The following is a 144179-nucleotide window of genomic DNA, read 5'->3' as shown; positions in this document are numbered from 1 at the left end:
CTCTAAATGGACCTCATCCCCAGGTTAACATAGGGCCGCAGAGCTCATGCTATGGTCTTCAGGGTAGGGGGTGGTTATAAATGTTCTTGTGATGTCCCCTGGCTCCTCCCCACTTCCTCTTCTGGAAGACACATGGAATGAGGGACGTACCTTAGGTAGGCAGCCAGATGAGTGTTTCTTGCTTACGGCATCACTGATATGTCTGTGAGTCTGTCTTGAGAGATGCTGGCTCGAGCATTTAAGAACCACTAGCTAACTCTGCCTCATGCAAAACTACTGGTAATGGTGACCATCACGCTTCGGCGTGGGGACAACATGCATTTAGAATCTAACACTGTTAGCAGAGATTGACATGCGGTTATTCCCAGAATATTTTCTGCACTGAAATTCTCCTTCCTGGAGGAGGTGGGTAGCTAGCCCAGAAGGAGCTAGCTCAAAAACCTAGACTCAAGTTGGTGTAAAACATTAATACTGTCATGTTCAGGACTGAGGGAGAGAAGCGGCCAGAACCCAGCAAGCTCCTTGGTGTTCTTCGTGAGCCCAGTGGCTGTCACGTGGGATCCAATGCTTTCCTGGATGCCAAATGACACAGGGTGTCAGAGAACGAAGCATTTGCAGACAGAAAGTTGAGTCTCTCTGCTGTTAGACTGAGTTAAAGACCCACTAACCTGGCGACTGCAGTGGGTTCTGATATGCTATTGAGCTGCAGGGTGCCGATAACGATAATGTTCTCTGCATTTCAAAAGCCAGAAGGAAGCATTCCAAAAGTTTAATGTAAAGAAATGATCGCTGTTTGGGGAGATAGATGTGTTTTCCCTGATTTAAGCATCACGGAGTGTACACACATATCAAACACCACATGGTACCACGCGAATCTATACAGTTTTGTGATTTTATATTCGACTTAAAGCAAATATAACTGTACAAAGACCCTTAAGGCAACTTAAAAATTTTATGATTGGGGGTGAAAATTAAAGGGGGAGATATTTGAAAACAGAGGTGAAGCTTTTTTAGGACATACAGGGTATGTGATAGTTTGTATATGCTCAGCCCAGGGAGTGGCACTATTAGGATGTGTGGCCCTGTTGGAGTAGGTGTGGCCTTGTTGGAGTGGGTGTGGCCTTGTTGGGGTAGGTGTAGCTCTGTTGGAGTAGGTGTGGTTTGTTGGAGTAGGTGTGGCCCTTTTGGAGTAGGTGTGTCACTGTGGGTGTGGGCTTTAAGACCCTCATCCTAGCTGCCTGGATGTCAGTATCTGCTTGCAGCCTTCAGATGAAGATGTAGAACTCTCAGCTCCTCCTGCACCATGCCTGCCTGGATGCTGCCATGTTCCCACCCTGATCATAATGGACTGAACCTCTGACCTGTAAGCCAGCCTCAATTTAATGTTGTCCTTTATAAGACTTGCCTTGGTCATGGTGTCTGTGCACAGCAGTAAAAACCTAACTAAGCCAGGGTACTTTTGGTGACATGGCCCTCCTTGCAAAACACACACACACACACACACACACACACACACACACACACACACACACAATGAGACCAAACCAAACAACAACAAAACAGAAAAAAAAAGAACAGACCCATCTTGTATCCTGTATCCGTTATGAGGACTGTAACTTAGGAATGCCCTGCTTGGTTCTCTCTGGTGTCATCATTCTGGCCTGGTTGGTCAGATGGGCCCTGCTACTCTGAAGGAACGGGATGTTTCACCACAGCAAATCCAGCCTGATTCAGGATGAGGCTGAAGTTAGTAAAAGACGGTGGTGAACCTAACTGGGTTTACCTGTCCTCACTCCCAGTTTGCAGCAGGAGGGGCAGGTGCAGAGAACCACCTTAGGGAGTTTATTTGATGTGTGTTGAACGCATGAGAGCCCACCAAGAGGAACAGGCTTGAACAGAGACAGAACTGCTGGGTGCCGTCACTGCTACTTCCTACTCTAAGTTCTCAAAGATCCCTCTCTGCAGGTAACCTCCCTGGGGACCAAGCTTGAATGCCATCCCAGTGTGTCTGGCAAACTTTAGATGAGTCAAGGTAGATGGCTTCTTGACATATCGGTGGGTAGCTCATTCTGTCCTCCTAGGTGTCAGGAAGGCAAATCCCAGGGAGAGTGAGCGTCGTTACCCAAGCTCCACCAAGCATCTTTGTTTACAGCAGGCTGGGAGCCTGACCGGGAGCTATGAGGATGCCTGGACACGATCACCACTGTTCTTTTCCCAGACAGGTACTCCTGGCTCTGAGAAGCACGTGTTCTAGGGGCTCTCCCCAGAGTCCCAGGATTTAAGCATCAGTGTTGAATCCCAGGAGAAACTCCGAGAAACTCCCCGGAGACTTCTGCAGGAGGGGCCTTGGTGTTCTTTGCTTTTTTTAATGTGGAGTAACTTTGTTGCAGAGAGATGGTGATGGGATTGTGTTGATGTGATGAGGGTGGATACTGAAATAGTTAGCATGGTGACCTCCTTCCGTATAAAAGAGATATTTAGGGAACAGCCACCTGGCCCACAGACTGTTTAAACCGTCACTATAGTTCCAAGGTGATGCGGACAATGGTTACCAGAATGCTTGGTTTGCCTGTAGATGGTGTTACAGCAGAAAGTCCCCTACAAAGACACAAGGCAGATGCCTGGTACCCTCGGTCTTCAATTATTTCTGTTTTTAACCTTTTGCCAGTAATCCTCACTGGCAAGAAGGATTCAGAGTTCCCACAAGGCTGAGGTGAGAGAGAATTTTCATGTTTTGCTTCAAGAACCAGTTGGTTATAGTAGTGAACAAGAGTTTTTCATTAATTAATTTATTAGCTCGTCCTGTGTAAGTCTGTCTTAAAGCACAAGTGTTTGTGATCAGCTTTCTGAGAGGGGATTGAGCTGATGGTGAAATTCAAGTCTATTTAATATTGGGGAACTTTACTGAAACTTCCCCAATTTGTAGTAGACAAAGAAACCAGTGGAACGTAGCAGAGAGTCCATCCTAAGCCAGACCAGTCTGGGCCAGTCACTGCTATAGGAGCCCTGCCCACTGAAATCATCTAGGGAGCAGATTTGGAGCAGCAGGGTGAAGATTAGAAAGGTATGGTTTTCTCAGACAGTCAGGTGCACTGGTAGCCATGAAAGATCCACAGTTAGAGGAATGTTTTCAAAATGATACTTTGAAATTTTCTCCAAGAGCAAACACAACATTTACTGGAGTTGAAGATTGAGGGAAATTCATGGGTGGAAACTGTATCATTTTCTTGGGCTTCCTTGTGCATGTGCTTGCATTCAGCTTGAGCTTGTGTTTAGGTAAGAGAGGGCAGGGAGGGAAGGTGACTCCATCACTAAGCACCCAGTAATTGGTTCTCAGCAGCAGGGGTCCCTAAGAATAAGGAAACATCACCCTGCTTTCTTTTATTACTCTGTGGCTTCTTTATTTTTCTATTTATGATTAATATCTTAATTCTATTGGATATCTTTTATTTACATTTCAAATGTTATCATCTTTCCCAGATTTCCCTCCATATCTCCTATCCCATCACCCCTCCCCCTGCTTCTATGAGGGTGTTCACCCACCCACCCACCTCCTCCTGCCTCCCCACCCTGACATTCCCCAATATCTTAATTTTAAATTGATTTAAGATTTCGAGAAGACAAGATACTTCTCCCCATCTCTCTCAGCAAGGGCAAGTTAAAAACTCCGCATGTTATGTCTTTAACTTATTTAGTTTGCATATATGTATATGTGTGCATAGTCATGTAGGCACACATGTGCTTATGCATGCAGAATCCAGGGGAAAGGCTGGCTTTCTTCAGGTACAATCCTTTTTTTGAGACAGGGTCTCTCTAGTACCCTGAACTCACAAAGTAAACTAGGCTGGCTAACAAGCTACAGGGCCTGCGGGTGTTTGCCTCTTCTGAGCTGGGCACATAAGCGTGCTCCTCCAGGCTTGACTCTCTATTGTTTTATAGGAAGAATAGATTAATGAGGCTCAAACTCATATCCTGATGCTTGCCAGGGTAATACTTAGTGACTAAGGTCTATCCCCAACTCTGCACATTGTTCTTTGACAGAAGAAGGCTCTGACAGGTGAGGGGAAGGAAGCAGGCAATGGGATGCTGGGCATGGATTCTTGGGATTTTCTCTTTGCTTTGTTTGCTCAGGACTGAACATCACAAACTCCATTGTCTCAGACACACAGGCTATAGAAGAGCTTGGTGTCTCCAGCCAAATGATCAAAAAAGCAGAAATTTAAACAAAGCATTTTAAAAAATAATTTCTCTAACTCTGGCTAGGGAAGAAATTAGCAGCACCCATGTTGAAAGCCAAGGTCAAACAAGGAGGGTAGACCTGTACCCTTGCCAGCCTGTGAGGGGCAGACTATGGGGTCTGGATTTCCATCTTGCAAAGGTTATTGAGACTTCTCAGGGATCAGTTCTGTAGTCTGGACATCTACCCAGATCTGATATGAGGGGTTGACTTTGTCCACCCTGAGGTAGTATCAGGATTGGGTAGAGTTGGGACAGTTACCACTACTTAACCCTATTCAACCATAGCCAAGCTCTATTCTCAGAGGGTCAGTGGAGATCAAATGGGAAAAAGACGAGACATCCTTCATGCCTCAGTTCACACAACACCCCTGGAGGCACAGAGATGTGCCTGACCCTGTTCCTAGCCAGCCCCGATAAAGATCTGCTGTTAACAGATGATGCCTCTCAGGGACCAGTGAGCTGATTCCCTCTTAACCCACCAGAGTGGTTTTAAAGCAGACCTTATACGACAAGGACTTGAAATGAGACGCAGAATCTTACAACACTAGAAATGTCTAGATTTCGATAGAAAAAGGATCGCTTCTGACACCAAGGATCAGGAAGCTCAAATTGGATGAGAAAAGACAAATTCAGACACTGCCATGACATGACTCTTAGACTCACCCGAAAGAGGGTTTGAGGCCCGTCATTTTGAGACAACTATGGACATGATCAAATGATGAACAAAGTCACAAGGAAAAGCTTGTAGGTCTTGGGGGGATATTAGAGGCTAGACAAAGAACTGAATAGACAAATGGAATTGAAAACTACAGTAACTAAAATGACTCAATGAATATGACAGAACAGAGGCAGCAATCTTGGTAGAAGTCACCAGGTTTGATCAGCAGAGAGAGAGGAGGAAGAGGATTTCTCAGCACATCAGGCTCATCTAGGGATGTAGATGTAGCAGATGATCTTTCCTCGCTGACACACCATCAGGAGGAGAGGACGTGGGTGGGGCAGAAAGTGTACAAAGGAATAGCATATATACATTTCCCTGATTTTTTTACAAACGTTAATCTACAGATTTAAGAAGCCAAGTGAATCTCAAACAAGATAAACCCAAAGTGACGGACACAAAGACACAGCATAAAATGCCTGAAAACAAAAACTGTCTGAAAATAGCCACAAGGGGTTATGAGGGAAAAGTCACTGACGTGAGAGTGAACTTAAGAGAGCCACAGGGACTGGAAGGAAGTAGGCTAAGTTAGGTTCTCTATTCTCTTCCAGTGTGACTGCTTATCTTGACATGCCTAGGATATTAGTAAACATGTCTGGGTGGGGCCATGGATATATCTCTGGAGATTAACTAAGGTGCTGAAGATGTGCCCTGAATGTGGGCCCTTGAGGCCAGGATTGACTAAAGAGGAAAAGAGAGAAAGCACTGTCTCTCTCCCTATGCTTCTCGGAGATGGATCAAAAACCCCGATTCCCTGTGCCAAATTAAACACTTCCCATTAAGTTGTTCTGCCCAGTATTTTGGTATAACAACGAGAAAGCCAATTAATACAACTAGCAAGAGTATCCCTACCTTAAGGGCATATACAAGCATTCTAAGGTGAAGGAAAACAAAGAGGATTCGTCATCAAGAGGCTTATCATCAAAGAAACAGTTGCCTCAACAGAAAGTAAATAATTAAATAAAAAAGCTTGAAACATCACACAAGTATAAAAGATGTGGGTAGAGCTGATACATGGATAAATACAAAGTCCTTTCTGTTTCCTTCAGTTTTCTATGTTCAGTGGTTAAAGAACATATTAGCATGAGCTGGTTTGGTTCTCAGTGCATGTGATGACACCCTAAATTGGTGGAAGGAAAGCAGATTTAAAGGGTCCTAAGTTTTCACACTTCCCTTGAGTTGGTAAAAATATCATCAGCAACAGGTAAGTTAGTACAGAGGCTGCCATGTTCAGAGAAACCACTAGGCAGCATAAAAGCAACAATACAGGTGAAAACACTTCAGGAGAGTAAAAATTAAATTATAAAAAGGATGTTCAGGTAGCCCACAGAAATTCAGATGGAGCAGAACAGGAAATCACAACAAAATAAATCAAAATTAAAAAAAAAATCACAGCAAAGTAAAAAAAAATACATGGCATCTCTAGCTCTTTACATGCTAGTAATTATATTAAATGTAAATAATTTAAACATGCCAATTTAAAGGCAGAGATTAGGAGAATTTGTAAATTAAAAAAATCTGTCTCTATTCTGAAAATACAACTGTTCATATGAAATGCACTTAAATATTATTGTGATGTAGGTTGAGAGTAAAATCACTGAAAACTGCACATCATAAGAATATAAACAAGCTGGGTAGTGGTGGTACATGCCTCTAATCCTAGCATTTGGGAGGCAGAGGCAGGTAAGTCTCTAAGTTCGAGGCCAGCCTGGTCTACAGAGTGAGTTTCAGGGTAGCCAGGGCTACACAGAGAAACCATGTCTAAAAAACAGAAAGGAAAACAACACACACAAATGAAGAAAGAGCATGAACAGGGTAGAGCAGAGCAGCCACAGCCACAGCAGGACAAGACGCTAGTAAGATCAGAGGCTCTGTCAACCAAGGAAACGCAATCACAAAAGGATGATACAATCCAACAACAGGAGCAGAAGATACAAACCCTGAAGGTAAGTGGAGGAAGAAAAATGTGTAAGTGTAAACGAAAGCATCAACGTATTGCTTTTATCCATCGTGGAGCCGTTGGCGCCACAGTGACTCAGCAGTTCTTCCAGCTAACAGGATGTAGTCAGTGGTGATAAGATGCACCTTCAGGGTGATGGGATAAATTACAAATATCAGCTGATGTAAAGGAATTGAAACATAGAATGGAGCATAGTTTTGGATCATAAACTGAAAAAACCAGAATGTGTATTTTTCCTCTTCCTTCTGCCTGCCTTCTCTGTTCCACTTCATGGTCTGCCCTTCACCATCTCCCTCAGTTCTCTCTCTCTCTCTCTCTCTCTCTCTCTCTCTTTCCCTCCCTCCCTCCCTCCCTCCCTCCCCCCCACCTTGTCTGACCGTCCCTGGAAACTTTCTGTATAAAACCAGAGAATAAGGACCAGAGATTGGTCTGATTCTGTATTACTAAAGATGGGTTTTCATCATGGATGGTGTTTAAACAGTTCCCCAAACCCAAATAAACACACAATTAAATGGAGCAGAAAAACAGCTTTCCTTATGAGACCTGAAATCCAACAACAAACTTCCAATGCATAAGGCAGAAGTCAGGACGGCTGCATCCGCTGGGCAGCCTCTCTCCCTGTGGACCAGCCATTGCATAAGCTGTATTCACGAGATCCTTGGTACTGCTGAACCATGGGAACCCTCTTCTGCCAAATGTGGGGATTTTATCAAAACCACACATTCCCCCACAATACGATTCTTGTGGACAATCCAGGGGCCTCTGATTTTCTGGATACATACATAGTGGGAAGAAAAAATGACTTCCCTCATCATGAGCTGTAGGTGGGGCCATTGGCCAAGCACAGCCGGGGGCCTCTGTCTCTGCTGGGCAGCAGCTGTTCAACTCCTTGTCCCCAAGGACAGCAGAAGGCAGAAGAGAAGGGGGATGGAGCAGAATCCAGGGAGCCCAAGGCAGAGATTCCTTCATAAGGCTCTGTGCTCTGCAGGGCTAGGCACAGAGGCAGATGGCACTGGCTTTACCTTTGGCCATGCACCCATGGATAGAAGCATAGGGATGGGCAGGAGGGAACAGGTCCAGACATACTTTCTGGCCACTGCCTGTGATCTCTGAACTTTAAAATCACAAAACCTGTCTTGAGAGCATCACATAGGTGACTCCACACGCTATTCTGGGGTTGGTTATGCCACAGGTTGGGATTGATAAGACCGAGGAGGCAGCCAGTTCAACCCCTTCCATTTCCTTCCGGTGGCGAGGATCCCCCACTTGGACTCTCTTTCTTGCCCCCTCCCTTCCTTGCCCTCTCACTATGATCTGAGGCTTTAGGCAAAGCCAGCAGGTTTGTTTCTAGCTCTGTCTCTATACAGACGAGTACGTTAGAGCTGGGCCCAGGTTCACTTCCAAACAGTGTGGAGAAGAGATATCTCTGCCTCAGGATTCAAGCTCTTGTGGGGAACACATCCTGACATCCAGAAATAAACGCAGGGATGGAGATGGAAGAGGGGAGAAGCACACAAGGTGACATTTGTGATCACCATGCACACTGTTGCTTTCCTCTGAGTTTACTGAAGAGAACTGGGAAATTATTTTGCAGACTATGAAAACCTTCTCTGACTTAGGCAGACTTGTGGTCAGGGTGAGGATTTACAGGGAGACACTAGTTGCTTGGTTTCTTTCCATCATAGGTTCTCTGGAATGGTGTCATGGTACTTTCATACTCTGGATAGGTGCAGGGTGGAGCCACAATCCCACATTCTGCCAGCTCACGGCCTGTGCCCATGGCTGAGACACACTAAAGTTCCACCAAATTTTCTGAGGGGAAAGCAGAGGTGTGCATTACTTCAAACCACTTGCTGTGAAGTCATCTTACTGTAGGATAGTGAGGCAAAGAAAGGAGCTGTGTGTCTATGTGTGCATGCATGTATGCATGGGCATGTGTGTACAAGTGTGCATGCATGTGAGTAGGTGTACATTCACATGTGTGTGTACACGTGTGGTTATGTATGTGTGTATGCATATGTTTATGTGTGTACATACATGTGTGTATGTGTGTGTGTGCATGTGCGTGCATGTGTTCAGTGTCTGCAGAATTTTTTTCTGGAGCCAAGTAACCACATCAGGCTGTGTATCAATCAATGCCTATGAACGTCCCTCCCAAGATACAATGAACGTGGTAGATATAGTGGACAGACGTAGTAGATCAGTGCAGTGTCAGGTGTAGTAGGCGTGGCACACTGATGTGGCATGTTGACACAGCAGACACAGCTGGCTGCTGAGGTAGATACATGTAGTGGATGCCGTGGATTGAGAGTAGACAGAGATGGTAGACAGAAGATTGAGAAGCATGTAGTAGACATAGTAGATAAATAGCCCTCTCGATGTTTAAGATTGTCGGAAAATTTCCTCTCCTATGATATGCCCATTTTCCAACTAACTACTCTGTTTTCTTCTTCAAAGATACAAACTACAGGGCTTGAAGAGATGGCTCGGTGGTTCTTGCAGAACAGTGAAGTTCATTTCCCAGCACCTACATCAGGCAGCTCACAACCACACATATGTACCTCTAGCTCCAAGAGAGTTTTCACCTCTGGCCTCTTCTCACACACCTGCATGTACTTACACACACACACACGAGAATGAGAGAGACAGAGAGACAGACAGAGAGAGAGAGAGAGAGAGAGAGAGAGAGAGAGAGAGAGAGAGAGAGAGAATTCAAAATAACACATATCAATCTCTTTTTAAAAATGCACGAAGTGTGTGTGCATGGAATTGTCTCTTTCATCTTTTATATCTTTCATTTTTTATTCAATCTTTTTTGTGTTCTTTATATTTTACCTTGTTTTATAATTTCTGTATGCCATGTCCATGTGTGTATATGTGTGTATGTATGTGTGTATACATAATATATTATGAATGTATATGTGTATACATGTAGATGTATGTATGTTTACCTGTGCTAAGCCATCTCCACTGTCCTCCATTATATTTTATTAGCATATATGAATTCCACAAAGCAATGGGTTCATTAAGGTATTTCCATGTCACATACTTTGACCCTGTTTACCCTCTTCCATTCAGTCCCCATTCTCTCCTTTCACTGCCATGTTCTTTTGGGTCCTGATCCCGCAGACTCTGAGAAGCATGCCATGGCATGGAAGCACAGTCAAGGAAGAAACAGTCTTGGGATCTTTGACCAAAGAAAATAGTAGAGGAAGAGGCTGAGAACGCTCAGTGGTTAAGAGCACTTAACCAGTTCATTCAGAGGACCTGGATTCGCCACTTAGCGCCCATGTGGTGCCTCACCACTATCTGAAACTCCAGTTCCAGGGGATCTGACGCCCTCTCTGGTCTCTGTGCCCACCAGGTACACATATGGTGCACAGACATGCATGAAAGCAAAATACTCTTACACAAAATGAAAGAAGAAAATAGAAGAGAAGTGAAAACAGTAACTCTGAACACATGGCCGCATGGTGGATGGAAACAGGAGGGTAGTAACATTGAAACATTCTCTAAGGAGGAAGCAAGACCCAAGTGCTTCTCCTCACACAATGGCGGGGCCTTGGCTGGCCTCAGTGGGAGAGGAAGTGCTTGGCCTAGCTGAAACTTGAAGTGTCAGGGTTGGGGGTACCCAGGGGCCCCACCCTCTCAGAGGGGAAGGGAAAGGGGGTGGGGGGAAGATTGCTAGAGGGGGAAGTGAGCAGAGTATAAAATGAATAAGTATAATGTAAAATCAAACAAAACAAACAGACAAAAAGCCTCAGAAGCCTCAAGTGAGGGAACCATAAGAAAATTATTCAAGGAAATGAAGTCCATGGATTAGGAGCAATGGCTACACTGGCACCAAGATGTAATCACCACCAGGTAGAGAAGGAGGAAGTGGAAAACTAAAGGCTGCTAATGTAAATACAGGATAGGGCAGAGAGAGCAGGTTCTGTCCGGACAGCAGGGATCAGAGTTCAGGGAGATAGGAAGGATGAAAGAAGGGCCGAGTAACCTATCAAATTTACCAGATTTAAAGGCAACAAACAAACAAAAAACTGAGGCAAAGAACAAAAAACATATATCTAAGACTTGGAGGCTTAATGGAAAAATATAAAAATGAGGACCAAATATAATCTTATAAAATTAATCATAAAAAACTTTCAAGGCACATTCTTAGGCTAAAGCTACTTAAAACAAAGCAACAACAACAGCGAGTTGTGTAGAGACTTTTGGCTTGTTTTTTTTTTTTTTTTTTTTTTTTTTTTACTGTGGTGTTTTCTTCTCTTGAGATAAGTTTATCATGTAGTCCAGGTTGATCTTGAACTTACTATGTCACCGAGGAGCATCATACATTTCATCTCTCAGGTGTCGGGATTATTGGCAGGAGCCACCATGCCTGGTGTTTTGGGGTATGTTAACCTTGCTTTTGAGGAATAAAACATGTAGTTTAAATGCTACCCTGTGTATCATTGAGAACACACAAACACACGTGTGAGCATGATTTCTCCAAAGGCACACAAACGCTGCCAAGACTCCTCATCCTGAGATAGAAGGGATTGGGAGGGTTTTCGCCATGGGTAATCCCTGAGAGGGTAATTTTTGCTTTAACTAGATCTTTTTATTGCTTTCCCAAAACAGAGACAGAACTGCACTGGTGATCTGGTGATGTGCCAGCCACAGGGCTATCTGGATCTTTACTTAAGGGCTTCTGAAGGTCTCCCGGAGGTTTAATCATATCTCAGTGGTAGGATTAAAACATACTACCACCTCTCCGGTTCACACTGAGTTTGTTCAGACCAGCAAATGGTTTTTATTGATTTACTTGTGTTTGAAATTTCCTAGTTTAAAAAGAAAGTTTAAAAGTCAACTAAAAGAAAGGTAAGAAATGAAATCTCGATTTTAAGATGCAATGGACCAGGGCTTTGGGCATTTCTGGATGGTAGATGGTCTCTGCTCTGCTCCCAGCCCCCCCCCCCCGCCACATTTACCCTTGGGTCCTGTGCACCATGGCTCCTGTAGGTGCCTCACACATGTACTGCTCCCCCTGCTGACCCCCAGGGGATCACGGTCCCAGCATGCACTGCTTCAGGTGGGTGGGAATAACACGTGATGATTACAGCCACTCTGGTGTGTCGCCTTCCCAGGCAGGAATAATCCCAGGCACACCCACAGTTCCATCCCACATGGATTCTTCTCTCTCCCATGTTAGCTCTTTATTATTCTCCAACCACTTCAGCTACGACAATATTTCACCAACTTGAGCTCATGCTCTTTAAGGAGCCAGAGCACAATGCCCCACTCTCTAGATCCCAAGCTGGTTTCTCTCCCTCTGCAAGCGGCCAGCATAGTTGGAGCCAGCGTTACTCTCACCCAGTGTATTATAACCGGCCTCCTTGCTTCACCTGTTGGGCCTCTCACGGCCTGTTCTCTATGTGGCAGCCTGAGGTATTGTTGGCTTTGACATACATAAAAGATCACTTCTCCTAGCTCAAAGCTAGTGCTGACTTTCCAGTGTGCCAGGTGACGTAAAGATCCCTGTGGGGTACTCGGTTTCTCCCCACCCTCATCTCCCTGTTCCTCCCCATCTTGGGTTCTGGATTTTCTACTCAAGCCAAGCCCAGGCTGTCCCTAGGCCCTTCACTGACCAGGAGAGCTCTTCTGTGACTTCCCCACAAGGCTCTCTGCAACAGTATCCAGGTGCTGCTCAAAGTGCCACCTCTCTGGGGCTGACAAACCACCTGGCTTGTACCCTTCCCCAACACCCAGGTTCTTTTGACAACACCCTGATAGATCCATTCTTGAGACTCCCTTCCTGAGCAGGAATATGGGTGGAGTTGGTCTTCCCCGGCTTAGATCTGAACCCAGTTACTTAAGCTATGAGGCATTAGCCCAAGTCCTCGGCTGGCCTTTCTGGAATTCAAATCAGAATTTCAAAAGCTGCCCACGAAAGGGGCAGGCAGGTGGTGAGGATGAGAACTAAGTATTCGATGTTGTTATATGAATTCATTTTATCACTATTCCCTTGAGGCACCACCTTAGGCTGCCAACTCTTTTGTGTTGGCTAAGGCTTGCATAGAGAGTATCCCAGGGTAAATGGCTTGAAGAGGACACGTGTCCCATAGAATTGAAAGCTAGAGGTGTGAGCTCAAGGCCAGCAGGGTTGGCTTTTCTGGGTCAGCATCCTGTAGACCACATCCTTCCCCTAAAGGGAGTGTCTGTGGCCCAAGATCTTATGATTAAGACACTGGTGGTATTGGGTTGAGGACCACCTACAGGACCTCACTTAAGCGTAGTTACTTTTATGAAGAGGACCTCCTAATACAATTATATTCTAAAGCTAGTGGAGGGGGTGTGATTGCACCACAGGAATTTGTGGATCACATTTAAGCCTGTTTCTGGCCTTATTAGACGCGAAATGTTCTGTGCATTTCGCGTGTTCTGAGCACAGGACAACCTTGGAACTCTTTGGCTCATTGTCCCGTATCTGTGAGGTCAAAAGTGTCAGAGCTGATAACGGGAGGTGTGTGGGAATGACCTTCAGAAGCATCAGCTGAGGGATGCCCAGGTCTCAAACTTAGTCCCCTCACATTTCAGTGGCTCTTTTACAGTCGAGGAGTATGTAGGAATTCATAAGCTGTGCTGGTTTGGCTCAGGGTGTGGCACCATCAGGAAGTGTGGCCTTGTTGTAGTGACTGTGGCTTTGTTGGAGCAAGTGTATCACTGTTTAGATCAGCTTTGAGACCCTCGTCCCGGCTGCCTGGAAGCCTGGCTGCCTTCAGAACAAGAGGGGAACTCTCAGCTTCTCCAGCCCCATGTCTGCCTAGACGCTGCCATGTTAATCACAATGGACTGAACCTCTGAACCTGTCAGCCAGCCCCAATTAAATGCTGTCCTTCATAAGAGTTGCCTTGGTCATGGCGTCTGTGCACTAAGACAGAAGTCATGTGAGGTACTTATGCTGTGCTCCTGGGTGACCTGGTGCTTGGACAACGGAGAAGAGCAGGCAGGGACAGGACTCCAAGTCACTGTGAAGCTCCAGTCATGAGTAAAGCTCCTGCAAACTTTCATAACCCCATCCTACCATACGCAGAAGCCTGGCCCCTGCTGGTCTTGCTGCTGGATTCCCTCACAGAAAGTAGATGCTTAGTGGGGCACTGACCTTACATAAGGGGGCAATTGGCCGATGGCTGGGCTTTCTCCTGTGAGTCTTCAGAAAGAGACTATCTAATTATTTTTTTCAATAAACCTCATTCCTTTTTTTTATCCAGGTGGATGACATTTCAGGACCCCCACAGCTGCCTGATAGTTTTCAGTTCTGTGTGTGTATCATGCATTTTATAACCTATAGAAGTTTATAAATTAGACATAACACAATAAGCAAACTCAATAATAAAACAGAGCAGTTTTACTAATATACTGTAATAAATGTTATTTAAAACATGGATTATTTTTAGAACTTCCTGTGTAATATTTCCTGGCTTCTGTTAAAACTGCAGAGAACAGGGTGAAGAGACTGTAGAATAGCACTTGCCCCCACCCCAGATGCATGTGAATTTCAAGTCCAACTTTATCTTAAATATTCAGAATTAGAGGGAGTCACTATTTATACTAAATAGTCTGTGTGTATCTTTGATCAGGGGACTCTTCTAATGTACATTTTCTGTTTTCTAACTGTGATCTGTATACAGACACTTCGATCGCACATGCATGCATACACATACATACACATACATACACACATACACACACATACACACACATACACATACACACATACATATACACATACATACACACATATAAACGTACATACACACATACACATACACACATACATATACACATACATACACATACATACACACATACACACACATACACACACATACACATACACACATACATATACACATACATACACACATATACAAGTACATACACACATACACATACACACATACATACATACGCACATGTACACACATACACACATATACACATAAACACACAAGTAAACATATACATACACACATATACACATATATATACACACATACATACACACATATACACATTACATACATACATACATGTACACACATACACACATACACATATACACACATATAAACATATACATGCACACATATACACATATACACATATACACACATATACACACATATGTATACACACATACATACACATATACACATATACATACATAAATACATACATACATACATACACACACACACACACACACATACTTTCAGTCCTATTTGTGAACACCAAAAACTTTAACTGTCTGTGGAAAGCTGTGTTACTTAGCTCAAACCTTAGAAGCAATGATGATTCTAATTTCACCTAGAACACTGGGAAAAACCTGGAAACTGCACCCACATTTCTGGGCAGCTTCCCCTTAGATGGTCAGGTACCAAAAAGTAACCGTGTTCATTCCTCTGTGTGCTGTGCTCACCTTCTGGTTCTGCACTGTTGGGTGAATTTGAGCAGTCTTGTAAAGGAGGATTATTATGCCTTCGATGTGGAAGCTGCTAAGTTGTCTCTGTAGACAAGCCCGGGGCCCTCATTGAAAGATACCATGCGATTCCTTTGTGGCCTCCTCAGAACTCAGAGCTGGGTTAACAAACAGGGAGTCAAAACTACACAAGAGAACGCAGTCCTGAGGCATTTCCCGGAGGCGGAGTGGAAGAGCCAGGAAGATCCTGAGCAGATGAACACGGGAAGATGGATGGAGGAAGATGCTCATAAGGGCTGAGACCCTTGAGAGAAATAGAGGCTGAGGAGGAGGAGCTGGGCAGAGCATGCTCTGTGCTTTTCTACTGGCTTCAAGTTAGGCTTTATCTCTGACGTATTAACATTTTAGATGTGTGGCTCCTGACCCATTAGCATGTGCTTCAGAGGATTATGGCAGAACTCGACTAGTTATTTGACTCTGAAGGTGCTGAGACCACAGCCTCCCATGACTGGAAGGGAGAGCAATGGCTCTCCTATCACATGTCTGTCTCCGACCTCCTGACCCTGACAAGCACATCACAAGTACCAGCTTAGGCACCTTGCGAATATGCTTTTCAGTGCTCTCTCTCTCTCTCTCTCTCTCTCTCTCTCTCTGTGTGTGTGTGTGTGTGTGTGTGTGTGTGAAAAGAGCCGTGTCTATTTTATTACTGAGCCTCCCGGAATGTATTCTTCTCAAAGTACATATGGCACTAGATATTTGTGCTTTTGATGTTTCGGACCAAATTTTGCTATGATCTCAGTATGGGGTTGACAGACAACTAAAATTGGTTTTTGTGCATAAGAAAATAATGTTATTAAGTATCATTAAAATGAATTCCTACAAGTTCTTCTTGACCCGTGACAAGATGCCTAATTAGCTGGAATCAAACGCTAATGGGCTTATGACACAGGCTCCAGTTCTGAAAAAACAATGAACTGATAGGTGTGTGTGCTGTCCGAATTGGGTACGAGGCACACTGATCACACTGCCTTGCACAGAGCTTTGTACTTTGGGAAGCTATGGTGAGCTTCTGCCATATTGCCAGGGTAAAGGAGGCTAAAGTGCTTCGAATGTCAGATCTGGGCAGGGTGGAGGGTCCGCCAAATGGCAGCTTGCAGAGCAAGCTGTGTCAGAAGCAATGGCTGCTTTTCATATAACTGTGCTTTAGTCTGTAGCTGAGTTTTCCAGTCCGTAGCCGAGGAGGATAAGATCCAATTCTTGAGTCATCTGTCTTTCCTCACAGAACAGTGGCTGTATTCATTACCGTTTTCCCATTGCTGTAACCACAGAACCTCCGGGAGGAAAATGTTTGTTTTGGCTCACAGTTTGAGGTCCCACCCACCAAGGCAGGGAGTCACAGTGGCAGGGGTGTGAGGCAGTTGGTCACACTGTGTGTGTATTTTGGAGGAATGCTAGTGTTCACATTTCTTCTCCCTTTCGGTCAGCTCAGGGTCCTACAGATTGTTCTGTTTCTATTTAGGATGCATCTTTACACCTCAGGTAAGCCTTTTGGGAAACACCCTCAGCGATGTGCCTAGAGACAACTATCTCCATTGTAATCTAGATCCTATCGTAGAGACCGTCGAGATTAACCTCATGGGCCAGGGGTATGGGTATTCCACTCAATCGTAACCTGACTCGCAAGAATGAAGACCTGAATTTGGAATCCTAGAAACCAAGTAAAAATTCAGGTGTGATGCCCAGGGACAGTGAGATGGGAGTCAGCTGCGGATGGACCCTGGCCTCTGGATGGCCAGCTAGCTTTGTTTCTTTGACTGAACTCTAATGGCTGTGCCTATGGCGAATTTAACAGTAAATTATATTTGATAAACTGAGGACATACACTCAAGTTTCTACAGCTGGATAGAAAGAAGAAACAGTACCCAGAGCCCAAGACCCTGTTTCACTGAACCAGGAAGCTGCCTTTCCTGTGTCTTTATGTAGCATTGGCCAAAGTAAAACTTTTGGCTTTTGCTGGATACCAAGGTCAGATGCAGTAACTGAACATTGACCCCCGCCTGGGATCAGAAACTCAGCAGGGAGGAGTGAGTGGGTCCACTGACTCCGCGGGGAACTAGAACTCAGCCCAAGTACTTGATGTCAGGCCAACAGAGGGAAGTGGAAAGCCAAGGGCTGAGCACAGAAAGAGGATAAAGAATAGGGGGCTATGCTCCCCCCGTGTGGAACCAGAACAAGCCGTGAAGCTTGCTGGTGTCTTCAGTGAAAGCGGTGCACTGTTTACAGAGCGACCTTCTGGGTTTTCAGGCTCTTGCTATTAAGTGTTGTTGAGCTCTTTCTGTAATCTGCGAATTGTTAGCGGCCTGGTAGTAGCATGATTATAATTATTCTAATTAGCAATGCAAAATGATCACAGTGTGGAGACCTGCAAATAAACTCTGGCGGTCGGTCTCCCAACGATGTCCCTCCTGGTGGCAACGGCCACTCATCTTCCTCCCAGTCCACACGCTCATGTGTCTTCAGCTTCCTGTTGAACCCGCTGTGACATCTGCCTGATTTTCTTCGCTATTTAATCAACAAGTCAAATAAAATCTTCGACACATCCATCTTTCAGTTCATGAAAATCGTGGTTTTCTTTTTACAGTTTTTAGAAAATAGTATTTTAACAACCCTTGAGGTGTGTTTGACGCTACACATAAGGAGGAAGGTCCCAGGCAATAGTGACTTCAGAGGTGAGGTTGGCCAACACCCAGGAAGCAATGCCTGGCATCCTGCTCCCAAGGATGATCCATTCAGCTAACCTGGGGGTGGGGAATGATCGCAGTGAAGGTTTACTGTTCATCGTGGGAGGTGAGTGTGTGCTGTGCATGTATGCTGTCCTCTTTCTCACTGGCTTGGAACACACTGATCAGGCTAAGTTGGCTGACCAGCAACCCCAGGACCCACTTGTATTTTGACAGCTAGCTGCCATGCCCCAGCGACATTTTTATGTGAGTTCTGGGTACTGAACTCAGGTTCTTTTGCTGCTACAACAAGGACTTTACGGCTGAGCCATCTGTCCAACCCATCCCTTATTCATCATCGCTATTCAGGTCAAATGTACAGATCATTAATCTAAGATTATGTTAAGAGGCCTTTATAGGTTTTTTTTTTTTTTTGAGGAATTAGCTCTATTTTCTGTCTCACTTTTATATAAACACTTGTTTGCGCATTAGGGATTTGATTTGTATCCCACCTGCTTCCAGGAACCACACCTGATGTGGACTACACATAGTAGGAGAGAATGAAGCTTGGGTGGCGAGCAGACCTTACCTTGCAAAGAGCAATGTCACCTGTAGACGCTCGGAGCAGATGGTGGAGAACCATATGATAAAAATAACAGAAGGCTGGATGGAAAACACGCTACAACAATTAGGCTACCAAGGAGCTGATGAGCAGGAGGAGGCCAGAGCTGTGAGGGGAAGGTCACCCAAGGTCACTGACGCTAGGATATTAACAGTATCTCTTATTTTAGATTTATGTGACTACTGTCTTCAAAGAGCTGTGTGTGTGCTCACTTCATCGTGATTTAGTCTTTCTGCTGGGGATGGCTAGGAAGTGCCAGCCATGGTGGCAGAAATTGTTAGTTCTTTTGTACAAATGTAGACCTTGGGGCAGGAATGGGGACATTGGGGTCATTGGGAGACTCAGATTTCCTGCTTACTGGAGGTCCCTATCCTCTGTGTCTCTTGCCATCTGACCCATGTTGAGGTGAAGATGGCTTTGCCAGCGAAGGGGTGGGGGTGGGTGGGGGGAAGCTACTTTTTCTGTATTATTTCTACCTGTCAGGAGACAACGACCGCTAACTCCAAGGTGAACTGTAAGAGACGAGTGACCACAGATATTTATGTTATTACCTAAAATAAAACTTCTTGATTTTACAAAAGGAAAACGCTATAGAATTAAATTCTATGTGAGTCTAGACTATGAAAAATCATGTGCTTTTGTGGATTGGTTTGGTCAGTAGAGTGCTTGTTGATGAACAGCAATGTGGAAGTGTAAGCTGAATAAACCCTTTCCTTCCCAACTTGCTTCTTGGTCATGGCGTTTTGTGCAGGAATAGAACCCTGACTAGGACAGATCCCTGGGACTCAGACACAAGCTGTGAGCAGAGGTGCACAGCTGTGGCTAGTACTTGGAAGAAAGAGGCAGACAAGAGTCCTAGAGCTCACTGTAGCCAGCCTAGTGGAATCAGTGAGTGATTGTCTCAAACTACCAGGTGGAAAGTGATTGAGAAAGACACCTGATGTAAACCCATAGTCTCTACTGGCATGCACACACATGCACATATGTGCATGCACATGTGTGTACACATACATGCATGCTCCCATTCATGCTCTCTCTGTCTCTCTCTCTCTCTCATACTTTTTGACAAGTGCTCTACATATTTTGTGTATAGCTAAGATAAAATATCAGTTCCTTTGCTATCTACAGATTGCTGCTAAGAGAAGTTTCCAGACTTCAAGCTGAGCTTAGACAAAAAGCAGAAGGATAACTTCTGGGAATGAGGAGAAAGCATCAACAGGATGCAGAAGCCCCCCGCCCCAAGGTCCACGTGTCCACAAGGAAGGAGGAGTTGAGCATAAGTTCATTAAGACATGCAGACGACGAGCTTCAAAGTCTTGGAAATGTACGAGTTGAGAACCAGTCACTGTGCAGCCTCACAGGGCTCAAACGCAGAGTAATATTCTAGACTGAGTTACAATGGGCTCCCATGCTGGGCGGGGCAGAGTCAGGGGCTCCCATGCTGGGCAGGGCACAGTCAGGATGCAGTGGGGCTGGTGGTTATAAAACAAGGCAAATGTGTTCTTGGAACACAACATTCATGGAAGCTATGTGTGTGGGCGATGGGTTTACAGCACAGAGATCAAGCTGTTCGGCTAGTGTCTAGCTCATGGATTGGAAGAACAAAATAAAGGCAGAAAATGATGGTGGAGTGTCTGCTGTGCGCTGGGCTAGAAACATGAAGTGGCCCTTGGAGGGACAATAAGATTTTTGTGACCCAAGCTTCAGCCCCGAATCTTGGCAGTGAGCTCTTCCTTGTGATTGTGCCACCTGTCTGTGTAACAGTCAGCTGGAAGGTTGGGGAGTCAGTATTGGCTCTGGGAGTGTTGAGGAACAGGCGTTTCTGCCTGTGAGGAGATGTTATTGGCACTTAGGCCACGTTTCTTCTGTGGTTATATGTGTCTAAGACACATTCCACATGCAGGCCACACCATTCCTAAATTTTATTGCTTTAAAAATTTTAATCTAATTAGTTATCGTATGTGCGTGTGTGGTTATGTATGTGTATGTGTGTGTGCTCATGTGTGTGCATGTGTGTGTATGTGCCTGTGTGTGTGAATATGTGTATATGTGTGTGCATGTGAGTGTATACATGCTGTGGCACACGTGTGAAGGTCGAAGGACAACTTTCAGGAGTCTGTTTTCTCTTTCCAGCATGCAGTATCTGGGAATTGAACTCAGGGCGTTGGGTCTATCAGCAAGCGTTCTTACCCACTGAGCCATCTTACTGGCTTTTCTAAATTTAATGATGACAATTTTGAATACCTACTGTCTGTTAGACACTGTCTCATGTACGAATTTGTAGAGCTGATCTGGGAAGTGTCTACACAGCCTGGAAAGGAAAAACTTGACTTTTCAGCATAGAGTCTCAGTTGTCAGCTTCTATAGTCCTCACATCCACCAGACCTGGGTTTGGACAGGCAGCTGGCCTCAGGCCCTCACATATATGCAGTGTAGGTTGGCTTTATCTGTCCGTTTCACATTCTGACAGAAACTGGATGGATTTCTACACTGGCTACAGGTGGCTGATGGCCTGGAGGGGCGTGAAGGAACAAGACAGGGTCTAACTCCACTCCGGGGCTTCTTTCACTGCGGAGCATCATAGCAACTTTATCCTGATGTTTGCTCCAGATCTATGTGTCACTCATGCTTCTGAGCTAGGCAGCAGGGTCTTTCCATTTTAGTTCCCAAAAGGGGTGGACTCTAGAAGCCTGCTTACCCTTTCCCAGTGACATTGTGGCTGACTGGAGGCCCCTTAGCTTTGGTAGTATCAGGTTAAGGGAGGGACTGCCTGGATCATGGAAGGCGGCTTTCTGGGGACAGTAGGAGCTGACAAGCAGAGAGTTAGCACAGGTGGATGCAAATGGAAACAGTGTTTCCTCCCATGCAAATGGAAACAGTGTTTTCTCCAGACCCGCCCCCCTCCCCCGATTCTCCAGACCCTTCAGAGGTCGAATAAGGAAAAGGAAGACCTCAGCTCTCCTAGAGGTGTGTCCTGGGCAGGAACTTGTTGCTCGGGCTTTCCTTGGCCTCCTGACAGCAGGTGGGTCTGTGGCTTTGCAGCGCTGATGGGAGTGCAGATGTGAAGGCAAGACTGCCAGCAATAGCCACCATTAAACAAAGATCTGAGAAGTGGCTCAGACCCGTTAAACATCTGTTTATCTCTTTGGCTGAGGACCAGGTACCTCACTGGCTGGAACCCAAAGCCATCCAACCCATCCCTAGGGCTGTCTCTTGGGCTCCCCCAAATCCAGACTGGAAGGCAGAAAATACATTCCTCTGATTTTCTTTCAGGGTTCTGCTGAAATAATTTGAGAAACTCCAGACAGAACAGTAGAAATGTATTTGAAACAGTTTAGGAATTTGCTTTTGTGTGAATAAAGGCAGCTCCGGAGAAGACATCTGAAGTAGTTTAAAATCATTTGAGAGAATCCAAACACAAGGCAATGTAGCAAATCAATTTCTTTTATAATCAGGCATCCCTATTTTGTGAAGAAGTGTGCAAAGTCTGCCATGATTTTTCCAGTAGTGTCCTCTTACAGCAAAGGATAATTTGATCACCACGCTGTCCCTCAGTCTCTTCCTGAGCTCTTATCATCTGGGTGGGCACTGTCTCTGGTCCTGAACTTGGCCTGAGGCTCCCATAAGCCTCAGGGCTTGAGCTGGGGGAATTCCAATCTGCAGCACAGACTCATCATTCATCCAAATCTTGAGAGATGCATCATCATCTCTGACTCTCCAGGTTGGTTTAATTTTCATTTCCTGTCTTGATGTTGAGACCCCCACTGACTCTTCCATGCTTGCTGCATGGTGAGAAATTGGTAGGGACAGTCTTAAACAAGCAAGAATGCTCACAGCCTAAGACAGTGTGGTGGTGGTGGTGGTGGTGGTGAAGCCTAAGATTGAGACAGGAAGGTAGCAGAGGACACCATGGACCTCATCACCACAGGGTGTATGCTGTGTTCCTCTCCCTGATCTATGAATGCTCTGCCTTGATGTATCTATAGACTAATGTATAAGTCCATCTTGAGTCTGGACTGGTGCTCTCTGTGGCTTGGAATTATGATATGACGTACGGGCAGATGTGGACCCTGGACACTTCCTACCTGTCCACTTGGTGGAGTGTTCAGAGGAGGGCAGACAGGAGCAGAGGCCAATGGTACCCTTTGAGGAAGTCAAGAGTCTGGGACTTTCTTGCCTAGGCTCTGAGATGTCCCCAGAATAACAACCAAACCCATGTTTGTGGGTACCCTTCTTATGTGACTCATGACTTCTGTTCAGATCTGGAGGAAGCTATCCCGGGGCCAGCGCAGCTTTGTAGATGGATAGGTACACTGCTAGCCAGCTGGTGACAGAGAGGTGGGACTATATTGTGAAGGCTGGTGACAGAGGCTGGGTGTTTTGCTCTATTTCTCATTCATAAAGCACAGCTACCAGATTCTTCTCTTGTTTTGCTAATTTTTTTAAAGGCAAAACATTTTGGGATCCTATTAAGAAACATCAAAATGATTTTTGGGCATTAAGCAGCTGTTAAAATGTTTTGATGGCTTTAAAATAACAAATAAGCTAGAAACATATGGATTCCATTTTTCTTAAATTTAGTGCATAGATGGTTACAAGGCAAGTTAACCACGAAAATACAGTCTAGTTCTCTTATTTCAGGAGGAAGCTAATCACTAAATAAGCAAATGTAGGAACATCATCAAAATTAAGTTGTCTGGGGCATGAACGGTGCTAAGCCCCTAGTGTAAAACAAGAGTTGTGGAGAGTTCCTTGAGAGCTAAGTTGGTAGTTCATCTTCTGCAAGAATCATTGAGAGAGTGTGTGTCTTCTAGGGTAGAACAGCCCAGCCCAGACGGGAAGTCTAACCATGCATCCATGGTGCTGAAGAAGGCAAACACTACAGAAAACCTGGGACATATGAGAAAAGCCAGGGGATTGGCCGCCTGAGGTGGACCTGGGGTGGGGCACATCTTGCAGCTTCCTTGAAAGTTAGGTGATGGGGTAGACTGGCTATCAGTTAGAAGGTTTTGCCTCCTCAGGACTCACAGCCTATAGTGTGGATATGGTATTGATTAAAGGGCTTGGTAACACTCGCTTACCAAGTGGGCTGCCGAACCTCAGGTTCCAGGATCCTAGGTAAACTTCTGATCAGTTTTGTTTCCTCTATTGGTTCCCCCCAATAGAAGAACATCCCCAAGGAGATGTTTCTCAAGTTGGCTCTGCACCTTATGTTCTTGTGTTCAGTGCGTTTATTTTATATGAGGTTGTCTCTCATAGTTTAACCATCTCTATGAGCCCTTGGCAAAGTCTAGCTGGTTCTACCAGGCTCAGGGTAGACCTTGGAACAGAGAAATGATTCCCGGCACCACATTCTGAGATCATCCACAGCATCCTTGTCTCAGGGGCTGGAAATTGTGGCACACAGGCAAGAGATGGTTCTCATCTGCCCACTTGGCAGTGCTTCCAGAGGAAGGGGAGATACAGCTGTAAACACAGCAATCATTTTCTTATGACAGAGACATGTTGTATTAGCTAATGACCATGATAACCATTTACTTCCTCCTGTTTTGTGGCAAGCAAGCCTTTCACCCAAGTCATTTCAGGGAACTGTCATGGAGAATCTTAAACACACTTGGGTAAATCAAGGCTAGATTATGTTAATGACTTTTCTAAAAGTCTGTCCCTGGGGATGACTAGATAAAGCCAGCCAGACAGGTGTAGCTACTGGACCACATTCAGACCAGATATTTTCAATCACCCTGCTCAGCGGATCAACCACCCACAAGGAGTGAATGTCAAAAGCAGTGTACTTATTAGCTTGGAGCTAATAAGTCACACACACACACACACACACACACACACACACACACACAGTGATGTTAAAAATAAACAAAAGAAAGAGTTCCCTCTGAAGGGAATACAGGTAGGAGGCAGACAAGCCACCAACTCTCCCCTTCTCACTGTCTGGCCCCTCTCTTCACACTCCAGCGTCAGCCTCCACCCTGTATTGCTTGCAGGGAGCCGCTCAGCCTGTTGTTCACTATCATTCTTCAATTACTGAATCATCCAGAGTTGCTGTAGTTGGCGACTCATCTCTTAGAAGGTAATTAGTAAGTTCGATCGTGTATTGAGCTTTAAAATAATGCACGATGTATATAATATGGTGGATGACATCAGCTAACATGTGCCAGGCTCAGATTTGGCTGTGAAATCTGTGGGGCTCAGTGCAAAATAAAAACACAGGGGCACTTGTTCACTTGTTGAAGCATTGTTAAGAACCTCAAGAAGTAGGTATCTGAGCACAAGCCAGGCATGTCCTGGGCAAGTGTGCTGGCCACATACTGGTACTGACTTGGGCTAGTACATGGGTCACATAAAGGGGCTCAAGACAACCACCCAGACGCTTCGAGATACAACACCCTATCGTTTCCATTCTTATACACGAGAAAGTCACGATTTCACCATGATGGCCTGAGTCTGAATCCCCGAACTAACACAGCTCAGGTGTCACTGAGGAACCATCCCCAGTGACCTGGATTTTAGTGTACTGGAAAACTAGTCCTTCCTCTTGCAAGTAACATTATCAAACTTACAATTATATGAATCTTTGGAAACAATGTTTCTTTATATAGACCAGGAACTCATTAAGTAGCCCAGGTTGGCTTCAATCTTCTGATTCTCTTGCCCTGGTCTCTTTGCACTGGGATTACAGGTATATATCACTGTTCAGTAATATTAACTCTGGTATTAGAGTGTAAGAAACACCATTCATCCTAGGAGATTGGGAAAATAAAGCACAAAGGGGCACACTATAATAACCCTGTGGCATTAGTGTGTAGACATCCTGATTTTACCTAAACATCTATTATAAGCAAGGTGTACATTATAGGTAGGTAGATAGGCTTATGTATAGATGCCAGGTGTCCATTGACTGATAGGTAAGTTGGAGGACTGAGCAGTTGTTGGATACGGTGACTTAATAGCTATGAAGAAACACATACACTTAAGTATACGTAGTTAGACATATGCACTTCTAGTACACAGCACGAAAGCAACCCTCCAGGTCTACAGCTTTTATCATGGCCATGACCAAATCCTAACAGAGCAACTGTGGGGAGAGATGTTTACTTGGGCTCATAATTTGACGTCAAGGGAGACATGTGGCTGGAGTGGATGGTCTTCCATGGTGAGCTCGAAGCTTGTTCACATTGTATGCAGAATGCAGAGAGAATCAGATCTGAAGCAGAGCTGGGCCAAGCGTTCAAGGGTTACTAATGGTGGCCTCCTTCTACCAACTAGGGTCTCCTTTCCAGGGATTGTACAGCCTCCCCAAACAGTGTTAAAATGCAGGAGCCCATGGGAGACTTTCCACAGTCTAACCATCACAGCTTGATGTAACTTCACCCACCAGTTTCTGCATGTTGGGGCAGAAGCATCAGGATAGGCTGGGGGCGGCCATCTTAGCTCCTACAGAACACAAGTGCAGGACTTGTCTTTTCCATGTGTGCACACCACTGGCTCACTGTCTGATTGCTATGGGCAGGTCTGTCAGCGAAACTTCACATTTTCACCCTCCTTAGTGCTGTTTCAAAGTGCTTGACCCTGAGTTCATGTCCAATGGTTTTATTAAAGCGTTGGCACTGTCTGGTCCGTGGGCTAAGCCCACAGGTTTTAAGCTTTGGAAATGAACTGCAGATAAATACACCAGAGCTTGGTTTGAGGAGTGACTTGATTACAACGACACAATCCTGAGGCAGGGGCCTTCACCCACTGGCCCTTGTTTTCCTCAGCTCTCTCTTCTGATTAAGTCTACTCCAAGTCACACTGACCTTCTTCCCCGTGACTCCTCAAAACTGCAGTCTCTACTCCAAAATATGCCCACCAGAGATTCATGAGGAGCCACGTGCTTGAGAAAATGCCTGTCAGTGTTGACTAATCATTTGCTGTGAGAGGCAGCAGGGCCTCAGGTACCCTCAGATACCCACAGCGCTTTGGTGGAGAGACAGAGTTCCATATAAAATCCTAAGGAGCAATTTGCTTCTCAAGAACAGGGGAAAGAGCCATTTTTTTCCTGCTCACCAACACAGTGTGAATGAATGAGGGGTATTAAATACTGGTCAGGCTGCAGGCCACTAAGCTAGAAACTTACAGGCTGAGCTTGCTCTTCCTTTCAGAAGATTCCTTGCGGTTTGGCCCACTTTTGTTCTGCTTAGCAGCTGGCATCCTGTGAGACCAGAGTCTCCCCGCTCTGCCCGGGAGCCCCACACTTCCTGGGACTGTGAGATTCAGACCCTTGTCTCTGTGAACTGAATAGAATGTTGGGGTTCTATTGCAAACCAAAGCGGGTGTATGTTGTCTGCCTCTTTCCTGAGGCATGCTAGGGGTTCGTATACTTAATTTGTTGGATCTGTTGAAAAGATAAAACATGGCCTGGAGGAGAAAACAAAGAAAGCAAAATCCACTGACCATGAGTGTCTTCAAGGAAAGCTACAGGGACTTGAATCTGAAAATACACCCTGGAGGAGCCATGGCTGAAGGGTTTCCTCGGGGGTTGAGGGTCTTTTGTGGAAACCTGTTCAATGTGCTGTCAGCGGGCATTGTAAAAACAGGGTTTGGCACTGAGAACCAGAGGCCCCAGGGAAGATACACATGTCAAAATAACTAGCCTTTGAGGATAATTGAATTATTCCTGGGTGCGGAGTTATAATGTCATATCCCTGTGTGATTATTGCTTCGTTTATGGCATTTTTTAAAAAGAATTACCTTCTCCAGAGAGGAGCCAGGCTAATAAGCATTGCTTATAAATACACTCATTTCCAACCCCTTCCCCTTAAACTGTGATTTGAAATTCCAAGCAAATAGCTGCCAGGGCTTGCAGTGATTTATTGAGCAGGGTTTTGAGTCAGGCGAGAAGGTAGATGAATTGAAGGCAGTGAAGGATTTGTAGACACTGCTGTGGCTAGTCACTTCTCCCCTGACCCTAAACCAGTGTGGCATTATGGGAAGAAGCCAGGGAGGACTCAAGTGACAGACATCCTCAGCAGCAGGCCTGGCAGTAGACACCAGGAGGCCTGGATGCTTATCCTGTGTTTGTATTTGCTCATCTGAGATCCTGTCATGACACCTTAGGGTTCTAATAAACCGTCTGTCACTGCATTGCCGAGGGAGGGAAGGGGGCATGAGAGAGGAGCAGGATGGGAAGGAAGACAGAAATGGCTGCAGGGTGGGTGAGCTCTACATTCTGGCGATGAAGAAGCAGTCTTCTGTGGTGTTCCCCAAGCACCCAGTTCTCACTCCATCTACCTCAGTGTATGTTGCTAGATTGTGAGCCTCCTGAAGCAGGGGCTGTGCACTGATCATTTCTTAGGCCTGCACATGCCCCTTTATTTTGATTTGGAACAATCGGGAAAGACAAAAGAACACCATATAAGTCAGTAAAATGCCCGTTTGGGTTACATGAAGCCAAGAAAATGAGTGGAGAGCTGGAAGTACGCAGGGACCCTTGTTAAGGTACTGGTTAAGCCCGCAGCTTGCTTCTCATCCGTTGGTCATGACAGGTTTGAGGCAGCTCTGTGGAGTGTCAGGGTGCCAGGCACTGCTGGATCTGAGGAACTGGAGAGGAAGTGTGATGTCTTTGGAACAGAGTGGGGCTGTGTTGTCCAACTTCAGCACCCAGGCACCCAGGGCCTCCCTGGGAATCATCTGTGTGGTTCCACACTCTTCTTCATGTCTTCCTGGTACTGAAACAACAGCTGAGTGGGCACCTTGCCAAGGTGTCGGCTGTGACAAATGTGGTCTGTTGTGGACTCGGCCACGTGTAAGCGGAAGCTGGGCTGCATTCTGCTTGGGTTCACCTGAGGTCAGTGCCAGATGCAAGGGGAGGCCTATTGCCCTGGATAACATTTTCCTTCCCCATGAGAAAGCCTGGGGTGGCCTGATGTGTTAGAGTTATAAATAGATACGATGGAGCTTGAAGCACATGTCCAGATATTGTGAAAACCTCAACGTCTGCTTCACAATGAAGTGTGTATGATTGTGTGAATGTGCTTGTGTGTGTCTGCATGAGTTCTTGTCCATGATGCGTTTATTTTTCTGTTTATATCTCCTCTGTGTATAATGTTTTTTTTTTAACTTGTCTATCTCTCTGTATGTCTGCACTGGGGTTTGTGGTTGCATTAGAAGAGAACTGGGTTGGGGTAAAGGGGTGTTTAAAAGTGTCAGAACTCTCCTGAACTTGGATCTGAAGATGTCGGGTGTTCTTTGAAAAGTCTGAAGTAGAGGCAGAACAACCCTTTGGTCTGCTGGTACCTCACTTATTTCAAAAACTGGAAGTGAGCAGGCCTGGGCATGGAGGATGGAGGTGAAGCGGCCTTGCCAATTTCCTTTGGGGGATCAGTAGGTGTGTCCCGAGCCCCTTCTCTCAGGCGAGAGCTGAAGTAGAAAGTAGGCGCTGTTATCTACTTTTGATGCTGTTTCTGTCCTCAGAAGCTCGAGGTTGGAGGGAAGGCTGGGTAGGAAATGGAGTCTCTGGAAGAGGCGTAATTTCTGCCTGAGGAACATGAGGGAGATGTGGCGATCTGGAGCCAGCCCAGGGCTGGACAGCCGGGAGTGGGAAGTGTGTTTCTGATGCAGAGAAAGGCGGTAGAGGATGGCATCCTTGGCAGGAGGCTCTGTGTCTTTGAGCTGCACCAACTCCATGAGGACCAAAGAGGAAACTGTCATGGTCCCAGAAGCTGGGAAGTTCAAGAAGAAAGAAACCACCTTCTCCCTGTGTCTTCGCATGGCCTTGGTGTGTGCACGGGAAAACTCTTCTCTTACACGGTTATGAATCCCACCATGAGGAACTGCCCTTGTGACCTGTCTGACTCTAGTCACTTCCCAAAGCCCTGCAATATTGGAGGTGAAGGTTTCAGAGTCTGAACTCTGAGAGGCAGGATAGGCCCAGGCTGTGGGGGTCTGCAAATCACGGGCAGCTGAACCTGGCCTGTCCCTGGAGAAGAAAGCAGGACTATGACAAAAAGGGAGAAGTTTGTGTGGGCGCTCCTGGGCCTCATGAATGAACTTCTCACGAAGTACAAAGCTTCTCTGGAGGGCACTGAGCACCATGACTTGGAAGCATCTGGAAGGGTGGAGATCTTTCTGTCTAGTGCACGCCGGTGTAAGAATTCAGGGAGACACCCCCAGGCTTGCTCCTCTTAGATGCTGTCTGGGTTCACGGTATGGGGTGGTCATATCTGTGTGTACAGAGAGGCGTTCCTCTCCAGTTTTCAATGGTGTGGTCAGAAAGGTGCTCTAGGTGGACAGATGAGCCTCCCAGTGCTTGGGACACACAGGCACACTGTGACTGAAAACCTCTGTGACACACAGGCACACTGTGACTGAAAACCTCTGTGACACACGGGCACACTGTGACTGAAAACCTCTGTGACACACAGGCACACTGTGACTGAAAACCTCTGTGACACACAGGCACACTGTGACTGAAAACCTCTGTGACACACAGGCACACTGTGACTGAAAACCTCTGTGACACACAGGCACACTGTGACTGAAAACCTCTGTGACACACAGGCACACTGTGACTGAAAACCTTTGGTATCAGGGAGTGGATTTCCTGTCCCATGTTGACACTTGGTGGATCTCTTCCTCTGGTTTCTTCCAGGAAGCAGTAACCCTAAACAACTCAACTCTAAGAGACAACCTCCAGCTTCTTGTAGGTGAGGTGTAGGTGTGGAAGGGCTCACCTCAGATACACACCCAGAAATCCAAAGAAGAAATTTCACTGAAGATTGAAAAGAGCAAAAGCAATCTTGCTCTCCGAGGGCCCCAGACTTTGAAAACTGCCTCTCTGCACCAAGGAACCTTGGAACGACTGTGTTATGGTCACAAGGTCCGTGTATGTGCATATATGCTCAGAGGTAAAGGTTCCCTGCACCTATCTTACTTAAGGATGTTCCTGCAGCAGCAGCAGCAGCAGCAGCAGCAGCAAGATCTTCCGATGCTGTGACCACAGGCCGCAGGCAGATGGAGGCTGCCCGTGGCCGAGCTCCAACCTCAGTTCCTTACCACCTGCCTCTCCCGGGCTGCTCATGTTCTTCCTCAGCACCAGCTCTGCTGCTGTGTTGGCTTGTTTGCACCTCTAACCTGGAGTAGCACTGTAGCCCTCTGAAGAGGTTTTATTGCCTACTGCTGCTCCAAGTTGCCCTCCACCCAGAGAACCTCATGACTTTCTACACATCCAAAGTAAACCCCCAACTCCACCAGAGCGCAGACTTCCACACTGTGCTGTTAGAACAGCTTCCTGGTCTCACTCTCAGGGCTTAGGTTTGGATGGGGAGCCAGGCACTGGGCTGAACATGGGAGCCCAGGTCTTCAGAATTCCTGATGAAAGCAACTTTGGGTGGGAGCAGACCATCACGCCCAGGAACCATGGCAGCTGAAGCGGCTCGGTCTGTGTGGTAGCTTCCACATCCGTGCGCCCTGCTGAGGCTGATCCAGCTGACGGAGCCCTGCCAGTGCCCCTTTCTGCTATTCATAAGTTTCCACAAACTCACAAGAGAACAACACTAGCCAGGGACCAAATGTTGAAGCCATGACACTAGGCCACCTGCTCACTGGCCAGTGGACTTGCTGGAAGTCGGTGTGCCTCATGTCTACAGTCAGAACGCAATGGCGAAAGTCATGGTTTAGAAGTAGCCATCTGTACCGGCACCTCAGGCATTGGCTGTAATCTCTTATCCTCTCCTATTTTTTTCTTCATATCGATCTGGGTTTTTCTGTTCTTAGAGTGTCTCCTCCTTCCTTTTCACCTCCTTTCTGTTGGCCCCCTGTTGTATGCCATGCTTCCTTTGCCTGGGCACCTCGATGTGTGAGGATCTGTTCCCCTAGCTCACCTCCTCTCATCCCAAGTCAGCTTGTTTGCTCCTGGAAAACTTTGTGCCTGGGTGAAGAAGGTTCCTTTAGGGTTGGAAGCTGTTTCCCATAAAAGGGGCTTCAACATATTATGATGCCCCAGGAGCCCTAAATTCAGTCCGAGAAGAGGAAAGGGTCCTAGCCATCTTGCCTTGGTACCTCCTGAAACCTTTGAAGACACCTTTAAAGTCAGAAGAATCTGAAAGTGATCACCAAGATTTGTGTGGCCTGGTGGACACACACACATTCTCTGGGTTACTCAGACACTAAACCAGACAGCTCTGAAGGCATTTTGCAGATGTTACATCACCGAGGATCTGAATAAGCTGACTTTAAGAAAAGATCATGGTCCGGAGTAGGGTGAAGCTACTCAACTTAGTGCTTAAAATAGCCTGGTGTCCTCCTCGAGAGAGACAAGCGAAGCTTGAGTGGAGTTCAGAGTTTGTAAGGGCTGTGGGAAGATGATGGCACTGAAAACAGCTAAGAAGCAGAACTTGTTCCTAGACGATATTCAGATGAGTGAGGACCTCAGTTGTGCCTCCTAAGATGAGTTCAAGAACAATATTTGTTTTCAGAACCCAAGATGAATGCAGCCTAGCAGGGCCCTGGGTAGAAATCTTATAAAAACCCTGCTAGATTTGTATTTCTGGTCTTCAGAGGCCAAGAGAGACTAGGTGGGTGGTGCCGGAGGGTGCTTGGCCTGTTACAAGGCAATAGCGGCCCGTGGCAAGCCCTCGCCTGTCAGGCCAGCTTCTGTTCACCTTTAATGGTCTCCATGTTCTGCTACCACCAGGATTATCAATTGTACCAAGAACTATGTGTTTGCTAAGAAAAGAAGACAGTGCCTATAACACGACCATTTTCAGCTAGAACAATAGCGCACTGATCCAGTGACTGCTTATGCCATTTTCCCCCTCCACCCCTCTTAAGCCCTCCAGTCTTCCTCTCTTTCCTCATTTCCACCCTTCCCACTCCCATCCTCCATACTTGCCTTCCTTTTTTAATTTTGCATTTCGGAATTTCCACATTTTTACATTGGACATAGCTGACTTGTCCTAGTTAACTTTAGCTGTAGACTTAACAAAGATTAGAGTCAACTGAGAAGGGATTCTCAACTGAGATGTTACCTAGATCAGATCCACCCGAGGACATTATCTTGGTTATTAACCAATGCGGGATGGTTCACTCCACAGGGGGTGATGCCATTCCCTGACTAGGTAGCCCTGAACTTCACCAGAAAGCCAGCTAAGTGTGAGCCTGTGTACCAGCAAGCAGCACCCTCCCATGGTTGCTACTGTACTTATTTGGCTGTGAGTGAGTTCTTGGGTCAGAGGTAATGCCAAGCGATCTATTACACAGGAATCCCCCTCAGTGCCTGTTCGTGTCCTTGCCCCGAATTCCGTCCAGTGGAGTGTGACCTGGAAGGGTGAGCCACACACCTGCTCTTCCCCTAAATTGCTTTGGTCATGGTGTTTGTCATATTGACACAATGACAAAGGCCTAGGGAGAGAGAAGTGGGGAAGAGCCTGCCTTGTGGGAACTGTCCTTGTTCTAGAGGGCTGCTCAAATATTGAAAGAGTAAAGATGGGAGGGAAGCTACTTTCAGTGCAAGTTCCGAGAAAGTGGGTTAGTTTCTAAAAGTGAGGCCATGCATAAATTCACGCCATTTCCATTTCTGTGGGTAGAAGTTTCCAGGGTGGATCTGAAAAGAGCCCCTTGGATAAAGGAGCAAGCGTGGGGTGCTCCTCCTACCTCACCAACCCAAGCACACACAAGATGAGTCTCACTAGAAATCACTATTCTGACCTCAGTGTTGCGTCGACCTGGTGAACAGCACGCTCTGACCCATGTAAATTCTCCGAGTTTTCTTCCCAGCCTAGGATTAAGCTGAACTCTAACCCAGGATGTCAAATTCAGTTGTTACGAAAGAAGCTCTCTAGAGCCCGAGTCTTTCATGTGTCATGCAAGATGTCTGCTGTGTTGTGACCACACAACTATCCTGAAGCCTTATAGTTTCCCCCTGAAAGTCCCATTAGTGTCTCTGTGAGTAACATATCTTCACAAAGTAACCTGACACCAGAAAAAATATTTTAACATGATAAGATTACTGTAACATTTTGCATCCTCCTGGTGACAGAGGGCATGACAAAGAACGTGGGTGTGAGTCTTCCTTCTCCATCCCTATTTTATAGCTGGAAAATGTGATACACAAAGAGATTAGACTACTCACCCAACACAGCCCTGGATCTGTCAACGCTCTTTCTGTGGGATGTATAACACTGTAGCCTCCAGTTTAGGATGTGTAGCATTGTAGCCTCCAGTTTGGGATGTGTAACATTGTAGCCTCCAGTTTGGGATGTATAACACTGTAGCCTCCAGTTTTGGATGTGTAACATTGTAGCCTCCAGTTTGGGATGTGTAACATTGTAGCCTCCAGTTTGGGATGTGTAACCCTGTAGCCTCTAGTTTCTCAGGCCTCTTGAAGAGTATGATTACAGTCAATAACACAGTCTTAGATTTTGAAAAACTGTGTGCCTCCATCTGTCTATATACAGATGCTTGGGCATATATGTATATGAATGCACACACACACACACACACACACACACACACACACACACTCACATACACACACAGATGTTGAAGCCAAAGGTCAGCCTCAGATGTCTCTCACTGGTATCTGAAATCCATCAATTAGATTAGACTGGCTGGCCAGGGAGACCTTGAAATCTCCTCATATTATCTCCTCAGTGCTGGGATGTCAAGTGTTCATTTTCACACTTGGCTTTTATGTACACACTGAGGTCATTCAATCCTCACGCTTTGTGTGGCAAACATTTTACCAACTATGTTAGCTAAAGCAAACACAAAGGACACTACCAACACAGCGCCACCAGAAACCAATAGCACGGAGTTTTCCAGCTTCTGCATACCTCAGAGAAGAAAATATCACCTACTGTTCCACTTGACAGACCAGGTTATTCCCATTCCTCATTGGAACAAGTATTTTCACTGGTGTACGCTACACCAAGTAACAAGACTCATGCTCCTTTCCAAGCATGTCCCTGCCCCAGTCTTCCGTCTACAGTACCTAGGTATTTTTGACTTCACGGAAGTCTTTGCTGACCTTACAGAAGTGTCTACAATTTGCCCACAAGGAAAATAGAGTCTGCTTTTTGTCTTCGAAAGAACATGATTTTGACTGCTAATAGTTCTGTTAAAGGCCTAACACTTCAGGCAAAAGAGACTTAACAGCTACAACTACACCTCTGTCTGCCCCGGATCTCAGCCTGAGTGATCTAAACACCCAACTTATCCCATCCATTTCTCTGAGAGGACAGTGAATTGAGATACCTTTCCTCAATTTTCACCCCTTGCATGGTGCTGTAACCTCTGAACTCAGCCTCTGAGGGTCCTTTAAATGAGAAATGCCCACCTTTGTCTGTCCTGGGTGTTTAAACACTTGGTTCCCAGTTTGGTGCTGTTTTAGAAGGTTGTAGAACCTTTGGGAGGTGCAGCCTTGCTTGAGGAAGTGATTCATTGTCCACCAGAGGACTGTGGGCTATGAAAGGTATCCTGATTCCTGGATGAGATAGGTCGAAGCCCCAGGGACCCTAAGGAATGGTAGGAGCTTTCTAATCACCCAGATCAGACCCCTCCCATGTAGCTACAGCACCCCACAACCCCTATAGAGAGGCTTGAGACCAATCAGTCACATAGGCAATCAATGCCCCAAGCCCTTCCTCCACAGGTCACGGTCATGTACACTCAAGACAGATCAGTCACATAGAAGCAGGACCATGCCCCCAAATATGTAGATGAGTTATTCCCAAATTCTCAGGCCAAGACAACAGAAAATATGTTGACCCATCTCAAAACTGTATATAAGAATCCTATCCAGGAGGATTAAAGGTGTGCAGGAACTATGACATCGGCTGAGGGCTTCTGTCATGAGAGCTGTAACACTGCTGCTTGGGGGAAGAGATCAGCTCTCCCAAAATCGCTGCCAGAAGCTCCCCTGCACCCCACGCTGGCTAGTCAGTCTTCTGCTGGCTCAGCCCAGCCTGATGTTCTGTGGCAGTGGAGGAAACAGAGGCGAAGTGACAGAAGCCATTCCCCCTCCCTGCCCAAGTTCTCCCCCCTTCGCCTGAACCCCTGCACCTAATCAGGCCGGAGATCTCCATGTGAGGCCTCTGGAATGCAGGCCCACAACTCATCGGAGCTTTGATAGTTTATAACCTGCTTTGATAGTTTATAACCTTTTATTACTTCCAGTTCCTTAAAGATGTGGTCTCTCAGCTTCCTTGTCTGGTCCCCTGCTGCCACGCCTCCCTCACCATTACAGACTCTCCCCCTGAAACCTGACACAATCGAAATCTTTCTCCTATAAGTTGCTCCTGGTCATGGCGTTCTATCCCGGGAACAAAGAGTAACAAATACATCTGTCCTGCCAGCCTATAACCCATCACTATCAAGATTAACTAATTTCTCTTTGTAACCAGCTATGTATGTTTCCCCCAGGGCATGAGGAAGGGCATGTCCCTAAAGACACGCTCGCCAGTGCCTCCAGCAGGGACTGTGGCTCTGGGTCCATGATGCAGCAGCAGGACTGTTTATCCCTGGAACCCACGCTCTGCGCCTGGACGCTGGCCATGCCTAGTTCCTCTTGCTCACGGGGCAGTGTGGGAGCTTTCCTTGGACAGGTTCCATCCTCATCCGGCTCCCTGAGCTCATGAGTGATCACCTGCTCTCAACACTGCTGATAGCATGGAGCCCGGACCATTTTTCTGTGGCTACTTTACTGCTCTGGGCATGCTTAGGCACCTCTCCTTTTTCATCTGTCTCTGAGCTGTCTCCTAAACCTAATGCCTCTTCTCGAGCCTGCCTCAACCATGGCTGCCAGATGAAAACCCTCTGTGTGTTATCCGGGCTTTCCCTGATTAAAGAAGTCACCTTTCAAAGATTTGCACACTTGCATACAGTAGGAATATGTGGTGCTGGCTTCCCCATGAGTGTTAGACAATGGCCTTGATTGTTGTATGCGTCATAGCTGCTCCCCCACACATATATACACACATGTACACACATGCACACCCGCACACAGCTGAAGATGAAAGCAAGCTCTTGTGTGTGCTGGGCAAGTGATCTATTACTAGCCCTGCTTTGACTTATTCATGGTGACTTGATTCACTGATCCCCGGGGCTAGGATGATATAGAATGTTGCTATTTGAAGGGCGAGTTCTGGAAATATGAAGATGTTAGGAGATGCTTTAAGTTAAAATACATGTTAAGCGATTATAACCTCTCCTTACTTCCCTGTAGAAGTGTCTGCCCTGATAAGGTCTCTATTCATTTTCCTTAATGTAGTACACGGTTCTTACTTACAGATATTGCCTTTAATTTAAAGAGTAATTTTCCAGGAGTGAAGAAACCCTGGGTGGATTCATGGTTAACATAGGAAAGCAGGGGAGTCTTGTTTCATCATAATCTGCAACTTGGAAGGATCAGTTAGATCTGTTGACTGGAACCTCCTACTCCTCCAGGCAGTGAACTCAGAGGAGACCCACCCACAGCTGTGGAAGGCAGGTCCCTGTTCCGTGAGCAATGCTTGGGGACGTCGATACAGAACGAGGCTGAGAGGGGCAGCCTGGCTCAGACTTTCTCATTTGGGAAGATTGTAGGAAAGCTTAGTGGATAGCTCAAACTTCAGTGTGCATCAAGATCCCCAGAGGGGTGTGCAGATGGCTGACCCAGTACTAAAGCTTCAGATCAGTGTGCTGGGGTTAGCTGGGGACTTTGCATTGGAAGCCAGCTCTCTGGTGACTCTCTGGAGTGTTGGGGCATAATTGCTGAAGGAAAGCGACTTCCCTCATGTGGGTACTTCCTTCTGCCCACAGAGACACATCTGTGCTGATTCAGGAAAGCCCAAGGAGCACAGGCTTGTGGTCAATCCCCCTCCACCCACGGGTGGCGATAAGAGTAGGAACCTCCCCAAGCAAACACTTCACAATAAAGGGGCCTTCCTTACAGTTGTGTATAATTCAACACAAGCACCGTTGTATTCCTCTTCTTGTCTTCTTTGTCTAGATCTGTCACCTCTCCAGACACTCGGGAGAGATGACAATAAAGACACGGAGTATGCGTGACTTTGCTTGGCTCTTCGGTGACTGTTGACTTTTATTCACTTGTGAGAATTTCAAGAAAGAGCCACAGGCTATTGGAAAGGTGGTTCAAAGGCTAAGACTTCTGCTCGCCCACAAGTCCTGGGTTCAGTTTTCAGATGCCACATCTGCCTGTAACTCAGGCTCCAGGGGAACTGATGCCCTCTTCTGACCTCCATGGGAAACTGCACTCACATGCCCATGCACAGAAAATTTAAAAATAGAAAAAAATAAAATAAAAAAGGAAAAGAAAGCAAATGGAAGGGCGTGCCCTTCCTTGTAACCATGGAGACCACTCTTTGAGGGAAGGGATGACGGCTCATTTTCATCCTGCCTTATTGGAGCGTGTCCTGAGGAGTTCGTCCTCAGTGCCGGGGTCCAGGAGGTAGTGCCTAAAGGCAGGATTTGCTGAGGAAGCCTTTATCCTCAGCAACTGACACCATGGTTACTGTTCTGAGTGGGTCATTCCCCTCCGTGTTCTTGTCCTTGTGTCTGTCTGTCTCTGCTTCCATGGGAGTGAGGCAAGGTGAAGACTCTCTCAGGTGCTTCTGCTATGCCTCTGGTGGGTGTTTTATCACAACAGAAGCCTACAAGGGCCTGCACATCTGGATGCACACCCACCCTCATACACAGCCCCACTGCCACCCACTCACAAACATGTACAAATAGCAGGAGATGCCATTTGTTTCGGAACGGTACGATAGAGTGCTGGAGAGGAGTTCCTCAGCTCAGTTCAGTCCTCCAGGGAAGGCATGTAGCCATGGATCCCGTACAGATGGACTGTGGCTTTTCACCCTCTCACATGTAGTATGTGCATATATGGGCATGCATGTGACTGCATGTGTATATGTGTATATGATTGTTCAAGTATGTGTGCCTGTGAGCATATGCTCATGGGTGTGTCTCTGTGTGTGCGAGCACACACATGTTCACAAATGTGTGTGTACTAGGTTCTCTCATTTGAACCCAGAGCTCAGTACTATGTCTAGTCTAGTTAGCCAGCTTGTTCCTACTCCTTTGGAGTAGGAGAGTACAGGTAAGCTGTCACACATGCTGGTCCTCACATCACTGAGCCATCTCCCCTCCTTGCCTGTGTCTCTGACACCTCAGTTGAGGGAGCAGAAATGATGTGAGAGAGATAGAAACGTTGCAGTCACCACTCTGATTCTTCCAGCTCTGCCTCTCAGACTTCTCCATGTGTCCTGGAACTTCTCCCTCCCATGTTCTCCCTTAGCACTAACCCCGCCCCTTGACTCAGCACTGACCCCGCCCCTTGACTCAGCACTGACCCCGCCCCTTGACTCAGCACTGACCCCGCCCCTTGACTCAGCACTGACCCCGCCCCTTGACTCAGCACTGACCCTGGGCCTTGTCTCTAGGCGGAAGGCGGAGAACTCAGTCCCCAAGTGTACCTGCTTTCCCAGAGGCAGGCAGAGGCTCTGAAATATCACTTGTAAAGTGAATGGTTTGTTTTCAGGAGAACATGGACTATTGTTAGGCAGGCTCAACCCAAGCTCACAGCCAGTGTCTAACCTATAGACAGCTACATGATACCAAGCAAAACGCAAATTGCTAGTCAACAGTGAGCACCCAGTGTTGGGAGACAGCATCTAATTCCCCAGCATGCGTAGACACAGTGTGGGTGTAATTGTCAGGATTAGAAAGCCACTCCTGAGCCAGGGCTGTGAAGTGGGCTCTGCTTTGCATCTACCCTAGCAACTGAGCAAGCACCAGTCAAACCATGAATTCCAGCCTCTTTTGTTAAGCATCAGCTACACCCACTCCAGAGGTCAAGAGATCCCAACTAATATATTTTAAATAATACATAACCCAAGGATGGCTTAAGGCTGCCACCGGATTCTAATCTCCACCCCAGAACCTTTGTGTGGTTAGATATTCCTAACTCCATTAGCTATGTGATTCTGGTGTCACAAATTTAGAATGATACATATGTGGAAATCTCCATGTGCAGTCTCTAGAAGTTTGTCCTGGGCAGAGTTAAGCTCTGATTTCTAGGTCTTTAGGTGTGTCTTTAAAAGACAAGTGAAAGCAATGGCTTTGTCTCACTTTGTTTTAACGTGATACTGTTCATCTATCTCGGTCCCCAGGTAGCATCAACAAAGCCCAGTTACAGGAGTGAGAAGCCCCTTCTGTTTTGTTAAATTGCTTTACTTGGTGGTCCCTTTTCTCCATGGGGGATCTAATCCAAGACCCTTGGTGGTGCCTCAGAACACAGTATCAAATACTGTACATGCTTTGTTGTTTGCACGCACACCACCAATGACGTTTTCTTTATACATTAGTGAGAAATTAACAACAATAATATAAAGAATAGGATAGAACACACTCCAGCAAAACTTGTGTGATGCATGCGGCCCCCAAAGGCCCAGGACACATGTGAGTATCCACACCAGAGTAGCCAAAAGCCTAGGAAACCTTTGGGTTAGGGCCATGATGACAGCATAACACTCCACCTCACGGAGGGAAAGACTCAGCAGTGACTACTACTTATTATATGCTTCCTTCATGCTGGGTGTTGCTCAGGGCTACACACTGTAGGCTGATCCTGCTGACATCCCTGTGTACTGTAGCCTGGGCCCCTGACTTCCTGTGGAGATACTGGTTTACTTATTTTCATTGAATAGACTGGAAAGCTAGAGCAGGAAGTTGCTGCAACCTGCACAACAGATTATTTCATTGTCTCTGGTTACCCCACCTGCTGTGCTGTCCTTTTCTTTAAATCTTATTTTAGCCTGGGTCTCAACAGGCAGCCCCCGATATCCTGGAGCTCTAAACAAACCAGCCTGGCCTTGAACTCATAGAGATCTACCTGCCTCTGCTTCCGGAGAACTGGGATTAAAGATGTGTGCGAGCCTCAGACATTCTGCCCTGGAAGAAAATGAAGTCTATGATATCCTCTTTGCTGAATGGCTTGTGTTATCTCACTGTAGAGAAAAGCCATATTTCCATCCCATCAGCCACTGGCAATGTGTGGTTTAGCTGACATTCTTCTTTCCCTTGCCTGGGAACAGAGTGTTCCAGACCAAAATGGTTCTTCAGCTTGGATCTCTGAATGAAGAAGGCACAGGGGCAGAACCTCCACTAGCCAGCCAGGGAGGCTCAAGGGAGTAATGAGCCTTTGTTTTACAGCTGCTTTGACTCCACTGAATCCAGAGAGAAGGGACTAATACACTTATACCTCTATCTAAATACATTTGTGAGACTCCAGAGCCAGGGTTCTTAACCAAGGAACAAATTACCTGTCAAGCAATCCACAACACACGTATAGGAATTCCTGCTGGAGGATAGGAAGAAAAACAAGCAAGCAAGCAAACAAACAAACCAGTTCTCACGTTGCACAGGGAACAAGTAGATGCCTGTAAGTTTAAAGAGAATAGAACCAAGATTTAACCTAAACCTGCAAATGTGTTTCTTACACGGTGCCCTGTTGCCCTCTGAGGTTGTCTCAGGCAGCAGCTGATGGATGGGATCTTTTCACTCACAGATGTCCTCGCCAGCTCTTTTGCTAAGATCTGACGCCAGAAATAATATCTCTGTGGCTAAGGATTGGACCCTGGGGAGGAGACTTAGCTAAAAATTTTTCAGTAAGAGCATCATCATTTCATGGTCTGTGGTGTTGGATCAAAGCTGAGCAGTTTGGAGAGATAACCAACGTTAAAAGGAAAGGGTTAAGGATCTCAGCTCAATCTGAACACATCTGCACAGAGGTGAATCAAATCACCATTTAGATAAAATTTAGCATTAACTTTCTGAATTGCCATTAGGAAAATTGATAATCTTCCTGAATTTATAATGGTGAACCAATTCCGATGGCTATTTGAACACTGATCCTGGAGTAAAGTAATTCTCTGAAGCTTTAAGTAACTATTTATGAATAAGCAAGTGCATATAATTGGTTTGGGGCATGGCTGGATGTAGGTTATAGATTAGAACACCTTTAAAGATATCAAAGGCAGCTAATGTTGCCATTAATTAAAGCCAATGAATGATACCAAACAGGTGCCTATTTTAGGCAGTTGTAAGGATGAACCTTGAATTCCATTAGCATGTTAACTGTGATGACCATGACACTTCTGAAATGGATCCTAGTTCTTTCTAGAAGCAACTGTCTGTCATTATTCAAGGTTCATTTTATCCCAAATGTCTGCATGCTGCTTTGATAGATGCCAGGGTGGAAACCACAGTTAGCACCAAACTCCTAATGCTTTGGAAGCATTTTGATACGTCCTCTCTCCCACTTTCCTGTTAAGAGCAAATTTCAAAGTTTGGTAAAACTCTAGGATAAATTCATTCTCTCTTGGCACTTACATGACAATTATTGTAAAGTGAGGAGATCACAGGTAACTTCTCATTAAGTTCTAAATCTGAATTAATTACATTTAAACATCCCATTTCATCAGGCGGAAAGTTCTCATACAAACCGTTACAAAAGTGACTGGGAAAGAGTGATCACTTTGGAGAGAAACCAAGCCGGCCTCTCTCCATGTGCCTGCCCCTCCTCTTTCTCTGCTCTTCTCTGGCTCACTTTCCTTTCAAGCCCATGTTACTTCCATTTTATTTGTTCTGTTCTGTTTTAGTTAGGCAGAGCGTCCCTTTATGATTCCTATCAGCACTGAACCCTGGAAGGCAGACTCATTTTCTGGTTCATGGATGAGGGTTTATCCTTGTATTTTAATAGCCAATGAGCCTTCTTGCTGTTTATTTCAAAGCTGTTTTTCCATTTTAAAACCATAGGCAAAGTAAGAGGGAGAGAACAAAAGCATCTGCTTAGCTCAGAGGAAACCACCTACAGACGCAGTAAAGACCTGGGCCTTAGGCACAGATGTCCGCTTGCTGGTGTTTCAGAGATGCAGAGAGTATAACATTTCAAATATGAGAGTCAGAGCTGCATGCGGGGACAAATCTCACGAGGTTGTTCTCCTTAACTGATCTTATGTGCAAGGGGTGAACCACTTAATCTGGAGGGCACTGTTGGTTACAGAAAGGCATAATGACACTTAATTTAGGAACAAACCACCAGACAGTAAGCATGTCATAGTTTGGAAAATTAATACTGAATCTCTGAGCATGAAATCCACCACGGCTAAAGGCTGTTGGGCAAGAAATCAATTGATCACCACACAGAATTTACTGGAACTAACTAGAGCAGTTTCCTATTCTTGCTCTCTAGATAGCCTCCTCTCTTAAAGTTTGTGAGAGGACTTGAACTTTAAAATGCGCAGACAGGCCACTTTCTCTACCCAGCAGTCTTTGCTAAGCTCTGCTTTCCTTCTGTTGTAATAGCAGATGGAGCAATGCCAGAGTACAGCTTGTTTAAGTCCCAAAATATTCTACACATCACTTCTATTTCAGATAGCAAGCCATGGAAGTTGAAACACGGACAAACTTGTCAACAGCCATCAGGATCTGAGATTCAGAAGCCAGTATCATCAATCCCTCTCCCCTTTCCCCACATTCAAAACACAGAGCTCTACCTTCACCAGCTAGAGGTGAGTTAAAACTCTAACAGCCACCTACAGACATATTGCTTTAGCCGCATTCCAAGGACTCTGCATGCAGTTTCTTTAGGAAACATCATGTCCACGGTGTTGGGAAGGCCCAGTTGTATACCAAGTTATGTTGTGTTTGCCTTTGAGTCAGGACCAACTTAAGATCTCACACAGAGACGTGTCCTCAAGAGAGGGTTTCCTCAGAAATGCTGCTGGCTTCTCTACTCCTTAAACCTTGGTGATTCGGCACTAATTTAAAGTTGCACCCACTGCGTCCAGATGCCGCCGCTTGGGGCTTTTACTTGACGTTCAGTAGCCTGTGCTATTTTCAATCAGCTGTAATCAGTGGGGGCACAGCCTCAGAAGGAAGAAAAGCAAGGCAGACCGAGGTGTAGCCAGGTAAGATGAACTTGAATTCTAAGACTCCATCCTGCACAGACCCTCCCCTGTTTGTATTAATGGGGGTGTTTTCTGATACCTTACTGCGTCTGCAACTGTGGGAACCACTTACCTTGCTCATAAGCTGGCTAGAAAAGCTCACTACTGGCTTCTACCTCCCTCACTCTTGCTCCTCATGGTGCTGAGAATCCAGCCAAGAATGGATGAAGGGAAAACTGTTTCTCTACCCTCTTGGGTCTTAGGACTCTAGGCAGGAGTTGTTTGGCTGGTCTCTTGCTGGTCAGGATGCTGTCCTGGCACCTTTCCAAAAACGAAAGTTACAAAAGGGTGTGAGAGAGACAGAAACCCATGGGTGTTTTCTGTGAGCTAGACACTTGGTCCAAATTCAACTGTTTTCTTTGGGATATGATTGTGTGTGAGTGTGTGTGTGTGTGTGTGTGTGTGTGTGTGTGTGTGTCCCCAAGGAGGGATCTTCTATGTTCTCAGGTCAGCCTTGGGCTTTTGCAGTTTCAGTGTGTGTTTTGAGCAGTCACTCTGACGCACCCTCATGCATGAAATGGTTGGTTTGCCAGCTCCTGTGTACCACAGAATTCCATGGGTAATCTGACACCCGTATTCAGCACCAGCAGGGAATTTTATAGAATGGGATTGCCTTCCAAAGAGCAGATGATCTAGAGCTTGCTAGGGGCAGCCATCCTCCCAGGGAGGTGAACCCAGTGCACCTTGCTCTGGCCTTGGTGCTGAACCCGGAACCTGCTCAGCATGACATCTACGGACAAGAGAAACTTCGGCACTTTAGAGGAGAGCCTGGCCGGATCTAAGTGCCCTCTCGTGGGTCACTCTTAGGGAGCCGGACCCATCTGATACCCTCCGATACCCATAGGCACACGGTGGCATATCTCTTCCTGGAGCCAAGAAAGTTTTGTCCAACGGTTTTCCCTGTCACTGTAGCTGCTATGTCCCCTCCCACCTGGGTCGCCATGGAGACTCAGCTCCTTCCTTCTCCAGGCAAAATGGGCGAAGCTTAGTTAGCTCGGCCCTGATTGTAGCAAGCCCACTTTCTCGGACATTGTTCTTCTCCATTTTTTTTTTTTCAGCGAAAGAAAGGTAGACAGGGCATAGTGCCTGCACGGAAGTGCATAGCTCTCGGTACCTTAGAGCTCCCTAGGACCCCGAGACACTGGAGAAAGCAGTTGGGAGCACACTGAAGCTACAATGAATTGCCAACTCCCAGACACTGGAGGGTTTCCTCACCACCCCCCCTCTTGTGGGGGAAGTGGAGGTGGAGAAAGGACTCTTTGGAAAATTCTGCTATTCCCTTTCTACTAAGCTCAGATTGTTTCTGTGACCTTTTTTATGAAGATCTGTCTCTTTCCCCCAACCCCCAAGACTCTCTCCTTATTGAACCCTGAATATATATACCTGTGGATCCACCCAGGGCTTCACTGGCCTGGGGGAATAAGAGTACCATTCCAGTTTAAAAACTAACCCAAGCTCAATGTCTTGATGCGAATGAACACATACCCAGGGGAGAAGCCAAGTCAGTAGACTCATCTAGCCCCTAAATGCCATAAACACTTTGTGTGACCCCGGTGCTCCCTGATTTCAGTTAGTTTACTTGTGGGGACATCTTAGTCCTTGTCTTCCGTCAGCACAGCACATCGCTTATGAAGACCATATGAAGTGCTCCCCTGTCTTACGGCTCATTTTGCCCTTCCGCTCACTTTTCCTCCTTCTCATTCTCTTCTCTTTATGCCCAAACAGAACAAGGCTACAGCTTCCCAAGAAGACAATGGGCTTTCCCTAACTCTCCCTGCCTACCCGCCAGCCGCCCCTGCCTGCGGGATCATCTGTGTGTTTGATCTTCACTAGGGGTGCTGGAGTGAGGGCCACAGTAGCTGACCCACTCTCTCGCGCCCAGGGCAGGCAGACCCCTCCTCCCGCCACCCACCAAGGTTTCTAAGCTGCTAATGAAAACCCTATGAGACACATTTCCTTTTGGTTATGTAACCAAAGGCAGCTTTTCCTGCTTCTCGTGGACTTCAGCATCATGCCTCCACTGAGTAGGGAACGAGAGCAGCCACAGTGAGGCTGGGGACCCGGGAGCCAGGACCCGAAGGCTCGGGGATCCTAGGACATGGAACATCTGGCTGGGATCCATGCCAGCTCCTCGCCTTCAGCAACTCAACGGCACTGCTTACCTTGTGGTGGACAGGGTAGGTTCACTCCATCCTGATCGCCTCTCTTGGAACGGAGCAAGGTTCAATAATTCACTCCACGCTGGATGGCGAGGGAAGAAAATACAAGAGGAGGAAACAGACCAACTGAAAGCAGATGGTCCGATTTCACATCAGCCCCGGTAGGCTTTCGGGAGACTCCATTCTGTGCTAGCGGCTGGTCCAGCTCCTGCTCCAGCTCGCCGGTTCCCGCGGATCCCCACCCTCGGCCCGCCCAACCTCTCCAGCCAGGTGCTGCCGTCTGGTGACTGGCTCCCTCTGGCTGGAGGGCTGGGCGCCGGGGCCACCGCGGGGCAGAGGAGTGCGCGTGTGGGCAGAGGCGGAGGAGGGAGCACGGCTGCGAGGAAACTGGGGGAAAGCCTTGAGTGGCAGGGGGAATAAATCCTCGTTTAGGAGCAAAGTGATAGATCTCGCATGGAGACGTCATGAAAGCCGCAGATTCAACGAATGCTACTCGGTTCCAGCCCCACGGGCTGAGCCGCGCTGTCAGCGCACGAAGCGACGCGTCTCTGGATAAAAGCGGGCGCAGCGCCGCGCTCTGGAGAACCTGGGCGACACAGTGATTAGCATCGTGGCCAGGCGGTGGGGCGGAAGAGATGGAGACAGACCCTAGCTGCCCACCCTTCTCCCAGCCTCTTGTTCTTTTTAAGCTGCAGTGGAGTGGGGCGCTGAAACAGGGAAACGCCACATCTCTCTAAAGTGAACCAAGAAATAGGGGTTTCTAGTGCTGGGAGAGGGGTAGTCTTAGGGTCTTAGATGCCCAGGGACCCTCCACCCCCTCATGTCACTTAATAAGTCCTAAACTTGAGGATCGGTTTATGCCTGTTTGTTACAGCTTCCTTTTTTTGGCTTCGATGAAATGTGAAGGGTTTCTTCACTGTCTTCCACTGGGCTGAAGTTTCCCTGGAGATCACACGTGGTCAGCACAGCCCACGGGGTCCTTGGCCAGAAGCTGGGCCTGAGGGAAGGGCCTGCACTCCAGGGCTTTGCTCGCCCAGGTGCTATGCTTAGTCTATTCTATCCACCGCTCCTGGGACCCAGTGGTAACTGCTGACCCACCCCTACTTTGGTTAAGCTTTTCCCAGCAGGTGAGCTTTCCGAGTATAATCCCAGGTGCCTGTAAACGCGCACGCCTTGGGCAGCCACGTACTTTGGACATAACCTGCTTTGTGTGGTTCTTTCGGGGGCATCCCGCAGTAATCCTCGTTACAGCCTGACTTTCTTTTACGGTCAATTGCAAGCAGTAGTTCATGTCCAAAGCCTTCTCTAGCTTCCGCCCAATACAGACCTGTTTATGCATTTTTAACTCAAGGAGAAATGGTTTCCCAAGGGGATTGTAAAAGTAATCGACACCATTGGCTGATAATTCTATCATTGCCCGATTAATAACAGGCCATCCTGTTTACTTAGCATCCCGAGTAAAGAGGTTTCTCATTCCACAAAACGCACAGCTCAAGAAGGTGACCCTTTCTGACGAAGGGACTCATCAGGATCTGCTCTTGGAAGTGAATAATATTTTATTCTAAACTCATGCTCTAAACATACATTTCAAGGTGTTTATGCATGTTAATGTCATGCGGTACATGTGTATTCGTGTGCACGTGCACGGGTGTCTGTGTGCGTGTTTGTGCACTCATGTGTATATATGTGTGTGTATGTGTGTGTGCATGTGTTATGTGTGTGTATGTGTGCTTGCATGTGTGTGCATGTATTGTGTGCTTGTGTGTACATGTGTGTGTATGTATGTGTGTGTGTGTGTGTGTGTGTGTATGTTTGCCCACAGAGTATAAAAGAAGGCATCAGACCACCCAAAGTTTGAGTCACAGGAAACTGTAAGCTGGCTAATGAGGATGCTAGGAGTGGAATCTGGGCCTCTGAGGAGCAGCACAGGCTTTTGGGCACTAAGACATCTCCTCAGCCCCGATTGATATTTTTAATGACACAGGGATCTAGTCTCTCAGGAAGACTGCCTGCCTTCCGAGACAACTTTGCTACAGAAAGGTGTTTTCCTCAGTTTGTTTTTGTTGATGATTTTCCCTGAGGGGTTGTAATCTCAGTTGCTCCTGCCTCAGCTTTCGTGTGGCATTCACAGGCATTACTATGCACATGTGATCTTGTGCTACATAAGGTCTGCTGGGCTTAGCAATTGTGTCAGAAATGAAGACAAGGCAAGGCCCTGGCAGAACAATGCCCTGGGGGCTTAGGGGTGTTAGCCCTGGAACATTAGAGCAGTTCTCAGCACTGCTGTGTAGAGCACTTTATTTAATCCACAAAGCTGCTGTGGGCATGGCTAACACATATTTCCAGCAGAATTTCCAGAGTGTCTTTCTCACAGGCCACTAGACGAAGTTAGAGAGTAGAGATATGTTCTATCTCAATTACCCCCTACTCCCCAGAAGCCCCCAGTATGAAATTGAAGCTATGGTTGTGTGGTTCACTGAGCTTCAAAAATACTGAATTATACTTGAAGTGGGACAGGTCACATTTAATTGGAATGGGGTTCTGTGAGGCCATCTGAATTCAACTCTTCTCTGGAGCTCCGACAGTCATCTGCTTGATTGTAACTGAAGAATCACCACCAACACCAGGAAGTCAGGTTAGCTGTGCTCAGGGGCTGCAAGATGCTGTCCCTCTCAGAGCTCTCGCTTGCTCGGGGACCCATCTCTCAAACTACTGAAGCACATTGTACCTGCTATGTCTGGAATGTCACATGTCTGTCCCACAGTGTCAAGTGCACGTCAGGCAAGGGGCTAGGAGGATTTTCTCCTAGGGGTAGACCTGTGCTCTGAAGCCTAGATTGGCCCTGGCTTTAAGATTAATTAATTATACAGATGAGTCTGATCCCTCCATGTATCAAACCTTAATAGAGGCCTCTTAGCCAGTAAAATCGACAGAGTGAATGATTTCTGTGAGGCACCGTTTGTTTTAGCTTACTCTTTTCTTCACCACTGGCTGGGTCAATTTACAGCTCAGTCTGTCTTCCGGGTATGCATGTAGACCGGCCTTACCCTGAGCTAGAGTGCAGGGGTTTCCTGACTGCTTGGTCAGGGCTTGTTACTGACTTAAAACTTTGGGTTCCCATGGAAACACAGTTCTGCTACTCCTCACAAACTCCCCTACAAGTAAAATCAATGACCGAATTTAACTCCTAATAGTCAGAGGTGATAGATGAGCTTTAAATTTTGATTGCAGTGATTAAAGAGTTTTAATTTATCCTAGGGGATGGAGAGGTTGCTCAGTGGTTAAGGGCATTGAATACTCTTCCAGAAGACCTGGGTTTGCCGACCCATGTTGCAGTGTTGATAACTCTGACTTCACGGAGCATGACGCCCTCTTCTGACTTTCTCAGACAACAGGCATCAAATGGTGCACAGATATGTGTGCAGACAAAACACCAAACACATAAAATAAAAAAAATGTAAAAAAATATTAGAAAGTTATTCTTTTCTACAGCTCTGATTCCAAGGACTGGATGATTCCATCGGGTTCGTTAGGGAGACTAGCTGAGCTTCTTTTTCCAACCCTGTCTATGAAAGATGCATTCTTAAGACACATTCCCAGGTGTAAATAAGGAAGGTCTTCTGAGTCACATAACTCATCTGCCCACACCCTCGGTATTTTGGGGCTCACCTTTAGCACGTCCATCCTCACCCATTCACCACGGTTTCTTATTCCCTTCAGCACACTTTGATTTCCTACCCCGCTTCCTCATGTCGGAACGATACTCACAGTCTTAGCTCATATTAAATTAGAATCATTTGTAAGTATTTTGACATGCATTTTATTTTTTATTTTAGTTTTATGACTTTGTAAATGAGTATAATCCAGAGACTCCTTTGATCGCTTCTTCCATAATGATGTGTTATTAGCTCACTCTTCAGCAGGTAGAGATCCTTTTTAATCACACTGTTCCCCTAAGAATTCATTAAAGTACAATTAAAAAATTATAATAGCTTCAAATACATTTCAAAAGACCACCAGGGGTGAGGGTTAGATGAACGGTGTGTAAAGGAACCCTATTAGTCTTCCCGCACCTCCTGGAAGAGGTCGTTCCAATTAATGCTGCATTTTCAAGGACGAGAATAAGCAAATTGAATGTGTGAGATGCTCTTTCTTTGGTTAATCATTGATGAGATGATCTGATTCTTTGTGTTTTTCTCCCTGACACCAGTAACAACAAGGCTGAGTCGAGAAGAGTGACAAAATCTCTGGGCCGGCACTGAGCTCTGAGTCATCACCATGCAGGAAGCAACCATCAGCAGAAAACCTTGTTTGCTCCCAGTAAAGGTGTTTGCCTGGGACTCCCAAGCTTCCCAGTCCCTTCAGGAGTGAGCTCCCCTGTCTACCTTGCCTCCTTCAGTAAAGTCAACACAATTCAGTAAAGGCTCATTAAGTGATGGTCCTGGGTAGGAGTTTCCTGCATTGCATATGAGACTCAGGCATGAAGCTAGCACACTGAATCTTTATTAGAGATATCATGTATGTGTGTGTGGAGAGAGAGGGGGGGAATATGGTAAAAGAAGGGATACTGGGCCTTTACCTTGTCTGACAGCATATAGAACTCTGGAGCTAAAATGGCCTCCTGAGTTGCCCTGCATTGGACTGAAATGGCCTCCACCAGTTGGGTTACTAGACATGGGTCAGTGAGACAAAGACAGGATGTTGGTCTATGTGGCTCTTCTGCATCTGACAGAATACTGATTGGAATGGTCTTCTAGTATCTACGTCAATAGGTCCTGCTTTGGAGAGAGTTCTGTCATGTCATGCCTACTGCAAGTGTGTGTGTGTGTGTGTGTGTGTGTGTGTCTGTATGTGTGTGTGTATATGTATGTGTGTGTATGTATATGTGTATGTGTGTGTATGTGAATGTGTGTGTGTGTGTGTATTGTGTGTGTGTATGTGTATGTGTGTGTGTATGTGTGAGAGAGATAGATAGAGAGAGCATTACTGATGCCTAGTGTTACTGTGACTTCTGTGTGTGCTACACATGACTACATATGTGTGTATATGTTCAGGGAACTAGAATAGTCCCCACACAGAAAATGATGAGGTGGATATGTAGATGTTTAGGAATTAGAGTGAGCTGAACACCTAAGGCCAAGGACAGCTGCCCAGCATAGAAGTGATCTTCTTCCATGTGGTCTATGTGCAGTGGATCTGAGAGACTGAACAATTGTCTTAGCCGCGAGACCCCAGAAAGGCAAACTTTCTTGGCTGAAGTAGTGAGCGATGTCCTGCTTGTAGGCTCTTTCTCACTCCAGAATGTGTTATGTTCTAGTTAATCTTAAGAGCCTCAGATGAGAATGGAGGGTTGTCTGGGATAGTCTCAGGTTGCCCAGGAAGATCTTCTTCAATCAGAGTCTGGTATACAGGAGCCCAATAAATGGTGTTCACAACAAGCTTGTCATGTGACCCAGAACTGATAACTGAGTTTTCAAGGAGCTCAAAAAGTGTATGGACTCAGTTCCAAGTCTTGTGAGATTAGTTTTACCCTTTCCCCCTTGGTAAAATTAGAGGAAACTTCTTGCTAACTCTGATTGATTATCAAGCTTGATTTCAGAATCAATACCATGGTAGAAAGATGCTGTACCCATGAAAGGTAGCTCACAGCCACCTAGAATTCTGGCTCTAAGGGATCTGATGAATACACATATACATAGCATCTCTTTTGTGGTTTTTCATGAACTCTGGGAGTGGGCAGCAGAAGTTCCATTTGGGGTCAAATACTCTATGTCACTTGAGATAATGGTATCTTGTATTAATACTTTTTTATAACAAAATTATGACAAACACAATGGCTTAAAAATACCCATTTGTTTAGCGTATAGCTGAAGAGTCAGAAATCTAACCATTCATTCCTGAGTTCTCTATTTAGGAGATCCATGCTAAGATCAACATGCCAGACAGTAGGTTCTTGTCTGCTCTTCTGGTGAAGAATTCACTTCTAAGTTATTGATAGAATTCAATTGCCTGCCTTTGTGTAACCCAGGTCCCTGTGGTCCTACAATGGAGGGTGATCCCCGAAACCACATCTGAATCCATCACTGTATGGATTTTCTGTCTGCAAGCCATGAGTCTTCCTCATGGTTCATTTCTCTAACTTCTCCTTCTGAACCAGCAAGAACTTTCCCCGTGTAGTAGGCTTATGTGATTAGGTGAGGTCCACCCAGCTCATTTATTTACTTAATGGCCAACTGACTTTGAAACCCAAACCATGCCTGTAAAACGCCTTCACACAGCGCCTGGAGTGATGCTTGTCTTGAGAACAGGTAGAAGTGTTATTTGATATTGAATTTAATAACAAATTCAGTGTCATAAAAATCGAGGCATCTTATGATTCTGCCTACCGCATTACTGTCTATGGAAATTTTATTTTTGAGACAGGGTCTCATATAGCTCAGCCAGCCTCAACTCCATATGTAATCAAGGGTGACCTCGATCCTGTGCCCTGCCTTCTCATCCAGAATGATGGGGTTATCAGCATGCGCTCTGCTGTCCACAGAATATTCCTGTTGAATGATAGCAGGCAGATGAACAACGTGTCAGAAGTGAGATTTGGGTGAGAATCTGAGACCCTTTATTACAGATGTAGAAACAGGCTGCCCCTTTCTCCTGACCCTCAGCAAATCTAATTCCATCAAGGCCAGAGGCAATTAAAATTAACTCAAGTTATGTCATGTACACGGGCTTTCGCCGTGGGCTGTGGTCTCCTGCTGGATGTCATCACATGATCTCACAGCCCTACCCTTTACATCTGTAGCTGGTCCTATGGTTTGGAGAGGAGAGGGGCCTGCTGCAGGTGCTCTCCACCACACAAGCCAATGCATAAACCTGACAATAGGAGCGGTTTGGTTGCTCGACAACTGAAAAATTGTCATATGTATTAACTTGGTAGGACAGAAAACAAAGAACTCTCGTAGAACAATGTGGGAGATTCTGAAGGTTTGGAGGTGTCAGGTTCATGCAGGGACAAGCAAGTAGATCTTTCTTTGCTTGTGACAGGTTAGTTTTGAAGTTGTTGCTCAATGATACAGCTTTGCTTTGTTAGGCATTATACTAAAGAACACAGAGGAGTGTGGTACCCACGATTTTGTTTTTAAAACTTAGTTTAAGATTTTTGTTTTCTGTATGTGGGTGTGTTTCGCAGGCTGTATGTCTGTGCACCATGTGCATGCTGTGCACAGAAGAGGATGTTAGATCCCTGGAGCTGAAGTTCCAGCCGGTTATGAGCTGACATGTAGACACTGAGAGTCAAAGCTGGGTCCTCTGAGAGAGCAGCTTGTGCTATTAGCCACTGAGCACTTCTCCAGCCCCAATCCCAGCTTCTTTCTGGGACTGCTCTTACTCAGAGTTAAGAGGCTACATGGCATTTGAGCCTTAGGCATTGTCTGATACAATAAGGCAAGTAAATGCCTGCACCTGAGATGATTTTTAGAACATGTTTACTTGAAGGGAACTGAAGAAGGAAAGCAGCTCCAGTTTCTGGACCTCTGTGTACAAGCCAGAGAAAACGTTATATAAATGGCTGAAGGGCTTCTCAGCCTCCGGCTGACATCATTACTAGGAACTGCGGATCGCCAGCTCGCGGTGGTTCAGGACCCAGGACAGAGGCAGAGATGTGGTTACATGCTTTACCCCCCACACTGGACTTCAGGCACCAGACTGCCTGCCACTGATGCACGGGTACTGGCTCTCCATCTCGTAGAGGAAGCATAAAATTATCTCTCGGTGTTTTTATTTTTCTTCTGATGTGTGTTTTTGCCTCTAGACACCAACTTCACAGCCAGGGTCATGTAATTGGATTTGAAGGCACGTTTGCTACACCTCGGTGAGTTTACAGGAACGGAGAATTCTACTTGATCTTGCCATTTCCTAGAACCGGAACAAACCATGCACCTATTTTACCTTTTGTGACACATTCTGATAACAGCAAAGACTTAGTGTTATTAATTAGAGCTGCTGAAATATTCAGAGTGCTTTGGAGGGAAGTATTCTCGGAGATTGCGTCTTTAAGTAGTTCTGTTTTCTAGGGATTTAAAAACAAGCTACAAAACAAAACAAATCCTTTACACACTAACATATAAGAAAACCCTACATCTTGCTCGTGTGCTCGGTCTCACTCTACCAAGCACTGCAAGCAGCGTCAGCGGCTGCAGCTGGAGTTTAGATCCCATCATTCCACACTGCCAACTGCCCTAGGAAGACAGGCTGTTTCCTTCTCTGGGATTCAAAGAGAACAAAGACCCTTGGATGAGGATTCAACCAACAGAGCGGTACCTGTGTCTGTTGATGGTTGGAGGGGTCTCATGTGTAATGGAGGTGAAACCAGTCTTGGTCTGCAAAGCTGCCTTAATGACTTCTAAAAGGGATGCTTGCCGCTGTTCATTTCTTCCCTCACTGTGGAGTTTGGTGTGGTTCCCTGAGAACTCAAGGAAAGGTGTGCGTGGATGGGTGATGGTCTGCCAAATATCTAATGTCAAAGGCATTCCTGTGTCGGGAACTGGCACCACTACAGCCCCACCTGCTGCAAGTTGTCCTCTGACTTCCATATGCACCATGGTATGCACACACACTTGAACATTACACAGACACATGTTCACACACACACATACACACATCACACCCACACTTGCATATAACACAGACAGTCATGCACACACACACATGCACACACATGTACATACATGCAGGAGACAAATAAAATGTAAAAATAAGAACTCAAATATTAGTATTATTTGTCTACAGCTATATTACTGTGAACACACCTGGTCTCATCAAACATTGGTACCCTACTGTGGTGGTTTGAATGAAAATGGCTCTTATTGGTCCATAGGGCGTGGCACTAGGAGATGTGGCCTTGTTGAAACTGTAAGCCTGCCCCAATTAAATGTTTCCCTTTATAAGAGTTGTACTTCACAGCATCAGAAACCCCAACTAAGACACATACTTTGAATGCCGACAGTAACATTTGGTGTATATTTGTTTTCTCCCCTGTATAAGAACTAAGTACAATATTTTACATTTCACCTATTCACTCAATACTTCTAGGTAGTCATTTTCCAAACCAGAACATAGTCAAAATCCCTGGCATTAAATATAGTATATGTATATATAGTATGGTAGTGAATAAATGTCTTAACACATCAGTACTCTCTTTATAAAGCCATAGATTCAGTGCAAAGCCCAAGGATACTTTGTGCAGAAACTTTTGTATTAAGTGGCCAGTTGAAAGGTCAAAGGCACAGAAAACCACACTGAGACAGAAACCATGGAGTGCACACACGCTGTGCACACACGCTGTGCACACACTGGATTTAACCAAAAAGGACAGCAGTGAGCATGGTGCATGAAACTGCTTTAAGATGCCGTATACCTCAGGAAGGAGCAGAACAAATCTCCAAAGTTAGAAACACAGTTCTGGCAATTTAATTTTGACAAAGATATGAAGGCAAGTGAATGGAGAAACCAGAGTCCTGAACATAGTCACGGGGAGATTGAAAAGCCACCTATAGATGAATGGGCCTGATCTACATCGCCAACACATACAGTCCGCTCAGAATATGTCATACCTCTAATGGTGCACGAAGGCATTAGCTTTCATAGGGGCACATCAAGAAAAACCTTTGTGACTTTTGTTAGTTTTTTTAAGCCTTTAAATATGACATGAAAATGTGACTCATAAAACGATCGATTTAATTTAATTAATTAAAATGAAAAGCTTTTTCTCTTTGAAACACACTTTTAATAAAACAAAGAGACAATCCATAGGCAGGGAAAAGTCAGTCTTGACATAAACAGAATCTATCAAGAAATACATATATATATATGTATAATAATGTATAATGTAATAAATATATGTCTATGCATAGGTATTATATATACATGTATATATAGGTGAATATATAGTATATAGGTATATATACATGTATATCCAGTACATATATATCATATATATAACATATGATATATGTATACATAACAAAATATATATTTATATTTGAATTCACGTGTATAACAAACTTTTAGCAATACTCTCTACTAAGGACATAGAGATGACAGACTCTGGCTTGCTGGATGCCCAGTATACCTTATTTGGTAAATTTCATTTTAGTTAAAAACCTTGTCTCAAAACACAAGGTTGATAGCATCCCATGAAATGACACCTGATGTTCTTATCTGTCTTTGCTCGAGCACGCGCATGCGCGCGCACACACACACACACACACACACACACACACACACGCACGCACGCATGCATGCACATACGCACAGACACATGCACAGAGCATCTCTAATTTACAGCACTGAATAATTGTTGATAAAGCCTGACAGTGCACAATGTTCTGCGATGCACAAGAGAAGGTCGAGTCTCCAATAGTTCATGCCTGCCCAGGGAGAGCATCAAGACCTGAATGGCTACCTTTGCTGGCACCCTGGATTCACACAAGTGTGACGCAGAACATGGACCAGAGTCAGAGATTTATGGAAATGCTGGAGAGATGGGTGTGGACAGGCCTGCACTGCATGTTGATTCTAGCAACGGGTCCAGGAATATTTGTATCTTTCAAACAACAAAACAAAAAGGGATAATTTTTAATTTATGTAAATCATACCTTAGAAAGTGTGGCTCAAAATAAACTAAGCCAAAAGGAAGACATTCACAGATGAAGAACACTGGGGTCGATCACTGGGGCACACCAGTGCGTAATGAAGACTCCATGTAGTGACTCAGGGCTGCAGGAAGGAGTCCTGGGACTGGGGTCACAAGGGTGTCTTTGCCTACTCATTTTGATTTTGTGATTAGTTTGTAAGCCGTGTAACTGTAATATGACATTGGTACTGTTTATGTGTGACACACGTAAGCACACAGTGTGTGTTGGTGACATGAAGGAGCCCATGCTGGAAATGTCCATCTTGATCCAATGAAAGGGGGAAGGAGGCAAAGAGCAAAACTAAGATGCCAGCTGGAAAAATTGGATGCATACCAAGAAATACTTAACACAGAAGAGAGCAGTTTAAAAAGAAGGAATCAGAGGAAAAGGGAGGAGAAGAATGAAAAAGGAGAATTTCCAGGCCTAAATCCACTTGGCATGAACAACCAAATTAAAGGTGAATTCGAGGATACTCATAAAAACAGTCATTGTCCTGGTGGGTGGGACATAAAGGCCTACATTTGCTTTGCCTATGACAGCTGCACTTTACACTCATGTAATAAATTTGTAGGATGTAAGGTATTGAGAAGAGTATACCACACATGCAGAAGTATCATTAGAGAAGAGTATACCACATGCACAGAAATATCGCTAGAGAAGAGTATACCACATACACAGAAATATCGCTAGAGAAGAGTATACCCCATATGCAGAAATATCGATAGAGAAGAGTATACCACATACGCAGAAATATCAATAGAGAAGAGTATACCCCATACGCAGAAATATCGAGGCCTGGATGGTTGCTCTAGAACCACACATCCTGGTTAAGAGCATCCCTGTAGACAAGCTGGGGCATTTTGTCATGGTGTAAGGACAGACATAAGCAGACTGTTTTATATTTATGTGAGATTTCTTCCCACTGGAATCATGTTAGATTTTGATGGAAACTATGTTGGATTCATGAACTGCTTTTGTAGAGTGGCCATTTTTACAGTTTTCATCCTGCCATGGGCATGGGGAGGAGGGAGTCTTTCCATTTTCTGGCAACTTCTTTAGTTTCTCTCTCTCTCTCTCTCTCCCTTTTTTTTTTCTTTTTTGCATCTTCAGGTTTTCATTGTACAAATCTCTCACTTCCGAGCCTTATTCTGAGATATTTTTAGGCTATTGTGAACGATACTTTCTCTGACTTCATATCCTGCTTCTTTGATGAATGTGTTTATCCTCTATAGGAGTTTTCTAGTGAAGTCTTTAGGGCCTTAAAATCATGTCATCTGAAAATAAAGATACCTTGACTTCTTTCTTTCCTGTTTTGTTCCCTGTTGTCTCTGTTCTGTCCTGGCTGTCCTGTTTGCTCTTGCTAAGTCCTATGGTAGTCTACTGAGTAGGAGCATGGAAAGTGAGCGTCTACATCTTGTTTCCCATGTTATTATAAATTCTCTGAGTGTTTTCCCGTTTAGCCAGACATCAGGTGTGGGTCTGCTGTACGTGGCTTTACTATGTTGAGACAAGTCCCCATTTCCCTCAATTCTCCATGAGGGAAATGTTAGATTTTCCAAAGGCCTTTTCTGCATCGAATGAGATGATCACCTGTTTTGTTTTTAATCCCTTGAGGTTCTTTACGAATTGTATTGCATTTGTTTATTTACATATGTTGAACACCATATTCCCAGACTCACTCAATCATGCCGGGTAGCCACGTGTGCAAGAACGAAACTGGAACCACGTCTCTCACTTTCCACAAACCTCAACACTAAATGTATCAAAGACTTAAAGCCGGCATCTGGTAGAGGAGAAAGTGAGAAATTCCGCTGAACTCACTGTCACAGGGAAGAACTTTCTGGAGAATCACAGAAGCCCAGGAATTACCACCAATGGTTGGTGAACCTCGCTTAAGAGTTTCTGTACAACACAGGGCAGTACTGTTGGAGTGGAGAGGCAGCCTGTGTAGTGGGGAAAAGCTCTTTCTAGGTATATGCCTGACAGAGGGCCAGTATCTAGAATACACAGAGAACGGAAATGGCTGAGCATCAAGAAAACCCAGTTAAAAACAGGGTATGGAAGTGAATAGAATATTTTCAAAAGAGAACATGCAAAGGTGGCCAGGGGAATGCAAACTGAAACCACTCTGAGATGTTTCCATTTTACCCCCTCAGCACGGGCAAGATCCAGCCAAGCAAGCAACCAAGTGACCATGTGCACATACAAAAAACAGTTCCACCACCACCACCCACACCCAGATGATGACAAATGCTTGGTGTGGGGGGAACACTTACTTGCTCTGGTAGGAATAGAAACCCATAATACTGAGATGGAAATTGGTGTGGTGACAGCTAAAAAGCTAGAAACAGGTCTACCACACAATCCAGCGACACTGCCCTTGAGCAAGGGCTATGTATTCTACCATTGAGATGTCTGCCCATCCATGTTCATTCATATTAGATATATTTTATTTACACATGTCATCCCTTTCCCATTTCCTCTCCATAAATCCGCTATCCCATCCCCCCTTCTATGCTTCTATGGGGGAGCTCCTCCCCCCCCCACATTCTCCTACACTGGGGCATGGAGCCTTGGCTGGACCAAGGGCTTCTCTTCCAGTTGATAAGGACAGCATATCGGAGCGGGAGAGATGGCTCAGCAGTTATGTACGCTTGCCCTTCTTGCAGACAATCTGAGTTCAGTTCCCAGTTCAGCTGAGCAGTTTACAGTCACATGTAATTCCAGCTCCAGAGGATCTGACGGCTTTGTCTGACCTTGGGTAGGTGTGCATAAATGCACCCACACACGTGCACATAAAAATAACACAAATCTTAAGCAAATAATCGTATGCCAAGTGAAAACAACCAGGAAGACTTCATAGGATACAGTTCTATCCTGTGAAACCCACAAGAGCTGAGAGTGTCCAGCTGTGTGAAGGCAGGACCCAGCTACAGGAGGACCAGGGGAACCTTCCTAGGACAGTGTGAATGCTTGAGGGCTTAATGAGCAAAATTTACACACCCATATATACTTACACACCTGTATATACTTGCCAGATCCACTGGTCACCTTTCTTATCGCTATGGCCTGAGGAAAGGAAGCTTGAGAGAAGTAGGCTTTACACACGGAGGAGATTGTCCATCACAGCACGGAAGGCACATCCACATGGGTATCAGGATGCTTGCCCACACCCACTTAAAGTTCTGTTCATCTGGGAGATGTTGCTGGGTGTGGAAGTCACTTAGCAAGGGGGGAAAGCTCTTGCCTGTCCTTGTCTGTGTCCCCATGACCAACAGGTTTTATCTGATGGCTTATAAAGTCTTCTTGCCTCTAGTTCTTCTGCATGTGGAAAATCTCACAAACAAAGGAGTGTCCATTGAGCAGGGGTGGTGCTAAGCACCAGGAATTTGTTGTGTTTAACAAGCACACATGACTGTGCCAAGTATAAGGCTTGAGATTGGTGGCCTTGTGAAAAGCCAGTGCTGAGTCAGGTTCTGCCACCCGCAGGGAAAGGGTGCTTCACCCTGTCAGGCACTGACGTGGGAAGAAACCCAGGAGCAACGAGTAGAGTGGCCTGTTCACTATAGAATTCCAAGAGGTCACTGTTGCTCTTTCTAGAGCCCAACCCCCAACGTGAAAATAAACAACCTTTGTCCTGCATATACTCCGTAAGCTCACATGTTGTGCATTTATTACAGACGCCTTGCTGACTTTTGCTTTACCAAAGGCAAGACAAATTTGGTTAGACTTTGTCTCACAGCGAACGGAAACGCGAGGGCTTAAGAAAATACCCACTAACACTGCAAGAAAATGTCCGATTTAGAATAAAAATAGCATTTATTTCATGTGCCGTACTAAACCACCACGAGGCCAGGAGGAAACCTCTAAATTATGTTTATTGTCTTTTTGCAGAGAGAAGCAAAACCACACAGTATATTTGGATAATTTTTCATTGCAATTGTTGCCTGTGTAGATCTATTTTAATACCTAGGAGAAGGTCAGTACCAATAATCGCTGGTATATCTCAGTGGCTGATCAGGCCAGATGGCCATGCTACCTCAGTGGATTGTGACCCCCTGGTATGGCCCAGGCTTCCCCTCACATCTGCCAACACTCCATTGATTCTTGAACTTTCTTTTTAGTAAGTAGTGGGTGTTTTAGGGTCTCCTGAGGAACTTGTGGGCTTTGACAAGAAAGGACTCATAAATAGTGGTTGCTTCTCCCTACGTGGTTTGAACCAAAGGACTGCCTCTGCTTGGAAAACGGAAGGGAACGGTCAGTGTGGAGTATTGAACGTACCAAACTGATGTGGTAAATAATTTTAAAAAATGGGGCGAACGTTTCTCAAGCGTCACGGCTCCACGCTGGTCCTCGGTCCTCTCTGACCCCGGTGGTCTCTCCCTGGCGTCAGTTCCGCACCAGAGGGCCATGAAAAGTAACATTAATTACCTCAGCAGCTCCACTCTGCCCAGCTCTCCCTGACTGGGGCGGTCTGCGAGCCATCGGAACATGGCACCTCGCCACACTGCTGCTCCCTCTTACAAGTCCTTTGACGTGTTGTTACCACATCAGGCCCGCGAGTCCCGCCACTGCACCTTCTCTTGAACTCAATTAAGTCTCTGCAGCCACATGAAGGAAAACAGCACACAATAAACTCTGACCTAAGGATATGAGGTGGCCGGTTCTTGAGAAAGGCAGCAGACAGTGCTACCCTGCTACACTGCAGCGAGCTGCAGGGCACCCTGGGAGGTTTGTGGCGGAGAAACCAGCTATGCAGGAAGTTGTAGCTTATCCCCCCCTGCTTTCTACCCCCACTGCGCACAGTAACTGGCTCCTGGCATTTCTTTGATTTTTAAGAAATGACAACTATTTGAGAGGAGCAGGCACTAGCCTGCACGTAGGTTTTAGTTTGGGATCATGAGATTGTAGAGTGAGGTGGGGTCCGTTCAGCTGGGTACGCACTCGGGTTGCCTATTCGTTCTCAAATGCTGACCACCTCTTTCCACGGATAATTTAAACCATCGATCTCACACACAGACCCAGTTCTGCTGCCGTAGCTGGGTGACTCCAGCAGTTGTATTTGTTTTACTTATTTATTTTTATCCAGTCCACCTATTTATAGAATGAGGTTTGTGGAAGTCTAATAAATAGAGTTGCTATGTGAGATTGGACAAGACAGGTTTTGGCCTCACGCATGGCGCAGATACACACCCAGTGCATGGTGGGATGTTCTCTTCCTTCTCTGGGCACTGGCAGAGACTCTCTGCTCCTCACCCCTGCACCCCTCTACCCCTCCACCCTTCTCCTTAAAGCTCCCTGCTGTGGGCCATGCCCTACCAAGATACTTCACAATGGAAGTGTGCAATTGTGTAAAACCTAAAAGATCCATTACGCCAACCAACTAAAGACCATGTTTGTTGTCCCATGCAGACAATGCCCACTGTGCCCTGTCATTTCTGACACATTCTCCTTCCCCAGAATATGAACAGAAGATGTATTGAGTTCTCCTCCGCCATCTTGCACAAGTACTGTGGAGCTGACAGATGTTCTGCGTGTCAATAGTTCACCCCTCCCCCCTCTCCGAGTCTGTTGCGTGCCTATGGACATCTTGGTTTTCTCCCCATGGAGCGATGGGTCTCGGAAGTTCTGGGCTGTTTTCTGTTTGGATATAAGACAGTGAGAATTGTGGCTTCTTTAGAAACGCTGTTATAGTATGTGAATGTTTTCTTTTAATCCCACGCTGCTTCCCAGCAGGTGATTATAATTTACTTTATGGACTACCGTGGGTAAGACTTTTGCCAGCCGCCGGTAGTTTAATTCTGCGGACTCTGGAGAGGGTATAAATGGGAGAGCCCCTGTCCAGTGGTGGCTCCTGCCCCATTGCTCCTGGTTGCTGTTGAGGTTTGTAAAGAAGTTGGGGCCATCCTGACAAGGAAGATTGGACTTGCCCCAAGGAACTCAAAATATTTCTAATCAGCAAGAAGCAGTCTGGTTGGCTGAAAGAGGACCTTGCCCTCTTTCCTTCCTTCCTAGGTTTTTGTTTGTTTGTTTGTTTGGTTGGTTGGGTTTTTTTTGTTTGTTTGTTTGTTTGTTTTGGTTTTTTGGCAGGGGGAGGTTGGAAGGAAGGTAGAGATATGAGAACCCAATAAAGTACTGTAGAAATGGCACCAACAGGGTAATAGAAAACAAACCTCTATGAACATGTGTACTAGCATATTTTTATGCATAAAGTTTTTTTCTTGGTTAAATGCCTAGACATAGGGAGCCTAAATCTTATGGTTGATATGAAATTAGTGTTTTAGGAAAGGACCAAACTGTTCCACGTTGACCTTTTATGACCTCCCATTCCTGAGAGTGGTGAAGAACCCCAGCCCCTGTATTCTCTGCCAATGCTCGGCCTTTTGGGGTAAGCACAATGAAGTGTGGTCAGCTGTTTCTCATGTGTTTATCTGCCATCTGGACATCTCTGATAGAGCAACTGAGTAATTCTCCACTTTTAGAAGTGTGCTTATAAAAACGTTTTTGTTTTATGTGCACGTCGGCTTGTCTGCATGTGTGTTCGTGTACTGTGTGTGTGGCTGTTGCCTGCAGAGGTCAGAGGAGGGTCTGTATCCCCTGGGACTAGAGTTAGAGATGGTCGAGAACTGACAAGGGAGTGCTGAGAATCGAACTCAGGTCGTTTTGTAAGAGCAGCCAAGGTTTTTAATGGCTGAGCCACGTCTCCAGCTCCTAGACACATGCCTTTAAATCCTATTATGTCTTTATATTTATTTTAATTCGAGGCTTTAAGATAATTCGGCTCCCCCCCCCCCATCTGCTGATGACCTTTACCCTTTAAAGGTGGCTTTACTACAGGTTTAGGTCCACAGACAAATTGACCGGAAAGCATCAGGTTTCTGCAAACTCTCCACCCCTCCCTCCTCTGTCTTGTTTCTGAGGATCTTGTCTCAGCCTGGTGCACAGTCTATAGTCCACATTCCAGCTCCATCTGGTCTATTTCCTGGATCTGGACAAATGTGTAATGTTCTCATACTGAATGCTTTCATCACCCTAAAAGTCTGACGCCTCCTCCCCCAGGCCCCCTTTCCTATATTTATGTTTTTATCATTTCAAGAATGTCGTGTGGTCCTCCATTTGAAGGATATCTTGGCTTCTTCCAAGTGTTTGAACAATAACACTGCAAATATCAGCTTTCGTGTGGACAGTAATGTCAGCTCCCAGATAAAATATGAAGAAACACAACTGTTGGACTCTGTGGTCAAACCACCTTTGAGTTGCATAAGAACCGGTAAATCAAAAAATAAAATAAAATAACCATGTCATGCTGATTCCCACTAAGTCCCTTACAGTCTCTTCCCAAGCAGATGGCTTTGACCTGGTGACACCCGATTATCAGTCTCTGTCTTTATGATTTATATACAGGACATACTTCCCATAGTTCAAGTCACAAACATTTATTTAGTTTTATATTTTCCCTTAGAACTTTTACATTGCAGGTTTTGTAAGCAGGTCTAAGACCCATGATAGACTTTTTTATTTGCTGTTTTGTCTGCAGTAGAATGGATGGATCACAGTCTCTTTATTTTCTATGTGGTCAGGAAATTAATGGTTTAGCGCCATTTGATGAAAAGATTTCCTTTTAATCACTGGATTGCCTCCAGACCTGTGCATTTACCCATCATGTAACTCTGAGGCTACCATTCTAAACCACAGCATCGTTCCTCCTGATGCCAGCACCGTGGCCCTTTGATTAGCGGGTTAAAGGAATCACAGCCCTGATATTTAACAGTTCTCTCCTGAGAACAGCCACCTTAGCCATCCTCTCAATGGGGAACCAGGTGTTTATAAAACACGCAGCGAGCCAAAGAGGAAGCAAAAGGCAGGCAGCAGATAGTTAGCAAGAACGAAGTCCACAACCGTGCAGCTTTCAGTGTCTTACAGGATGCCCAGAGAGGCCCTTCAGAAATAGCCAGCCAGGATGGGGTCCAGGTGAACCCTGAAAGGATGCTTTCAGCTTCCCATCTTCCTCTTGGATCCAGATCCCTCTAGTGTTTCCCACCTAGTCACAGCCACTTACAGAAGCATGGGGAGAGGAGATTCTTGTGTCTGAGGCTGTGGGCATTAAAACCCAAGCCAATGGTGGACTTCTGCAGATATTTGCATCATGTTGAGATAGTTTTTTTCTGCTCTTTGTTGAGAGTTGTTTTCTGGGGCTGATGCTGGAGTCTGCCGATGTATCTGTTAGTGGAGATGATTACACTCTTTTAGCTTTTTATACAATAAGTTATTTGATATGAATTCTTCAACATTTTTGGATAAATTATACATAGTCATAATGCATTATGGTTTTCATATAATTTTGAATATGAAGTCACATATTATTTTTAAGCTTTTTTTGGATTGCTTTTGTTTTAATTTGCCAATTTGATTTTTTAAAAGATTTATTTATTTTATGTTTATGTATATGTATATGTTTTATGTATATGTATTAATTTATTTTATTTTATGTAGCTGTCTTCAGACACACCAGAAGAGGGCATCAGATCTCATTACAGATGGTTGTGAGCTAACAATGTGGTTGCTGGGATTGAACTCAGGACCTCTAGAAGGCTCTTAACCACTGAGCCATTTCTCCAGCCCCATGTTCTTTGTTCTTTATCCATGGCTTGGTTTCATCTCTTCTTCCTCAGCCTTCCTGGGGTCCCCAGAGAAGACTTGCAGTTCTCTCAGTTGGAACCAAGGATCTTTATGCACAAGGACTCATAAACTGACGTAAGAAAACAGGCCAAGCTGGCTAGCGTTGTCTGGTCCACCAGTCAGGCAGACGTCCTCTGGCCTTGCTCTTTGGGTGTGCAATGCCCTTGCTGTCCTCACTGTTAGTCAGGTTGCTGTCCTCAGTCAGGTGTGTGACACCCTCACCGACCTCACTGTCAGTGCAGTGACAGGAACATCTGATCCTCTTAACTCAGCATGTCTCACTCCATAACAGCCATTAGAATTATCTGGAAGAACTGTCATTTCTGGGACTCTGTGTGGAGTTTTCTCATGTTTGGTCCAGGATGAGGCCTAGCCTGGGATGGAGAAAGGTACAGAAATACCACACTCCAGTGATTGCTAACTGCCTTAAGCCAAAACTCTCCCGAGCTTCCTCCTAGTAGATGAACCTGAGAAGGCTTTGGCCTGGTAGCCATGGTTACCATGGGTATCTCTCCCCCACCACCAATAATACTGCAGAGAAAGAATCCTTTCCCCACTTAAGAGTGAGCAGGAAATGGGGGTGGGGATTCCTCTAGCCTTGAGTTGAGGCTGGGCAAAGGAATTGGCCTATAGGCTGAGCTGGCAGAGTTGTGTTCCATGGCTCCCAAAGGACCCTGATACTTCCGTCCCATTAATAATTGTCATAAAGGAAGATGATGTCTGTACTCACACTGTTTCCTCTCACCTCCTTGTAGACTCAGCTACAAGGAAGGGAGGAAGCCTCTGGGCTGGGAGAAGGTCTGAACTTGTCTTTTACTGTGAGAACTTTATCTCAGGGAAGTGGTTTGGTTAGGAACCTACAGCCTTGGTTATTACTTCTGGCTCTTGCTTGACTCTTGCTTGATCCCACCATGTGGAGTACCATGGAAGACCTCTGACGAGGGCATGGTCTTCCTTTCCGAGCTTTAGCTGGGGTAGATGGAAGTGGAGTATCAATCACTCAGAACGTGGTGAATGATTTGGAATGTCCCACTGAGAAGCATCCGAGATCCTGCCCTCCTGGGCTGGAGAGATTTCTGGCTTAGGCCTCTGGGAAGCCTTCTCAGAAGCCAGGGTCCACAGGAAACTTCTCCCTAGGAAGAAAGCTTGGAGGTGGGGGCTGGGCATCTCCACCATCTAAGAGGGGGCTCCTACCTCTGGACTCTGCTCTTTATGATCTGATGCCTAGTTCTAAGTGAGCTTTAAAGGCTGTTCAGATCCTTCTTAGGTTATTGATGGATGTTCTTTAAGACTTCAAGTCTGTCTTAGTCAGGGTTTCTATTCCTGTACAAACATCATGACCAAGAAGCAAGCTGGGGAGGAAAGGGTTTATTCAGCTTACACTTCCACATTGCTGTTCATCACCAAAGAAGTCAGGACTGGAACTCAAGCAGGTCAGGAAGCAGGAGCTGATGCAGAGGCCATGGAGGGATGTTACTTATTGGCTTGCTTCCCTTGGCTTTCTCAGCCTGCTTTCTTATAGAACCCAGGTCTACCAGCCTAGGGATGGCTCCACCTACAATGGGCTGGGCCAGGGATGGCACCACCCACAATGGGCTGGGCCCTCTCCCCTTGATCACTAGTTGAGAAAATGCCTTACAGCTGGATCTCATGGAGGCATTTCCTCAGCTGAGGCTCCTTTCTCTGTGATAACTCCAGCTTGTGTCAGGTTGGCACACAAAACCAGCCAGTACAACTTCATAGAGAGAACTTCTGGTGGTGTTCCAGAGGCTTCTTGTTGCTTCCATGGACTCGAGCCAATTGACAGAGCCTCGAGGTTTCTTCTGAATCAAACTGCTATCGATGATTCATGAATGGTGTTTGCCAGGAGATCAAGCTACCACTGCCGATTCATGCAAACTGAACTGTAGATATCCTAACAACACAGATCGGATCAAAGAACTATCTCTAAACAGGTCCACATTCTCCTTTGCCCTGTTAACCTTTCCTTCCCATTACCTCTGGCAAGTGGTGGGCTAGAATGGAGGTTGAAGCACTTAAGTACACTTAATAAAGTAGGTTTTGAAAAATATAATCCTACAGGTTACTGCCCTTTAATCGCCGTTAATGGAATCAAGGAGCGGCATTCACCAGCTAAAGAAAGGAGTTGAAGCCCCTGGGGAGAGGTAAGGTGAAACAGCTTCTGGTCCAGTGGTTGGTGGTGCTCAGAATGGGATGCTGAGATCCAGTTTACATTTAATGAAACTAAAGTCCTAAAGACTTGAGGAGTTGGCCCACGGATGTAGTGCATAATGGAGAGAAATGCAGAATCCAGCTTCCTTCCCATCAGAACCTAGCAATAGCCAAATAGTGATGCTAGTGCCATGAGTTGACTTCTCTTTGTACTTCGTCACTGTGGTTTACAGCATTTTATGTAACCCTATATGGTGACCTTATGTGTATTTCTACAACAGATCACTACTGTATTGTTTGTTTCAAGTGAGAAAACCGAAGCACAGAGAGACTAAGTGCTGTGTGCAACGTTGTGTATTTACTGGGTTGTTAGGATGAGACATAAACTGAGCCAGGGGAGGGGGATGACCAAGCTTATGTGTATTCTAAATCAACAGTTTTCTGTGTGGTTCTTAGGCCCAATGTGTCAGCAGCATTTGGGGCTTGTTGGGAATTCTAAGTTCACACCCAAGGAGATTTCCACAAGGGTCGAGCATCTGAGAACAGTGACGGAGGCCATCACTCAGCAGTCTCTGCTTTCAGGGAGCCACTCTGATGGAGGTGTGTGTATGTATGTGTGTGTGTGTGTGTGTGTGTGTGTGTGTGTGTGTATGTGTGTGTGTGTGTGTGTATGTGTGTGTGTGTATATGTGTGTGTGTATGTGTGTGTGGGGGGTGTATGTGTGTGTGTATGTGTGTGTGTATGTGTGTGTGTATATGTGTGTGTGTGTGTGTGTATGTGTGTGTGGGGGGGTGTATGTGTTTATGTGTTTTACTGGTTCTTTTTGTGAACATTCTCAGTCTCCAGAGGAAGGTCTTGTGGGTTCAGAGGATTACATTACACTGAGGTTAAGGGAAGGCCTTGGGCTGAGGGTCTTTCAGACATTCACATATGGATCTTACCTGATATGTCTCTTCTTTGCTCTTTTGTAGAGTTGTGATGGCAGGAATGCTTACCTCCTTGTGGCCTATCAGATCAAAGAAAACAAAAGGGAATGTTCTTGGCATGAGTATAGCCAATAAGATACAGACATCTATCTGTCTACCTATCTATCGCTATAATATAGATGTAGATATATGTTTGTGTGTCTCTGGAGTATCCACGTGAGCATGTGAGTGCATGTGAATGTCTCTGTGTGGGAATTGAGTGTGTGTATGAATGTCTATGTGGAGTATCCATAACGTATGTGTGAATAATGTGTGTGTGTGTGTGTGTGTGTGTGTGTAGTATTCATATGATCATGTGTATATGTGAATGTGTCTATGGAATCTGTGTGAGAGTGTGTGTACATGTGTATTTGTGTGTGAGTGTTAATGTGTGTAGTATCTGTATGAATGTGTGTGAGTGTATGTGTGTATGTGTGTGTGCCTACTTGTGCATGTGCTGTGTACAGGCCATAAGTCAATCTTTAAAGTCTCTTATTTTGCTTCATATTACATTTTGATACAGGGTCTCTCATTAAACCTGGAGTGCACCAATTCAGCTGGCCTGGACATCTGGTGAACTGACATCTGCCTTCCTGGTGCTGTGACTATGTGAGCCACCATGCCTGGCTTTTACATGTGTGCTAGGGATTTAAACTTAGGTCCTCACGCCTGCCTGGCAAAAGTATCACTGAAACATCTCTCCAGATTCCAAATTATATTTTTTATTACTCTGATTTAATTTCACATAGATACTACAAGAGTATAGACCTTCCAAGGAATGCTGGTTTGGATTTCTGCCTGGCGGAAGCTTCCAGATATAATAGAGATGCCCAGCTACATTTAAATGGCAGATAAATAAACATTTTTTAGCATAACTTAAGCAATATTTGGGATATACTTACAAGAAGTTTTTGCTGCCATTGGTGTGTGAGATTTAAATCTGAGTTTCCTGCTGTTGTATTTGGTGAATCTATGTCCTGCTGAGAAACCTTCCAGTAATAGGCTCCTGGTGGGAGAGTAGGAACTCCTGCCTTCTATGTCCTACTAGCTAGACTCTGTGGTGGGCATGCTTTATGCCATTTTGGAGAAGGGAGCTTCAATTGAGAATATGCCCTCATTAGATTGGCTTGTGGTCAACCCTGTGGGATATTTTCGTGACTGAGGATTGATATGGGATGGGGAAATCACTGTGGGTGGTGCCAGTCTTGGGTTTCTGGTCCTTAATGCTGTAAGAACGCAGGCTGAGCAAGCCAGGAGGAGTTGTCCAGTAAACAGCATCACTCCATGGCCTCGGCATCAACTTCTGCCTCCAGGTTTGTGCTTTGTTTGGGTTTCTGCCCCGACTTCCTTATGAATAGCGTTATGGAAGAGTAAGCCAAATGAACTCTTTCCTTTCCAAGTTGCTCTTGGTCACAGTGTTTTATCACAGCAGATGAAAGCTTAACCAAGACAGCGGGGTACAGAATGTTTATGTTACCTATAAAGCCTTGGCATGGCCGACAGATACTCACACCTGCCTTTGTAGCCAGTCCCACATAATGGACCCACGGAGACAGAGAGGAACAGGGTGATTCAGGGACCCGTAAAAAGTGACTCTAATTTGGAAACTGGAAAACAAAAGCTCAGAGTTGGGCTGCTTTGTTGCTTTGTTCGGGGAGGACAGAGGCAAAAGAGAATCAACAAAAGCAAGCAGCAGACACATCTGAATGCCTGCGCATTTATTTAGCCCTCGGAAATGCCTTAATGTGGGGCTAGATGCTCTGTTTTATAAATCTGTAATTACAAGTAGCTTGTGTTGCCGTGATTATAAAATTGCTCTCTGTTTATTTAGGAACTAAATGGCATTAATTGGAGAGTGGAGAAGTGATGTTACTTAATTAACCTGAGATGGTAGCCTCTGTTGAAAACCTACAACTACCAGCGTCAGTGACTGAGTGACCCTAGGCAGCCATGTTCTGCTACTGAATGAGTTTTTAAAAGGCAGCAGTGGCTGATGGCTCAGCAGATGCCCCTGGTGAGAAGAAGGTCGGTGAGCTGTGAATATGGAAAGATATTTGCATAGGTAACAATATGAGAGGGCATTTCCCAGAAAGATAAGAAAGGGTCTCTCTCTCTCTCTCTCCCTCTCTGTCTCTCTCTCTCTCTCCCCCTCCCTCTCTCAGTCTCTCTGTCTGTCTGTCTCTCCCCCTCCCTCTCTCAGTCTCTCTGTCTGTCTCTCTCTCTCCCTCTCTGTCTCTCTCTCTCCCTCTCTGTCTCTCTCTCTCCCTCTCTGTCTCTATCTCTCTCTCTCCCCCTCCCTCTCTCAGTCTCTCTGTCTGTCTCTCCCCCCCCCCGTGAGCTTTCTATTCATTTTATTCATAAGTCGAATACTCCAAAATAATGCACACAGACCAGCAACATCTTCATATCATCTGCAGGAACTACGCGTTATACATGATTGTGTAAGCTAATTTTATACTTTTAATTAGCTAGTCAACTTATTACAATAATTCTGTGTCTGTATGATGTCTGTGTGCCTATGTGCTCATACACACATGTGCACAAGTGCACACGATTTTGCATTTCATACTTTAAGTACACACCGTGAAGGCCAGAGGGTTAGTAGTCACCTCAGTCACTTTCCACCATGTTCATCCTTTGAGTGGCATCTTTTAGTGAATCTGAGGAGTCAACAAATCATCTAGACTGGCCAGAAAGCTCCAGAGCTCAGCCTTGTCCTTTAGCCTGTGTCCCCGTGCAGCATTAGGCTTACAAAGAAGAGCTGCCACATCTGGATTTTCTACAGCTCTTGGGATCCAGACTTAGATGATCATGCCTACACGGTAAGGCACTGACCCACGGTGCTGCCCCTGTGTCCCAGCTTTTCATGTGCTAGGCTGCAGAGCAAGTAGGTTTGAGAAGGCAGAATCACCATAACCCAGCCAGGGACATGCTGCACTGTGGTGTAATCAGTCTACCATTGATAGAATTATTGTATGAGCTCTACCATTGATAGAATTATTGTATGTGGTCTACCATTGATAGAATTATTGTATGAGCTCTACCATTGATAGAATTATTGTATGAGCTCTACCATTGATAGAATTGTATGAGCTCTACCATTGATAGAATTATTGTATGTGGTCTACCATTGATAGAATTATTGTATGAGCTCTACCATTGATAGAATTGTATGAGCTCTACCGTTGATAGAATTATTGTATGTGGTCTACTATTGATAGAATTATTGTATGAGCTCTACCATTGATAGAATTATTGTATGAGCTCTACCATTGATAGAATTATTGTATGAGCTCTACCATTGATAGAATTGTATGAGCTCTACCATTGATAGAATTATTGTATGTGGTCTACCATTGATAGAATTATTGTATGTGGTCTACCATTGATAGAATTATTGTATGAGGTCTGCCATTGATAGAATTGTATGAGCTCTACCACTGATGGAATTGTTTAAGCTCTATCATTGATAGAATTGAGGTCTACCATTGATAGAATTATTGTATGAGGTCTGCCATTAATAGAATTATTGTATGAGGTCTACTATGAAGAATTGTATTCAGTCCATCATTGATAAAATCACATTTCTATGACACACGACTGTGCATTGTTGACTTAGCTCCACAAATTTTCTTATAGAAATGTATTGTATATTGAACATAATCCTACTACCCCATTCCTATGCCCTCACTGCAGAAGGGATTTCTTGCCAGGCTTCCCACTGCCCCAGGTCCCCATCCTCCACCAACTCCCAAGCTTTTCAGTCTCCCTGGTTATCAGCTCCAGACCCTCACAGAGAGGGAGGTTTACTTTCTAAGTGGCAGCCATTCAGGGGCCAGAACAACAGAAGTCAGAAGTGTGAAGGAGAGCTCAGGCTTTGTGGCCACTCTCTTCCCTCCCATTCAAGTGGAGATTTCATTCTTCATGCTGGTTTCATTCCTCCTCTCTGGAATTGTCTTATGTAATTCAGCCTAGTGAAGGAGCCAAGGTTAATTTGTTGGCATGAAAAGAAATGAGCCTTTGTTTTCTTAAAAAGAAGTAATGTTTGCTTTGTCTCTTATTTATGAACACAATAAACAGAGCTCTACTGGAGGGAGACAGTGAATGCACTGGAAAATGACACGTATTTATAACATTATGATTGTAACATTAGAAATGGGTAAATTAAAACCATCCCTCAGTACAAGGGGTGTATGCATACGTAGAAACTCCTATGTGTGTGTTGCAGACTCTTCCATGGGGTTGTTCGCACACCGAGAGCCTTGGTAATGTGGGAAGTAGATCTGAAGCTGATGTATTTAAAGAATCATGTATTCGCATGAATGAGCAAAGGCACAGCAGAAAGCCTCAACGCTTCTGGCTTCTGGAAGCTCTGATTTGAAAATGTGGTCATAGACCTGCCTCACAGGACCTCACTATCATCAAAGAGATTATGATGACAGTCAGCCTTCAAATGTTGAGAGGAACACCCAGAAGTTCCACTCATAGCTACTGCAGTAGAGAAAATGAACACATATGTCAAGAGTCATGAAGCAGGATGTTTGTCATTCTTGAGAGAGAGAGAGAGAGAGACAGAGAGACAGAGAGAGACAGAGAGAGACAGAGACAGAGAGACAGAGAGACGGAGGAGAGGGAGGGAGGAGGGGATAGAGGGATAGAGAGGGAGAGAGGATCAAGTCTAAGGAGACCAGTGAATTGTCAGTGGTGTCCAGAAGGGAACAGGGCGGACTGTATGAATATTTGGTCTTGAAGCTTATTTACTTTCCTGGAAGGGTTGTGGGTGGAGGCAGGCTGAGGGTATTTTAATGTTTGGTTAGTAAGATTTTGTTCCACTTAATTAACAGAGGCCTTCAGCTAAGTATGGATGTGACAGAAGGAAGGATGAAGGGCCTTGGCCAAGCCTTGCAAACACTAGGTAGTGAGGAGCCCTGCAGAGGTCAGGAAGCTGTGCTCCAACAGCATCCAGTCTTGTCAGACCTCACTGCTGCTCTTGTCTAATTATATAAAACTGTAACCCAGGAGAAAGGCTGTAGCAAAGAAAGCAGGGCAGGGGTGGGGCAGGACTGTGTGCAGGTGGACTCTTGATTGTGCGCATAGACCAGCCAGGCTTCTGGAACAACATCTTTGGTGGCTTGGGAATAGTAGACACTCACTGCCCAGTGTTGGAGAGACAAAGCTTGTGCTACTGTCAGATTCGGTGTCTGATGAGGTTTCACTTCTGGTTCCCAGACTGCATTTTTTTCGATGAGTTCCCATGTTGCTGAAGGGCTGTGGGAGCTCTGTGTCTTTTGAGATCATCCTAATATCACTCATCAAAACTCCACCTTTGTGGCCTAGTGACCTCCCAGAGGTCCCACCCCCTGACATCACACGTGGGGTCTCAGTAGGGGTGGGGTGGGGTGGTAAATTTACAGATACCATGTCAACCAAAGCTCAGAGAAACTGATTTTGAAGAGAAATGCCAGGCAGTTGGACAGACTGTAGCTGTTAGTTCAGCATGGGGTAGACAGGTATGAGCTTCTGTGTTACAGATCCATCGCCTATGAGCTGTGAGGCAGATTCTGACAGCTACTTATCCTGACTAAGCAGTGTTTTTCCATTAGTGCCAACCTCCAAGGATTGCTGAGGGCTTTAACGGTGCACGCACACCAAGCAAGAACAGAAAGGCGCCAACCAGTATTGCTTTCAACTGTTTGCATACATTTCCCTTCGCAGGTGTCTCTTGGGTAGTGATAGAGCCAGGAGAAAATCAGACTGTGAGGTGGGATATTTGGGCCGGAGGTTTCTTAGCTCCGTGTCTGCAGCAGGAAAGCAGAGCGGACATCACCGCTCAGGGGTGCTGTGTTGCAACCTGGCTGTGAAAATCAAATGTGACAATGGAGGTGGAAATTTCCACAGCCTCACAAATAGGAGGCAGCTAACTGGATCATGTGTGACTCTCCCTTTCTTCTTTATGCCCCTGGAGTTTCTGGTCACAGAGATGAATCACACTTATAAGGAAGAGAGTAAAAGATGCAGCGGGCCTGGGGTAAGTGGTTGGGTGTTGTTTTGAATGTGAGGCTTGTGAATAGGGATGATGGTGCAATTTATGTTCTGAGGCAAGCATGAGAGAGAACTACATCACTCATTACACTATGGTAACGCTGTTGGGGATGAGCTGGGCAGATGGAAAACAGTTGCTCATCTATACGTAAGGGATGTATAAGCAATGCTCATCCTGCGCCACTGAGGAGTAAAGGGCTCTGGTCTGGGCACTTGTTCAGTGGGCAAAGCTGTGCATGCATGAGGACCATGTGTGGATGTTTAGGACATATGTAAAAGCTGGGTGTGGTAACATACGGCTGAGACCCCCAGCATCGGGAGGAGAGACAGGCAGGTCCAGCCAGTCCAGATGAAAGAAATGGTCAGCTCCAAGTTCAGTGAGAAATGCTGTCCACCACCCCCAAAAAGCAAAGAGCTATAAGGGAAGAAACCTACCTCCAGTATACATGTACATACAAATCACACATACATACTCATACACACTCACCACATATACCACACACAGACACACATACTCATACATATACTCACACATACTCTCAGACACATACATACTACATATACCACACAGAGAGACATCATACACTCACACACATATATACTTACACACTCACACATATACGCGCACACACCACATACACCATACACACAGGCACCACAGACACACACACTCATACATATACTTACACACACTTTCACAAACACCTACACCATATATATATATATCTCACACACAGACATCACACACTCACACACACTCACACATACTCACACACACACAGTATATATATATATATATATATATATATATATATATATATATATATAGACACCACAGACACACACACTCATACATATACTTACACACACTTTCACAAATGCCTACACCATATATATATATATATATATATATATATATATATATATATATATATATATATATATATATATATATATATATATCTCACACACAGACATCACACACTCACACACACTCACACATACACTCACACACACCACATACACCACACACACAGACACCGCAGACGTACACATTCACATACAATGCACAACACACATACACACTCACACATTCACATACAACACACACACACACACATACACACACACACACACACACACACACACACACACCAGCCAAACAATTAATTACTACTGTTTGAAGGTGGCTTTAGGGTATCTAATAATCAGATCTCAGAATCAATAGAATATGATCACCTCTTGCCCTTGGATTGCAGAATTCAGAGAACCCATACTAAGCAAGATCTGCTCAGCTGTGCTGAAGGGTTTCCGGTGGCTGGGAATATAAACTCGTTCTGGGTTTGGGCAGGAACTGTTTCTTTTCAAAGTTTCTCTACCTGAGAACTAAGCCCTCCGGGAGTCTTCTTCCCCAGGACCACATGAGGTCTGGCTTTGATGTTGCAGAAATATTTCTTTAGAAGAAAAGAAGCTCAGAAGAGTCAGTGTCTTCCTTAGGTGTTAAAAATAGCAAGGATTTGACCTTAGGTTGTTGATTAAAGGATGTTATTTAAAAACCCTGAAGCTTGTGCCTTTTGATGATCACAATGAAGACTCCTTTGGTCAAATACCATCAATGAGTAATAAATTTATGGAAGACCATGGTTGGAAACATCTTCTTTTTGATCATTTATTAATTGCTCTGGTTGAATTGTTACTGTACAGAAGACAATCCATATAATTCCTTGCCAAGGTGACAAGCAGACATCTTTGAAAGTGAAGAATGGACATAATGTGCTTATTGCACATGCCCGAGAAGGAAGAATTGCGTCTCAGTCCGGCTAGTGCTGTATCGCAGTGAAACATGAAGGAGACGCAGTTTAAACAATTATTAGCGATCAAATGGTCAATATTCTAATGTCACAATGATAAGGACATCCTGGAGTCAACAGCCCAAGGAAGTTATAAATACATTCAGTACGTGAGAGTCAGCTGGGTCGTGCGTAGGAGGGAATATCCTACAGAGAACGCATTTTTGACAACTGATAGATTGGAATATAGTCTTTATTTAGACAGACGTATTTTATCAACGTCAAATTTTCCGAACTGATGACTTCTTTTGAAAGATAACATTTCAGGAAACATTTCCTAATTGTTTGGGGAGAAAGAAATCGTAAGGCGCGGTGCACATCTCCTCACAGTTGGTTCAGAAAACTCAACATTCCAGTGTGTGTGAGTCCAGAGGCCACAGACTGAGTGGACTAAGTGTCAGGTCAGCTTGTAGTGTTCAGGAAGCAGCGTGGCTGCTACTGCTCATGGTGACCAGGTTTCCAGCGTACACAGTGCCGAGTGGAAGATGACACTGTGACATTCGCCACTGCAGGCTGCAGACATGGTGGGTGTGAGCAAGGCTCTGGTGATTTCTGAGGAGATCAGCACATTAAACAGAATACAAACAGATACAGTGTCTTGTGGACACAGCTCTATCTGTGAGCCACCCCGGCGGGTGCCAGTGTACACTTGCTTGGAGGCTTTCACTCAAAAGGGAAGCTCCCAATCAAGACGGTATGAATGGGAACCATCATCCAGGTACCCTGCTTGTACAGCCTAGGAAAGCGTTTCCTCTGGTCCAGCCACAGGGGCTCTTGAAGGCTGTTTTAAGCATGGTCCAAGGGAGGCCAGCTACACCATGAGCTCACAGCAGAACTTGTTCATCCGGAGCTGTTTTGCAAAGAAGTCTGTAAGAGTTCCTTCATGGATCTCTGGAGTATGTTGTGCACTAAGCTATAAGAATGAAGCTACAGTGGAGAACTAAGGATACTAGTGCTGTGTAACCATCTTCTCCAGGGCTAAAGCCTGTTTTGGAGGCAAGCTCACTAACACACAGGCTGTTAAGAGGGAGGTGAAAACAACTGAGTATTTTAAGAAGGGACACTTACAGCGAGTAAGCCAACAGGCTATCCTAAGGGGAGTGAAACACTTCACGCTACAGCAAACTCAAGTTTAGGAAACAAACACTCAGAATAGCCTCAGGAAGTCCATGAAACAGATCAGGTTCACTAGGTCCTCTCCCTAAGCATACATAAGCAGTAAGCAGCGCAGAGACGCTCTCAGACCATCTGGGCTTCCTAGAGGAGGCTCCAGAGAAACTGAACAGTCTGGAGCAAACAGCAGCTCATCGGCGTGGACCAAAGAAAGATTGGCCTCGCTGCATGGTAGAGGCTCAGACCAACTAAGTCACCTGTAAGGGACCCGCCAACCTGAGCAGCCTGCAGATCGTGCAGCACAGCCGTAGCCCATGCCCAGCTTTCCTGTTGCAGCTGCCTTCGAGTCATTTCTTCTCCTATGAGTACCCTTTCTGCCATAGTCCTGTAAGTAATCCCAGTGAAACTCACTGGGTCACCAGGTTAGACTTTGGTGGGATCAGTACTTTCCTCTGTCAGTTTCCCGTCTAGGGTGAGTGGACATCTGTTCTGTCACACCGCAGCTAGACATGCCAGAGGTATGAGAGTACTGCAGGCTCCGTATGGGGCTAGCCGGTGAGAGACTACATGTACTCATAGTGCCAGGGTCAGGGTGGATGGGCTGCTCAGGGCCACTAGGGCTTAGATAACGTTGAGTCCCAATGCCAGGCATGGAATTAGGCAGCCTGGTGATCTCACCACGAGGGTTTGGTCTTGCTTTGCTCTAATCTCATGCTAGCCTCTCATCCCTCCTTCTGCCAAGGGAATGTTGACTCTGTGCCACTGTGGGATGGGAGAATGTACCTTGTTTTCCTGATGTTACAAGGACTCACAGCTGAGAGATTGTTGTGGATCTCAGAAGAAGGTTAAGTTCTCACTGGGTTAGTTTAAGGGACCAGCGAAACGGGACACACTCCTCTAATGTTGCTGTAGCTTGTAACCTGAACTTCTATTTTCACCAGGTCTGATGCAGTGTATGTGTACGTGCATGCTTGTGTGTGTGCATGCATGTTCATGTGTGTGTGTGTGTGCATGTTCATGTGCTTGTGCGTGTGTGTGATGCTTATAGGCAGGTAAGTGTCAGGAAGTCTGAACCTTTGGAGACCTGAGTTCCTCTAGGGCATTGGGATTGTTGAAGAAGGAACCTTAAGTGTTTTACAAATTACGACTCTAGATGACAATGGCAAGTGAAGGAGTTCCCAGGAAGGGTCACCCTTACAGCACACCATGCTGAAGTCACTGTCTCCCCAAAGCCACATGTGAGTTCCACGGTAGACCCAGTATTGAAACACGAGAAGGGTTCGTCCTAAAGTGTTTGAGCTGACAGGTATCATGGTGGCCAGCCAGCACAGTGAGCTCAGCTGAGAGCAGCAACCTGCCTTAGTCCCGCCCAGTGATGTTCGAATAAGAGGCAGAAGGGAAGGTGACAACGCACCAGAGTTCCATTTCCTTCAGAATAGCACAGGCGAAGGTCAAGGGCACAGTGTATACAGGGCCAGTTAACTGCAGGAATCTCTCCTGAAGGCCTCCCCTCCGCGGCTGTGGAGACTAGAGCAGGAGGAGGTGTGAGGGCTGGGAGTTGGAATGTCACTAGAAGGGAGCAAAGGCCTTCATCCGGGATGCTAGCCGGAGGTCCTGGTGTGTAGGCATGCAGATGTGGGTTTGAGGTGGCTGATCTGGTAGGGTCAGAATTCATGGTTGTAGCTTTTCCACACTGTGGCAGTTACTCAGAGAAGTTACTAAAATGTCAGGAGGACTTCCCCCAAGAAGCACATAAGGACAAGTCCTGTCATTTGTCAAACATGGCCATTCAGGGATTTGCTTTTTAACTTGGAGATGTCTTAATATAATTTTTGAAGGGAAAATCTGAGCTAAGTCTGAATGGCTGCCCTCCAGGAGAGGTGAGTTGATCTTTCTACTCATGGGAGCAAGCCCACTTAGGATCCTAGGATTTCATTCTTAGAACATACACACTCTAGTTCTTCTCAGACCCTGAGAACCCTGCCTGCAGGCGCAGGATGGTGGGTGAGCTGAGCACTTTGTAGCCATGTTTCCAGCCCCAGTGGTTGTGTGGCTGCCTCCTGGCACCGTGCTTTCTATCACCCAACTTCCAAGTCAGATCTGGGGCTGGTGAAGGCTTCTGTGTCATGCACCAGCGTTTACCTCAGAGCCAGGACCACCACCTGCTGATGGGACCCTCAGTCAGCACACTCGGTGAGGCACATTCCACTGTGGCAAGCTACAGAGGAATATCCTATGCTTTTCCAAGATTCAATCTGAATTTACTTCATAACAAGCAAGCCAGATGTCATGGTGGGAATCTGATCTTAGAACTCATAAGGTAGCGGATGACAACCACAAAGTTGCCTAATTTTCCAGAGAAGGGGCATGTCCTTGGTAACGGTGGAAAGATATTTACAGAACAAAGATATGGGGACACAGAGAGCCGGTGTTAAATTGGGCTATCAATCTTGTTCAGAAGCTTTGCCACCTCGGGCAAAACACTACAGCAAGGTGAAGGCTTTCTTGCTTGTAATTTTGTGGTTTTAACAGGACTTCCTTGCCAGGACTGTGGAGAGGATTAAGAGAAATGGTGCTTTAAAAAATGGGGCCATTTGGATTGTCTTCAAATTTTCAGTGTGCAGTAATTGTAACTATAAATTCTTGTGCATGTATGTTTACTGATGCACACACATACATTTGTATATATAATTGTTCTATATAAATATGTTTCATAATTTCATTAATATAAGTGGTTTTATACATATATACACATATAAAATAGAAATATATACATGGTTTATACATGTAAAATAAAATAGCATGCCTATGCATATACTGGAAGTGTGTATAAATCTGTCTGTAACCAAACTAGAAAGTAGGTGTTGACAGTTAGGTAAAGGAGGTAACTTGGGCAGATATGAAAGAACTTACTCTTTGAAAATGTGGCATAAAGTTAGACACTGAAAAGGGTAAAATCAGGCTAACTTTTCCTTAGAAGACACGCATGTCATATGAACATATTTGTCAGGTTCACTTGCTGTGGGGTCGAAGTGGGCACTTCCCTAATTTTAACATTTTCTCAGTGTCTGGAAATAAAGAATGGAAGGTTCTCATGGATTATGTTGCTGTGTATATGTGTGTGTATGTGTGTAAGCATGTGTTTGTGCAAATGTGTGTCTGTATATGCATATGTGCATGTATGTATGTGTATGTGTCTCTGAGTGAATAAGTGAGTGTATGTGTCTGTGTGTGCATATATGTGTGTGTGCAAATGTATGTGCATGTAGGCATGTGTGTACATGTGTGTGTGTGTGCAAATGTATGTGCATGTAGGCATGTGTGTACATGTGTGTGTGTGTGCAAATGTATGTGCATGTAGGCATGTGTGTACATGTGTGTGTGCATGTGTGTGTGTATGTGAGTGTGTGCATGCCTGTGTTGGGCTTGAACAGGGACCTCTCTGTTTTCTCTTGTCAGACATCCCTTTTTTCCTCACTGACTCCTCCGTGTTCATCCCAAGCCTCACTGCTCACCACTGTGCTTTCTTGGGTGAGCCTTTGATTCCTTCATTTATTCATTTTGGAGTTTAAAAGAAAATAAGAAGGAAAGTTCTTCCCTGCTGGAAGTATCTGTGTTCAAAACCAGTCTTGAAATGTGGGTCTTGTGAAGGATGGACACGGAAGGAAAAGGGTTCTGACTCACATTTCACCTGGAAGGGAGGACAAGGGGGTTCTGACTCATCTCTCATCTGGGCTTGAGGGCTCCATCCCCACCATCTAGGATACAGAGGAGAGTAGTGGTAAAAACAAACAAACAAACAAACAAACAAACGAACAAAACCCCTGGGGCTGCCCCGCTCCAGGCATGTTCCATGGCTGGAGTCTCCGTTGGGGTCCTCAGGCCTGGGAGCTACGTCCCCACAGCCCTACCTGGGAGGAAATGTTCTCTGCCCACCCTGATCAAACCTGCCCTGGAGTGCATGAGATTTTCAAGCTGGGGAAAGACCGAGGCTTACAGAACACTTTATGGAAAACTTTCTATACCAAGGATATAAAGCGAAACCACCCAGGAGCCTACACTAGCAAAGGCAGGAGATGTCATTTGGCAGAAAGAATCTGCCACAGAATGTTTCCTGAGGGTTGATAGGCAGAAGGTGGGCTTGTACCCTGGGGCTGAAGGTCTGTTGGGGGGAATAACCTGGAGACTGGAGCTAGGCTCTGGTTTTGTTGGGGGGTAACTTGAAAACTAATGTTAGGTACCACCTGTTCATCTGAGTTCAAACTTAGGTCATATATATTCTATAAAATGGAGTCTGAACTTAAAAGATTTGGCCTCTCAATATGAAGGATAATTTACACAAGCTATAGATTAGGAACAATAGAAATATTGCACAGGGCTGGAAGGCTCAGGTGTTTATGAGAGGGACCTTGTGGTGAGCTCTCGTTCTAAAGCTGGTTACCCATTAGGTGTGGGCCCCAAGATGGTGCAGGTACTGCTTCTGATGAGCACTTGGTGGTGCAGGTTGAGGTAGGAACAGTGATGGCCAGCTGTCTTGTGTGAGGGCTCTTAAGATTCCCTTGTGATACATGCTCAAAGACTAACAAGGACAGACATCCAAGGTCAAAGACTAACAAGGTCATCCACAGCTCTGACAGTCAAATCATCATTGCTTGCTGGTGTTGATGACCTAATGCTGGTGATGATGACCTAATGATGGTGATGATGACCTAATGCTGGTGATGATGACCTAATGCTGGTGATGATGACCTAATGCTGGTGATGATGACCTAATGCTGGTGATGATGACCTAATGCTGGTGATGATGACCTAATGATGGCAATGATGACCTAATGATGATGATGATGACCTAATGATGATGATGATGACCTAATGATGGCAATGATGACCTAATGATGATGATGATGACCTAATGCTGGTGATGATGACCTAATGATGGTAATGATGACCTAATGATGATGATGATGACCTAATGCTGGTGATGATGACCTAATGCTGGTGATGATGACCTAATGCTGGTGATGATGACCTAATGCTGGTGATGATGACCTAATGCTGTCTGATCTAAATATTACATTTCCAATCCTCATGTTACTTCTGAATTACTCATGATGTGTACACCACCTCCATAGCATGGTGCCTTTTATTTTTTCTAGAAAAATATTTTTGGTGTGTGAGAGAGAGAATGTGGGTCTGAGGTTGAGGTCAGAGGTCATTTCTGATTCTGCCACTTCTCACCGGGAACCAGACCCAGGTTGTTAGAACTGTGTAGCAAGTTCTTGTGCTCACAGCCCATCTCGCCAGCCCCTATTTCTTTCTTACAATCCCCACAAGCTATGACTAGGTAGAGGCAGTTCATCAATCCAGCCCCAAGGTCCTTCCCAACACAGCACTCTGGGCAGCCTCTTCCTATTGGCCGTAACCACATCCTGGTCTGGGCAGTGTAAGGAGACCTGGGTAGCCAGACACCAGGTTGTCGAGAATGTCAGTTGACAATAGCTCCCTGAATTATAGATTTTGGTGGCAAATTTCCTGTGGATGTCACAGATGTTATCGCAGTTGATTGTGCATGGCCCTATCACCATTGCTGACTGTATTTTACCTACCCCTTGGATCTTTTTTATTCCACAGCAGCTATGACTAGGATTTCTTATGGGGCTGGCTGTGTACACAGGGAAGGCCAGAGAGTGGCTGCTTTGCCTCTGCTGGTGTACATGGGAGGGCTCTTTGTTTCACAGCACCCTCTCATGCTATGACATACAAACTTTGATGTTTCTCAAGCAGAGAATATTCAAAATAAAGGCCTGATATTATCACCCTTATCTTTCATGTTAAACGTTTTTTACCAATTTAATGATGGAACTTGAACTTATCTCACATTGGCTCCTCTTTTTATTAATTAGTTAATTTTTATTTATTTACTTTAATCCTGATCACTGCCCTCTCCTGGTCACCTCTTCCCACAATCCTTTCTCCCTCTCTCCTCCCCTTCTCCTCTGAGCAGGTGGGGGTCCCTGGTATTTCCCCAACCCTGGTACTTCAAGTTTCTCCAAGGCTCGGTGCCTTCCCTCCCATGGATGCCAGACAAGGCAGCCCAGCTAGAAAATATGTCCCACATACAGACAACAGCTTTTGGGACAGCCCCACTCCAGCTGTTCAGGACCCACATGAAGACCAAGCTGCACATCTGCTGCATATGTGCGGGGAGGCTTCGGTCCAGCCCATGTGTGCTCTTTGGTTGGTGGTTCAGGTTCTGAGAGCTCCAAGGGTCCGGGTTAGCTGGCTTTGTTGGTCTTCCTATGTATGGAGTTCCTGTCCCCTTCAGGTCCACAATCCTTCCTCCTGTTCTTCCATATGAGTCCTTAAACTCTACCCACTGTTTGGTTGTGGGTGTCTATGTCTGAGTCAGCTGCTAAGTGGAGCCTCTCAGAGGACAGCATGCTCCTGACTGCAAGCATCACAGTATCAATAATAGAGTCAGTGCTTGCTCATGGGATGGGTCTCAAGTTGGACTGGTTTTGGTTGGCCATTCTCTCTGACTGTGTTCCCTCCCCTGTGCCTACATTACCTGTAGACAGGATACATTTTGGGTTGAAATTTTTTTGGTTGGGTTGGTGTTTCTGTCACTCCACTGGGGATCATGTCTGGCTACAGGAGATGGCCTCTTCAGGTTTCACAACCCCAAGGTGGTGTATGACTGAGGTCATTGATTCTTGGGTTCCTCTCCTATCTCAGGTCACTGTCTCATCCTAGATATGGACCACTAGATGACACTGGGATTCATGTGTTCCTAAAATGACAGCTCATGCTGCTTGGTTCTTCCTATGACCCTGAGAAGCAATGTGGCCCAAGGATGGTCTTGGACATTATTATTTATTGGGTACATTTAAACCAGTATGAGTTCTCTCTGATAGAACAAGAGGGAGCCAATCAGTTTTGGGGTTCTGTAAGGAAGATTTGGGCTACAGTAGACACTCAGCTTTGGACACAGCTGGCTGCTCCTCTCTGAAAGAAGTTACTTTATCTTTTTTGTGTGTTGTTATTTTGATGGCAAAAGAATTTGTCTTTGTTTAAGGAGGAGAGATCTTGGGGAGATTGAGGATGGCTGTAAAGGAAATGTAGATGCCAAAGGCCATCCTTAGGCTGTGTTTGGCAGTTTGACAGGCCTGTAAGATCTGGATTTAGAAGAAATGTGGTGGTGGTGGTGGTGGTGGTGGTGTGTGTGTGTGTGTGTGTATAAATGGGTAGATTTATATGTGTCTCTCTGTGTGTATATATGAGTGTATGTATGTATGTGTCTCTGTGTATTTGTGTGTGTGTATATATAAATGTGTGAATGTATGTGTCTGTGTATTTTTGTGTGTGTGTGTGTCTGTGTAAATGGATGGATATATGTGCATCTGTGTGTGTATATATTATGTGAGTATGTATGTGTCTCTGTGTGTTTGTGAAATGAATGTTAAATGCAAGTAGAGTTACCAGTGTTAATATTTATAATAAAAGTTAATGTATATAGGGTGCTAATGGCTCAGACTCCATTTTTATTTAATATCAATTTAACACTGTTGGAAAACTTATTAGATGCAAAATTTCTCTATACTTGGTATGGAAATAGGAGTGAGAACCACTTTTCTCTGTTGTTAATTCAGCTTTTAAAACAGAGAGTGTTGGCAAGACCCTGGCAGTAAACAAACATTCCCTGATCACCAAGGCAGCCAGAAAAATGAATATTAATGAGACCGTGTCCTGCCACTGGTACAAATGCCCCAGGCTTCCTTCCTGACTGGGGAGGGGATGACTCGACTCATCAGCTTGCCTTGGATGTGACTAATTCTATTCAGAGGTGTCACCACAGGCACTCTGAGGGACATCTTTCCTTCTGCTTTGGACGCTCCATGAAGAACGCTGGATGCCTGCCACCAGCCCTATCAGTGACTGGCTCCTTGCTTTTCAGTGTTTGGTGGTAGAGAGACTTACGTATCTGTGAGAAAGGCAGCGCTCTCAGAGGGAAACGATTTTATCTTTATTGTTTTTATTGGTACACATTCACTGTAAGTGACAGTTTCATAAGGATATGTTTGTACAGATATATCTTACACTTTGACCATGCCAACCTACCCCTGACTTCTCCCCTGCCTCCGGTTAGTCCTCTTTGTCTTTCTGGACACTTCCATGTCTATTTTCAGGTCAGGTTGCATGATGATTTTATGTCTCTGTATAAATAAGATCCACAGACAAGAAATAATGGGATGTTTGTTGAATCTGAGTTAATTTTCTTGATATGATGTTTCTTAGTTGTATCCATTTTCCTGAAAATGACATAACTTCATTTGCTTTTATGGACAAAAAAGCCATATACATCTATATATATATATGCACTGTTTTCTTTTTTAAAAGTTGGTTAACTTGTCAGTATTAATTTATTTTTATGTTATTTATTTTATAAAATATTATAGCTCACAAAAATTTATTACATAATAATATATGATGAACATACAATTTTCTTTTTCTTTTCTTTTTTTTTTTTTAAAGAAGGACTGAGGTTTCCACATTTTGGCCTTCCTTCTTTTAGAGCTTCATAAGGTCTGTGAGTTGTTTCTTGGGTACTCAGAGCTTGCTGGGGCTAGTATCCAATTATCAGTGAGTGCATACCGTGTGTGTTCTTTTGTGACTGGGTTGCCTCACTCAGGTTACCTCACTGTTTTATTCCTCTGTACTTCTGTTACTGAATAGCAAGGTTGGCCCTGTTCCTTTGCTAGTGTGATCAGGGCTGCATCACCACCAATGTAAATAAGCATCACTATGATACACTGCTTGGGGTTTCCCTGGAGAACATCTGGGGTGGTATAGATCAGTCATATCCTGGACCTATGCTGAGTTTATTAGGGAACTCCAAACTGGTTTCCACAGGGTTTATCTAATTTACAGTATCTCTAGCAGCTGAAAGGGGTTCCTTTCAGGGGGAAACAAGTTTTCAATGATCTTAATTTGGCTCCTGATGCAGAGCTTTGGAAAAACCCTTTGATATTAGCTGGAGACCTGCTCCATCTTCCCTCATGCAGCCCACTCTTCCTCGGCATGTTTGCTTGCAAGCCTTGGGGATCCTGGATTGCCATTAGGTGCCACCAGTCTTCACTGGGGGTGAGCTTGGTAATTCTAAACCCAAGCATTCAATATCATCACTGTATATTTCCAATACACGAAGTGGCTTGTTGATCCTGAGGATGTTTTAAGGGTGACTCTGTGTCCTTTTACTCCAAACAAAGTCCCTCAGACTGCAGACACAAAGTCTCTGTTAGCATCTAGTAGAATACTGTGTATGGGTGTCATTGGATCTGAGGAACAGCTGCTGCACTTTTGAGCCAGTGGTTATAGATAGCAGGGCCACTAGTAGGCATTTGCTTCCAATAGGAAACACTCTGCTTGTATGATTGGTTCCTGGGGCAAAGATGGCCCCACTACTGAGCTGTTCTCTAGGATTCATGGTGGCATAGAGGAAAATCACTTGGGGCTTTTTGTCTAAGTTTGTGTAACAGAACATGCAAGCAATGTCCTGGAGAAAGGCTTCAGATACCTCAAGTGAACAGCGACAATATACTGCTTAGAGATGAGAGTTAGGAGTCAAGTCCTGTACAGCATAGTCAGAAAGCTTGGGGACCTCAGGGGAATCTGACAGAGGCTCTTTCAACACGCAGCACCGACATATGCATTGCTTTGGGTCCTTGGCAAATGTTTGGAACTTCGATTCAACACAGATATGTTTGAATGCAGGGCTTCTTTGGACTGTGTGTTTGTGTGTGTGTGTGTGTGTGTTTGTGTGTGTGCATACACATGTATCTCTCTCTATCTTTATCATTTATATAATTTTCATCTCTATCTCTCCATATATATATTTATATCTATCTATCTATCTATCATCTATCTATCTATCTATCTATCTATCATCTATCTATCTATCATCTATCTATCTATCTATCTATTATCTATCTATCATCTATCTATCTATCTATCATCTATCTATCTATCTATCTATCTATCTATTATCTATCTATCATCTATCTATCTATCTATCTATTATCTATCTATCATCTATCTATCTATCTATCATTTATCTATCATCTATCTTTTATCTATCTCTGTGTATGATCTATCTACCTATCTGTCTATATCTATGTCTATCTATTTATCTATATACATCTATCTGTCTATCTATTGAGAGAGAGAGAGAGAGAGAGAGAGAGAGAGAGAGAGAGAGAGAGAAATAGAGAGAGAGAGAGGAAGGGAAAGAAGAACACAGCCTGACTGCAATGCTGCAGCATCTAGAATGTTCTACAAGGCTGGTGAGGATCCCCTTGTATGCCTTAGTAACACAGCACAGGCGGAGAGAAGCTTAGGGACACAGAGATGATGAGTCAAAGTCTGATGTGCCAGTTATGCTGGGGTGTGAGACACGTTTTAGTGCGTACCACCATACACTTCTGGGAGTTTCTATCTCTCCAACATAAAGCAGAGAATATCCCTTCATTGAACACCTGTCTTGTGTCACACACTCCTGCTGCGGAAGGGACTGAGGAGAAGTCAGGGTCCCCTCATCGCATGTTCAGCCTGTAGCCTGCTCAGCTGACTGCTCACAATGGCGGGTGAGATTTAGAGCTCAGGGCTTTCCCCATCTGTGTTCCCCTGTTCCCTGAGGCTGCAGCTGGCTATTTGAGGCTCTTGTCCGTGCATAGTGCTCATCTCTTCATCCCTGTCTCCGGGGCACCCTCCTGTGACTCGGAGACATGCAGTTGTTCCTTTGCTGTGCTTGTCAAGCTGGCGGCGGGCATTGATCCGCATGTTCAGTTTAGTGGGACCGAAAACTCCCATCTCCTCCCAACTTCCTACAGCAGGGTTTTGAGCGCTCTCTTCTTTGCTCAGTGAGGGGTCTACCTGCACCTCAAGAGACAATGCAGTGCACATGGGGGCACTTAAGCGAAAGTGGTGCCCACTAGCTGCTCAAGGGTGGGCAGATTCTCCTTAACCTGCTTTCTATTTCAAACAGGGGTGACACATCTTGTGTTAAGCACCATGACTGGAGAATGTGCTGTGAACCAGGAAGCTCTCAGTATAGAACTTTATATACATCAGCCACATCTCTATTCCACGCTGCACAAATGCCATTTTCATGAGTTAAAAACCCATTAGGTTTTGGCAGATTTATATCATACAACCAAAAATTAAGACATAGGTGAAAGTTTTTGATTGGAAAACTCCCTCATCCTCTGTGGGGTTGGGAAGTTGTGGATTAAGTCTTCCCCCAAAGGGTAAAGGACCAGTTGGTTAGTGACAGTGACCGGGTAGGGTACCTGTGAGCATGGTGCACCTTTAGCCACACACTTGCAGTTACTCATAATGAGCACAGCTTGTTGAGTTTGGGGCTTGACGGTCTTTTGGTTTCGGTCCTTGGGTTTTACTGTGTTGTGCCTGTGCTGTGGCACAGTGTATAAAGCTGTGACTCAAGTTTTTAAAGTGGACCACAGAGAGACACCTAGACTATAGTACAGGGGCAGTGCCAGAGCCTCAAAGGTGAGTGCTTCTGTGGAGAGGACTTAATGACAGACTGGACAACCGAGTTAAGTGCAGCGCAGATGAGGCTTGTCCCCAGGTCCCATGCCACATGTAACATGATTCAGAAGAGAATATCCCAACTCTGAAGTGCAAAGAACAGAACAAAAAAGAAACAAAAAGATCCATACATATTGATCTGAGAAAATGTTTGAGGCTGACTGCTGAGAGGGGAAAAACGTGGGGCGTGATGCAGTCAGTGTGCGCGCTCACTCTTCCTCCTTTGTCAATAATAAATGTGGAGATTAATGAGGCAGCCTCAGCGCAGCTGAGTCTCCTGTGGGGGCACCAAGGGGATCTCGGGCCCATTTTCCTTTTGTGTGCTGCATCGGGCAGGATGAAAGCCATCTTTCGGTGGCATGCCCAGATTTTAATTCCATGCCTGCTGTCTGTGCAGCGTGGCCAATTTTGAAAATTTCTAAGCCTCTATTTTTTTCTATGCACATAAAAGAAAGTAATATTTACCTCTGTAAATTGTGAAGGTGGCATAACAAACCACACATGAAATATAATAATAGGTCTGGAGAGAAGGCTCAGTTGTTAAGAGCATTTGCTGTCTTGTAGAAGGCTTGAGTTCAGATACAGTACCCACATAGGGAGGCTCACAGCTGCTGGTAATTCTAGCTCCAGGAGGTCTTACAGCATCTTCTGGGAGAAGTTTGTTCACTCCACCCCTGTGCCCACACACATGAGCGCGCGCGCGCGCGCGCGCGCGCACACACACACACACACACACACACACACACACACGTACATACATGTACACATAAGTTAAAAAATAACTTTAAGGAAAAGAAATATTGTATTAAGACACAGATGGTTTTAAAATTAATAGTTATAGCCATTACAAGTGTGTTTTATGTAACAAATTGCTTTATATTCAGAAAAAAAATCCTCTTCAAGGAACTCGCCTGGATAGACAGTTACTCAAAATTTGCAGGAAAACAATGGGATCAATAAAAGACCATATAAAAGGGTCTATGTAAGTAGAAGTCAGAAGGGTTCCTGCAGATTAACTGACCCAAACTTAAATTCCACAAATGAATTCACTTCTCCTTCCAGGGGATCATAAAGCTGGTTGCATTCGTGCTGTTCATCCTGCCCATTGTAAGCTCCTGTTGACTGATGTGCTATAGCCCATACCTTGCCATATAGAAGGCAGGCACCTGGCACATCTCTGCCTGTTTTACTTGACCACTGAACATGGAAGTAAGTGGTAGGGCTCATGGCCTTGGAAGAGGACACAGGTGACTTTGGTGACATCCAGAACTCTGAAAATCTTGTCCTCAGAGATGACCTGGCCTTCAAATGGGCAAAGACAATGACATTTCTGAAGCAGAAGTAAAGATCATGTCAGTCAGAACATGGCATTGGTTTGGTATACCAAGTCAATTGTAGAGGAATTTGAATCCAGCAACACAGCTGCTCTGGCAAGAGATCACATCCAAAGATATGATCCAGCCAGAATGCAGACACACCCTGGATTACAGCATGATCTTGCTGGAATACAGACACACCCTAGTACACATCTTTAATCCCTAACAATGAAGGTAAAATTCATTTGTAGAAGGAAGCAGCCATGTTTGAAAGAGGCATCTAATTGAGGGGCAAAGTGACAAATTCAGAGGAAGATTTGTCAGAATGATCAACTCACATGAGAACAGCAGGAGGCGAGAGTAGATATAAAGAGCAGGGAGAATGAGAAAAAGGTGGTGTGTGTGTGTGTGTGTGTGTGTGTGTGTGTGTGTGTGTGTGTGTGTGCATGTGACATGTGTGGTGTGAGTGCATGGCAGCTTCAGAGAAAGTTCTACAGAGAATGTTACAGAGAGAAAAAGCTAGACACGGGTGTAGACAGAACAACCCAAAGAATAATAAGGAGCCAGAAGATTAGAACAGATTACCAAAGTCAGTATGAGGCCAGGCAGAGCAATTCAGTCAGAAGCCAAGAGGAGTCGTATTTAATCAGTCAGCTTGGAAGATTATATTGTACAGAGGCTGAAAGCTTCCAGGCCTAGGCCTAGGGATAGTTAGAGAAGGAAATGCCCAAGAAGGAAATGCCAAAAAGTATTTGCACACTTTGGGTACAGTGCTGATCTTATCCTATCATCTGAGGAAATAAAAACATTTATAGTCAATGTTGGTATATAGTCAATGTGGCTAGCATGTAGATCCAGTTAACTGACAATACTTTCATGTTAGGCCTCACCTTATAAAACTGTATGAATGTAGAAATAGATCCTTACCAAGCCTCCAAATGAGAACATAACCCAACCACCATCTCTATGTCATTCCAGAGATACCCTGAGAAGAGAACCTAGCTGGACCTCATGGCAAAGCCCAACCTACAGAAACTGAAGGATATTTATGCATATTATTGGAGTTGTGAAGTTGGTAGCAACTTGCTAGGCACTAGTAGACAGGGAACAGATCTGTATTAGAACAATGGTTTATGGAAGTTTCTGAGAACCTCAGTGGCTAAGAGCATTCTCTGCTCCTGCAGAAGATCTGGGTTCTGTTTCCATCATTACACATGGCATTTGATGACTTCCTGTGCCTCCAGGACCAGAGAACCCATCACCCCCTTCTGGTCTCTGCCACTGGTACACACATGGTGCACACACACATGCAGACAGACACTAGAAGAAGAAATTAATCTTTAAATAGTTTATCTTCTCAATGTTGTACCCAAAACTGTAAGAATAAGGACTGTAGTAGTGTTTAGAATGTAACAGTGTTCAGAATGTAACAGTGTTTAGAGTGTAACAGTGTTCAGAGTGTAACAGTGTTCAGAGTGTAACAGTTTTTAGAGTGTGGCTGTTCAGAGTGTAACAGTGTTCAGAGTGTAACAGTGTTCAGAATGTAACAGTTTTTAGAGTGTAACTGTCCAGAGTGTAACAGTGTTCAGAGTGTAACAGTGTTCAGAGTGTAACAGTGTTCAGAGTGCTTATGTGTATTTAAAAAGAACAGTTGTTTAAAAATGAATCTGGACATTGCCTTGTGCCTGCAGCAGACTGTTTTCTGAAATATGCTGTCTCCAGGTTTGCCTGAGCTGTCCACATTGTCACCACTCTGCCTGTAAGGGAGGCACTTGTAGAGTCTGACCGCTTCCCTGGGTCCACAGATATCATGAGCACTTTCTCTTTGGAATGAGAAACTCTTCTTGAAGAATTAATGTGTGTTCATCATGCGTGGAGCTGGGTTTCATGAGGATATTTTGGCACAAGTTTATAATGTACTTTGAGCATCTTCCCCAACCTGTTTCCCTTGCTTATTCTCTCTCCCTCTCCCTCCCCCCTCCCCCCTTTCCCTCTTCCTCTCCCTCCCCCCTCCCCCCCTCTCCCTCTTCCTCTCCCTCCCTTATCTCTTCCCCCTCCTTTCTCCCTTCTCCCCACCTCCTCTCAGTGTGTGTGTGTGTGTGCGTGCATGTGTATAATATCTATATGCATATTTCTGTAAAGGATTTTGCATAGGTATATAAAATTCAGTAACCAAGAGGAATACACACAATATTTGCCTTTCTGAGACAGGCTTAGTTAGTCTGATACAATAATCTCTGGTTTCATACACTTTCCTGCAGGTAACAGTTTTGTTTATCTTCACAACTGGATAAAATTCCATCTTAGTGAATAGACACAATGTTTTCCTTGCTCCTTAGTCACTGTGCATCTAGGTTAGTTCTCTAACTTTGTTGTTATGAATTAAGCCCTTTTAAATCACAGAGACTGCTAGTTCTGTTTCACGCTTACAACTTGCAAATTCTCTGTATCAGAACAGCCTTCAAAGATTCATTTCCAGGTATAAGACACACTATAAAATATAAACCAAATTTACTTAGCTTATGACTTCCTGCCCTGTAGCAGGATGTTTGCTGGATAATATTTCTATGTGATTTCTCTCCATTTTGTATGTGTAGATAGCTCACCCCTCCCTGTAATGAATACTTTGTTTAGAGGAAAATCTTCTCTGCTAACTGGCAAAGCCCCCGAGGCAAGAACCTGGGCGGTCTCTAGCTTTGTGCTTGTTTATAGGGTGAGTCACTTGCTCCAGGCTGCCCCCCAGGCTGCCTAAGGCAGGAACATGGATTCTGGGAGGAGTCATACGAAAAGCTTGTCTGTTCTAAGACTTTCTGGCTGAAGAGAGTAAGTCCTTCCTTTCACCGTTTGCCTCTGATTTCCAAAGGAAGCATTCTTGTCAGTTTCCCATCGCTAATCCTAATGTGCAAGTCTAACTTATAGTCTTCACTAACTCAGAATGATATATACGATACACATGTGTGCTTATAGGATGTGCGCTCTTATTTTTGTTCAAAAATCATTTCTAGGAAAACAATCAGGCAGTAAACATGTTTAATAAAGTTATGAATGTGACAAAGCCTATGCTATCCAAAACTTACCCCACTATTGTTCACGCATCCTTTGGGAAGCCCACTGACATCTATGTTGGCTCCCTCAAGCTTCTAAAATAAGGTTTCTTGAGGTTCTGGAAGCTTAACGTCTGAGACTGGATGCCTTTAGAGTTGAATTCTTAAGGCCTTCTTGACTGTGAAGATGGTTGCCTTATTTCTGTGTTCTTGCATGGTCTCTTCCTACAAGGACATAAATTAGATTGGACGAGGACCCACCCTTACCACTTTCTTCACCATAGCTGCCTCTATAAAGACTATCAAAACGCACTCAAATTCAGTGGTTCTGGAGGTTTTAACAGATACACAGATAGGTCAGCTCATATTCACGTCTTACCCAGAACCAGTGTAATTGAGATCAACCCAGAGGGCAGAAGAACACCTGGGAACATCAGAAAAAGATGGTGGCACAATTGTTTTCAGGGCCTTAGTTGGGTTCCTGAGGAGTGGACCATGAACGATGTATGGTCATTCCCAGAGCTGAGATGATCAGAGACAGAACCTCTTTTCCAAGGAGACAAGAGGAAGCATAGACTTTGCCTTTTCCTTCAGACATTCCTGAGATAGAGTAATGTCCCAGAAGACGCAGAGGAAGGCCTCATGCCATTGTGATGGATAGATACTTGCAAGGGATGAACAGTCAGAACTCAGACAGGGCCACTGCTGCATGCCATAGCACCTGCACAGAGTTGCACTGCGAATTAAAGGTGCTGAGGGAAATGGCTAGAACCCAAGCAGTGAAGAGGGAATGAGAGACATAAGTTCTCTCCTCCAAAATCTAGTGAATCCTTACTCCTGAGTGATGCTGCATTTAGAAATGGGATGATATCATTTGAATATGCCTATTAAATGTTTGCTTTGTGCATTTAATCCCTAGATTCATGTGTTGATGGCATTGGAGGTGGGGCCTTGGAGACCTATGACTAAACTATCATTAGTGTTAGTTGAAGTAATGCAGGAGGTGCTCACATGATGGTATTGGAGGCTTTATAAGAAAAGGAAGAGAGACTTGAACTACTTTATTTCTTTGCCTTCACATTGTATCTTAGCTTCTTTTACAGTTGCTGTGAGAGAACCCTCTGACAAAAGCAACCTAAGGAAGGAAAAAAAAATCGATTTTGGTTCGCAGTCTAAGGCTATAACCATTACTGTGGGGAAATCACAGCTGTCGGAGCTTGAGACAGCTGGTTACACTCTAAACACAGAAAAGAGGCAGAGAGAAGCAGGTATCCATCTGTGCTGGCTCAGCTCCCTTTCTCCACTGCATGGGAAATGGTCCACACCTAAACTAAGACCACCATCAAGGTAGCCCCCTCACAACAGACACCGAGGTCCATCTCCTGTGTGAGTTCTGATCCTGTCAAGCTGGTAACTAACGCTAACCATTGCAGCTCCACTCCTTAGCAACTTGACAAACAAACACACCACTTTTAATCCATAGTCTTCTACCTCTTGTCCCCATAGGCTTATGACCATGTTATAAGGTGAAATGCATTCAACCCCAACTTACTTCTTGTCTAGGAATTTGTACTAGAGGGCCAATAGCTTGGAAACTCTCATATTCCAGCCACAAAACAGTGCAAAGACCTATAAAGCACACAGTCAGCTTTATCACTACAATGGCCCTACCTCTCAGCACCAATTTCTGGCTCGTTTTCTTTTCCTATTTCTGTGATAAAATGCTCTGACAAAGCAACCCGTGGCAGAAAAGTCTGATTTTGGCTCACAGTTCAATGTTATCATATATCATTGTAAAGGAACCCATAGTGGCAGGAGATGGTCACATCTCATCTGCGGCAAAGAGGCCAATAATGACTGGTGAGTGGGTGCATCCCAGCCCCCTTTCCACATATGAAACACAGAATACTCTTTCCAGGGGATGTTGTCTTCCTACCATCAAGATGGGTGTTCCATCAATTAACATAGCAGATAATTTTCACACAAACATACCCATTGGCTCAATGGTGAGTCCACATGCTATGGAGCTGAAAGTTAACACTGGCCATCACACAATACAGGCCCTCTTCCATCCTACAGCACAGCGCAAGGCCTCACGGATGCTATTTTTGTGGTCTTGGAGTTGTCATCCTTGATAACTGTGAACTAAGCAAGTTGCTAATCTATAAAGTATCTGGACTATGGCATTTAGTTATAGTAACAAGAACCACCAACAAACTGAAGCCCGGAATTTTAAAGAAGGAAAGTTAAGTGAGATAAACTAAGCAGTCACTTTGCTCCTGGGTCTCTCAGCCTGCAGGATTATGAGAAGAAAATGTTTATTGATCAAGACGCCCAGTCTATGGTACTCTGCAGCTGCCTGGCCAGACCTACCCAAGTATCTAAGACAGCAAACCTGAACTGTAGACCCAAACCAGGTGTGCTCTTCTCCCTGTATTTGGTAACAGAATGTAGTTTTTCCTGATCAACAGCTACCTCGACCATTTCTCTGGGGAGTTGAGTTGCTGCAAGTCCTTAGCTTCTGATGGAAATGAGACTTAGAACAGACTTGAAGAAAGTATCATCAATGCTGAGCAACTCATTTATCTTCCTTGGATTCCCCACTAAAGGCGGGATCATCCTTTCAGAAAATGAAAGAGATGAATACTACATTCATCTTTGTGTTCTGCCTTCATTCCCACACTGCCCTTGAGCAGGGTGTGAACTCCCATTGTGAAACCTGGTACCATGGACAGCGACGCGAGGGTAGAAGGGACTTAATGTAGACATGAGGGACTTAAGGATAGACATGAGGGGGGCAGAGGAGATGTGAAGACAGAGGGGCTGTGAGGGTGACAGGGGGGACATGAGGGTGGCTGGGGGGGAATATGTCTTAGTGACACAACAAAACCACACCTACTACAACAGGGCCACACCTTCTAATAGTGCCACTCCCTGGATCAAGCGTTTACAAACCATCACAGGTGTGAGGGTGGACAGAGGGGATGACTGAATGGTGAAATGGTCTGCTAAGGCCTGAGAACTGATTTCAGATTTGTTCCTGGCCACACCACATGGGTCTTTTTGTTTCCTCCCACTTGTCCTGTGATATAAAGGGGATATGAATCTTCCAAATATCCAAGTCTTGACTCCCTCACTTCTGACCTTTGGATACCAAGACTTGGGGTTCTCTTTAAAAGGAAATCACTGTAATTCTGGGAAACCCACTTTTACTGCTGGATCTTTATGGAAAACAGATGCTTCATGAACTAAAGTAAGAGAAAAGAAAGGAAGAAGTGAAGGGAGCAGAATAAAGGGAAGGAAAAGGGAAAATAGGGAGGAAGAAATATGAAAGACCCTCTTATGTGAATTTATAGGAACCAGGACACCTTCTGCTGTGGTTGGCATACATCTAACCTAATGTGATTTCAAAAAGTCAGGGCATTTACTGTCTCAATGGGGTTTGAAAAAGGCAGTTCAATGGTTCAGTGATGCTCGGGGAACGTGTGTTTCATGTCTTTGTCACCTGTCACCCTTGGGGTTATAGGAGTCTTGCTCCCTATGGGGGCCAGATAATTGCTCTACCACAAACACCATGTGCTAAAATGACTGTGTCTTATTATCAGAAGGTAGATGTGGACAATGAGTCTCCCTGGGGTTTCTCTCAGTGGTATTAGAGAAAGCCTGCTCCTAAGACCCTTCATGAAATTCACACCATAGCTTCTAGTCTATATAGTTCAGAGAAATGAATTTCTCTCATCTCTTCCAAAGGGTCGAACCATTACAGCAGAACAGGATCCCTGGTTCAGCCCCTGAGATGTAGGATGCCTGGGAGAGCCAGCTTAGGTACAGTATATGTTGCTTAGCAACAGGAATGTTCTGTGACGCCTGTCATCAGGCCATTTGTCATGAAAACATCCTGAAACATACTTACATAACTAATGCTATTGGATGATGTAATTACATGGGACTGCTGTCCTGTACATCACTGTGATGTACACATGAATGATGTATGTATGGCAGCAGTATGTGTCACATGACTATGTATTATAATGGGAAATAGAGTGAGGAATTCCCTTCCCCCCACCCATCCCCAGTTTCACAAAGTTACATAGATTACCTGGGTTTCTATGTGTGTTTGTGTGTGTGTGTGTGTGTGTGTGTGTGTGTGTGTGTGTGTGTGTGTGTGTATGTGTGTGTATGTAATTTCAGGAGTGAGGGAGGCCACTTTTAGATCGATAGATGCTGTACTCCTTTTTTAGAAACAGCGTAAAATCATTTATTACTTTGTCTCTTGCATAGGGAGTGTTAGGCCACCTGTGTAGGAGAGGTTCTCATTGGTAGTCACTGAGCTGCCTCTTGTGTAAGCTCCAGGGCAATGGGAACAGGGGTTGGGCAAAGCCATTATTTAATGGGAAACCAGTGTCTGACCCACACCCTGTGCCATGGTTTGAGCTTTCTAAGGTGCACATGAAACTTCATCTGCACACCCGCATATTGATGGCATTTAGAGGGGCGTCTTTGAGAGATAATGAGGAGGAGATGCAGTCATAAGAGTGGGGCCTCATGATGGGATCAGTGCTGTCTAGGAAGAGGGAGAGAGATGTGAGCTGGTGCCTTTGTTCTCTTCCCATGCTGTGATCTCTTCTGCTGTGATGCAGGAAGATACTGGGGCCCAAGCTGTGGACCTGCAACCGCTAAGACCGCAAGCCATGCACACTTCTATCCTCTATAAATAGAGCTTCAGAATTTGCTTTAGCTACACTGGATGAGTTTAATCACACTGCTTTCACAGCTATGGTCAAATGGGTATGACTATTAAAAATCTAAAGGTAGGGCAAGGCCTCTCTTCCCCTAGATCTTTAAATATGGAAGAAAAGTACTTTCTAGAAATGAATCTTAAATTTTTGTTATAGCTCATTGGTGAGAACCCATGTGTTATAAACCCACTTCTAACTAAGAAAATGCAGGAACTTTAGTTTTAGCCTCCATCTTGGTGCAAGATTGGCCAGAAAAGGACAAGGACTGAAGTTGCAGACGTATGCAATGTGGTGGTTCAGATATGCTTGGCCCAGTGTGTGGCACTTTTAGGTATGGCCTTGCCGGAGTGGGTGTGGCCTTACTGGAGTAGGTGTGGCCTTGCTGGAGTGGGTGTGGCCTTGCTGGAGTGGGTGTGGCCTTACCGGAGTAGGTGTGGCCTTGCCGGAATGGGTGTGGCCTTACCGGAGTAGGTGTGGCCTTGCTGGAGTGGGTGTGGCCTTGCTGGAGTAGGTGTGGTCTTGCTGAAGGAAGTGTGTCACTGTGAGGGTGGGTTTGGAGACTCTCCTCCTAGCTGCCATGCCAGTCTAACTGACATGCTCCTGCCATGATGACAATGAACTGAAACTCTGAACCTGTAAGCTATCCTCAATCAAATGTGTCGCTTATAAGATTTGCCTTGGTCACAGTGTCTGTTCACAGCAGTAGAAACCCTAACTAAAACATGCTGGCAATCAGCACTTGGTTACTGATTATTCCCATTGGTAGTGACAGATGTGTTCTTTCAGTGGAGGCCATAGTTCCAGAAAGTTTTAGAAATTTATTATGTTTTTTTCCATAGTAAAATAATGCAAAATTTTATTACCTGTTCCAATTTAATTTTTATTACACTAAAATTATATGAGGAAAAAATTGAATAGGTTTGGTAAGTGTAGCAACTGAGTCTTCTGAAAATACCCAGGCTGGTAAGAGTTCTTCAGGGCACTGGGTTTGCAAGACCAGGCTAACACTACATGTCCTCTCATGACAACTGCTTTCTGCCATTTCAGCTCACTAACTCAAGATTAAGCAGGCAATTAAAGTGTTATGACTGTGTCTATGATAAATGTCTCTATGTCAAGATGAAATAGCTCACCCATTAGAGTCTTCACACCATAGGTGCTGGGAGTCTGGGTGCTCCTGTATCAGTGGCCCCCATCCCTCAGTGGTGACCAGAAGTGTACCCCACTACCAGGCATCATTTAACTATGGCAAGTCAGATGTTTCATGGGAAGGAATAGTAGTTTTATACTCTCTTCAAAGCACTACACCATGTATATGTAATGTGTGTATGATGTGTATATATATATATATATATATATATATATATATATATATGTGTGTGTGTGTGTGTGTGTGTGTGTGTGTGTGTGTGATGTATATGTATATGATATAATGTGTTTGTGTCTATGTCTATGTATATGAATATGTATATTAACTCACCAGCTTATTACTCTGCCATGGTTAAGTTTGAAAACAATGTTGGGTGGCTGAGAAGCAAATGAGCTAACACCTACTTTTGCTGAGAGCATATTTCTCCTCTTAAAACCTAACATGTGGTTTACTCATGGTGCCGTATATTTGTCTGCCCTGTTTCCTGAGTGTTTTCCAGTACATAGCTGGGCTTGGAGACTTCAGTGCAGCTACCTCTCATCCCCCCTCTCCTCCCCTTTAAGCTGACCTCTTTTTGACCTCTCTACATCTAGACACACTTTCAGTTGCTATGGCCACAGCTGCTTTTCATCTCAGACTGGTACTCATAGTATTACATGGTGGAATATTTGCTCACAGCTGCCCATGGATGCATGTATCCAGATGCTCTGAGTAGTGTGCTGATAGACAAGCCATGGGTGTCAAGCAGAGGCATGTAAGAGCTGAGATCTAGTCCCTGCATCCCCTTATGTTGATGGTGGATGCATTGTCTCTCAGTGGGACTCTCTAGATTTATGTGGGGCTCCAGATGTGTTCAGAAACATTGCTTCAGCATTTGAATAAAGATTTTTCTTCAGCAAAACTCATGAAAATGCTTTCTGTTATGTCTATCTTGTCATTGTCACGTGTATCTGTTTCTAATATTTATAAAGTGTGATTTGGTCTTAGCAGAGCATTTAAAAATGTTGATGTCTAATTAGTATCACCGGATATTGTTTGTGTTCCTCAAAACTAGGAGTTGAATAAAGATGATTCCTTTGATATGTGTTTGGGGCCCTTCCATTATTTTCACATTCTGGTCCACACATTTGGCTGACTCTCAGAGCTGCATTAAAGGAACTCAACATTTTGCTATTTTGAGTCACCCATAAAAATTACTTCTAGCTTCCTGGTTCGGTTGCCACCACATAGACAACTGTACTATACCGACTCTCCTCCACTCTGTTGTACTTTATGTTTTCCTGCTTGGGTAACAAATGGATGATTTTAAATAATTACTCTCTATGTTGTCTGAGGAAGAGTTACAAAGAAGAACATAAACTCTGTAGATATTCAGATTCAAAGTTGTATAGCTATTTCCTCCAAATTAATTAACTTCCTCCTGGGGTGATTTTTAAGACTCAAGGAGTCAACAAAACTTTCAAGGTTCAGGAAGTCCCTGAAAATTACAAAATTAAATACCCCTCCCCAAAATTATACAGGTAGTAATGGTTCCTGGAGAAGAGACTCTAAAGCACCCACTGTCAGGCAGGTCTAGTATGTCTTAGTGAGTAGGCTTTCACACTGGGGTAGTCTTTTGTGTGATGCGGCTATCCGTGCATCTATAAGTCACTTGTCACCCTTGCCCTGTACGTAAATCTATAAACCCACTGCTTCATCAAGTCTACCGTGGTGGGTGGGATGGTTGTTTTGGTCTGTTCTTGGTGTTCTGTCTAGGGTGAATGGGCTTGATCTTGCCAGGTAAAGTCATAGATACATTCAATATCACCTGATCCTGTTCGCCTAGCATGTTCTTCAGAATCCCTTTGGCACTTAGCATGTCTGAAGTTTCATCTCCATTATTAAATGTAGGCAATATGTACAAGCTGTATTTCTCACACAGCCTATCAAGGACATTCTTTCTTATTGTGTGAGAGTAAATTAATTAAAGTACTCAGTTAAGAAGAGCAGATGTTTCTTGAGTGTTCCCTACTTGCTGTCTGGTGGGAACTCTTATTCTCTATTAAGCTATCTGGCTTTGGCTCTGGTTCAGCCCCACAGTAAGTGTTCAGCAAGTGTTTCTTTTTGCTCCCCCTGCTCTAGATGTTAAATCTTTGTTTAGTAGGCCATCTCTAGCTCCCTTCCTGCTGCAGAAAAGAGTTGAGTTATTGTTATAGCAAGTGCATGGTCCAAAAGTCCTAAAACGCTTACTGTCTCATCTTTTACACCAGATGCTTGCCAACTCCATTGAGATAAAATTCATGATGGAATTTGGGATGGAAGTATACATTTATTAAACCCATTCTGTTCTCCAGTTTTTCTGGGATGAGCAAATCCCTCTTTATGTTCTTTGTCATGTTTGTAAGTATCCCTTACAAACAAATAATGCTCCTTGACACAGAGCACGGTGCTTTCTATCCATTCACTGTGCTTTCAGACTGAGCAGAGAGAGAGGTATCTACTAACACCACAGACATGGTAGGAACTCTTAAACCACAATAAAGATGACATCACACGGCAACAAAGTCCTATTGGAACAGGAACAGAGGACGTCTGAGACCCATGTGTGGAAGAGCGGCGTGAGCCTCGATGGGTTGGAACCGGGCTGTTCTGTGTTGTCTTCACTCCAGACCAGAGGTGGAGCTGGTCCACAGCACTCTTCTTTTCTCTCCCATGTGCTGGAGACACTTCTTCAACTTCACACAAGCTAAAGTCTTCTGAGATGAGGGAACCTCAATTGAGAGAAAGTCTCCAGTAGATAGGGGTGTAGGCAGGCCTGTAAATTAGTGACTGATGGCGGAGGGCCCAAGCCATTGTGGGCAAGGTCATTCCTGGGCTGGTGGTCTTGGATTCTATAAGAAAGCAGGCTGAGTAAGCCATGGGGTGCAAGCCAGTAAGCAGCACCCCTCCCTGGCCTCTACCATCAACTCCTGCCTCCAGGTTCCTTCCCTGTTAGACTTCTTGTCCTGACTTTCTTTGGTAGTCAACATTGAAACTGAAGTGTAAGCCATACAAACAATTTCCTCCCTAAATTGTGTATGTGTGTGTGTTGTATTTTTTTTGTGTATGTATGTGAATGTTGTGTGTGTGTTTTGTGTGTATGTGTGTCATGGTGCTTCATCACAGCAACAGCAACCCAGCCCGTGCGACCTTGGTCTGGCTCCCATAGCCTAGCCACACTGAGGCTCTCAGTTTTCATTTTCATCCTGAAAGAAGAGCAGTGATTTCTTTTGCTACTGCTTTTAAGATGGCTCCGATGATAAAATCTAAAACCAAAATGAGTTTCCTTTCCTCAAAATCATTTCTAAATCACCCAGCTTGATGATCACACATTATATATTATGTTAGTGTAATTGAAACATATGCATCGCAAACGGGGTCTGGAAGCCAAGACGTCCCGGCGACTTCCACCACCTTGACAGAAGGGACAGATGGTTGGGCCAGGAGGCTGGAGCCTGTTCAGGTTGGAGAAGTAACTCCTATCATCCACTGCATGCAGAAAGTCTGTGGGGCGGGCCTGGAGCCATGGGCTTAGAGAGGAACTAGCCTGAAGGATGGTGTCTGTCTGGAAGGAACTAGGAAAGGTAATCAGGAGGAAGAACGGGAGAAATGGAGAGACAGCCGCAGAAACTATCATCCAGCCTTTAACCTTGAAAAGTTTATCTAAAACAGATCTCAGAATCTTGGTCATGGAAGGTTCAGGCGTAGGCTTCCTCCTAGTGAGGGGTACTCATTGTAGTGGATGTGGGTTCACTTGGTTGGTGAAGTGGGGCTGGGGTTGTTGTGGTGGGTGAAGTGGGGGGGGAGCTCAGTACAGTGGCTCTCTGGTGAGTCTTTGACAACAACCCAGATATTGAAATAAACTGACCTTTCAATGGGCACACAGATGCTGCTGAAACTGTTCCTATTGGTCCCTGGGTTGGAAGGTGATGGGCTGGGGTGTCCTGTACAACATCTTTTACTTTTGTGTGTGTTGTGACTGCATCTAGACCTAGAAGCCAAGTTTATCTGCAGCCGTGTAGTAAGACACAAGAGGTTATAGCATGCTTACATGTGTATGGAACATGCTTACATGTGTATGGAACATGCTTACATGTGTATGGAACATGCTTACATGTGTATGGAACATGCTTACATGTGTATGGAACATGCTTACATGTGTATGGAACATGCTTACATGTGTATGGCATCTTCACAAGAGTAGAGGCCTGAAGGAGACTAGCACCACAAGCTGCTTCCACATTTGAGCAAAACAAGTGCAGGAAATTTGTGAATGGCACCCAGAACTTAAACAGTGCATTTTAGAAACATCATTAAACGACGTTAACACACCACGGGTAACATGCAGTAAATAATAGCTACCCCAGTGAGTTTCTTTTATCCAGGTGAATACAACCCTAGTGATCAGATGGGGTGATAAAAGCTATTTTCCAGCTTGGTAACCAAGGGGTGTCCTTTCCAGAAGAATCTCCAGAGTGTGTCACATGTAGAAGATGGACCACATGTCTCTTACACATTCCTCAGGTAGTCCTAGCCCAAATGGCCAACCAACTAAGGACAGTCACGTTCAACTGTTCCACTGCTTCTTCCCCAGGGCCCTCCTCTGCTGCAGAGGAACGGTACTCTCGGCTGCTTGGCTAGGAAACTTGTGTGAGTTCAAAGCTCCTGCAGGAAGAAGAATCTCTTCTCACGACTGAAAGAGTGGAGATTATCAGTGGAAGAAAATTTAATTTGACAGATAATATCTTGATTTGAGCAGGGCTGAATATTTTAGGCTAATTGGGCAGGATCCTTGCCCATTTTTATTGGGTTGTAAATATTTTATATATTACTACTCTGAACATTTTATCTGTGATGTTTCTAATGCATTTCCTGTCTCATTTTGTCCTTTAATATTTTTTTCTTTCTCTTTCTTTTTTGATGTATGGACATCTCAATTCTTATGACTTTCTCCTTCATTATCTCAGGCTCAGAAGTTTGCTTTCTCATCTCTAGATCAAAAAAAAATCATGAAGGTTTTTCATTATTGACAATTTTTGAACCCACTAGGACGTTTTTTAGAGAACAGTATAAAGCTAGTTTCAAATTTTTCTCTCTCTAAATATTTAACTAGTTAGTCTACTCTCCCTCAAAAATTACTATGTTTCTTTTGATGATAAATTTTTTCAGCCTTTTTTATAATATGTGGATTCTCAATCTCATGTTCAGGATTGCTCTACAGAGTCTGTTCTGCTCCATTTTTCTCCCCACCGAGTTTTCATCTCTAATAATTGCTTGCTGAATTTCTTTACTAATATTCTCAATATCTGATAGACTTTATTATTCATTTTTAAATCAGTTATTTTTCAAAATGTATTGCTATTGATCCGGTTCCATTTAAAAAGTGAAAACCTCAGTAATTAAACTCCACATAGTTAGCAAATCAAGCTCCTTAGGAAGAGAAGAGGGTGGTGGGTGTGAACATGATAGAATACCTTATGTAACTGTTAAAGACGGCATTTGAGCAAAGGTGTCTCAGCATAGTGCATTTAAAAATTTATCAAATAAATCATTTTATCTCTGAAAGAAAAAGATGTTGTTGGGTTGAACATGTAATTTGGAGAATGGACATCTCTGTTCTAGTGAGTCTTCCTACCCAGGAATATGTAAGTCCATATCATGGTATTCCACGGAGTTTAAGGTATTTCCTCATCCAGGCGCCACACAGTCCTTTCTGTTACAATGGTTAGTATTACCATCTTGGCATGATGTAGAATCACTGGGGTGACAAACCCCTTGGAAGATTTACCTGATAATGTCAGGACAGCTCATGAGCTAGGAGCCCAGACTGGATAAAAAGCAGAAAGAAACTGATCACCAGCGTTCCTTCTGTGTCTCCTGACCATGGACTGCATGTTGAGCTGTCTCAGCACCCACCACTATGCTTCCCTGTTATGATGGGCTATTGCCTTTCAAACCATAAATGAAAATAAAGACCTTTCTCCCTAAGGGTTTTCTTGTCAAGTGTTTTGTCAAAACAAACAAGGGAAATCACACATATTTATTAACATATTTCTCATTGATCACTAACTTTTGTTACTATTGTGATCCAAAGGTCTTTCTTCCCAATCATTTTTTAAAAATTGGTAGTCAATTACTCAAGGATAAACAACTGATTCTATGGTATCATTTATCATTAACTAACTCCATATTGACAAAAAAGGTGAATTCTACTGTTCTTTTAAACATATATGAAGCCAATAACTAATGATTACTCACCAAAGATGCATCTTCTGCTTGAGGGCAGAGAGATTCTCATAATTACTGTCTGATTCCAACCCCCCTTGAATACTTGCTTCTTATCGCAGCTTATCAGTTCTGCCTTGTGTAGAGTACAGATCCTCGAGTCTGATGTAGTGAGGTCGTCATCCAGGGACTGAATGTCCCATCCTCTGATAAGCCAACACTGAAGGATAGTGTATTCATGTTCTATTGTCACTTTCTCTCAGGGTGCTCTGGAAAGAATGCTCTAGCATCAAGGACAACTTGCTATTAAAGCTGAACACAACATAGGCAATTTCCTAGCAGACCGAGCAACCAACTAAGAGAAAGAGAGACTTACAGTTTATAGACTAAAGGAATCCTCCTTCCCAAGATGCACTGCATCAGCTTTAAGTGGCCTCAGAGGCTGCCAAACTACCAGTCTGGGAACACTGGTTGGATGGCTTAGTCAGCTTCAGATGAAGCTCAGAATCTCTCCTAAGATAACAGTGCCATGATAGCCCAGTCTGGGAGAGACAGAGCTGTGGTTTGAAATATGGCTCTTGTCATAAGTGTCCTCCAGAGAAATGACAGAGACAGGTGACTCTCTTCTCTTTATTTTATTTTTTATTTTTTTTAACAAGATGTCTGATGTCATAATTCTTCAGCAGGACATAGTCTTAATATTGTATGTGGTAGGATGTGGTCACCTGAGCATGCATTCTATCTAGAAACTTGACCTTCCCAGGGAGCTAATGCTGACACCCCACTACTTGATGTCTCCTCTTTGGGCACATTTCCTTCTTGTGCCACAGGGTCACTGTATAGGGTGATTTTACTGACAGACTGGTAAGGAATATGGCCACTGGCCAGCTTCTAGGGTGCAATAGACAATATCCAATAGTGGAAATCATCACCAGATCTTTACTCAGTCTGAGAGCAAGTACCCATGTTAATAGGCTTTTAGAAACACTTACACCTGATAGAATTTTTTAAAAATATTCATCATCTACCAGATGGCTAATTCAAAGACCCAAGTACAAGATGAGTCCCCAAGAGACAAAATTGGAAGGTCCGCCCAGTAGGAAAGGAGAGTAAGTCTGAAGGGCACTGGAGGAGAGAAACGAATCCTAAAGACAGCTGCTTCATTTGGTCTGCTAAGGGCTGGAATCCCTGTCATGAAACATTTGTGAGTTCACACAGGATTCCTGCTTCACCACAAGCCTAGACGCTTTTAGAGGCTCACCATTTTTATTGAGTACACTCCATGGGGAAGGTGAGCACACTGTAGACCAGAGGACAACATGTTATTAGTAGAAAGAGAAAAGAGACAACCCTTGAAGACCAAAAAGGACGTCTCAAAGGGTGAAAAGGCTACTTAAAAAAAAAAAAAAGATTTTAAAATTACCACCGTCTGAGTTTCTGAGCTTTAAGGAGGAGGTAGAGACTCTGTGGTAGCCTCACCAGAAATGGTGCCTTAGGACATTAAGTAAATAAGTGTGTGTCTTTGGATCCCATATTTGTGTATTTAAAGTCATGAAGGCGTGAGCTTGCTCTTGGAAGCACCTAGAGATGGATGAACATTTGCGTGGAGTTGTCTAGATACAACTGCACTGTAACCAGCAGAAAGGCTGCAAGCCAAATGAGATGACCTGGTTCCCACCTCGCTTTCATCTACACACATCATTTTCTAAGAGTGGTGTATGTCTCCACATAGTTCTGTACCACACTGGCACAGGTGCGTTCATACATAAGGAGTCCCTTTATGTCTGTCAGGGGTTGGTGCTGGGCTCTGTGGGCACTAAAGGGGAAAACAGGATAAGATGGACTTCTATTCCCTGAGAAAATTCTTAAAACAATTTCTACATATTTATCATGCATATGTATGCATTTGTTTACATGCTTGTGTGTGTGTTTGTGTGTCTGCATGTGTTTGTATGTGTGCATATGCACAGGTACACATACACATGTGTGCACATGCATGAAAAGGCAAGAGGTTGATATTGGGAATAATTCTCAATCACTTCTTTTTTTTTAATTAAACAACTTTATTTTAAAAAATAGAGGTAAATGTATAGATTATAAAAGCATTTTGCATAAAAGTATATGAATACATTTTTGTCAGTACTTGATTTTTTAAAGGTTTGATAGTGTGCATTAAAATCTTACTAGTTACATAAAGCATAAAGTACATGTAAAACAAGATATAACCTGGAAATAGTCAGTTTTCTTGGTGTGTAAAGATTAAACATAATGATTTTTCATTTTTTATTTTGGCCTTTGTTTTTCTTGAACTTCATATAGTCTGTGAGTTGTTTCTGGGGTGTTCAGAGCTTGTTGGTGTTAGTATCCAAATATCAGTGACTGCATATTATGTCTGTTTTTTTTTTTTCTGACTGGGTTACCCCACTCAGGATGATATTCTCTAGATGCAGCCATTTTCTTAAGAATTTCATAAAGTCATTGTTTCTGATAGCTGAGTAGTACTCCATTGTGTAAATATACCAAAATTTTTGTATCCATTCATCTACTGAAGGGCATCTGGGTTCTTTCCAGCTTCTGGCTATTATAAATAGGGCTGCTATGAACATTGTGGTTCATGTGTCTTTGTTGTATGTATGTTAGAGCGTCTCTGGGGTATATGCCCAGAAGTGGAGTAACTGGGTCTTCAGGTAGTACTATGTCCGATTTTCTGAGGAACTGCCAGACTGATTTCCAGAGTGGTTGTATCAGTTTACAACCCCACCAACAGTGGAGAAGTGTTCCTTTTTCTCCGCATCCTCGCCAGCATCTGCTGTCATCTGAATTTTTGATCTTAGCCATTCTGACTGGTGTGAGGTGGAATCTCAGGGTTGTTTTGATTTGCATTTCCCTGATGACTAAGGATGTTGAGCACTTCCTTAGATGCTTCTCAGCCATTTGATATTCCTCAATTGAGAACTTTTTGTTTAGCACTGTTACCCCATTTTTTAATAGGATTGTTTTATTCTCTGGAGTCTAACTTCATAAGTTCTTTGTATATATTGGATATTAGGCCTCTATCAGATGTGGGGTTGGTAAAGATCTTTTCCCACTCTGTTGGCTGCTGTTTTGCTTCCTTGACAGTGTCCTTAGCCTTACAGAAACTTTGCAATCTCATTAAGTCCCATTTGTCAATATTTGACCTTAGAGCATGAGCCATTGCTGATCTGTTCAGGAAATTTTCTCCTGTGCCTATGTGTTCTAAGGTTTTCCCTACTTTCTCTTCTAAAAGTTTCAGTGTACCTGGTTTAATGTGGAGATCTTTGATCCACTTGCACTTGAGCTTTGTACAAGGAGATAAGAAAGGGTCTATTTTCTTGTGCATGCTGAGTGCCAGTTGGACCAACACCATTTGTTGAAGAGGCTGTCCTTTATCCATTGAATGTTTACAGCTCCTTTGTCAAAAATCAACTGACCATATATGTGACGGCTCATTTTTGGATCTTCTATTCTATTCCATTGATCCACATGCCTATTTCTGTACCAGTACCATGTGGTTTTTAACACAATTGCCTTGTAATATAGCTTGAGGTCAGGGATGGTGACTCCCGCAGATGTTTTCTTGTTGTTGAGGATGGATTTCACTATTCTAGGTTTTTGTTATTCCAGATGAAATTGCACATTGCTCTTTCCAATTCTATAAAGAATTGGGTTGGAATTTTGATGGGGATTACATTGAATCTGTAGATTGCTTTTGGTAAGATGGCCATTTTTACAATGTTGATCCTTCCAATCCATGAGCATGGGAGATCTTTCCATTTTTTGAGATCTTCCTAGTTTTCCTTCTTTAGAGATTTGAAGTTCTTGTCATTAGGTCCTTCACTTGCTTAGTTAGAGTCACACCAAGGTATTTCATATTGTTTGTGACTATTGTGAAGGGTATCTTTTCCCTAATTTCTTTCTCCACATGTTTGTCCTTTGAGTATAGGAAGGCTACTGATTTGTTTGAGTTAATTTTATATCCTGCCACTTTGCTGAACTAGCTTATTAGCTGTAGAAATTCTCTGGTGGAATTATTGGGGTCACTTACGTACACTATCATGTCATCTGCAAAGAGTGATGTTTTTATCTCTTCCTTTCCGATTTGTATCCCCTTGATCTCCTTTTGCTGTGTAATTGCTCCTGCCAGGACTTCCAGTACTATGTTGAATAGGTAGGGGGAGAGTGGGCAGCCTTGTCTAGTCCCTGATTTTAGTGGGACTGCTTCAAGTTTCCCACCGTTAAGTTTGATGTTACCTGTTGGTTTGCTGTATATTGCTTTTATTATGTTTAGGTATGAACCTTGGATTCCTGTTCTTTCCAAGACTTTTAACATGAAGGGGTGTTGAATTTTGTCAAATGCTTTCTCAGCATCTAGTGAGATGACGATGTGTTTTTTTTTCTTTGAGTTTGTTTATATGGTGAATTATGATCATGGATTTCTGTATAGTAAACCATCCCTGCATGCCAGGGATGAAGCCTACTTGATCATGGTGAATGATTGTTTTGATGTGTTCTTGGATTCGGTTTGCAAGGATTTCGTTGAGTATTTTTGCATCAATGTTCATAAGTGAGAATGTTCTGAAGTTCTCTTTCCTTGTAGGGTCTTTGTGTGGTTTAGGAATGAGAGCTATTGTGGCCTCTAAAAATGAGTTAGGTAGTGTTCCATCTGATTCTATTTTGTGGAATAGTTTGGAGAGTATTGGTATTAGGTTGTCAATAAATGTCTGATAGAGTTCTGCTCTGAACCCATCTGGACCTGGGCTTTTTTGGTTGGGAGGCTTTTGATTACTGCTTCTATTTCTTTAGGTGTTATGGGATTATTTAGCTCGTTTACCTGGTCCTGGTTTAACTTTAGTATCTGGTATCTGTCTAGGAATTCATCCATTTCCTCCAGATTTTCCAGCTTTGTTGAGTATAGGCTTTTGTAGTAGGATCTGATGATTTCTTGAATTTTCTCAGTTTCAGTTGTTATGTCTCCATTTTCCTTTATGATTTTATTAATTTGGGTACTCTCTCTTTGCCCTCTAGTTAGTCTGGCTAAGGGTTTATCAATCTTGTTGATTTTCTCAAAGAACCAGCTCTTGGTTTTCTTGATTCTTTGAATGGTTCTTTTTGTTCCTATTTGGTCAATTTCTGCTCTGAGTTTGATCATTTCTTGCTGTCTATTCCTCTTGGGTGTATCTGCTCCCTTTTGTTCTGGAGCTTTCAACTGTGCTGTCAAGTTACTAGTGTATGCTCTCTCCAGTTTCTTTTTGGAAGCACTCAGACCTATGAGTTTTCCTCTCAGTACTGCTTTCATTGCATCTCATAGGTTTGGGTATGTTGTGTTTTCATTTTCATTAAATTCTAGAAAATCCTTAATTTTCTTCTTTGACCATGCTATCATTTAATAGAGCATTGTGTAGTTTCCATGTGTATATGGGCTTATTGTTGTCTTTGTTGTTATTAAAGACCAGTCTTAGACCACGATGATTTGATAGGATGCATGAAAGTATTTCAATCCTTTTATATCTATTGAGGCTTGTTTTGTGACCAATTATATGGTCAATTTTGGAGAAGGTGCCGTGAGGTCCTGAGAAGAAGTTGTATTCTTTTGTTTTAAGATGAAATGTTCTGTAGATGTTTATAAATTCCAATTGGTTCGTAACCTGTGCTAGTTTCACTGTGTCCTTGTTCAGTTTCTGTTTCCATGATCTGTCCATTGATGAGAGTTGGTTGTTGAGGTCTCCCAGTATTATTGTGTGGGGTGCAATGTATTTTTTGAGCTTTAATAGGGTTTATTTTATGAATATGGGTACTCTTGTATTTGGAGCATATATGTTAAAGATTGAGAGTTCCTTCTGACAAATTTTCCTTGTAATGAGTTAAAAGTGTTCTTCCTTATCTTTTTTGATAACTTTGGTTGAAAATCTACTTTATTCTATATTAGAATGGCTGTTTCAGCTTGTTTCTTGGGGCCATTTTCTTGGAAGGTTTTTTTCCCAATCTTTTACTCTGAGATAGTGTCTGTCTTTGTCTCTGAGATGAGTTTCCTGTATGCAGAAAAATGCTAGATTTTGTTTATGTATCCAGTCTGATAGCCTATGTCTCTTTATTGGGGAGTTGAGTCCATTTATGTTAATAGATATCAAGGAATAGTGGTTTCTGTTTCCTGCTATTATTGCTTTTGTAGGTTGAGTTGTGTCTGTGTCTTTTTCTTCTTTTGGTTTTCTTGCTTAGGAGTTTTCTTGTTTTTACTAGGATGTAGTTCCCCTCATTGTATTGGGTTTTCCACCTATAATTCGTTGTAGTGCTGGGTTTGTGGTCAGATATTGTGTAAATTTAGATTTGTTTTGAAATATCTTCATCTCTCCATCTATGGTGATTTATAGTTTTGCTGGGTATAGCAGCCTGGGCTGACACTTGTGTTCTCTTAGGGTCTGCATTATGTCTGTCCAGGATCTTCTAGCTTTCATAGTCTCGGTTGAGAAGTTGGGTGTGATGCTGATTGGTCTGCCTTTATATGTTACCTGACCTTTGTCCCTTACTGCTTTTAGTATTCTTTCTTTGCTTTGGGCACTTGGCGTTTTGTCTATTATGTGTTGGGAGGAATTTCTTTTTTGGTCCACTCTATTTGGAGTACTGTAGGCTTCTTTTATGTTCATGGTCATCTCAGTATTAAGGGTAGGGAAGTTTTCTTCTATGATTTTGTTGAAGATATTTACTGTGCCTCTTTTTTGATATTCTTCACCCTCTTCTATTCCTATTATCCTTAGGCTTGGTCTTCTCATTGTGTCCTGGGTCTCCTGGACATTTTTGGTTAGGATCTTTTTTGGCTTTTGGATCTTCTCTGACTGTTTTGTCTATGTTTTCAGTGTTGTCTTCAGCCCCTGAGATTCTCTCTTCCATCTCTTGTAGTCTGTTGGAGATGCTTGCATCTGTGACTCCTGATTCCTTTTTTAGGTTTTCTACCTCTAGGGTTGTCTCTTTTAGTGTTTTCTTTATTGTTTCCATTTCCATTTTAAATTTGTTCTTCAATTTCTTCATCTCTTTGGTTCTGTTTTTTTCTCTAGTTCTTTGATTTCGTTGAGTGTTTTTCGTGTTTCCTCTTTAAAAGCTTCTATTTCTTTATGCTTTTCCTCCTGTTCCTGTTTAAGTGAGTCATTCATGCTCTTCTCAAAGATCTCCATCAACATCTTGAGGTATGATTTCAGGTCTGAGTCTTTTTTTTCTGGAGTGCTTGGCATTCAGCTGCTTGCTGTGATGGGAGAGCTGGGTTCTGATGTTGCCAGGATGTCTTGGTTTCCATTGGGTAAGTTCTTTCGCTTTCCTCTTGCCATCTTGTTGTCTGTGATTATACATGGTCTTGTTGTCAATGATTCGTTCCCGTCTCTCCCGTGTACCTGGCCTGTTTCCCTGGATTTCCGCTGTTTAGGTGGCAAACGGCTTGCGAGTTTGGTCTGCTCACAAGGGCCTTCAGGGTGGACCTGAGTTCTTATGGCAGAGTTCCTGCTCCTCTGAACCAATCGAGGAGCTGCACTTTCAGCGAGCCAGGCCTAGCCCTCTCTGCGCCCCTGGTACTTACAGCACAGTGAAGTCTCACCAGGCCTGCGTCCCTGGATCTCTGCTGTTTCAGGTGGCCTCAATCACTCTTCTATTGAACACTTTGTCCTCACCTGATGGCGCTGTTCAGGAAAGTTGGGAAGCCTTTAGGTAGTAGAGCCTCCTTAGGATGTGGGTCCTGGGAAGTGGGCCTTAGGTCTTTGTGGGACAGACATATTTCCTGCTTATTGCTCTCTTCTTTCTGACTGGATCTAATGTGACTGTCTGCTCAAGCCTTGATTCACCCACCATGATGAGCTGGATGGAGAGAAAGAGCTCTTTCTCTTATTAAGTTGTTCATGTCCAGGGTATTTTATAACAGCAACATAGGAAGACACTAAGACAACATCAATCTACCAAGTCTTCCCAACGATCCTGCTCCCAAGTTCACACCCAAGACATAACATGGAGACATATCCTTCTGTGGGGTTTACAGGGACTGTTACAGTGTCATTATGTGGGCAGCCAAGGTGCGTACCAGTCATTTAGCTCATCCATTCAATAAATGATGAAAATGTGCCGCTGTTAGGCACTGGGGCATAATGAACAAACCAGAGAATAGTTCCCAGATCACTGAGGGGTTGGGGCTGTGGCTCAATTGTAGATCCTTATAGAGAAAGCTGAAGGTGCTGGGCTTGGTCCCCAGCACTGAAAACAAAACAAAAACAAGCAGACAAACAAAACAAAAAGAAGGATGGAAGGAGGGAATGAAGAAAGAAAATGTACTTAATTCAAAGTGCAGTGAGGACTTGCATCAAACCATGAGTCACATGGGTAGGATGTAGACGCCATCAGACAAGTGTGCTGACCTGTGACACTGCCATCTTTATTGTGGTGGTTAGAGAAGGCCTCCCTAGAAAGGGTAGCTGTTGAATGATGGATGATATGAAGGAGAGATGGGAGATGGCCAGTACCTGGGAGAATGCTCTAGACAGAAGGCTATCAAGTGCAACAGTCTGGGGATAGCATGTGTTCAGTTCAGGGTTCACAAAACTAAGGGGCAGATGTGCAGCTGCTGGAAAAGTATAGCTTCCATCCAAATGAGTTGAAGGCTGTAGACATAAGCTGCCACGGAAGGACTTAGGCTAAAGGTATCACCCCAACAGCTTTGTAAGAGAACAGAGACAGTTTCTGTGTTACTCACGATGACAGCAGTGGTCAGGAGGCCACCACAACACTAGCCAGGAAGTAGAACGTCTTGGTGTGCTGGATGATCTTTGTGGAAGTGCTGACTCAGATGATGTCTGCCGAGGAAGAGAGGGGTGGGCTGAGAGAAGGGGTGCTGAGGTGTGGGGAACAGAACAAGAGCGAGCCCGAGAAGATAAAATCACGATGATCAAAGAAGGTTGTAGGAAGAGATGGTGTACAGTCAACAAAAGGCAGTGCAAGCGCCTTACTCAAAGGACTATAACTGTCAACCACCTGCCATTCCATAACGAAAGACACTTGGCCACTGGGCTTATTGAGTACATCATTTGAGAGGATTGAATTACCTCATCAGTTTGGTTCCCAAATAATGGAAGGGAAAAATCTCATCAATCCAGAGAATAAGCGTGCTTCCAAACCCAAGAGAAAGCCATTTATATTTGCTTTTATACCTGAATCTGGATTGAGCAAGTGTGTGACGCTGTCTTTCCTGCTGTAGCAGGAGTGGGACTTGGGAAAACTGTCCTTTCTACTTCATAAGCTCATCTCCTTGTCCCTCCAGTGTTTGGGGGTGGGGGCTGTTGCACTTCCTTTTGGATGGCTCAAAAGTGCATTCTGTTGAAAATAAAGTGAAGACTACAATTGGGTAAATTGTGCTTCTAAGATGTGTACTGGAACACACATGCTTGCCTTAGGAAATGTGTGCCTCGACAGATCATAACCTGTTGTGCAGGTTGATTTTCAGGAGAATGATTACTACCGAACACCAGGAGCTCACTGCCGAGGATGAGGATGTGGTGGATGTTACCTCGTCACTTCCTGGGTGGGTTGGAGAGGCATGAAAGGAAGAGGCATGAGTGAGAATTCAGATTCAGAGTGTGCCATCAGGAGTGACTACTTCAGAGACAACAGAAAGCAGAGGCACGAAGAACTCCCTGGTCAGGGGTTTCAACTCCCTCAGGTGCACAGGGAAGTGTCCTCTGAGAAACTTTGGTCTGCAAAATGGTGTTGAAGTGTGGGGGCTGTGCAGACTCTTGAGGAAAGAGGCCAGAGCAGACCTCAAAGTCTAGCGGCAGCAGCCCTTGTCACTGGGCTGAGTCAGTAACTCTGGGTAATTAGAGATGAAGTGAGGGCCATTCTGGTGGCACAGCTCTTTAATCCCAGAACCCAGGAGGCAGAGGTAGCGAGTTGAGGCTAGCCTGGTGAGTTCCCGGCCAGATAGGGCTACATATTGAGAGCCTATCTTACAATAAACCCAGACACACCCAGAATCAACAACAATAAGGTTGGGCTATCCTGGCTAATGTTTATTGTCAACCTGAGCAGATTTGAGATGACCTACAAGTTGGGTAAGGCACATAACACGGGGTAAGGCATATAGCAGGGTGTGCCTGTGAGATTGTTTCCACATAGGATTGACTCAGGATGGAAGACCTACCTTGAGGGTGGGTAGAACCTTCTCAACAGAACAGAAAGTGGAAAAGAGAAAGCTAGCACTGAGCTGGCATTTCTTTCTGGCTACCCAGATGGACCGAAGTCTCTGAAATCACAAACTCTCTTTAAGTTGTTTTCATGCAGCGTTTGGTTGCTGAGCTATGAAGGTAGCTAACACATGGCTGGGTATGTGGGGGACAAACATGTTCTAAAAGCTACTATGGTGACTCTAGCACGGCGCTGTAGATGGCCTAAGACCCACTGAATTATAGATCAGTCACTTTATGTATTTTCCATGACTAATGTGTTTAGGGTTTGGGGCCAGAGCTGTCAGGTGGCTTCCTCAACTGCTTCTTTACGTTAGGGTTTGAGACAGGGGCTCTCCCTGAATCCAGAACTCAGCAGTTGGCTAGAGTAGCTAGAGAAGTCCCAGGGGTGCTCAGTCCCAGGGTGACAGAAGCACCGCCATGCTTGGCATTTTTGTGCGGGTTTTGGACATCCCAGCGCAGGTCCTTTGGACTGCTATTGATAAACATAACCATCTATCCAAGGACCAGGATGCCTTCTCTAGAGAATTCCTGGTCAGGTCTGTCAGGAGGACAGGATGGTGGCATAGGATGCCTCAAATGGAGGAAGAGAGAAGTTCCTCCTCATGCATGGTGATGGGAAAGCTAAGAGCAGCTTCTGAGTTGGAACTGGGGTGCTGTGGTGGCTATTCCCAGTTGCCAACTTGACTACATCTGGAATTAACTAAAACCCAAGCTACTGGGCACCTGTGTGAGGCATTTCTTTCTTAGTTAACTCATTTAAAATAGAAAACCCCATTAAAAAAAAGATTTATTTATTTAATGTGAGTACACTGTAGCTGTTTTCAGACACACCAGAAGAGGGCATCAGATCCCATTACAGATGGTTGTGAGCCACCATGTGGTTGCTGGGAATTGAACTCAGGACCTCTGGAAGAGCAGTCGGTGCTCTAACCATTGAGCCATCTCTGCAGCCCCCAAAGCCCCATTTTTAATCTGGATCTTCTGAACTGGGAGGTCCAACTTCAATCTGGACTGCATCCTCTGCTCCAGCATCCTAAATAAGGATGGGAAAGAAGGCAGTGTGCTCTGTGCCTGTCTGTCCTTGCTGGAAAGTCATTCCTTTGCCGACATTGAAGCCCACTTTTCCAGAATTCTGGCCTATACTGAAGACCAGATGAGACGTCTAGCCTCAGGGACTGAAGAAGGTTTCTTGGACCTTCTGTGGCTGGACAGTCATTGATGGAGTAGCTAGACCTTAGCCTGTAAGCCACTCTAATAAACCTTCTTTACATACATACACCATAGATATATACATCACATATACATATGTATGATATACATACATATTATTTACATATACATTCATACATACATAGATGTATTCACAGATATACACATATGTACACATATACATTTATACAAGTATATACATAGGCATATACATTATACATGATATAAATACATATATGTATATATACATATATACACATATACATTTATACATACATGTATGTATGTATACATATATAGATAGGCATATGTACACATATACATCATATACATATACATTTATACACATATACACACATATGCATTATGTACAGACATATGTATATACACATGCACATTATATACATATATATTTGTACATGATACATACATATACATTACATACATACACATATAACATGTACATTATATACATATACATGTATACATATACAGGCATGTATATTCTATACATGCATGCATATAAACATATACATTACACACATATACATTTATCCATATATAAGCACATACATACATGTATGTACATATGCTTCTTACAGTTCTGTATGAGGAGAGAAAGCAGCACCCAGTTTCCTTCCCAACTCCTTTCCTTTAGGGTTCCTTCTCTTAGTTCTCTTCCTCTAGAGAATCCTGCTAACATAGTGATGCAGGTAGAACAGGGCTACCTGCATCCCACCCCTCTGAGGGACTGGATGCAGTGTCTGGGGCAGGAAAATAAAGGTTAGAGCATCTCCCACCATAAGGCAGTTCTCAGGTACCCTGAAAACTGCACAGGAGCTGAGGCCAGCCTTGTCTCAGGAAGATGACAATCCAAGTATGGATGTCAGCAACAGGAGTTAAAGCAGGTCAAGATCTTCCTAAGCGCCTGAGGCATAGGCATGAGAGACTCCAGGGACACGCACTGACTGGCCATAGAGACCCAAAGGTTACTGCAGGCTGCAGAGGAAGAGGGACGCACAGCGGAGCAGTAACAGACCTCTAGACTGGGGGACTGGGGATCCCATCACCTCAGGCTAGTTTTACAAGGGAAGCCAGGGGGTGGGGCTGTGAAGAGCGGGGACAGCAAATTCCCTTCTCTAATACAGAGAGAAAATCCCGTGTACCGTTTGACTCATCACGAAAGTGAAATGAACAGTTTTGTTTCGGATCATAAACAATTGTCCTCCTGTGGAAGGGTGAATGCCACGAAGGCCGCCGGCTTGCTCCAGACTGGATAATAAGCACAGCTCCTGACAGATGGCCCAGAAGAGTCAAGCGGTGCATGGAATCCCTGCGGAGAGGGAGCTGGGGGGACCAGCTGCTGCTTCCTGTCCGCATACAGAACTGGGCGGGGCTTTCTGTCTTTTAAATGGACATTAACTTCAATATTGTGGGACTCCGAAGGCGGCTCCTTCACATCACGGTGTTCAGCGGGCTCGGGACTAACCACCACTTTTCTCTCAGACATAGATATGATGGCTGTGTGATAATCTCAAGGACTGGAAAAGTCCCTTGGATTTAGTATTTTAATTGTCTGGGAGTAAGACATGTGTCCCATGTTAGGTCTTAGGTTATTAGAAATTATCTTGGGGCTTACTTGGAGATGCTTCAGCCTATAAAAGGTTTGCTGTACAGGAAACAGGACCTGGGCTCATTCCCCAGAATGCACATAAAAACCTGGCTTATCAGCTCTAGTAATTCCAGAGCTGGGGAGGCGGAGCCAGGAGCTTCCAGGATGTTTGGTAGCTGACTAGCCTCAGGCACTTGGCAAGCTCCAGGTTAGCAAGAGACTCTGTCTTAAAAGAGGTGGCACCTGGGAAATGCTTGACATTTGACATTGGTCTCCAAAGGCACAAACACAAAACCTGTGGACGAGGTATGCATGTGCATACACACACACACACACACAGAGAGAGAGAGAGAGAGAGAGAGAGAGAGAGAGAGAGAAGAGAGAGAGAGAGGAGGAGAAGGGGAAGAGGGAGAGGGAGAGGGGGAGGGACAGGAACAGGGAGAGGAAGGAGAGAGAGAAGAGAAGAGAGAGAGAAGGGGGAGGGGAAGGGGGCAGGGGGAGCGGGAGGGAGAGGGAGAGAGATGATCCGTATACTCTGCAAGTTCTACAAGTCAGGAATCTGCTTGTTAAAGTCAGGGCTGTCTCTGCTCCAGTCTCCTTCCTCTACTACTCTATAATCTCTCTGTGCCTCAGTTTCTTCATTTGCAATCCATGGAAGCCTGTAACTGCAGATTTCTGGGGGCAGGTGTTACCGGGAGCACTGACTTATAATTGGTGCGGAACTGTGAGGAAACCATCAGAAACACTCTGAACATGTTACTCAGGAACAAAATCCACCCCTTTCCTATCTGTCCTGCTCTTTATATATCTAAGTAAGATGTTTCTTCTTCAGTATGATTTCCTTATGTTTCTGGTTGAGAGGCGGCCGGCCTTCCCTGGGGAAAGGACTGCTGTTCTCACCGAGGGATGGAGAAGCCTCGTGTGAAGGCGACAGTGCACACGGAAGGGAGGCACTGAGAGGCAGGAAGACTCCCTGTGTGCTGGGAAACTGAGAGCTGTAGACCTGACATGGAACTTCCTGTAACAAGCCAAGATCTCTCATATCAAATGAAAGGTCAGCTGGGGTTGGGGTGGGATAATGCTGAGCACACATTTCTCCATAGAAGGCTTAAAAAATTTCCAAATAAATCTAAAACGGATTTTTTAACCATAACATGATTCTCAGATATAAATATTACTCTGAAGGGTACTATCTGTTCTGCATAATGTCAGGCAGTCTGTCACCTATGGTTTTGATAACGTAAACACCATGATTTTCTTATAAAATAATTCAGGTTTGTTGCAAAAAGCCTTAAACCAGACGAATAATAAAGACGGAAGAAATAGCAGGGAGGTTGCTTGGGAGCAGCAGGCTTCTGAGTGTTCAACTCCTGAAAATTAAATTCTGTTCAGATATTAGATTTTGCTGGTAGAGATATTAAGAAATGTGAGTGTGTTGGTATGGATTTTCAGATTTATACTAGCTTTCATATTATGTTAGGCTCATGAGTAAATAAGACAGAATTAAACTCAAAATTGGGGTGATTTTAGGTTTTGCAAAGGGTTTAGAGTTTCCTTCTGTATACCTTATCCACTGTCCCCTAATGTCACCCTCTCATGTTACCATGGTAACAGTCTAGTCTGAAAGACTATGCTGTTCTGTTGTAGTGTTAGACATGTTATTATTTCTGTAACTACCACCTGAGATAATCAACTTACTCAAAGAGTGCACTGATTTGGATAATTTGTGGAGGATTCCAACTGATTGTTTGGCCTTATGGCCTTGGGTCATGACAATATCTCACGGTAGCAGATCACCATGACAACACCTCATGGTAGCAGATCACCATGACAACACCTCATGGAAGGTTACCCTAGTGGAGCAACTGTTCACCTCATGGATGGGACATCATTTCTTCTTACAGACCCCAGGACCAGAAGACCCCCTACAAGACCCCACCCTTTAAAGTTTTCAACAGCTCCCCCTAGAGCTACAGATTGGTGACTCCTCCTATACGATGTCATACAGGACCCTTATGATCCCAAAACACAGGTGCTTGTCACTGACCTCTGCAGCCTTATTTGGACTGAAATTTGCTTTTGGATAGTTGCCGAACCTTCCTCCTGATCATTCCTCGGAGCACTGGGATGTCTAGTGTTGAGTGTCATTGTAACTGGACTGAGAGGCTTTGAAAAGGACAGAGCTTTGGGTGTGTCCCCAAGGGTGTTTCCAGGGAAACTTTGTGCATGGCTTAGCAGACCGACTGGGGAAGACCCACATATCTTGGGCACTGCCCAGTAGGTCTGAGATGTGGCAGAAGGAGAAAGCCACATGATTCACCTCAGACTTTCGCTCGCCTACCCCACCGTGCCCTACACTGGAGTTCAGGTTCTCTAGCCTTTGGGTGCTGGCACTCGTACTCAAGCCTCCAAGGGCTCTGTGGTATTTGGCCTTGAACTGGGGTTTCTGTCAGCATCCCCAGGGATGGGGATCCTGCACCGGGACTGAGCTGTCTTTTCCTCTAGCTCTCCAATCTGTGACATCACCTAAGGCAATTTTCTAATAACCTCACTCTCGTTTGTGCCTGACCAATGCAATAGCTGTTGAAGAAAGTGCTGTGTGTCCTGCTTAAATACAGTAAATTATCTGACACGAATCAGAATCACCTGCCTATTGTTTCTGAACCTCATTTACACTAAGATAGAATATGGCCGAGTGTTATTAAATGTGCTCTTACAAGCAGTGCTGTGGGCAGGACTCTGTAGGAAGAGCACAGCTGGTGACCCCCTGCAGGTGGCTGCTGTTAGATCCTCAAAGCGAGGATCCCCACGCTCCATCCCAGGAAAGGCAACACCCCAAGTCACTCACGAGAAGTGGTCTTGATGCAAACTGCAAGAGGATTTTTATTCTAAGCGCACTGGGGCCCACAGTTGTACACCACATAGGGTAGAGGACTGCGGACCCTGAGTGCAGGATCAGGACAGCTTTTATAGGGTTCACAACAAAGCCCGTGATCCCAAACCAATCATGGCAAAGTCTGCGAATTATAAACCAATCATTTTAAATTATCTAAACCCGCACTTTCTAGGCCAATCATTGTAAACCATCTAAGCCCTCCCTCTGGGGACCAATCATGTTAAACGACCTAAGCCTGTGCTCCAAGGGCCAATCAGTTCCCTAGTCTTGGAGGTCTGTATTTGCATGGTCTCCTGGGTGGGGGTGACAATGGGACTCAGGATAAGTCACTAGGATGGGAGGTTTTTTTGGTGCAAGCAGTTTGCAAAAGACAGATAAGCAGTTAAATCAGCTTATCTACTGTTAACTTATTAGGCCCGGCTTGTGTATCCAAGGGCCTGTCATATTCCCTTTCAACCAGTTTCATACAGAAAGCAGGCTCTGGAACAGCAAGGTGTGACCTTGTATCTACTTACTGGCAGAGAGCAGGGTCTGGAATTTTAGGTTTTTAGGGGTTCTTAGGTGCAGGCAGGGGTTAAGGCTCCTTTAGAGTGGGGTAACTTGGGGTCTTGGAGGGGTTAAGCTATACTTTTTATCCTTTCAGCTGCCACCTTCACTAAGGGAACTCACATCCTGAATAAAGCTCCCATCAGTGTCTGTCACATGACTGTGGCTCTGATAGAGTATCATTGCCAAACGCAACGTAAGGAGAAAACTGTGTGTTTAGGCTCACACTTCCAGAAGAGGAGAGTCCTCCGAGGAGGGCAGGACACAGTGGGGAGGACAGAGTGGGGACACAGTGGGGACACAGTGAGGACACAGTGGGGAGGACACTGTGGGGGACACAGGGAAGAGGACAAGGAGGAGAGGACACAGAGTGGAGGGTACAGAGGAGAGGCCATGCTTGCTGAAGCCATGCAGGAGGAATGACAAATGCTTTTAGAACTCATGGTAAGCAGCCCATGTGTTACCACAGTCACATGGGTGAGCTCAGTGTGGCACAGCCCTGGGCACTCTGTGTCCTGAGGGGACTCTGTGCTCTGCTTGCTGCTCTGACACCCTCCTAATCTAATCCATGAAGACTTTAGGGGCTTCCAGTCCCTTCCTTGTAGTATCTGGCACTCACAACAGTAATGCTTCGTCTCTTTCAGGCCTTGCATCTGAAGATTGATGACTCACTCTTCGCCCCAGGGAAGAACTTAGAGGTGTAGGTTGTCAGCAGTGACCACCACACTTAGGAGACACTTGGAATGATACAGTTGTTAGTGACCTTAGGTTGAGATCACTACCGGCTGTGACGTAGAGAATCTTAGGAAACAACTGGAGTTCAGAAAGGCTCACTCTAATCAGCTGAGCCAAGGACCTTTCTGGATGAAGAACAAGGGCAGCACTGGCCATTGGACTCACTGAGGCTGCCTGGTGATGGCTGATTTCTTACACCATTTTCACCCCCGCGTCCCGAGATGATTTAATAAGAATTGCTGATGAGTAGATACACATGCATTTGGGGATTTAAGGCAGATGTTACTGACTTTACATAAAAATTCAGATTTTTGGTTCTTTTACAATACTTACAAGACTTCCTTTAAAGATAAATGAGAAAACAATTACCTCTTTCTTTGTGACCACAGGTTTCTGCCTGCCAGTAAGAGAAACTGGCTGAGAATCTATCTTGCTTGCTTACACTTTGTTAATCGTACAAAGTTTCTTGGTTATAAATGTATGTGGGGTTTTGAGAATAATTTGTTTTCTTTACCTGTACTTGTAAAGGTATTGGAAAACACGTTTTTCCTTTTTCATAATCATTCACTAGAAGAAAATGAAAACTTAATTACATTATAATTGTATATTGCTTGAAAGATTTTGCTGGGATATTTAAGCTACAGAAGAAAGAATGTGGTGTAGTTGAAACATTATTTTGCCCATTCACCAATTGTGTGTATTTATTTATGTATGTTTGTAATGCTTGGAGTCTGTTTGTTGGAGCTTCACTCTGACCATTCTAGGTATATGTATCTGTATGTAGGTCTGTAGGCATATATATATATATGTGTGTGTATGTATATATATGTGTATATATTTATGTATGTATGTGTGTATGTATGTATGTATATGTGTATGTATGTGTGTATGTATGTATATATATGTGTGTATGTATATATGTGTATATGCACATATGTGTGTATGTATATATGTGTATGTATATATGTGTGTGTATATATATATGGGTATACATTTGTGTGTATGAAGTTTTTGACTCTGTCTTTTGTTTCATCCATTCAGTGTGTCTGTGATTTTGTGTGTGAGTGTGTGTATGTGTTTGCATGTGCGTGTATGCATGTGTGGATTTTTCTTCTTCTTTTTGCTGGCCCAAGGAGTTAAAAGAGTTCATAGTTTTTCTGCTGGCCATAGAGAGAGTCAGCCCCAGTGAACTGAGCTTTGTTCCCTCAGTCTGATGAGCAGCTTCTCTAACTGCTGACTGTCATTGGGAGCAGCCACTGTAAGCATCTGGATTCACCCTGGTTAGTAGCACTGACCCCCAATGGCTGCCTGCCTCAGTTTACCCACTACATGATGCCAAAGCCAGTCATTTGGCACATGGTGGGGAGGACACGGTGTTAGGCAGGCATGGTAGCAGGACCAAGAAGATGGATGATCACAGTTTTCAACAGCACACAGAGAACAGGAAGTAGGGTCTAAACCTTTAAAACCTTACCCACTTCTTCCAGCAAGACTTTGCCTCTAAAAGGTTCCAGAACCTCTCTGCAAACAGCGTGAAAATTGGGACCAGGCATTCAAATAGGTGAGCCCATAGGGGACATTTCTCACTCAAAGCATTATAGCAACCATACCGAGTGCTAAGATTCCTCTTTCTTTGCTCTCTCTCCTTGGAAAGCCTCACAAGGGTCCTAGTAGAAAGAGATGGCACACTCAATTGGGGCAGCAGAGGACTTTGGGAGACTGCTTCTTTGCAAAGAGCCTATATCTCTTCTTAGTGCAAATTTATGAAAGCTCATTATATTCCTTATTATGCAGCCTGGCTTATTTTGAAAATCCCATATATTTCAAGTTTCTCTAATATCTAAGCCTAGCCGCACACTCTTTTCCCAATTTTAATTGTTTGACAGTTTTATACATTTATATAATGAAGTTCGGTTGTTTCCAGGAGCTATTCCCCACCTCTTCATGCATATTCATCTCCCGCTGGCCCCCTTCTTCTGCAGCCATTAATTACTACTCTATGAGGAGGGGGCACACTCTATTCTTGGTTCTGTCTTAGTTAGGGTTTTACTGACTAAGGACAGTATCTAATTGGGGCTGGCTTACGGGTTCAGAGGGTCAGTCCATTATCATCAAGGCGGGAACATGGCAGCATCCAGGCAGGGATGGTGCAGGAGGAGCTGAGAGTTCTACATCTTCATCTGAAGGCTGCTAGCAGAATACTGACTTCCAGAAAGCTAGGATGAGGGTGTTAAAACCCATGCCCACAGTGACACACCTACTTCAGCAAGGCCACACCCACTGCAACAAGACCACGCTTACTTCAACAGGGCCACACTCTCTAACATTGCCACTCCCCGAGGTGAACATATACAAGCCATGACACTAACTTTACTACATCTTTCTGGCAAAACAACTAAAACCATCTTTTTAAATTTTGTTTCTAAAACTATTTGAATTCTGTGAATAAATGAATAAAAAACCTAATGAATAAAGTCATTAATTCATCCAATATCATTAATTCATGAAAGCGGATCTTCAGGTTGATTTGCAGGATATCTGCCCAATAGGATGGGCTGATGACCAGGAATCACTAGGCTATGTAATCATAGTGGGAAATACATATCCACAGTGAGAAGCAATCCTGGGATGAAGTCTCTGGGGCTGTGCCTCTCGAGAGTACACCCAAGGCCATCAAGAAAATGGTGGGCTATCTCACTTGCTTGCTGTAGCCTTTCCTAGATGGCTTCGGTCACTCTGTGGAAGCTAGAGAGATAGCTTACTGGAAAGTGTACAGTACCTCATAAACACCCCACAATATTCTCTGTGTGATCACCTCAGGAGGATGCAGGGCTTGAAGTAACTCTTTTTAGAGGGAAGGTTGGTTAGCATCTCATCTCTGTGAGAGAATGTGCTGAAATGTAGTTACCCCTCTGGACACAGTGGGAATAAAAGGTGCTAAGAGGGATCCTGGAAGCTGCCTTCAGGCCTAGGCAATGGGTAAGAAAATTGAGGCGTACTTGCAGGGTTGGCTCTCTGAGGCTGTTCCCTAGGGAGGTCATGCCTAATCTTCCATCTCATTGCTGGGTCTTTCTGGAGACCCCAGGAGATTCAGCCTTTGTGGTTTCTCTAGGCTGAGTGTAGTTTTCCCAGGTATGCATACAACCATGGCAGAGGCCAACTCACGCCGGCTCATGACACCCCACCCACTAGTAGTGCATATACAGGGAAACACTGGCACATTTGAGGATTCTAGGAACTACAGGGTAGACCTTGGCAGGTCTGAGATGTCTGGAGTGGATAAGGGTACCATCCTGATGGGTAGGGGTGGGACATGAGGGGACATTGTGGTAATAACCTAGGAGAGCCAGCTTTCTCAGTGAGACCCTCACACTGTCACCAATGGAGGGGGCACAGGGAACATGAGTGGGGCACAAAAGGGAAGAAGCAGAGCAAAGCTTGACAGTTGTCAACAGTCAAATATTAGATGTATCTTCAGACTGTATAACCAGTAGGTTTTAGCAGGGACTGTGCTGCCTGAATGGACCTATAGGATTCCTCTACGAGTTCTTTTCCCGATGAACTCAGGATGCTGACAGATATTAACACAACCACTTCATCTTAGAAGTGGCAAACTACCCTTTGTAGAACTCCCAAGGTCCTTTTGCCCTGTCCTGCTTCATTTGCTGAAGGCACTTCTTTACAATGCCTGTTAGTCTCCATAATACCCACATTTGTATATCACAGTGACAAAGGGCTGGTGAGTGTGGTGTCCATGTTTAGTTGTTGGGACAAAGCCACCAAGATTTGCTTCTTGGCCTGGCATTGCAGTCCAGGCCTGTGTCTATAGCACCTTGGGTATTGACCTGGCATTCCAGTGTAGGGCTGTGTCTACAGCACCTCAGGTACTGGCCTGGTGTTCCAGTCCAGAGAGGTGCCTCCTAAACCTTGGATACATTTTAATACCCTACCACAGTTGTTTCTTCATCATTTATCCTCCATCTGCTTCTCAAAGTGGTTGGAGACAGCTGACAAGACAAAGTCATATTCTGTTTGTCAGTATCTAAAGGCAAATGTCTTTATTTCTTTTTTTTTTTTATGTCTTAATTTCTCTTCTGTCACTTTGATAAAATATCCCAACAAAAGCAAGTTACAGGTGAAATGCTGTATTTTATTTCACATTTGTTCTCAACTCAGGTTGCAGTCTATAATGACAGGGACATCTCAGTACAGCCAGAATACATCCTTGGAGGGTACATGCTAGTGCTCAGCTCATTTCCTCCACCTTTAGTACAGGCTAGGATTGCTTGCCTAGGGAATGCTGCTGCCCACAGTGGACAGGTCTTCCCACTTGAATTAACTTAACATACCCGGAGGTCTATCTCACTGGTGATTATAGATTCTACATCACAGGCTATGAGGTGATCAGAGCGATATGGATCTAAATAAAGTCAGGAGCAAAGGCAGACACCTCTATAACCACGGGGCAAGCCAGGAGGGGACATCACTGAATTTTGACTCATGCCCTAAGGTAGAGTCTTCAGGCAGTTGAGCCAGTGTGGAAGAGACTATATGTTTGTATTCTATAGATCATGGAGAACTATTTGCTTTTCAAAGATAATTGTTTAATTTACTATTTAATAAATTAGGCTATACACATATGTGTGTCATATAATATTCACTAAAATCCAAGTGAGAAAAGTCTCGAAACTGAAGTTAAGTTAGAATATTCGCCAAATTACTGAAATTCCAGTTCACAATGGGTGAACTGGATTTTACGGTTTCACACTATCCAGGGTCCCCTAGCTTCCCTCCACGATTTGTTAACCAATTTATGTTTTGTGTTCGATTGATGCCAAAATAATTGAATTCCCTTTTAAAGGTAAGAAACATGTATGGATCTAGTAAATATGACAATATAGGAATAAAGAATGTCTGAAGGTTGGTGGATTGGCTGTTTGTCCCACTAAAAGGTTTTATGAAGATAGTAAATAAGAAGAGAAATTAGAAAGTGCAGTTAGAATGAGCTATGGAGAAAGAAAGCCCCTCGGTCCTTATCTGCCAAGTCTAATGAAAAACACCACAAATAAACTTCAGCTCTGTTATTCCCATGTTTCACTGGACTTGTTCTTTTCTAATCTTTATTTTTAATTCACTCATTTATTTTGTCTTGAGAGCTTAATTAAGCCATAAGATGGGCAGGCATTTCCGAGCACTCTTTAACGCAGTTCTGTAGTTGGAGACTGGCCTCTTAGGAAGCATAAGGTGGAAGGACATATTTGGTTCTCTTTACTTGCTAAAGGAGGGCTCAAGGACCAATTCAAATGCTGTTGAAATTATAACAGCATTTCAGAAAGTGACACTTAAAAGCAAATGGCCTGTACAAGAGTAAGCATTAGCATATAGGAGCCTTGACCATCACAACGTCAGTCAAATGAACTGTGTATTTCTGCGTGTAACAGTGTTAACAATTTAGAATGTTGCCAACTGTGGGATTAATGTCTAGAAACCTCTGGATATTTTAAAATACAATGACTTTGAATCTGGTATTTTTCTGCCTATGGGTTTTACTATACAACAAATTGTGTGATCGTTTTTACTCTAGGGAAAAGGGTCAGTTAACATTGGAATGTTGAAGGAGTGCTCTATCAGAGGACTTCAGCACCAGCCTGCAATCTTAGCTACTCCAGAAGCTGAGACAGAAGGATTGAGGGCCACCTTGTACAACGTAGCGGTATCCTGCCTCAGAATAACATTGAAAGTGTGGAGGTGGGGCTCCATGGGGCACTTGCCATCATGTGTGAGACTCAGTTCTGTCTCTCACAATGCAAAGCAAGTCTCAGTACCACCAATCATTAACCACCAGTCATCACTAATCACTGACTACTAATCACCAATCACCATCTGCCAACCACCAACTGCCAATCACAAACCATCAACCAACCACCAATCACCAATCACTAACCACCAACCACTGATCACAAATCACAATGATCACTAATCACCAACCACCAAACACTAATCACCAATCACTGGTCCCCAAGTACAATTCACCAATCACCAATCACAAACCACGACCACCAAGCACAATTTACCAATCACCAATCAACAACCACAAATCACCACTATAAGTTATTGATTTACAGTCCTATGTAATTAGTTAAAAGGGTATCAATGTGCAATTTCATATGGAATAACAAAAGACCTAGAATAGCGAAATCCATCCTCAACAACAAAAAAACATCTGGGGGAATCACTATCCCTGACCTCAAGCTATATTACAAGGCAATTGTGCTGAAAACTGCATGGTACTGGTACAGAAATAGGCAGGTGGATCAATGGAATAGAATAGAAGATCCAGAAATGAGCCCTCATGTATATGGTCACCTGATTTTTGACAAAGGAGCAGTAAACATTCAATGGAAAAAAAACAGCCTATTCAACAAATGGTGCTGGTTCAACTGGCACTCTACATGCAAAAGAATGAAAATAGACCCGTTCTTATCTCCTTGTACAAAGCTCAAGTGTAAGTGGATTAAAGATCTCCACATTAAACCAGATACACTGAAACTATTAGATGAGAAAGTAGGGAAAACCTTAGAACACATAGGCACAGGAGAAAATTTCCTGAACAAAACACCAATGGCTCAAGCTCTAAGGTCAAAGATTAACAAATGGGACTTAATGAGATTGCAAAGTTTCTGTAAGGCTAAGGACATTGTCAAGAAAACAAAATGGCAACCAACAGAATGGGAAAAGATCTTTACCAACACCACATCAGATAGAGGCCTAATATTCAAGGTGTACAAGGAACTCAAAAAGCTAGACACCAGAGAATCAAATAACCCTATTAAAAAATGGGGTACAGAGCTAAACAAATCATTTTCAGTTGAGGAACACCGAATGGCCGAGAAACATCTGAGGAAGTGCTCGACATCCTTAGCCATCAGGGAAATGCAAATCAAAACAACCCTAAGATCCACCTCACACCAGTCAGATTGGCCAAGATCCAAAACTCAGATGACAGCAGATGCTGGCGAGGCTGTGGAGAAAGAGGAACACTTCTCCACTGTTGGTGGGGTTGCAAGCTAATACAACCACTCTGGAAATCTGTCTGGCGATACCTCAGAAAATTGGATATAGTACTACCTGAAGACCCAGCTATTCCACTTCTGGGCATATACCCCAGAGACACTTTAATACACAACAAAGATATATGCACCACAATGTTCATAGCGGCTCTATTTATAATAGCCAGAAGCTGGAAGGATCCCAGATGTCCTTCAGAAGACGAATGGATACAAAAATTGTGGTACATATACACAATGGAATACTACTCAGCCACCAGAAACAATGACTTAACCAAATTCTTAAGAAAATGGCTGCATCTAGAGAAGATCATCCTGAGTGAGATAACCCAGTCACAAAAGAACAGACATAATATGCAGTCACTGATAGTGGGATGCTAACCCCAGAGGCTTGCACTCCCTCAGAAACAACTCACAGAGTGTATGAAGTCCAAGAAATAAAGAAAACAAAAAATATACATATATTCACAAAACAAGAAGACTTTGACTATTTCCATGTTGCGTTTTGTTTTACATGTACTTTACGCTTATTGCAACTAGTAGGTTTTTAATGCATACTGTCAAGCCCTTGAAAAAAATCAAGTACTGACTAAAAAATATATTCACATGGTTTTATGTAAAATTTATTTTAATGTCTGAAAAAACAGTACTGACAAAAAAAAAAAAAGAAAAGAAAAAAAAGAAAAAAAAAGAAAAAAAATACACTCATATTTTTGTTCTGAAGACTTATACAAATGGATATAAGAAAGTTTACAGTAAAATAAAACATGGATTTTTTATGTGTCTAAAAAAAAAAAGAAGGGTACCATAAGATAACATCTCTGTATAGTTAGTTCACTGACTAAATTATCTCATAGAATATTCTTTTTAAAATAAATAGTAATTTATGATTTACTGATTGTTTGTGTACCATGGGTCAACACCTAGGACATGTTCTATTCATGTCAGTAACCACAGAGGACCAGTCTCCCGTGTTGGCACTGGCCTTCACTTCAGACATTCAATGGTTGTATGTGATGATTAGCATTGTGTCTGTAAGATACTTAAGGGTGGAGGGCACCACTGGTTCTGTGTTTCTAGGACCCTGTACCTCAGACACAAAAACTTAAAACAGACAAATTAGATCCCATCATATCTCCAGTGCATCTAAGGGCACCACAGGCCAAGAATGAAAAGGGAAATCCTATATCAGACGATGAGTTAATTTCCAGATTATATAAGTAATGCCTACAACTCAACAAGTTAGCTTAATTAAAAGGTGATGGGCAAATATTTTAATAACTATTTATCCAAAGATGATAGGCAAATGGCCAGCATACATTAAAAATCTAGATGATGCCAATCATTAGGGAATTCAAATAAAAGTCAGAGCAAAGTCTCTCCCTCAAACCATTAGGATAGTGACTGCCAGTAAAACGAAAGCAGAATTAAACCCACGAAAACATCAAATGCTGGTATCACTGTACAGTTGTACCCATTGTGCAGATGCAGTAGGGTATTCCGTAAGAAAAATGAAACAAATGAATGTAAACGAAAACCAAAACCCTAAAACTGAACCCACAGTACGTCTTCACTGTGGTGCTGGCAGTAACAGCCAGGGAGGGAGCAAGGCAGGGTTCATCAGCAGGAAAATAGATGGTGGAGATGAAACAGGGTGAAGTTACTGAGCCTCACACAGGAGGCTCTGGCTCACACTACTGTATGGAGGACACCGGCAATGTCACCTTCAGTAAAGTTAGCCAGTCACAGAAGCACAATTGCAAGACCTGTTTCTGCGGAGCCACCAGAGTAACAGAGCTCACAAAGTTTGAAATGGCTGCCAAGGCTGCGCAGAGGAAATTTTAACGGGCAGAGTTTCAATCCTGCAAGATGAAAACATCACGGAGTTTGTTCCACAACACGATGACACTTAACTCCACCAAGAGACGCATTCGGAAATAACTGAGGTGCTAAATTTGATTTTGTGCTTTTCAAAATAAAAATGGAGAAAGAATAATGCAAAGTAGTGTGGACTGAGAGACTGAGTGTTCATTGATGAAAAAGACACGGAGTGTCACATATGTCCTCTTTGTTCTGAACGGAGACCCTCAGATGCAGCCACCAAGCAAGTCAATCAAAAATAGGACCCCACAGGCTTGGTGTCAGTGTGTCTCTTCTAAAGGCATCTCAGCCAGTTTGTCACTGGCTCTCATGGAACTTCAAAAAGAGTTTTCTGACTGAAGCCTGTCTTGGCTCTGTGAGAATTGCTGCCTTGCTCTTGGTTAATGTAGTCAGAGTTATTTTATAAGCTAACTAGGTCAAGCCTTTCTGCAATAAATATAGTGCCCTCTTCCCCCAACATGGAAGAGATCTGTTCCAGGCAGATTCATTTCCAAGTCGGGTTGAATAGAAAATTGAACTCATTTGTAGTTTGAATGCAGTGCTGAGATTGGTCTCAAGGGAAGAGGTGTCACATATGAAGGATTAACGCGACAGAGGACATCTCTGCTTTGACTCCCATCCTAGGGTCACCTGGGAAGAGAACCCCAATAGGAACAGCCTACTGTTTATAGGATTTCTCCTGCTGTGATAAAAGACCATGAGTGCGGGCAACTTGAAAAGTTCATTTATTTCAGCTTAGTTCCACAACACGATCCAAGACCGAGGAAAGCCAGGGCAGGAACTCAGACTAGGCAGGAGTCTTGAGTGAGAACTGACATGGAGTCCACAGAGGGCGTAGGCTTAAAATGACCTGCTACCTACTTTTTCTTTTCACTATTGTTCTCTATTATTGGATATTCTCTGTATTTACATTTCAGATGTTATCCCCTTCCCCGATCCCATCCCCCCCCCATTACCTCCATGAAGGGGCTCCCTCTCCCAACCATCTTCTCCCAACTAAGCATGTTGGCATTCTCCTACACTGGGAAAATGAGCCTTCACTGGACCAAAGGCCTCTTTTCCCATTGATGCCAGAAAATGCTATTTTGTGCTGCATATGCACTTGGGGCCATGGGTCTCTCCATGAGAACTCATTGGTTGGTGTTTTAGTTACTGGGGGCTGTGGGGGGTTTGGTGAGTTGAAAATTTTGTTCTTCCCATGGGGTTGCAGACCCTTTTAGCTCATTCAGTCCTTTCTCTAGTTCCTTCATTAGGACCCTCGTGTTTAGTCTGATGTTTAGCTGCAAGCATCCTCCTCCGTATCAGTATGGCTCTTGCAGAGCCTCTGGGGAGGCATCCATATCAGGTTCCTGGCAGTAAGCACTACTTGGCATCAGCAACAGTGCTTGGGTTTAGTGGCTGCATATGGGGTAGATCCCCAGGTGAGGCAGTCTCTGGATAATCTTTTCTCCAATCCCTGCTCCTCTATTTGTCCCTTTATTTCCTCCCATGAGTGTTTTGTTCTCTGTTCTCTCTTCTAAGAAGGACTGAGACATTCATTCACCTTCTGGCCTTCCTTCTATTTGAGCTTCATAAGTTCTGTGAATTGTTTCTTGGGTATTCTGAGATTTTTGGGCTAGTATCCACTTATCAGTGAGTGCATACCATGTGTGTTCTTTTGTGACTGGGCTACCTCACTCAGGATGACATTCTCTAGTTCTATCCATTTGCCTAGGAATTTTGTAAAGTCATTGTTTCTAGTAGCTGAGTAGTACTCCTTTGTGTAAATGTACCACAATTTCTGTATCAGTTCTTCTACTGAAGGACATCTGGGTTCTTTCCAGCTTCTGTCTATTATAAATAAGGTTGCAATTAACATGGTGGAGCATGTGTCATTGTTATATGTTGTAGCATCTTTGGAGTATATATCCAGAAGTGGAATAACTGGGTCTTCAGGTAGTACTATGTCCAGTTTTCTGAGGAACCACCAGACTGATTTCCAGAGTGGTTGTACCAGCTTACAACCCCACCAACAGTGGAGGAGTGTTTCTCTTTCTTCACATCATTGCCAGCATCTGCTGTCATCTGAGTTTTTGATCTTAGACATTCTGACTGGTGTGAGATGGAATCTCAGGGCTGTTTTAATTTGCATTTCCCTGATGAATAGGGATGTTGAGCATTTCTTTAGGTGTTTCTCAGCCATTCGATATTCCTCAGTTGAGAATTCTTGGTTTAGCTTTGTACCACATTTTAGTAGGAATATTTGATTCTCTAGAGTCTAATTTCTTGAATTCTTTGTATATATTGGATACTAGTCCTCTATCAGATATAGGATTGGTAAAGATCTTTTCCCAATCTGTTGGTTGCCATTTTGTCCTTTTGACAGTGTTGTTTGCCTTATAGAAGCTCTGCAATTTCATGAGGTTCCATTTGTTGATTCTTGACCTTAGAGCATAAGCCACTGGTGTTCTGTTCAGGAAATTTTCCCCTGTGCCTATGTGTTCTAAGCTCTTCCCTACTTTCTGTTCTATTAGTTTCAGTGTAGCTGGTTTTATTTGGAGGTCTTCGATCTACTTGGACTTGAGCTTTGTACAAAGAGATAAGAATGGATCAATTTGCATTTTTTTCACATCCTGAGTGCCAGTTGAAACAACACCATTTGTTGAAGAGGCTGTCCTTTTTCCACTGAATGTTTTTAGCTCCTTTGTCAAAGATCAAGTGACCATAGGTTCACTTCTGGGTCTTTGATTCTGTTTGGTTGATCAACCTGCCAGTCTCTGTACCAATACCGTGCAGGGTTTTTTTTTTTGTTTTTTTTTTTTTGTTTGTTTGTTTGTTTTTTATCAAATTGATCTGTAATACAGCTTAAGGTCAGGAATGGTGATTTCTCCAGAAGTTATTTTATTGTTAAGAATTGTTTTTGCTATCCTGTTTTTTTTTTTTATTCCAACTGGATTTGCAAATTGCTCTTTCTAACTCTATGAAGAACTGAGTTGGAATTTTGATGGGGATTGCATTGAATCTGTTGATTGACTTAGGCAAGATGGCCATTTTTACAATGTTTATTCTTCCTATCCATGAGCATGGGAGAGCTGTCCACCTTCTGAAGTCTTCTTCAATTTCCTTCTTCAGAGACTTGAAGTTCTTGTCATACAGATCTTTCACTTGCTTGGTTAAGGTCACCCCAAGGTATTTTTCATATTGTTTGTGACTATTGTGAAGGATGTCGATTCTCTAATTTCTTTCTCAGCCTGTTTATCCTTTGAGTAGATGAAGGCTACTGATTTGTTCGAATTAATTTTATATCCAACCACTTTGTTGAAGTTGTTTACCAGCTGAACAAGTTCTCTGGTGGAATTTGTGATTACTGAAGTATACTATCACATCATCTGCAAATAGTGCTCCTTGTACCTTGCTCAACCTGCTTTCTTATAGCACCCAGGACCACCAGCCCAGGGTGGGGGGTGTACATACAGAAAATTGGCTGCAGGTTGGCCCAGCGACCAATCTAGTAGAGTTATTTTCTCAACTGAGGTCTCCTCTTCAGAAATGGCTCTAGCTTGTGTCAAGTTGACACAAAACTAGCCATCATATTTAGATAGGACCAGTCCATTGGCATGTCTTGTTAAAGTTAGTTGACTGGGCAGACTGGCTCACTGTGGGAAACATCGTTCATCCCCTAGGCAGGATTGCTGAACTATATAGGAATTAAAAAATTGAGCTGAGCTTGTTTATAGTGAGTCAGCCAACAGGACCCAAGGGAGACCTAACATGGTGACATCTCCAGACCAGATGGCATTTGGTCCTCAGCTCTGACCTAGCATCAGAAGAAGCATTATGGGTGTGATAGCAGGCAGAGGCTGGGGAAAGGGGGCACAGGAAGGGTTGCATTTCTCCTAGTTCAATACAGCATAGAAGATAATGCAGATACACAATAAAGTGGGGACATGGATGAGGGAACTAGATCAGCCTGGGTAATGTCAGGGATGGGAGGAGGGAGCTGTTTCTGTCATTACCCTCTCCCTGTGAGCCATGGGCTAACCCACCGCTACTGGAAACAGAAGCCCTTTCTACAACTGACTATGTCTCAGGAATACTTTCTCCTTCTAAGCCTTCACTTCAAGCCCGTGTTCTCTCCTGGGAGCTCTGAAAAACAAGTATCAAAGCAAATGCCATTCCCTGCTTCTCTGAGGGATTCCCACACTGGGTCCTGTCATCTCTACCACAGGCTCTAACTCCTCACTATCACTCATTGTGATTTCAAGATGCTTTTCTAAGAATGTCATCTTGATGTCTCTCTGCTTTTCACAAGGACCTAAGCCTCATGTGACTCCAGAGCTGACATTCCCGAGCACACCCTGTATAACCTCCTCCGTGCTGGGTCACAAGTGGTATTACTTTCTTTGTTAATCTAAGGACGCAACATGTCTGCCCCAGGTCTAGCCACCAGTTCCTGCTTTTCTTTCCTAGTTGTAAGCTTTGGCAGAGAACGCCTTCAGCATACTCTCTCTGGCACCGGGTGCTTTGGGCTTCCTTCCTGTGTGTGCTTTGTGTGAGGAATCTGGTTGTTGATGGTTACACTAATTTATTTTCTATAGTTGGTGTCTAACATCTCTCGGGAGGCAACTTAAGGGAATGGGGGCTTATTCGGGCTCACAGTTAGAGGGGATACAGTCACGTGGCAGACCCAGCACAGTTGTAGTGGGAGGCTGGTTGCTTGCATCTGAGAAGGTCGGGTCCCTTTGATTAAGTCAAAGACTCTAGCTTTCTGCTACCCGCATGTAAAATGGGTTTCCATATCTCAGACAGTCCTCTGTGGAAACAACCTCAGAGACACATCCAAAAGTGTGTTTCATGAACATCTTGAGTGTTAGTGGATCTAATCACATTGATCATTGATGTTAGCTGCCTCTAGGACACAGTAGGATTTAACAGCAGTGTATTCCTTCTCAGAACAGCAAAGAGGTATCCGGTTCCTCTCCGATGAGGATGTAGTGACAAGGAAGGTCTAACTCCTCAGAATATGTGCTCTATGGAGGCGTGTGGAACATCCTGAGTGGGACCGTCCTGTTCAGTCAGCTGTGAGCCTGTATAAGGGATTCTGGTCACAATGATGTCCCTTTCTGATGTCTGCAATGACTCTGCCTCTGATCGTGGAGTCACAGCTGCAGCAGGCTTTACAGAAGTGTTTTCTGAGTAGGCATGAGGATGTGTCCAGAGTCTGCTTTTTTTTGGGTTTCACAGCTGAGCACTATCTAAGCAACCCAGCCCCTCTCATGTGCCTTCATTTGCTTGTACAGAACACAAGTGTGAATTCACACAACTGTTATTATGACATGGCTACACACATCCTGCTCAGTAACCACGGAAGCTGAGGGTCCATCTCTTTCAAAAAGTTTTTCATCTATTCCTAAGTGCCCTTCCACGCCTCCAACACCTTGTTATATTTCTGTAATTTTATCTTTTTTGGCATCGCTGAGACCATTTTGTCCCATTTCTATTTTTGGTATATCCCCCCCTAAAATATCTTCATGTGCCTCCCCCTGGGATAGTGTAATGAGTACTTATCTACAGAAGTTCCGGAAACCTGCAGAAGCTTCAGCAAGCAGAGACCGCATAAACAAAGCCTCCCTTTCTATTAATTATACTTGGATATTTGACTCATCCAGGAGAAGAATGAAATTAATGAGAATAAAAATTAAAGGTAAAATAAGGCAGCAGAATCATGCAAAGGTAACGGGGAAATGGCCACAATTATGAGACTGAATTGACTAGTGGAGTGTGTGGGTGACACATACAGGAAGTGGTTGCAAGAAACAAGGGTGAGATTAGCACTGGCAGATGAGTCACATGTCATTAGAACAATAAGCCTCACTGCGTGAGAGATGTAGCCCAGCCAACTTGGTCCACCGACTGGCTTACTGGTCAGCTGCTTTGTCATGGAGTCAGATTCTTCTGTCTTAGTAAACTGTCTGTTTTGCTTAAAGATGACATCTTTCTTGTGTTTAAAGATGATGGGGAAACAAAGAGGAATCCTCCAGGCGCAAGAGAATTTTGTAAGGTATTAAGAGAGTTTGTGTATGAAATGTCCCCATAGGCTTACATGTCTGAACACTTGGTTTCCAGCCGGTGGCGCTGTTGTAGGAAGGTGTAAGATACACTGGAAGTGGGCCCACAATGGAGGAAGTGGGTTACTGGGTACTGGGCTTCAACGATTATAGGCTGGTCCCAGTTTCCTTTCCTTCCTGACCCACTGAGATATGAACACGCGTCTGAATACTCCCACCGCCATACAACTTCTCACCGCTGTGGCTTCTCTGCCACGATGGACTGGGGCCCCTGAAAACCGTGAGCCAAACCCAACTCTTTATGTCAGGTATTCATCCCAGACAAGGGGGAAAGAGGAGGTGGGCGGACGCTCTTCCAACAGCTGAAGCAAAGCACAAAGAATAACACAGAACATTGGGAGATTTTATAAATGTAAGATGTAGGAAGTCTCTTGGATCAAAGGTAAAGTGCTCATTGAACATACACAAGGACCTAACTTCAAATCCCCAGGGGTTATATAAATGCCTGGCACTGGCGTTGTAGACAGGTGGACCCTACTGGCTCGCTAGCCACTCAGTCTAGCTGATATGGGGACTTTAAACGTTCAGTCAGAGGCTCTGTCTCAAACATAAGTTCACGAGGAATTCAGAAAGGTCCTACCATTGAATTGTGACCAGCACATATGTCATATGGGGAGCATCCCTGCCATGTGCATGTATGTAACACACACATACATATACAGGTGAAAAGATTCCTGATTCTGCCAGCATTTCTTACTCTATCTTCGTGTTTATTCTATCCTCCAATCTACAGAAGTGAGAGCTGGGAGCAGGAAAACTCTCAAGTCCGATTCCGTTAAAAAGAGGAAGATAGTGGGTAGGGTCCGGAGAGACAAGGTGGGGACAGGAAATACCTCTTCCCAGCTATGTGGTCACTTTCCCTTTCTAGTAGACTCTCACCATTGAGGAGCAGAGCTCTCTTACAGACCATCTTGGACTTCTCAGCTGCCTGAGAGGGCATAGCAATTGTCAACAGAAGCCCAGCAAGGACAGACTTACTGTGTGGCTGCTGTGTTCTGGGCAGTTCACATGCAGGTGGATGCTCCTCACAGATGAGAGCCCAGCATGTGGTGCAGAAATCAGAATCTGAAGCTGTCTCTTCCCAAGATTGAATTCTGCCCTGTAAGCTTAGAAGAACAAGAGAAAGGACTAAGCCAAGGGCCGCATGGCTCAGTCCCAGCTTTGTGTGGACACATATGTGAACCTGTACCTTTCTACCAGTCTCTAACAGTGCTTTCTAACATTAGGAAGAACTCTAGTTGTTAGTGTGACTTGTGACTTTAGCCTGTTGTTCCTGGGGACATTGTTTGTGTTTTGTCATTTTGTGGGAGGCCTGGGTGGGGGAGGGACTGGCGGGGTAAGATCCAGACTTCTCAGTCCCATGGCTATAATCTCAGCTCTGTCACACACCCCTGACACCGCAGAAGCCACCGTCCTCATTTCTCTAGAGTATGCAGGTTGTGAGCTCCCTGTTGTCAGCATCTGCACCGTCACTCTGTTCCAAGGACCATGTTGCTGGTCCCTGGTGTCATCTGTTTTAAGTGTCCCATTGCTGGTCTCTGATGGCTTCTCTTCCGAGGGCAATGCTGCCAGTCCCTGGTGCTGTCCTCGTGATATGAAACACTAGTGATTTGAATTTTCAAACCTGTAAAGTGTGAGGTAAATGTCAGCAAGTCGGTCTTCTGAGATCCATTCCTTGTGGTCCTTAGAGACACTGATACCCATCCCTTTGGTTCTTTGCAGTCCTCTGAGATGCTGACACCCGTCGGTGTTTTTTGCAGTCACCACAAGTGACTTCAACCCAAACAAGACAAACTTTTCATTACAGTTCAGAAAAGGATGATAGCACTTGCCTTTAGCCTTCTGAGATCATAGCCGAAGAACAAGTGTGTTAACTCTCTTCTGTCTGCACGCTGCTCCACAAACCAAATACCATAAAAATCCACCTTAAAGTCTAAGTCCTTGGCTATGCCTCGATGCCACTGGTCATACAGGAAGGAGGTGTTACACTACCGGATACTGAAGGATTCTGGGGTAGGAGTGCATTCCACGGGTGAATCCACAGGCTCTTCTTGTGTGTTGTATGGATGCCTCACCTGTCAATTAAAAAGCCTATGGCCTATGGCTTAGGCAGGAAATAGAGGTGGGACATCAGGAGGAGAAAGAATTCTGGGAGAGAAGCAGGTGGGGAGAGGAACTGGAAAAGAGGTCAGGAGATGGACACATGGATACATGGACACGGGGTGCCCGAGCACAGTAGGTTAAACTAAATGGGTATCTCTAGTTACGATCTGGTCAGCGTGGGGCCTAGATATATGGTGTCTGTGGATACGATCTGAGTCTGAGTCTGACCTCTAGGAGCACGAGGTCGGGAGGCAGAATTGCCATAAGTACCACATGCCTGGTCACACAGTTCTGTTAAACCTAGTCGGTCACAATACAAACAAAAAACCGCATGGACATAGGAAAGGGACCCGTGAGGACTTGGGGAGCAAAAAGGGGGTTCAGCATGGTCAAAATGTATTATTTTATGGATGAAAATGTCAAAGAGCAAATTTAATGAATAAAAAACTGTGTTCATTAAAAGATGAAAGTTTGAAAAACTGCCATATCTATAGACAGACAGACAGACAGACAGACAGACACACACACACACACACACACACACACACACACACACACACACAAGGCGCTTGTAGTATATTTTATGAAGTAAGAGCTGTTACGATGACATAAATCTCCATGCTGTAAATGATAGCATATGTTCCTGCTGCTTTAAACAAATCTGCAGCTCATGAAAGTGCTCGAGATTTAATTTTTACACTTGTGTGCAAACTCCTGAGAGGAACATAGATTTCCTTTAATGCAAGTGTTCCCATAGCTGCTCTGCCTCCTCAGGCTCCAGGCCATCCTTTGTGCCAGTGACAAGAATAATGCTGAAGCCATTAGCCCCATAAATCCCGTAGGAGACAAGATGTGAGTGGCCCAGTAGATAAATCGAGTGGAATTGAGCAAATTAGGACTGTGGCTGTTGTTACCTTTATTTATTAACCGCAGCAACTTGGTCCTAACCTTTTAAACAGCACTTAATCCGTTACGGGGCCCGGAAGCTCTTCAAGGGTTTCAGCTGACCGCAGTCGTCTTCCACAGATGTAAGAGACTCCAGGGAGTAAGAAGTCACAAGCCAGTGCGGCTCTTACTGTCCGGGTGTCACACCCCACCCTGTGAGCTGGTGCATTAAGTGGTAGACGGGTCACGGTCCACACAGGTAGACGGGTCACGGTCCACGCAGGTATAGTCACTTAAAAGAGCCAGTTTTCAGGCATGTTGGTCCGCTGCAGGAGCTTTGTTGAGACTGTGCTTGTGAAAAGAAAGATGTCCATCTGTCTGTCTGTCCCTGTTGCTGGGGCTAGGCATCCCTGTAAGTAACAGGAGACTGACCAATGGGCTGCGGTGGATGCTCCTCCCTGGGGAGGAGCCACTCAGGTTTTCAGTAGCGCTTCCTATTGGCTGGGCCATAGTCCTCAAGGAGAAGGCGGGAAAAGGGTAAGACTCAAGGACACACTGGAGACACCATTTCTACCAAGCATTTGGCCGTGCTCCCATCCTCCTCTGTATCATGATACCACGACCACCTCCATGGGAGAGCCTTCCTCGTGTAGCTTCCTGTAGTTTGTAACTTCCTGCAGTGGCTGGGTCATCTATCTTTTGCATTTCAGAGTCTTTTATTACTTAAATCATTGTCATCCGAGTGAAAGGCATATAATTTGTAATTTGCTATTGTAGCTGTTTTGTTGTATGCTAAATCAACAGTGGCCCAAGTACCTTCATCACCGCTTGTGTGGACAGGCGGTAAATTCCACTCTCACCGTCTCTACCCAGCAGTCACGACTCTGGTTTTTCTTCTGCAGTTTCACCTGTTCTAAACTCCACATCTAACTGGCTAACAGTTATTACAGTAAATATTAAAAATAAAAAGCTTATCTCTTTATCGCCCCCGCGGTCTCACTCCCAGGGCGCTGCTTAATCTGGAGCCGTGTGCACGGACTGTCACTTGGTCCAGGGGCTACACTCTCCACACGATTCCTTCGCACTCCACCTGCCCTACCGCCTCCGTCCCGGGTGGAATTACCACCCCGGTGTCTTCTTTCCTCCACTGCCATCACAAACATCACTTCAAAGCCCGGGAACTTTTCAAACGGGTTCATATAATAGATTCTCAATTCACAAACCCTCCACACAATAAGATGACATCCAATAGGCAAAGACACAAACTGCCTTTCCATATGAGATAAAGACCTATAGGATCTCTTTGAATATTTATATCTACCTATGTCCGATTACAGCCACCAGGATCTAAGTCCTCTTTCCTAGCTCCATCTTGATTTTTTTTCTCAATCCCTCTTCCTCTTCCGTTTTCCTATCTTTTCTCCGCCTCCCTCCACTGTCCAATCACATATCGGCTTAACATAAATCTACAAACAGTAGCCATTACTGTGTCCCTGGATGCTCGGATTTAGTGCAAGGCTTTCAAAGGCCATCTGTGCACATGTTAGACTTTCCCTTCTCTATGAGGTTGGCTGGTGCCAGGCCATGCCAGGCAGAGATGAGTGGGATGAAGGACATTCCTTTCCAGGGACCATGTGAGGTGCGTGAGCATCTCTGTCTCGGCTTCCTCTGAGGGGTCAGAGGTAAGGACAATAGCGGTGAAGAGGTAGCTGTTCTCCAGAGAGATGATGGAAACCTCCCCAAGGTGCTTGTAACTTCTTTCTAAGAACTGGCTTTGCATGACTAGATTAAAATGTAAACCATCCCTGTCCTGCTGGGGATATACAGGTTAAAGATGACCCAAAGGCAGGAGCGTTAAACTGGCCTCAAAGCTAAAGGCTATACTGGGGACAGTGAATTAGCCATTCTTTCCTGACCCAAGCCAACAAAATTAAAAGGTGGACACTGTCAGCTATAGCTTCCAGAACACAATGCTAAAAGGCAAGCCAAGAACAATAAATATGGCTGATTATAACATCTCCTCAGCTTGAACATAGCCTGCATCCTGGGCCACACAGAGTACCCTCTGCGGACTGCGAGGTTAGGCCAGTAATGCATCAGGTAGATATTCACTTCGTGTGGTCTGAAGGTTGGGGGATGCTTCTTACTCAAGGTCTAGGTCACACCCAGGTGTGGTTCCCCCTTTTGAGAAGGGGGTGTCTGGTGGAGAGATTTCTCAGAGCTCTTCCAGAGGACCCAGGTTTCATTCCCAGAATCCACATGGTGGCTCACAACCATCTGTAACTCTAGTTACAGGGATCCAAAGCCCTATTCTGGCCTCTTTGGGCAGTACATGTAAATGGTGTGCAGGTTTACACATGGGCAAACCACCAACACATGTTAAATTACTAAATAATAAAAATGTTGATAATAATAATGATAATGAAAATGATGATGATGATGATGATAATGATAATGATAATAATAACAACAATAACAATAATAATTAATAATATAAACTACAAGGAGCAAAGATCCAGGGTAGCCCAGTTTTTTCCTGTGTCCTGGTGTCCTGGTGTCCTTGTGTCTTGGTGTCCTGGTATCCTGATGTCCTTGTATCCTGGTGTCCTGGTGTCCTGGTGTCCTGGTGTCCTGGTGTCCTGGTGTCCTGGTATCCTGGTGTCCTGGTGTCCTGCTGTCCTGCTGTCCTGGTGTCCTGGTATCCTGGTGTCCTGGTATCCTGGTGTCCTGGTGTCCTGCTGTCCTGCTGTCCTGGTGTCCTGTGTTTTATTTCTAGCTTTCATTTTTCATATTTAATTTATTCAAAGCCTAACCTCCTCTCCCTAGTTCCCTCTGGAAAGATCTCCAGCTTTGCTTACCCCCCCTCTCTGTGTGTGTTATTCAGTCCTAATAAAGTACTTGGTTTGCCCTACTATGACTCAACAATCATATATGACACAAACAGCCACAAACAATGTGTTTTACTGCGCAGTCTGAGAGTCTTGTCTGTGTGTCTCTATTTACATTAATTTTCACTATAAATGTTTAAATAATATTTTGAGTTCATAAAATTTACCTCCCAGATAGATTCACAGATACAACATTGTCATTAAAGAACTATTTGGAGTTTCCCACTATGGTCCGGAGAGATGGCTCAGTAATCAGGAGGCTAACTGCTTTTGTCTTGGGCCCTGCTTCATTCCTAAGGTCCACAGTGGGTGGCTCAATTCCTAAGGTCCACAGTAGGTGGCTCAATTCCTAAGGTCCACAGTAGGTGGCTCAATTCCTAAGGTCCACAGTAGGTGGCTCAATTCCTAAGGTTCACAGTGGGTGGCTCACAACCACATGAAAATCCAGCTGCAGGGGATCCAGTGCCATCTTCTGACCTCTGCAAGTACTGCACACTCTTACACACACACACACACACACACACACA

The sequence above is a fragment of the Micromys minutus genome (genome assembly GCF_963924665.1).
Source record: "Micromys minutus genome assembly, chromosome: 7".
In the NCBI taxonomy this organism is placed as follows: domain Eukaryota; kingdom Metazoa; phylum Chordata; class Mammalia; order Rodentia; family Muridae; genus Micromys; species Micromys minutus.
This window is presented reverse-complemented; position numbering follows the sequence as displayed.